This window comes from Procambarus clarkii, chromosome 80, assembly GCF_040958095.1.
Source record: "Procambarus clarkii isolate CNS0578487 chromosome 80, FALCON_Pclarkii_2.0, whole genome shotgun sequence".
Lineage (NCBI taxonomy): Eukaryota > Metazoa > Arthropoda > Malacostraca > Decapoda > Cambaridae > Procambarus > Procambarus clarkii.
The window spans coordinates 21,524,633-21,663,581 of record NC_091229.1 but is presented as its reverse complement, the minus strand read 5'-3'; the positions used below and the strand labels follow the sequence as shown (position 1 = coordinate 21,663,581).

Genomic DNA, 138,949 nt, shown 5'->3' with positions numbered 1-138,949 from the left:
TTTCCCATGCATTCCAGCCAACTTTCGAAGGAATGCCTGAACCATTGATGCAGAATTCTTCATGCTGGTTTGGCTCTCATACATGTGAGATAATCACCGCTTGCTAGCTTGGTCTGAGAAACAAGATTGTGTAGAAAGGTTGATGATTACCTCAGCAGGTACATACAGGTGTAAGGTAATGGGAAATATGCATGAGAAATATAGAATGGCACAAAAAAAAAAAAATTGCTAGTAAATATGATAGAAAGTCTCAGAGCTTTTTATTGCTTCTAACAATATTTCTAATAGAGTATGAGTGATAGTATGCAAGAACATAACTCTAGGAATAATATAAATGCAGGTTTTACTGACAGTTAACCTGCTCTTCAATAGTGTTGTAAATGACTGATTTATTTATTGATATTTATCTAGTGCCTTAACCCCTACACTGCTACAATTGCCATCCGCAATTTCCTCCTGTGCTCTAGTCGCGCATAAAATATTTTTCACACATGATTTGTTTAGTATTCTGCGCAGTTTAGGGGTTAACAGTGGGTCGTTGACATATTGCATATGGTACTCTTGTAAACAGTTTAACATTGTTATTAAAGATGTTGGGATAACCGGGAATGTCTGCGACATGTTCTAACCTAGGAAAACCTAAATGCCTTTGTAATTTAACTTAAAGCTTAAAGCAATTTTTCATAGACATTTGATTACTTACACCTTTTATAATTTGAAAAGTAACCTCTTCATGTACAATGTAAATATTAATTGTTGAGTTCCTTAATACAATCTTGTCCAATATGGCATTATATTTATCTTATTGATAATTTCTTCTGGAGGATAGATTGCACTGGGAATATAAGTATTAATAATAATAATAATAATAATAATAATAATATTACATTTAAGATGAAACATTTGGTATATTGTGATTTACACTGACAGAAGTCATAATGCAGGTGTTAGAATTGATTGCATCATGTCTGATATAAAATGCATCATTTAGTTGAAGTTAAAATGTATTTACATGAACTGCGGAGTTTTAGATAATTGTGTTCTTCTCAAATTTTAAAATGTTGATACAATATTTTTATGCATATTCAAATGTTAAGAAATTGTGTGGCTGGCAAGAAAATTCATAGCCATCTTAAATTGATATTCTGCATAGATAACTGTAACTAAAATGAATTAGTTAATTAAATTAGGATCTAAATTAGAATCTAAAAGATTAGGCAAATAGGATGACTAGTTGATCAATAGACACATAACTATACTGTACATTCATGCTCATTTTTATGTTCTTAACAGGAAGACCGCAATTCTATTGAAGATGCTCTTAGTGGGGTGGAAACAGAGTCGCGTTTCTCGCCGGCACGTAGTGATTCAGATAGAGAGGTAAGGTTATATTAGAAGGCAGTAACATGCTGTACATGTAATGTATTACAGGCTCCAGCCATCGAGCAAACGCTCTTGTGAAGTCGGACTTATCTGTGAGAAAATATTGAAGAGGGTCTCAGTAGTACAGTTGGGGTTGTTCTCAGTTCACAGTTAGGAATCCTGGATTTGAATCCTGGGCAGGATAGGAATGGCTGGGCATGTTCCTTTCACCTAATACCCTTCTTCTTCTAGCAGTAAATAGGTTCCAGAAACTTATACTACTGTTGTGGAGTTGCATCCTGGGGTAAGGTCAATAGTTCAACCTTGAGAGGACTTCTAAACAAGCCTAACAAATATATATATATATATATATATATATATATATATATATATATATATATATATATATATATATATATATATATATATATATATATATATATATATATATATATATATATATATATATATATATATATATATATATATATATATATATATATATATATATATATATATATATATATATATATATATATATATATATATATATATATATATATATATATATATATATATATATATATATATATATATATATATATATATATATATATATATATATATATATATATATATATATATATATATATATATATATATATATATATATATATATATATATATATATATATATATATATATATATATATATATATATATATATATATATATATATATATATATATATATATATATATATATATATATATATATATATATATATATATATATATATATATATATATATATATATATATATATATATATATATATATATATATATATATATATATATATATATATATATATATATATATATATATATATATATATATATATATATATATATATATATATATATATATATATATATATATATATATTTATTTATTTATTTATTTATTTATTTATTTATTTATTTTGCCTATCCCCAGAAAAATGAATTATGTATGCTTGAATTAAACCTACATCTCTAAACTCCTCAAGCACATGCACTTAACCATGAATACCTGGTCAGGGTGGTACAGTGGTAGAAGTTGCAGCTGTTAGTACATTGGTCATGGGGTTCGAGTCACCTAAGGCCTCCAGTTGAGTAACTGGGAAGACGTGACACCACGAGCGTAGCTCTCATCCTGTAACTCTACTTAGGTAATTACACTTAGGTAATTATGATGGAGAAGAAAGTACCTGAAGTACTGTACTAGCAGACTTGCAAACTCCACACAAGTCTGCTAGTACTACTGCTTGAGATACTTTAGCCCATCATGGCGCAGTTGGTAGTGCATGTGCCTAGGCGGTCCAGAGACACGGGTCCGAGCCCCATTGTACAGCTTCAGTATTTTCTCATCATAGATAATTGAGAAATGTCAAAATATAGAACAGCTACAGTATATCTAAATCTTTAGTGTTGCAAATAATGTTCATTGGTGTTTCTACAAGTACAGTTTTTTTATCATAGGTTTATTTCCATGAGTATACTAATTACTAATTATTCAATACTTGAATATCAAACTATAGATGGCAAATTATTATTATTATTATTAAATTATTAATAGGTACTTTACAAAATGGTTCATATTTTTGACCATTTTCTTCAATTTTATATTTTTCTTATTTATCAATAATATTTGGATATTCCCGGGGTGGGACATTTTGGCCCATACTCAAAATGCTTAATACATTAAATTTTTTAATATACAGTACCTACAAATATTACACCTACAACAATTAATATTTGTTAGTACTCACCAGCTTTATTTCTTGGCCTCCAGTTTGGTAGCTCCCCATGCTTGTGCATTGGCTGTTACTGCTCAGTCTCTATAATACAAGGTACTAGTAAGACACTCATTGCCTATTGGTGACAAGGACCTTGAAAACATCCTTGGTCCTTCCTACAAGGCAAGTAGCTAATGGGAATCAGAGATCAACCCAATACCGAGGGAACCACCCACATAAATGAGAGGAGGCCACAAGACACTCACACTCCCTCTGAGAGATACCTGCTTGATACCTGCTTGATGGGGTTCTGGGAATTCTTCTACTCCCCAAGCCTGGCCCGAGATCAGGCTTTTGGGCCAGGCTTGACTTGAGAGAGATTGGTCCACCAGGCTGTTGCTTGGAGCGGCCCACAGACCCCCATATCCACCACAGCCCGGTTGGTCCGGCACGCCTTGAAGAAGAATAAATAATAATAAGAGAGAATTAAGACCTAACGTTCCTCGTCTCCAAGACGAGGCTAGCACCACCGACCATTCTCAGGTCAGTGGTCCACCTAAACAATCTAAACAGCAAAGGGCCAGGACTAGACACACACCATAGTTGATGCCCTAAACCAGGGCAAAAGATGAAAAATTGTCACCTATAGAGGGCCTCTGGAACCACTTAGAAAATGAAAGCAGGAAAAGTAAATGTCACCACATACAACTCCATTGTAGGAGTGAACAAGCAGAAAGAAGCCAAGAAAGGCATGGGCTTCACCCTACCTTTCCAACCTCGTGCCCTAGAAAGACAATTGTACCCCTGGCATTAGTTGGGGGCCAACCCAACAAATGGGTGGAAATGCAAGTTGTGAGAGAAGACTTGAATAGTGACCAAACACCAAAACTGTCCAGAGATGAGGGAGGGGAAGACGAGCTCAAGACAGCATAAGTCCACAGGAAGTGTCTCGAGTACAAACCCTGTAAGTCAGGGCAAAGCCCCTCCACCTGTATGATGCAGAACTGAGCACTACACAACACAACTAAGATGCGTGGTCACTGCAAGAATGTAAGTGCTCCCAATGCACAGAACAATGGGAATGACTCCCTGAGTGGAAACAAACAGATGAGCCACCAGATCACTAGATAATATCAACAAGGGCAGAATCAACCATGACTATATACAGTACCTGTATACTAAATACACAGTTACCTGAATTGGTGGAATGGCCAACACAGAGTGCTAGCAATACAAATATTCCGCACGTGAGGGAAAAGAACCCTGAATTCAAGGGCAAATGAATAGGGTCGGCAGGAAAAATCTGCAGTGTCAGTAAAATCTGAGATGCATTTTGCCAAGCTGCAAGCAGCAATACCCTGCTGTAAATTGGCTGGAGTAAATCATTGCATCCTCCAGACAACAGAGTAACAAGGTAATTACTCCAGGTATTATCATTTCTGGAGAATGGGAAAAATATCAGGAAGGTGTTTGGAACCATACAGTCAAGGTTCCTGAGGTTGCTCTGCATGCATGCATACGTACATACTGTATATATATTTTGTTATTATATACTATAATCCTCGGTGAAAATATATTAGCAATAATTATGTAGATTAAATAGGTTGAATTACCCATGCTATATCTGTAGATGAAGTCTAGATATGTACTGTAGTTAGTTTTTAGTTCTACCGATTTTTTTTCCTTAATCCTTCTCAAAATTGCAAGTACTGTATACTAGCAATAAAATCTGCTTATTGTGTAGTTGTGTTGTGCTAGCATTTATATTTTTGTATTGAACTCAACTTATTCCGTGCAAATTTTTTCTCTTGTTCCTCATGTTATGATACCTTCGATGCAAATGGTCTACGGTTAAATTTGAATATATGACATAAAGAGGATCTTATTAGAATAGAAATTGTATTTTGTCTTAATACTGTATGTCAAAATTTTGAGGTGTAGATCAAATGACAGCTTAGTATGTATTCCAGTATTACTGTATTAGCTTGTTTGTATATGCTGAGGGCATAGTCCTCATTCTTAATGCACAGTCTTGTTTCCCAGTGCTGGTGGTTGGCTTCTTTTGAAGGCTATGTAGTTCAACGTGCAGCATTTAAGAAATGTTTTGGGTGTTTCTTTGTGGGTTTTCTGCACACTTGGTTTTTAATTATATAGAAAGAAAAAAGATTTATATGTATGATCATCTCCCACAAGTACTGTATGGTACATTCCAAGAGAATTGATTAATTCCCATTGTTGAGGGGCAGGAAGCCTGTATGTACCAGGTTTATCAAGATCTCCCTAGGCCAACATCCATATATATTCCCTGCTTATACCAGTTTTCAACCCTCAAAAGAGTTAAGCTATTTTGCAATACTTTATTTTTACTCGGCTATAATGCAAATCCTGATCTGAAACTCTTCCTGGACAGATGTAATAAAGCCCATAATCACCACACCAGAAATAAATATCTTTGATAGCCCCAAAGTCAAACTTAATATGTGTAAAAACACATTGCAAATAAAGGAACCTAGTCCATGGAACTCGCTCCCTAACAACTTGAAAAGCTGTACAGCTTTTGCCTTATTTAAAAATAAAACCAAAAAGTACCTAATTTCATCATCATAGTTTCCTACCTAGTGCTTTATATTTGAACTGTATTTAGTGCTACCCAATTCTCCATTATGTGTACCTAAGCCATACAACTTCACCATTGTAATCATTGCTATCTTATATCATGGTTGTTATATTATACAGATATTTTACTACAATATACCTTGATTTAATCCTCAAATTATGCTATAATGTACCTGTTGATAATGAACAAATCCACAAGGGCCGTGACGAGGATTCGAACCTGCGTCCGGGAGCATCCCAGACACTGCCTTAATCGACTGAGCTACGACAGGGTAAAAGAGTTGAAACCGAAGTCCTACTGAACTTACTGGATCCCGTAGCCTCTCCGAGGCACAAACCAGGATTTACAGTACCTGTTGATAACCCTCAGATTTTACTTTAATGTATCTACTAATCTTTGTCAAATTTTCTTACACTGTACCTGTTAACATTTGTTAAATTTTGCTACAAATTACCTAGTTAAAATTATCTGTTAGATTAAGGACCTGCCAAATGCTATGCGTGTTAGTGGCTTTACAAGAATGTAAATACATCAATGCTATGTACTCTCATAAACCTAATGTACCTTCTTGTGTATGTATAAATAAATAAGTACAAATAAATAAATTTAAAAGTTCAACATCGTGGCGTTCATGACAAACAAAAATTCACAAATCAAATGTAAATAATCGTTCATTGTGATTGAAGCACAGTAATTGCAGATAATGACTGGAGCTGTGTAAAGGTCAATAGTCTCCTAGGGGAAAAATGAATTAGTTGTACCTTCGTCCATTCTTAATTACAAAATAGACTTTAATACGCGCAGTATTCATTTTCTCCGCTTCACTCTTAGTCCGTTTTCTCGTAAACATGTCGTTGTGTTATGTACTGGGTTCTTATTTTTTCAACCTAGTTTGTTGATTTATTTTATTTTTGCTTTATTAGCTTTGTATAATCTTGCCAAGTAGATTTATCTTGATGCTGGATAAATTATTTCAAATAAATTATTTTATGTGTACTGTATTTGTTAGCTATTTTTATGTCAGATTTTTATGTATATCTTTGAGGTTTTGATATGCTTTGCTTATAATCACTCAAAAAATTTTGTATACAGTATTGTATAAGTGATATCCTGTCAAAGATTTATGTGAGTGTACCCTCCCTGACCAGAGTACATATATCTTCCTATTCCTTCTTCTCAACGCATGGTTCCTTCCCCTTCCTCCAGCACCGCCACCATATACCTCATCGGTCAGATTTGAGGTCTTGGTCAAATCATGGTGTAACTTGGAACTCAGGTCTTAGCACAGGCCGCAGGCCAAGTCAGAGCACCTCTTCTCCCACTTGGGACTATGCCTCAAGCACTACCTCAAACAATTCCCAATTGTGGCATTCTTGGACCAACTCTTTGGACCAGCACCAGCAGTACGACCCCCCTGGCACCCCCCACTCGCACACCGAGGCCTCCCCTTCCCTGCCCCCTGCACCTCCCAACACCAGCTCTGGAGGCTCTCGCTCTGTACCCTACTTCCAGAAGCTGCTGTCCAACCTGGAGGTGAGATGCCGGAAGAGCTGTATGGGAACCAACACTACTCGCTTCTAGAATATAACTCTTGGAATTTTAATCCATAACATTCCATATATCCCCTGTGTATAGCAGTTCTCAAATAATGTTAACTAAATACTTCCAGAATCAAATACTGGTATAACCAAATTAACATTGACTTTGGAGACAATGTCACAACAGTATGGTTGAAAATTAGACACTCAACCCACACGACTTGATAATGGTCCAGGATGGACCAATATATTGTCACTTACTTTATTTTCAGATTTGTGGGTTGGGTGTCTAACATACTCTCTCTCTCTCTCTCTGCTTTTAACATGGTTAGCAAATATTGCCTCACCCCTGACTCGAGTTGGATTCTAGAATGTGGGTGATGGTGTTCAAGCAAACTGTTGGCTTGCTTGGGACAGTATAACATGGCAACGTATGTCTCCAGCCTCCAGAATTTTGAGCTTGTGCCTATTTTGATAACCTGCTGTTGCATTGTGTGTCTAGTGTATAGCTGTCATTGTTCACACTAGAATTATTATATTAATGCTGTACAGGATGTGCATGCTGCACTTTTCTCAACATTGGGTTTACTTATTTATTCTACCACCTTGCATGCCAGTTATTTGCTAGACTTATGAAATTTGGGAAATGTGGTATTGCGTACACACTTCTTACTTTGACTTTTGTAAGTGCATGCTAGTGAACACAAGCCCAGAACTAATACAGAAGTAATGGGGAGCAGGTGAAACAGATGACAAGAAACACATCTCTTGTGTTGGGTTTCTATTTTCTTGGACAAAGGGAGGGGGGGGCTATTTGAACCCCCATTTCTATATATATACATTTCTTACGGTATCATTAAGTTATGTATTTTTATCTTGTATTATAATTGATAATAAGTTTTTGTCATTTTCAATCTTCTTTTATAATAGATATACTGTATATATATATATATATATATTTTTCTTTAATATTTACACTTCACCATATTTTTACTTTAATATTTACACTTCAGCCTAGAATCGTTTACAAACTTACATTGTGGTGTTTTGTGTGCTTGAGCAGCACAAGAATGCATGTGCTATGTTGTGTTAGTCTCGTTTGATGTCTGGTTGTGATAGAATGTAATCATAAACCATGTGCTGACATGCTTTATGATTTTTGCATATGCTGTACGTATTGTATTTGAGAACACGATAAATGTAGACGAAATACTGTACCGTAATGAATGTTTTCCGGAGAGTCAGAAATGGTGTCATAAGCTATTAGTTTCTACAAGTTCAGTTTAAATAATTTTTGTAAATTTAAATTAATCCATATTTAAGAGGCTCATGAAATTAATAGGTGCTACTGTACTTAGTACTGTATAACTAAAACAAATAATTATATGTGCATAATAAATAATATAGAGTTTAGATTATGTATAATAGGGATTAGAATGTGAATTAGTTTGGCTTAGCAGTGAAAATTGTAAGATATTTCTGTTGCATGGCTAACCTGTGCTGGTATAATGTTAGTGTTTGGAGTATCTAGTTTTTGGGTTTCAAATTAGTTTAGCTATTTAACTTGCTTGATACAGTTTCCTCTGTATTCTTAACTATTTCACATTTGATATAAAAGATGAACAAATATTATTCATGAACAATCTGTACCTATTACTTTTAGCGTTCAAGTTCAGAAATGATTATTATTATGTTTTATTTGCTGTATTAGATATGTAGAGTGTAGCCATAAAGGGTCAGTTGTAGGTAGCAGCTAGACAGGAATCGAGTAAGTGTAATATTGAATGAAAAACTTTATTTGGTTTATAATGAAGAGTTTTAAAGAGGCAAGATGATAAAGAATGAGGAGTATGCACAGTATTAAATCTTGAGACAGTGAGCGAGTTCCGAGTGTAATAGTATTGAATCAGGTGTGGTGTGCGACAGCGAACATGGCAAGGGCAGTGGGATCTTACGAGTTCACTAATGGGGACACAGAGCTTTTTGCCGGCCTCTCTGCAGAGAACAATCAGCTCTAGGGGAGGACGCCATGCTGCTCCACCAAGAGACGAGTTTGGTGGAATGATCTCTCATGACCTTGTTCGTGACGTAACTACCACTGAGCATCCACTCGGAACGCCTGAAATCCTTGGCAAAGGTGATGAAGTACAAATCTTTTATTGTCATCATTCAGTAATGTATAGTGATAATAATTATTATAATTTATTGTATAATAATCTTAAAAGCTATAAACAGACATATTGTAATGGGTATACTGTCTTTATCACTTGGACTGTGACAAACACACACATATAAAGTAAATACAAAAAGCACTAATAATTGTTGTGTGTATTTATAGGCACTCGGGATTCTCTGGAGTTTGAATGGCAAGTGACAAATTGGTCCGAGTGTTCCCAGACTTGTGGCTTCACCAGCACTTCTAGTGGATTTCAGGTAAGGAGCTAAACACACTTGATATCAATTGAAAGGGCAGCACAGGATTACAAACCTGCATGTGTGGTATCCTGCATCCTTTTTCTTTATACTTTTATTGAATTTAGTTAATAAAATTCTTGCAGTATATGCTAAGAAATGGCTACTATATCTTTACTTTAAATACAATATTTATATTTAGGGGGTCTTGTTATATAGTGGTTTATGTTCTTGACTCACAATTGAGGATCCCAGGTTTGTTCACTGGGTAGGACAGAAATGGTTGGGCACATTTCATTTCGCTTGATGCCTCCATTTACATAGATGTAAAACAGTAGCCGGGAGTTAAGCATCTGCCGTGGTTTTTTTTCCTTCTTTGGAATGCCAATTGTTCAACCTTTGTGGGGAAGGGATGGGTTCGATACAGGCTTCCTCTCCCTGACAACTAGAATTATTAACTTGTTAACTAAAGCTTTACTTTTCTGTACTATAAAATATTTATGCTTTATGGACTATTTGAAAGAAATATTGTATGTGAATTCTCAGGTTCGGTCCATGCAATGCCTAGTGAAGGTGAATAATGTGAGTCGGCCAGTGGATGGGGCATTGTGCGTGGATGCTGGACTCGAGGCCCCAGTCACCCTACAGAAGTGCGGTCTTACAGAGTGTCCACAGTGGCATTTTGGAGAGTGGTCAGAGTGCGAGTCATCACGCTGTTTCACACTTTATCATGGTCAGTTTCCTTTGATAATGTATGAACGGATGTGAGAATATGGTTTGTTGGTTATATAGTATATAGGAAATAAGATATCAAATACAGTAAAAACAAATAAAATAAAATGTTTATTCAGGTAAACGTACATACAAACAAGATGAGTTACAAACATAATGTTGGATTTCTAGCTAGAGCTAGTACATACAGTGCCTAAAGTCACTAATATGCACGCCGTTTTGGGCAAATGTAACTGAGGAATCACACACAGAGATCACAATAACGTGATGCATCAAATGAACATCTCTGGGATGCTCCCGGACGCAGGTTCGAATCCTCGTCACGGCCCTTGTGGATTTGTAACTGAGGAATGTTATGCACACTAACTTGAACATTAGGAAATTTTATACATTTATCAAAGCCTTCTCAAGTAAATTCAGCTTCATATGCACAATGAATAATGAGTAAACATATTGTATTTGAAATGCAAATAATTTCAAATACAATATACAATACAATACAAATACAAGAAAGCTAGAGATAATATTTAAAGACACACTGAATAATGTGTCAATAAAATGTTATACAACCTTTTCATTACTCACACACTGTAGCAATTTTGTCCTGGGTAATAAGTATTATTACCTAATTGCTTATGTCTCCAAAAGTATAGAAAAATGGATATTATTCCCCCAGAAACGTTGCTTTTGTGACCAGGAGGGATATTTTTTTAATTTACGTATTTTCCAGAACATTCCATATAGATTCAGCGCTGAGCTGGAAAACTTGATAAAACTGCCTTGGAGACCCATCAGGTATGCCACTATTTTGAAGCCACTATCTGCTGGATACCACCTCTGAAATGCCTTTTGATGCCATCTCTACTGGAGCAAGAAATCAGTAGACAAACTTCAAAATGGTGGCATTCCTGGTGGGTCTCCAAGGCACTTTTACCAAGTTTCCCACCTCTGCACTGAATCTGTCTGGAATGTTCTGGAAAATATGTAAATTTAAAAATAGCCCTCCTGGTCACAAAAGCAATGTTTCTGGAGAATAATATCAATTTTGTATACTTAATTCTTGCAATCAAATTTACAGTTTGATTGCTGTAAGGACTCTTTGTTATCAAGAAATCAGGAAAATAAGTGATTGAAAAGTGTTTTGCATAATCAATAATTCATACAAAATTACTGTATTGAGTTTTTAATAAAAAGGCCCGAAGGCCCCAAAATGCTGTGCGTATTAGTGGCTTTAGGCATAGTATATACTTGTTCTATCTAGAAAACCAACATTCTGCTTGTAACTCATTTTGTACATACTTTTCCCTTAAATAAACATTATCTTGAATTTTATCACACACAAAATATTTATTTCTCACAGCTTTTCAACGTCGTGATGTGGTGTGCCGACTCCATAACGGTACAGTTGTCAGTGCTTCACAGTGCGATGACCGAACTCGTCCCCGGCATCGGCAAGAATGCTACAACTATCAATGCTCTGGTGTATGGCGAGTCGGCGAGTGGTCAGAGGTAAGGTCTCCATCTCTTAACACTTATTAACATGTGTTCCATTGCTCCTGTAGCACAGTGGTTTATGTCCTCACTCACAACCGAGGGACCCAGGTTTAATTTCCATCTTGAATAGAAATGAATATGGTTTCCTCTTACCTGATGCCCTTTCAGGAATGTGGGTTTGATTCCATTGTATGGCCACAATATTTATTCTTAAAACACTTCATCTTTTGCATTTTAATTGCAGGATTTTCTTTTGTTTATAGTGTACTGCACTGTGTGGAGGACAGGGGTATCGAACTCGGCTTTTGCAGTGTGTTTGGAATGGTACCAAGAAAGCAGCTGGTAATGCCTGTCGAGAACTGCCTCGTCCTGAAGTGGTTCGCTGGTGTGACGGTGAACCCTGCCCTGACCTCAGTATGTAATATGGAGTCCAAATCACCAAATCATTGGTCAAGGCCAATAGGTCACCAGGTACAGTGTCACTGCTGGACGGTGCATGGTTCACACTGCTGCATTCACAATCAAAGGCAAAAGAAAGGGGGTTGAACGGTATCTGTTATTTCTGGTGAGAACGACAGTGGCCACATATCTCAGAAACACGGCAATGTTCAAAAGTACTGCATCCTTTGCGTGATGAAATCTTTGTTACATAGTGGTATCTTAAAGTTATTGAGTTAAATATATTTGGTTGGCATACGTGTTGCCGTACCTTACTGTTTTAATGCGTTTTACTCTTGCTTTGTAATTATTTTCAGTGTTGCAATATAAACTGGAGATGTATGTTCTTAATTTCAAGCTTAAGTTGTTCTTGCCGAAAGAGAACTTTGTCTCTAATAGTTAATGTTATCCCGAGCTTGATAATTAATGAACAATTCACACAATGAATTAACGTGTCAATGTATCTCCCGTCATATATAAATATTATATTTGCTGATACTTAAGCAGCATTGCCTTTCCTGATATGTGAGAGCTTTACACAGCAACATTCATATATTAACCAATAACTGCTTTAGCTAAAATGGATTGATGAAAAAGCACATAGTATAATAATAACCAGCTCCAGCATCCACTAACATAGCATAATAAATTTTGTACTACTTTTACTAAGTGAAACTAATATTAGTGTTTCCGAGTTCACAATTTATGATAAAAAACTGATTTTTTTTTATCTAAACATTGGTGTTTATTTATTTGTAAAGTTATAAGAAATGCTAAGTATAAACTTATCAGGAATAAACAGTGGCAGAATCTAGGAGAGCAGCAAGGGTAGTACAAGTCATTTCAGACAATAGTGTGCACCTGCAATTTAGTTAAGCATCTGAAGATTGTGAAAATCACCGCGCATATTTTTTAATAATATCAAGAGCACGAATATTTTAGTTCATTCTCACAATGTGCACATGCACACATACTGATTAAGAAGCTTGAAGACATTCACATTGTTCCCCCTAACACAGTCTCTCAGCGTGGGTTATCTTGAGGTTATCTTGAGATGATTTCGGGGCTTTAGCGGGTATCAACACATTTCTGTACCTTTCGGTGAACACACTTACTTACTTTATCTCCTTAACATCTAATCATCCCACCACCCACTTTTGTGGTCTTGCCACACTAAAACACAAACTGTTTGTTTATTATCTACGTGGTTATTGGCCGTATAAAAATATAAATACTGTGTGAAAATTGCAATTGGATCCTCTGATATAAAGAACATCTCTGCACAGGGAAATCAAGGACATAAAAAAGGGAATTGGATCCATGTACTGAGTATTCTGCTCAGAATAGAAGAAAGAAAGAAACTCAGAAAGAAGCATGTCATATGCTTCTTATGTACAGTATATGCTATGCCTTATTTTTGCGTTCCTTAGTTCTGTGAGACAAGAGTATTAATACAATTAAATAAATCTAAGAACAAATTGCTACAGGAAGCATTCAACAGTAAGGCAAGCCCCACAGCTCTTAATGAGAGCCAGCAGAAACAAAGACTAGAACTTTAGCTCCTTGAAGGAAGGCAACCTGAAACCTATTAAGACAAGAAATCTAGCACCTTTAACAGGGTGCTAGATGGCAATAGACTCGTCCTAGAAGTTACACATGCAAAGGCTGGCAGGGAATCTGGAAGAGTTCACATAAGAGCAAAGGCATGAGGATGGCACACAATGGAGGTCAAATTGAAGATTGGCAGAAAGTATGGCTGAATTGGCCACTAAGGAACAAGCAGAGTAATGCTGCCCACAAAGCTCTTCAGCTTCAAAAGAACTGGCAAATTGTCTTCTACTGATTAGTTAATATCTTGCACATCCACAGCATTAACACAGCTACCTAGCCAAACCTCAGCCTCTTAGTCAAACCCCCCTAGGACAGAAGAGGAACAAAGCTCCTTTCTGAGACTCGGCCCTCTTTGATAAACCCCTTAGAAGAAAGGCGGAACAAAGCTTCCAGCCAAGCCTTGGCCCTCTCGATCAAACTCCCAGGAGAGAAAGGAAGAACAGTGATCTCGGCCTCCAAACCCTCTTCCATAAGCACCTGCACAAGAGATGACTCAGTCTTCTAGGACCTGTAACCAGAGGAAAGGAAAAGGAACTCTTCCCATCCTGAGGATTTGGCTTTTCCTAATGTCAGGGACAGCGAGCCTGTTAAGCTTAGAGTGGTTCCTTGATTACCAACTAATCATCCCAAGGAGGCAACCCACAACAGTGCCTGTGCAAAAGCCAAGAACTAAGAGGTCCTTTGCTGATATTTTTGCACATGAGAGAATAACTTAGCCGCTGCGTCATAAGCAGCCAGCTTCCAAGACGGGCTCCAACAAGATCACAGCCCACATGACACACTAGGCACATATGAAGGTTAATCTTGCAAACTCACTACCTGGTGGTCTCGATGATGCCAAGTTTGGAAGAGCTCGAGTGTTTATAATGAACCATCTAAAGATTACCCTGAACTGGGCAAAGAAGTTCAACAGTGCTTTCTTACCACCAGAAAGGAATAACAAAGCAAGGTGAAAAGATCCTTCCAGTGTATGTATTTTTTTTTTTTTTTTTTTTTTTTGAGATATATACAAGAGTTGTTACATTCTTGTACAGCCACTAGTACGCGTAGCGTTTCGGGCAGGTCCCTGGAATACGATCCCCTGCCGCGAAGAATCGTTTAATTTGCAGAATGTTGATGTCTCCTGACTTTGCATGTATAGGACCAGGAACGATGTTGCCTGAAAGAGTAGTAGAATAAAATAGATAACATAAATATATAATATACATACATATATAACTAAAAACTCCACACCCAAGAAGTGACTCGAACCCAGACAGTCAAGAGCACTATGCAACTGGCATACCTGGTACCTTAACCACTTGACCAACCATGACCGTACAAAAGACATTGGTAACCGAGGCTATATCCCCAACGTTCTGACAGCACTTGGTGGTAAGCTTGAGCATAGCTATTTCATTGAATCACCTCACTTTGTGAATCACCTCCACAAAGTGAGGTGATTGGTCCCCAAGCCAATATGCAACTGAAAACTCCACACCTCAGAAGTAACTCGAACCCAGACAGCCAGGAGCACTATGCAACTGGCGTACATGGTACCTTAACCACTTGACCAACTGTGACCGTACAAAAGACATTGGTAGCCGAGGCTATATCCCTATATATCCTATATCCCTATGCATCTGAATCACCTCCACAAAGTGAGGTGATTCGATGAAATAACTATGCCCAAGCTTACCACCAAGTGCCATCGGGACGTTGGGGATATAGCCCCGGCTACCAATGTCTTTTGTACGGTCACGTTTGGTCAAGTGGTCAAGGTACCAGGTACGCCAGTTGCATAGTGCTCCTGGCTGGCTGGGTTCGAGTCACTTTTGGGGGCGTGGAGTTTTTAGTTGCCTATTGGCTTGGGGACCATTCAAGCTTGTTTGCACATATATATACAGTATATATATTTTATCTATTTTATTCTACTACTCTTTCAGGCATCATCCTTCCTGGTCCTATGCATGCAAAATCAGTAAAGTCAACATTCTGCAAATACATTCACTGGAAGGATCTTTTCGAGCACCCTTGCTGTGTTATTCCTTACTGGTGGTAAGGAAGCACTGTTGAACTTCTTTGCAAAGTTCAGGGTGACCTTTAGATGGTTCATTATTGAACAATTTCAGCACCGTGAAGAGGGAAGACCTGCTGCATAGGTAACAGCTTCTCTATATTGACCTACACTAGTTTTGCGCCCTGGAGAGGATACTCAGCCTCGACAACCAAAGCGCAACTCCATAGTCTCCCGAGACTGCAGGATGCCTACTATACATACATATATTCATAAATATACATAGAGTACTGTACATAAATATATATATATACTGTATATATATTAAACACATAAATACGAGAGCAATCTAAGAGTTTTAGGATATGGTTTTTAGAACATTTGTATAAAGGACTAAGGTGTTTAGCAGGTGTGTGAGCAGGGACAGTCTCATTGTTGCTATGGAAACGTGACTTGTAATAGGCTCTTGAGATTACTCTTCACATTCATATAAACATGAAAACCTCTGTGTTTACAGTTGTGAGCCACCATGAACAATGTGAAGAACATCAGGTGTGTATCATATTTAGGGAACAGCTTAACAAAAGGCCAATAGCAATTATTTATATTGTGTTATGTCGTTGAAGCAAATCGTCAGAGACTGAATTATCTCATAGCTTAATATAGAAGCACACCCAGTTCAATTATTTATGAGGTGATGTTAATCCGATTTCATTGACTGTAAAAAAAAAAGCATTTTGTATTGAGAATTTATTATAGCAGATTGCTTATTACATTTATTGCAACAATTCAGTTAGCTTTGATGTTGGGAGATCTTGCATGCAACATTTCCGTGACTCTTCACAAGGTCATCTTTCGTGAAAAGATGAAGGAAGTGAAAAAAAGACTATCACCTGGATTCAGTATAGCCGTGCACCAAATCATAAAACCATCACTATGCATGCATTTTTGGCACATTGCAGTGATCAACAGTCTGCACACAGCTGAATAGTCCTGGGTTTAATTTCCATGCAGGATGAGATGTTTAGTTATGTTTCCTTACACCTTACCTGATGCTGCTGTTACCTATCAGTAAATTGACACCTGGGAGTTAAGCAACTGTTATCTAACTTGCATCCAATGATTATTGCATCCTTGGAAAGGTCAGCCATTGGATAAGGTGGACTTCAATAAACCTAACAGGTATGCTATCTCTGATAACGGAAACCCATTTGCTAAATTTAACACCAAGATTTTTTCTTATGCGTTAAATAAAAATTATGCTATAAAATGTATCTATCAACATCTGCAAGCACTTTGACTTCCCTACTGAATACAACTGATGTATATTCTTCAGATCTGATGCATTATTTCATTAAACTACAGAAATGCTGGCAGAAGTATTTAGAATGTCAAGTTCTAACATTGTTTAATTGATTGATACGAACACGGTGAAGTTCCCTGCTCATATGCTTACAAAATGCTGTATGTTGGATTCTTTATACTGGTACTAAATATTGCTGTCAAGGACATGTCCTAAAATCATGGATTATTCTATATTAACAGTATGTTTGTGTGTGCATGTGTGTGTGTATATTATACACACATTTATGTACAATACAATAATTAAGATTTCTATTTTGTACATACAATATATTCATGCACAATCTTAGCAATAGTCAGAAAATAGAATGATTAGAGAATTGCTGCAACTTGCTTGCATATTGCCAGCCATCTGTCTATAGAGAGATGCTGATGCATAGAAGAGCACTAGTAAACAGGGAAATTTCAACAGACTTTTCCAAGGGTTTGAACAACAAGGAGATATTCCTTAGACTAGTAACCATGCCCTCTCCATGGTGGTAGCATGTGCTTGCCTGTTGACTCGACACGACCAGCAAACGTAACCCACTCACTGGTAATCTCATAACTTTGCTTGCTTGATAGTTTCACAGTGCTATGCTCTCTTTTAAAAGTTAACATGTTGCTGGTCATGTTTGTAAGCCCTCGTGCCTTGCTTGACATAGATTTAATAGTAAAATAATATTCTCTCTACCTATTCCTCATTGGATTTTCACATACATTATGTGCTTTGTACAGTATTAAGTTTTAAGATCTGTGTATGGTACTAACTAACTTTAAGTTCTTTGCAGAGTCACCCTGGTTACGAGGATGTATGATAATACTTATATTGAGGGGGGTTTTACTCCTAAAATTTACAGGTCTGGAAATTCAATTGGTTGTACAGTATTTGTAAGCTACGTATAGTAATTATTGTCCATTTCTTTAAATTGTTTACACCATTTTCTTTAGAAACTGTGCTTCCAGGAAATGGTGGTTACATGTAAGCATTTTTCTGAGATATTGGTTACAAAATTCTTTAGCAGTTATAATCTAAACTTCATTCATCAATGCTTCATGAAATACTATATTTAAAAACATTGAGTTGTGAAAGATGGTAGTTGTTTACACAGCAATCATACTAACATAATATACAGTACAGTATATCCAAAGAGAAAATCAATTGGAGCACTGAGATGACTCAATACCTGCGATCTAAAATTCGCAGTCGCGCACCTTTTGTACCACCACGATTTGGTATAAAGTTATACAACCTGGGACTCTAGTGAAGATAAAGTAGTTCATTAACTGTACGCTTTCTTCAGAAGCTGGAGCGTACGGTTTATGAACTACTTTAGTGACACCAACGTGCTTGGAGGTTATGTGTAAAACTTGGCTTCAGTAGAAGCCTCTAGACTAACTGGATTCAATAGAATCCCAGGTTGTATAACTTATACTAAATCCTGGTTATAAACTGATAAAGGTAAGTGAAACAATTAAAAGTGTTTGCATAATTATTTTTTGTATGCACAAAATCAGTGTTTAATATTGTTATATTTTTGAGTATGCAGAAACATGTATGTCATTTGCTATAAAAAAAATTATTATTTTTTTTTATCAGCACCCCAAAAGGGGCAATTTTCAGAAATCCATATCTGATCTGGAATGATATGATCTGAATTTTTGAAGGAGCACTGTAGGTATTTGCCAGTGATGTCCTGCAAATTAAGTTGTGAGAAGTATTTAAAATGCCTTTTTGCTTCTTGCATCGTACTGTTTCATCGCTAGAAAAGACCCTTCAAATCATAATTCTTGTACAAAAAATAATTGAATTTGTAGAAAGCCTACTACTGAAGCTCAGAGGAATTAGTGATCCACGCCCGCGCCATATAGACAACAATTCAGTATATATATATATCGTGGGTGTGGGTCAGTAATTCCTCTGAGCTTCAGTAGTAGAATGGCAAAGTTGAAAATTCCAGCTTGGCAGCAGTAGTTGCTTCTGGAATCTTTCCTTATTAAGACTACTTATAGCTCGGTCGACAGAGCTTTGGCCTCACACGTGTGGGGGGTTCCGCGGTTTGAGTCTAATAGAGCCCAGGTGAATGGAAAGTTTATTTCCATGGAAGTGTGGATGACAATTTAATAATAATACAGTATACTAATAATGATGATGATAATAAGATACACTTCATTCATGACCCTGTTACTCTACTGCTTTCTAGAAAGTGTAAATGAAGTTCTCCTAAAATCTCTTCATAAAGGAGTGTCCCAGTACTTGGGATGAACATATCCTTCTCTGCATACTTTTGAGACAATTTGCGTTTGTGCTTTAATACGATGCCCAAAGCTGTACTGCGCGCTGCAAGTGGGAGTCTCAAATGGGCAAGATGATGACTTTGAAGTACAGTACATAACATTAGGGGCAGGTCCTATGGTTCAGTGATTGCCTCCTTGGCTCACAATTGAGGGGGCTCAGACTCAACCACTGGGCATCACAGTAATGGTTGAGCATGGTTTCCTTTCATCTGTTCTCCTAGCAGTAAAATAGGTACAGTACGTGGGAATTTGGCAATGGAGGGGTTGCATCCTGGGGAAGATCAGTAGTTGGGTTAGGGCAGTGGTTTCCAACCTTTCATGTCTCGTTCTCCCTTTTCCAACCATATTCTTACCTATGGAATCCCCCCCAAAATCATGCTCTCACCTGGGGACTCCCTCTACAATCACGGTTTTACGTGTGGATCCCCTAGTATCGTGTTCTCACCTGTGCACTCCATATAATTAACAGTAGCCATTGCAGGCGATGAGTCACAATAACGTGGCTAAAGTATGATGACCAGACCACACACTAGAATGTGAAGGGACGACCCTTCACATTCTAGTGTGTGGTCTGGTCATCAACAGTAGCCATTGCTGTGATGAGTACACACATTCATATGCCACAAGCTCCACATTGTTATTCTCATCGAAATGCATGTACAGTAGATGATAACAGGAGATATTCAATTTAACACTCATAAGTGGTTCTTATTTTGTTAGAGTACAGTACAATACATAGTGTTAGTCCATTTGATCTCTGAAATTATTCTATGGGTGTCCATAGAGCTCCCAGGAACTGAGCACTTGGGAAGGAAGGAATGAATTATCAAGGGAAAGCGCCAAGCCATTACGACTATATAGCACTGGGAAGGGGTCAGGATAAGGATTTGGGATGGGACGGGGGGGGGGGGGGGGAGGAATGGTGCCCCAACCACTTGGATGGTCGGGGATTGAACGCTGACCTTCATGAAGCGAGACCGTCGCTCTACCGTCCAGCCCAAGTGGTTGGGTGCTCCATTTGCAATTTAACTACTCTGGTTTACTCTTAACTTCTTAGTTAATGGAATTGTAATTTTTTAAATGAGTTATATTTTATTAATATGTTGATCAGTAGACTGCATTAAATGAGAGAACCTTCAATATGCATAACTAAGAACAAATATAACTACAGTATTTAAAAAGAAACTGACGACATCCTCTAGCACTGTTAAATTGATTCAGTGTTTTTCATAAAGTATGAATTTTGTAGGGGGGAAAATGAGCCCTCGTGCAGGCCACAAGCTCATGTTGACGTTATACTACTATATAACAGATACAGGCAGGCACTCGTGTGGTGGTTCAGCAGCTGTGAAAACAGACAAATGATTTTGAGCTGATAAGAATTTAATATTGGATTACACTTTGTTCTGAGCTATCTCATATGGCTGCTCCCTAAGGTAAGAAGATCTGCTGTGTCCATAGAACAAGATTCATTGCACATTTAAGCAGGACAGCATATTGGCATGAACACCACAGAGAACTTTTGAAAAGGTCGTGCAGGGTCATTGACGGTGTTAACTGGGGTCTTTAGAGATCACAGAATCCAGTCCATAATTTGCAACAGAGATGCATTCATAGCAGCATCATAATACTGCTACAGTGTCAGTATTATGACAGCAGCATCACATTCACCTCTGCATCCCGTGATGTGAGCCACTCCTTGTGCATCCTGATCATGCAAAGTAGAATATTCCTTTAGCATGTGATACCGAGGGATGATTCAGAAGGGCTTTTGAGTTTTTATGAATGGGCTTTTATCATTCATTCTAGGCTGGATTCAAGTCTCGAGCACTTGCAGAAATCATGAAGGGTTGCCTTTATTCCCCCTCCCCCACCGCTTCCTTCCCCCAAGGTGTATAGTGTGACACAAGTGCCACAACTCAGGGCTTGTCAAGCTACAATATAGAACAAAACTGGGAAATTTTCTTTGAGCAGGTCATAAGCTATTGTGATAGTACATTCCCCACCACAGTCCCTGGGGCACAGTGCAACCCATCCTCCTGTTTAGATAGTAGTTTTTGTAACTTTATGCACTGTAGTACAAAGATTGACGTATAAGCAATTAGATGGTAAAACTTTGCGCTATTCACTTCATAGTCCAAAAAAATGAAGCTAAAAAAAAATTTGAATATTCCTAGGCCTAGTATAACACATATATGTACTATATTAGGCCTCAGATAGCATGTATTAGACATTGGAAGGTTTGGTTAGGTTAATTTAGTTTATCTTTGCAACATAAATAGAAAATCTTTTCTGGTTTGTCCAAAATCAATACAGTAGTACCAACTTCTACTTTCTTATTGTGTTTTATGTGGGTATATGTACTATGGCCCTCATTGTAACTATAAGTACTACCAGAACACGAGGATGGGCTGTGCATTGGTAAAACACTTCCCCCAGAGCTTTGCGAGCACTTTGGCCTGGGTTTCGTATCCTGGCTGGGGAGGATTGACTGGGCGCCAGTCCTAAACTGTATCCTCTGTTCACCCAGCAGTGAATGGTACCTGGTTGTTAAATGATTTGGCAGGTCATATTGCAGGGAAAATTAGGATTAATCCCTGCCCGAAATGCTATGAGTGCAAGAATGCTTTACAAGAATGTAACAACTCTTGTATATACCGTATAAATAAATAAAATAACAAATACATGCTGGGAGCTGTCTTAACCGAGAACAGCACCAAGGTTTAGCATTCTTGTGGAGAAACTCAACACACAAAGCATGGGAGATACTTCAGAAGCCACAGACCCTGTACCTGACAGTACTATATTTATATTTATGTCTGAAAATGAGTTCTCTAAATATTTGTTAAAGAATTGTAAATGTTGGTCAGGCTAACACAAAACTGTATTTAGTGCATGTGTGTTTATTGAAATAAGGTTTTCTTAGTACTGTACTAGGGCACAAAGGAAAACTTGAACAAGAAAGCAGTACCAGTATATATAATCTAAATATTTTCTATACATGATTTCTAATTTTTATGGCAAAATTTCTTTTGCATTTTGCCTCTTATATAACTAGCTAGTTTACAAAAAACTGCTTAGATAGCAGTACATGTATTAGAAAATAATTTGAGAATATTGGTAGCACTAATATGTACTGTGTTGTAACAAGTTGTATGCTGTTGTTAACAATGTATAATAATCTCAATTCTGCCTCTGACAGTGGAGTGTAACCCCTTTTACTTCAGGTGAGGAGGAAACCAAGGAGTTGAGCGAGTGTCGGGATCGGAGTAAGTACTGCAACATTGTCAAGAGGATGAACATGTGCCGCATCCCAACGTACCGAAAGCAATGTTGTCGTTCCTGTCCTTAGCACATCCCTTTTCCTCGCCGTGGAGACACCTTAGCAGAGCCTCACCACCTCAGTACTGTTGGCCCACTTTCAGGTACTGGGAGTCCTTTACCTAGACCATGTGATCACAAACACTTGATATCACAGGGTTATTTTATTCATTTTAACTTGAGTAAATCAGAGTGCTAATGTAAAAGTAATTAATAATAATAATAATAATAATAATAATAATAATAATAATAATAATATATCATTAATGGAGCCTCAAGATCTGTACCAATTTGAATTATTGGTTAATATCATATAAGCAGATTCAGATTAGTTATATTCGACTTGGTTCAATTTTCATGCAAGCAAACATTCTTGTGTAGCACATACGTATATTTCTTTTCAACCAGCTTGCACTAGTTCATGATATAACCTTGTATATACAGTACAGTACGAGTTTTGAAGCCGATTCTTGTCCTTCATTTAAAAATGCTCAACTCGGAGAGGAGAGGTGACCATAGAGCATGAAGTTTAAGTTATCCATTAAAAAACAAATTGAAGAATACAAGATGAATGTTTCATCAGCCAGAAGAACATAATGGGTATGAAACAAGTCAACACACACACACACAGACACACAGACACGCACACACACACGCACACACACACACACACACACACACACACACACACACACACACACACACACACACACACACACACACACACACACACACACACACACACACGCGCACACATGGTGGACATCCGTTGAGTGTTGCAGTCTCGAGGCTCGAGGTGTGTGAAGGTGATCTGCTTTACATTGGCCTGAAATACAACACACTGTATATATTTGATGTCATAAAGTTCCAATGTTTATGTATAGAGAGAGACATTAGCATATTTACATAATAGTGGTTAGATATAAGTGCTAAAAAAAAGGGTAATAGTTGCTTGTACAGGAAAATAATTGATAATATTATACTGATATTTCAAGCAGCTGAAAACTTTAAGTGATATTATATAGACTGTTGTGGTCCATGTGCACTTGAAATTAAGATTACTGTTCTAAATTTGGAGTAACTGATAATTTTGGATTGTCTGAGGGCCGTGACATCACTGAATATTCTCAAAGCACAGAGACCGTGTGTAGATTTTGTGAAGGTCCCTGATACATTATGTTGACCCTTTGTAACCCCCTAGAGAACATGTGAATTATTTAGTAATATGGCATCAATCAGTATAATGTAAAACATTTGTATTATGTTGATGATCGTATGGTTCAGTGCTTACACTGTACAATCATTGACATAATAGAGACTTCAGTTCCATTTGTATATTATTTAATGTTTATTTCATTGGTATATGAATGAGATCTTATGTCTGTGAATACAGTAATGTTCTTTTATGCTTTTTATATGATTAAGAGTTCGTATGAGGATTACCTGTAAAAAAAAAACACCCAGTTTGCTTTATTTTTAATATCTCCAATACTTAAAACTTAGGTACAGTATACATGAATACTGTATTATTTTTGTTTTTGTTTGCCATAGGAATATTGTATCCATAAAATTCATTATTTTATTCTTCTGACTAGTGAAATGCACAAGTACATAGTATTCTGACAGGTGTATTTAATGTGTGCAAAAGATTGATATTCAGCGACACTAGTTATGCTGTTCCTGGAATGCTGTAGGCTTTCCTATGTGCAACATGGCATTTCTCAGGGTAGCATCAAGATTTAACATTTACATTATTATTAAATCACAAAGTGTCACTTGAATCCATACTAGACAGCAATTTACACCCACTTTAGGAGAGAGTGTGGGATCTGAGATGATTCAAGCTCACCTAAATAAGGGTGCACACCTAATAAAGGGTCATGTATACTTTAGCTGTCTGCAAGCATGGCATTTCAATAATATACAGTACATAGATAATGTATTAGATAAGTGTCGTATGCATCCCTGTGTTGTAGAGCAATAACACCCTAATTGATAAATGTACAGTAGAACGTATCTGTAATACATTACGTAACTTATGATATACGAAGTCCAAGGTATCCACTACATAACGATGCTGCTGCAATATTTATGTTTTATGTTATGTTTTGTTGCCCCATGTGAAGTAATAGTTTAAATTGTGTTAAGATTAATACAACCATCTTGATCTTGTGTGCATGTAATGGTAGTCATGCTGTGTCAACATTTTCCCTCATTTACATCATTAGAAACTCCTTTGAAAAAATGGGAGAGCCAATTTTTACCCATTGTGATTTGGGATTGTACAGTATAACCCTCCCATCATGATTCCGGGTTATACAGTATACCCGCCATCATGATTCCGGGTTATACAGTATACCCGCCATCATGATTCCGGGTTATACAGTATACCCGCATCATGATTCCGGGTTATACAGTATACCCGCATCATGATTCCAGGTTATACAGTATATCCATCATGATTTGGGGGTATACAGTATACCCCATTATGATTCGGGGGTATACAGTATATCCCCATCATGATTCGGGGGTGTACTGTAATGTTTTTCAGGAAACTGAGAAACTGACACTACTTAAAGCCTTGTCTAATTTCATGATTTGAAGGAAGGAAATAATTCACAAAACATTATCCTGTCAATATTTATTTAATTAAGTACAGTACATACTTCATTATTGGAGCAACTTGTGTACATTTTTTTTATAGATGTTGATAATGAAGTATATTTATATTTTGCTGAAAATTATAACTTAAAAGAAAGTTAAATTGTTTAATACTGCCAGATTCTCCTCATGTGGCTTGTGTATAATTTATTGTTAGTGTAAAATACACTCACGATAAATTATGCTCAATTCGCTCGGAGGAGAATTTAAAAAATTAGTAAAATTCACAGTTTTCATGCCACAAGATCAGGATACTCATTAAGACTCTACCTCAGTTTGATTGCAAAAGAAGCTTGTGATGCCAGACTATAGCCCAAAAAAAGAAAAAAAAAACTCCAGGTCATAGGATTGGAAATTAAAGTAGTAGATGACGAGATAGAAGCCATAGAAGCGTAATTATGAGAGGGCTTCTTGGACGAATATTTGATGGAGATTACGAATGGATATTTCATAGCAGTTTTGAGTCGAGTGTGAAAGGGAATGAATGTTTAATGATATAGTTGGGTAACCAAAAAAGGTAATGTTGTATAAGTTGTAATAAATTGTAGACCAAAAATTTAATACATATAAGTAACACATTGAGAGTTAGTAAGGAGAATTTACAGCCCAACATGGGGGAAGCTTCGTATCCTCAGCAGCTATTAATAAACATTTTGATGTCATTTTATGAAGGGGTAGGGAGATCGAGTGGGCACCATTCCAAAGCATCCATGTTCAATAGTTGGTAAATCTCCTTAAATGTAGAGACCTATAGGTGAGTAATGTTATGCTAGGAGTACCTTCTTTTACTAGTTCCATCCTCAACGTACGTAGAATGACTTGTCTACAGCATTTGTGATTCATTTGAAGCCATTTGAGTTAAAACTTGTTTCTCTCTCTGTGACAGCAACAAAGAGAGGCAAAAATGTGTCATTATAAAATTTCCCATTGATAGGGTTCTTTGTGGAAGCCTCTGCCTTAAATGTGGGAAGTACACTTATAAATGTAGATACATTTAGGAAAAAATGTCCTTGTGGTTCATAAATGAAAATTGTATATATATCGGTGATTGTTTAGATCTAAAATATCCATCCTCAAAAATCTAATACAGTACAGTACTGTACTTTGACAACATTTGTCTAATTTGTATCACTCTTAAAGTTGGAGGGAATCTGTTTGTATTGCAACATTATCAAACAAATGAAATCATTTTTGACTATTGTTGCTTTTTTGTCTGAATTTAACATGCATATACAGTACAGTAACGAGGTACATGCTGATACAGTAACGAAGTACAGTACATTAGAGTTGTGTGGAATTTAATGTTTCTAAATTAATGTTACTAAATAATTTGGAATAACTATACTATTATTGCCGATATCTTCTTTTATACAGACGCGGAATGCGGTAACTGTCACCAAATATAATAATAATACCAATGTTAATTCATAAGAGTAATGTTAATAGGGATAGGAGTTACACATACGAATGAAGCCACTATTAAACTGTTATACTAATGTAAGACATTTTGTTTGGCATGTCGAACTTTGTGGCTGATTACTCCAAGAAAGTAATAGAAAACAACAACTATATGGGTGATAACGAGTTTTTAACCTCCATTTGCTAAAAGAATTGGTGTTTGTATATTTTTAGTAATACAGTATGTACATAACAGCTAGTAATACTGTATGATCATAACTGCTAGTAATATAAACATCATTGTCATTGCCTGCAGAGTAATATGACCATCATTGTCATTGCCTGCAGAGTAATATGAACATCATTGTCATTGCCTGCAGAGTAATATGAGCATCATTGTCATTGCCTGCAGAGTAATATGAACATCATTGTCATTGCCTGCAGAGTAATATGAGCATCATTGTCATTGCCTGCAGAGTAATACGAACATCATTGTCATTGCCTGCAGAGTAATACGAACATCATTGTCATTGCCTGCAGAGTAATACGAACATCATTGTCATTGCCTGCAGAGTAATATGAGCATCATTGTCATTGCCTGCAGAGTAATATGAACATCATTGTCATTGCCTGCAGAGTAATACGAACATCATTGTCATTGCCTGCAGAGTAATACGAACATCATTGTCATTGCCTGCAGAGTAATATGAACATCATTGTCATTGCCTGCAGAGTAATACGAACATCATTGTCATTGCCTGCAGAGTAATACGAACATCATTGTCATTGCCTGCAGAGTAATACGAACATCATTGTCATTGCCTGCAGAGTAATACGAACATCATTGTCATTGCCTGCAGAGTAATACGAACAGAACTAAAATAGAAGACGATTGTAACAGGTAAGGAAAAGTTAAGAATTACAAATGTTTGTTTCAGACAAAATAATATAACTGCACGATTATAGCTAAGGAATTTACTGTAGTTATAATACTAGTAGTGTGTGGAAGTTTTGCAAGAAATTTTGAGAATCTCATGTGTCACGATTTTCTTATAAAACTTTACCAATGTCTCACTAATGTAGAGTAAGGAATTGTTAGTACAAAACTACCGAGTGCCAGGGTTTTGGAAGTTTTCATCATATTGATGGACAGAGTAAATAGGATGGAAATATGTTTGTAAAGTGAAGTTTGCATTTTTGTATATGAGATAATAAGATGAACCTAATGTTATGTGAGTACTTGAAGGTAGCAAAAACGAATGCATATGGATATTTTTCTGTTCTATAACAGTTTGACTGAATTTTAACATATGCTGCTACTGTGTTCAGTGAGGTGAAAGAAAGCAATGAGAAATAAGTTAAGAGAAGCAGAGACGCACATAGGAGTATTTTTAAGGAAAATAGTTATTGAGCAATGTTAAATGCTGAGGTGGCCGTATCAGCCTGTTTGTACATTATTTTCCCTACAGTAATATACTTTGCACGAGACAAACACAGGGAATGGCAGAGTGTGAAGGACTGTGCCATTTATAATGATAAAAAGTGAAGTGAGATCCACTGGAAAAGCTTCAGGTATTACAGTCAAGTTAAAATGCAAACCTATGTAATGTGATTCATTCAATGCCTCATATTTTATAGAAGGCTTTTCATATATTTCCAATGCAGCCCAGTTGTTCAGCTACTGTGTGGGCCTTTGTGCTGAACCAATGATAGAAGACAGTCCAGTCTCAGTCAGTGCACAATAACAGGTTACAATACCAGGTTGCCTACTGCTGTATACTCTTTAGTCTCCTGTTACTATATTGTAAGGTGTCAGTTCTTGACATTCCTGTGTGTGGCGAGGGATGCAGTAATAATGAGTTAGGAAATTATATTAATCACTTTAAAATAAATAAATGAATGTGTATATTATATTATTACATAAATACATATATACTGTAAATATAAAATCGGCAATGAATTCACACAGTGTAGTGAGGCAAATATTACACAATGCACACTTATCTGTGCTCTGACCACTCTGCCACTCTACAAAAGAAGCTGTGAGAGTTTGCCAATGCTTAGTTGATTCCTTGGTGAATTTCTTAAGTTGTAATTGTTATGTTGTGGCTATCCAAGCAACATGAAATGGTGATGAAATGGTGATCACTAAGATGTGAGTTTGAGTCCAGAACAAAAAACTTTTTTTTTTTAAATATTTGTTTAATGACATTGTGTGAAATCATTTATGAGATAATATTTATATACCATGTAATCCCACCTGAATGGACCGAGTCCAGTTCCTTATCCATTCCATCCCAATTTCCGTTGCCCCCAGTGACGGCACGGATGTGGCCATATTTAACAACATAAGAATTAGGACTCACTATAGAAGCCTGCTAGTTCATATTAGGTGGGGTCCCATTTCAGTTCACCCCCTCTCATCCATCTACCTATCCAATCTATTAATGTGATTGTCTCAACACTGCAACTCATTCCACAAACCTATTTCTAATCCAGTACTTCCCTATATCCTTTCTAAAGGAAAATTTTTCCAGCTTGTACCCATTGGTATGGGTTCTGACCTGATAATTTCAGAACCCTGAAACTCTTTTTGCCTATTTTATGAGCTGTTTATCTGCTGCAACCTTTATTTACTTTGTGCAATTGGAATGCATTCCAGGAAGAGGTTGTTGACGTTAATTTCATCAACAACTTTTAAAAGTAAACTCTTTCGCTAGCACATCTTATGCTCGTGTGTCGTGTTCCACCTCTCTTTGCCCTTCCCTCCTTTCTCAGTCTCACAACTATTTCCAGGCCTTGGACTCGGACACGCCCACCGCCTCCTTCCCTGCTTCTTTACGTTCTGACCCAAGGGGTCCTGCTTCTAGTTCTCCATCTAACATTTCTTTCCTTCCTTCCCAGTCTTCCATGTGTCTTGTGTCTTCTTTCCTGTCTTCCCCCGATCTTTCTTCCCAGCCCTCCCCCTGTCTCTTGGCTTTCCATGCCACCTGTCTGTCTAGGCTGTTGTCCATCATCCTCCCAGCAATCTCAATGTTGATCGCTTCTGTTGAGACTATGGAGATTGTTGCCAAGTATGTTGCTGCTGGCACACCTGCCTCTAAATCAGAAATGTAAGCCTGGCTCCTCTCCTTCCTCCCCAGCAAGTAGGAAGGCATCACTTTCTTCCCCACCCTCTGACTCCAACTCTATCACTGCAACCCCCTCCCATTTTGGTGGTCGAGCCCCCCTGTCCCAGCTATGGAGGTTCCTTTAGCCCTCGATTCTCTCTCTTTGTTGCTGCCCTTGCTGAGGTGCACTTCCTGTTTCTGCCAACCCTCTCCCTGATTTCCCTGATTCTCCATTACCACCTCCAGCTCCGGACCTTGTCCGTCCGCCTCTGGTCCATCCTCCCACTCCTTTGACTCCATTGTCAATGCTAAATTTACCCATACTCCCTAACCCTGATTTCACTGATCCTGATCTTATTTAGTATACTGTGTTCTTCTTTGCCTTTGTCTCTTCATTGTTCTCTGTTGCTGTTCTCTCTTCTTTTGATAATGTCTATTCTTCAATGGATTTGTGGATTTTATGCCAATTTTCATGAACTCCAACTTCTGATAATACAGTTTTCACCACTTTATGTATGTCTCCAGGAGCCGACGCTTGGTGCTCATCCTGTCCCTTTTGCAATTATTCCTTTCTCTTTCCCCTACAGCTTTTGCTGGAGCCCATAACTCTACTGCTCTCTTGATTCATAGTGATATTGCCTTCTTCCCCCTACTTTTTTTTTTGTCGCCTATCCAATGTTCTGTGGCCTATATCTTTGTAAGTAAATGGAATACAGTCTGTTCCATTTATCTACCTCCAAATGTCCCACTTTCTCTTCCTGATCTTAACCACCTGTTGGACTTCTTATCAGAGCCTGTGCTCCTGTTGGGTGATTTCAACTGTCAACATACCCTGTGGGGTATGAGCTGATGGGCAAATGCTCCTCTCTCTACATTCCTCTCTCGTTCTGTCTAAACTCGATTACGGTTGTCCTGCTTACTCATCGTCTTCTCCTTCTACTCTTCTCCGTGTTGACGATCTGCACCATACTGGGTTACGCCTCAGCTCTGGTGCCTTTTGTTCGACTCCTACCCTAAGCCTGTATGTTGAAACTGGCATCCTGTCTCTACAGGATCGCCATGATTGCTACTGTCTTGGCTACCTTACACGGTCCTTACAACACCCTCACTTTTGCTTATGTCATGCCTTGATCTTTACCCCTCCTGTGGTTCCTATTCCCCTTCACCACCCACCTCTTTCTGTACGGTGGTCTCGCTTACAAAATGCTCTTTAGGTCCATGTTACCAGTATTTCCCCCTTGTTTTTCAATCTTTGCCCCCCCCCCACCCCATGGAGGATCCACTTTCCTAAATTTTGTAAAACTTTGACCCACGTGACTAAAGCTTTTACCCGTCTTACAGTTCTGAAACGCCTTTTCCTAGAACACTTTTCTTCACACTCCCGTTCTATTTCTCTATTTCTGTCTTCACCGATGGGTCCAAGTCTGCAGACATAGGCTTGTTTGTTGCCTATGTCGTTTTCCTGAACACATCTATATGTGTCGCCTGCCTCCAGAGACTAGCATCTTCACGGCAGAACTTTATGCTATTCTATATGCTCTTTGTCAACTGCTTTCTCACTGTCAATCCTCCTCTGTTGTTGTAGTCGACTCTCGCAGTGCCCTCATGGCTCTGGAGTCCTTTAATTTAGTCCATCCTGTGGTAGTCCAAATTCAATATTGGCTGTTTCTTATCTCCAGTAGATTTAAGACAGTGGAGTTTTGCTGGGTTCCCAGCCATATTGGCGTCTCTTAAATGAGCGTAGGGACACTGTCGCTAAGGAAGCTATCCGCATTTGTCCCATCTCCCGTAAAGGTATGCCTTATTCCAACTTTTACCCAGTTATTCATTCCTCCATCCTTGCCTGTTGACAGGGTTGTTTGTCTTCTGTTACTTGTAACAAACTGCATGCTCTTCAGAGTAATGTGTCCCTGTGGCCTTCCTCCTACCACCATAACTGGCGGAGGGAAACGGCTCTGGCAAGATTGCATATTGGCCATACGTGCTTAACTCACGGATACTTAATAGAGCATCGCCCTGCTCCTTATAGTCCTAACTGCATTGTCCCTCTTACAGTTGTGCATATCCTTGTTGAATGTCTCGACTTCCACGATGCGCGTGTCTTGCTTTCCGGCCATCCCTCGCGGCCACTTGTCCCTCGATAGAATTCTTGGTGAATCAGATACTTTTGATATCATTGAAACGATATCATAAGAAACGCCTTATGCGTTTATGTTCTCATATTGGCATCCTTGGTGATATTTAGTGCCCTCTGATTATTCTTCACATTTGATGGTGCTACATAGCCTTCCCAGTTTGGTGCCTTTGTTTAATAATTACTTACTTCTGCTCCACATCTCCCTGTTACTGGTAACAAACTGCATGCTCTTAAAGAGTAGTGTACCCCCCATGGCCTTCTTCCTATCGCCGTAACCGGCAGTGGGAAACAGCTCTGGCGAGGTTACATATTGGCAATACACGTATAACTCAGGGGAATGGAGCACCGCCCTACTCCTTGTCCAAACTGCATTTGCCTCTTACGGTCGTGCATATCCTTGTTGAATGTCCCGATTTCCAGAACGTATGTGTTTCTTGCCTCCCGGCTGTCCCTCGCGGTCACTTGGCCCTCGATAGAATTCTTGGTGAATCGGATACTTTTGATATCTTTTGCCTTATGCGTTTCTGTTCTCGTATTGGCATCCTTGGTGATGTTTAGCGCCCTCTGATTATTCCGCACATTTGATGGTGCTACGTAGCCTTCCCGGCTTGGTGTCTTCTTTTGACAATTACTTACTTGCTCAAATGGATTGCTGTGTTGTAACCAAACTTCAGATCATAAGTTAATCTCTGTTACATCAGAGTTTTGGACCAAGTTTTGTTGGAGTGGGAATTAAATTTCAATTACTCTACTGAATATATGTACAGTATATACTGGTATATATATGTAATACACTATATATATTATACATTGTGTGTGTATAATATATATATATATATATATATATATATATATATATATATATATATATATATATATATATATATATATATATATATATACAGTATATAATATATATATAATATATATAATATTATATTATTACACACTATATAATACATAATTACACATGTTTCTGTTGGAAATGTCAAACAGTACAATAGGAATTTACATTATTTTCCCCATTTCCCCCAATAAGTACGGTGGAATGGTAACAGATATATGTAAGTTTAAATAATTCATGGCTAATGTATGAAAATACTTATGTTGCATAAGACTGAAAATACATTTCATTATATTAATGAAAAGTGTTTAATTATTTCTTGGGTGAGACTTAAGACTGGTTCCTCGCCACACCTAGTCTACACAGACCCAACTACAGATGTTGATGCACTAACCTTCAAATTTCTTCACCTGTACTCTGTATTTTATCATTCTCCCTCTATATTCTTCAACTCGTGCATTTATAAATTTTATTATCTTTCTGTATTTATTTTTCTTCACTTGTACGTGCATAGCGAAATGTGATTGTATATATTGCTGTAAGTGCATTGTACAAATAAAGCACTAGACCAAAAAAAATAATAAATTGTTTTTAACCTGTATAATGCTGTACACTACCATTATTAAAATGCAGTGCTGCATTATGAAATATAGTTCATGTACTGCTCTCCTTAAGTGTTTTGCCTTTGTGGTGAAGGGGGCTCATTTTATCCATGCTTCCCCATCCCCCAATTTCCCAAATCTTGCTCATGTTCTCCACTCTTACTGTGCAATTTTTTTCCTATAATTATTGTAAAGTATTCTTTAATGGAATGGTATATCATCTGTTCCATTAATCTTTCTCCTCACAATTTTGATCATTATCTTAATCACCTCTTAACTCTTTACCAGAGCCTGTTATTGTTGGGGGAGCTTTTAACCATAGACATGCCCTCTGGGCTGATAATACCCAATATAATTTTTCCTATCTGGTGTAGTTTAACAAATTTGTATTACTCCATAAATGATATCTTGTCCTGGCGACAATTTCTTCCAATACAGACCCCAACTTGTGAATGTTAAGTGTTGTACTGGACTACGTCATGATTTCAAGTTCTCTTGAAGACTTGGGCATAGCTTTCTCATCCCTCCTTGTAGTTCTATGGGAGTCATCTTGTATAAGATGATATAAGAATCATAATGTATAATTTCTGGTTGTAATTCTTATACCATGTCGTAGCTCAGTCGATTAAGGCAGCGTCTGGGATGCTCTCTGACGTAGGTTCGAATCCTCGTCATGGCCCTTGTGGATTTGTTCATATTGTATAAGGATAATGCTGAACTCTTAATTACGCGTGATCTATGACATCTGTTTTGTAGTGTGTCGTCTGGGGAGGAGGCGAGCAAGAGGTCGCCGAGTCCCCGGGCGCGCTTTAAGTATCCCGCTTGATGCGCGCGCAACTTTAGTCGGTTAGTCACAAACTTATGGTATTACATTTTCTTCCTCACAGAAACATCACCGCTTGAGAAGCAATGTCTATGTACTTTTTATTCCTTTTACTACCCTTCTTTTGGGTGGTATAAATAGGAGCTGCCTCGTATGGGCCAATGGGCTTTCTGCAGTTATCTTTGTTCTTGTGTTCTTGTTTTCTCATTCTTACTATCCCCTTTATTACACCTTACCTTCCCTACCTTTGCCTTGCCTTCTCTTCCTCTAAGATTTTCTTCTCCTCACCTCTCTGCCTATTTTATTGCCTTCTTTAATCATCACAATCAACTTGAGAATGGTCCAGGATGGACCGAAACGTCATCGTCCCTTCACTTTCTAGTGTGTGGTCTAGTCAACTTTCGGGTAGATGGGACTCGATAGCCTGGGAAGGCGGCCCATCTAGGGGAAGGAAAACCCTGATTTTAAACCTCCGCTGCCTTGCGGCCATCCCCCTTTTTTTGGGAAAGGCTTCAGGAGTCAACTTCGAGGAAAAATCCGGAGTTGGAGCCCCTAAGGCAGTTCGTTGTTGACGTCGACCTCGTTCTGGCAGCTCCTGCGACGTTGCTGGAACCATGTGTATTGGCATTTGCCTTTCTATTGGATAATTTCAGCAACGTGGAGAGGGGGGACCTGCTGCCTGGGTAACAGCTTCTCCTCCATATCTACCTACCCAAGCTTTGCGCCCTGTCAGGGCGCAACTCCATAGTCTTTAGACTGAAGGATGCCTACAATGGTCTGGCCAACTATTTGTACTCCTCTCTCAAGCTGTCCAAACTGTTGTTTGCACAATACTGGGTTATTCCTCAACCCTGGTGCCTTTCGTTCTTCTACCACTCAGAGCTTTAGAAAATTTACAAATTTGTAATAGTTACCGTCTTCAATACTACGATCAGTTCCTACAACACATCAATTCCTACTGTTGCTGTGCTTTGACTACTGTCCTTATAGAGCCACCCCCTCCCCTTTTCCCCCCAATTTTGGAGGGCCTCAACTTTGAAAAGCCCTAGTTCTGCACGGTAAGTAATTATCAAAAGAAGGCGTCAAGTTGCAGTATATTCAAAACGCGCTAAATATCACTAAGGATGACAAGATAATAAAGCCGCTTAATGCAAGCGAAAGGTATAGAATCACTACGGATTTTATAAAGGGACAAATAAGAACAAAGGTAACCGCAGAAGGCCTATTGGCCCATACGAGGCAGCTCCTATCTATAACCACCCAATCCCACTCATATACATGTCCAACCCGCGCTTGAAACAATCGAGGGACCCCACCTCCACCACTTTACGCGGTAATTGGTTCCACAAATCAACAACCCTGTTACCGAACCAGTATTTACCCAAGTCCTAAATCTAAACTTATCCAATTTATACCCTAATGATCGCGAGGAACAGTCTGGAAGCAAGAAGACACTTCCTGAAAGTCAGGTGAGGATATGCATGACTAAGAGGGACAATAAGGATGAGCAGGGTGACGCTCCACTAAGCTTTAGAAGCTTTATTTCAATCTTGTATAAAAGCCGCAAAGACCAAGTGATAAATGGCGAGCGAGAACAACCTTTATGAACGAGGAAGTATATGCTGAAAACAATTTTCTTTAAAGAATTTAGTTTTCTGTAAACGAACTTTGCGCGCACACTCAAATAGTTTTAAAATTTCATATTTATTCACATTATCCTCAATCATACATAGTATTAACGTAACCAAACATAATGATCTGTAACCTAACTAAACTTATCCAAACCTTAACCTAACCTATCCAAACCTTAACCTAACCTAGCCTATCCATACCTAACCATGGATAGAGTTGATAATAGCCCTAATTATGTAATCGTTCCCAATCCATTTCCTTTAGCGATGGTTAAATTAGGTTAAATTAGGTTCGCTTCACAAGAGATGCCGTAGAGTACATTAGTGCAGGCCCTAACCAAATCCAAATCAACTTAAATTTACTTAACCTAACCCAACCTAAACTAACTTAACCTAAACTAGGAAATTATCACATACCGATTAGGTAATGGGACTACATAGTCCCTTGGAAGGGACAAGAACTTGGGATATGAGGACAAGAACTTTGGATATGAGGACAAGAACTTGGAATATGAGGACAAGAACTTGGGATATGAGGACAAGAACTTGGGATATGAGGACAAGAACTTTGGATATGAGGACAAGAACTTGGGATATGAGGACAAGAACTTTGGATATGAGGACAAGAACTTGGAATATGAGGACAAGAACTTGGGATATGAGGACAAGAACTTGGGATATGAGGACAAGAACTTTGGATATGAGGACAAGAACTTGGGATATGAGGACAAGAACTTTGGATATGAGGACAAGAACTTGGGATATGAGGACAAGAACTTGGAATATGAGGACAAGAACTTGGGATATGAGGACAAGAACTTCAACAACTTGGGATATGAAGGACAATGAACCTGGGATTTGAGGAGTAATTTGAGATATAATTTAGTATTATACTTTTCTGACATGAGGTAGGAAAAGAAGAAGAGGCCATTTGGTAGTTCTTGGTCTGTGGAATCAAGCCTCAGCTTACTGTCAAACATTTGTGTTTTTCTAAACAGTTTGAAGGATCAAGAGTTTATTAACTTACTGGTTCAGCTAGTTGATTAAATCCTTGCCTTTATCAAGGTACCAAATGCTATTTTATAAGGATAACTGACTTCTTACCCTGAATATTCTTGCATTACTGATAGCTATATTTACTAATAAAGAGAGTAGGGGATAAATAATAAAGTAGATAGAATGGAAACAAATGAATTTTGGAGGAAAATATCAGGAAAGATGAACAAAGATTGATGCATAAGAAATGTGAAGAAATAAAATAATCTCTTAACAAACTGAGAAATAAAGTATATCAGTTTTTTTTATAATCCAACTATTGTTAAACTTCTTTAAATTATCATTAATTGCTCTTCAACTCAATTTTCTTTAAAATATCTTGAGAAAACATATAGCTTAGAAAACTTCCTTATTTATTTGCCGATTTAGTTTGCTCTTTATCACATATTAATTATTATTAATTAGATTTACTATTAAACAGAGAGTGAAGAATGAAATTGCTTGAATGAAACAAGACAAATTATAAAGAAATGTATCAAGAAAGAATAATGAGAAAAGCAAGAGGATGCAGAATGAATGTGAAGAATAAAATAATCTCTAATAAAGTTGAAATAAAGATATATCTGTTTTTATTATTATCCATTTATAGTTAAGCTTATTTAGATTATTAATACATGCTCTTCTACCAAATTTTCTCTAACATATCTTGAGAAAACAACATGATTTGTTGCATACTTTGGATGGCTGTATCACGTTAAATATTGCTCTAATTGCTTTGATATTCAATATTAGCAAAGAAAACCTTTACTAAAAGAAATGTAAATGAATGTGGTAAATCCAATGGTCATGTTTTCAAAGTGATTCTATGGCTGGTTTTGATTTTGAGTTTTGCGAAAAATGACGATTTCGGCGAGGTGACGGTTCTCTGCTGACGACTGGTGGTGTGGCCAGTAATTGTGGCCTGAAGGCACGAACTTTCCTGCCAATATTTCTTCAGTATTTTTACTAAATGGTTTATTAGTTCATTAACTTATTGGTTATATTGCTTGGTTTATTAAGCTCCTATATTAAGGTGCCAAACTATAGCTTAGAATTGATCCTGGGGGTCATTGGGTCCCTAGATTGATCCAGGTGGTCATTGGGTCCCTAGATTGATCCAGGTGGTCATTGGGTCCCTAGATTGATCCAGGTGGTCATTGGGTCCCTAGATTGATCCAGGTGGTCATTGGGTCCCTAGATTGATCCAGGGGGTAATTGGGTCCCTTGATTGATCAAGGGGGGTCCTTGGGTCCGCAGATTGTTCCAGGAGGTCTTTGGGTCTGCAGATTGTTCCAGGGGGATCTTTGAGTTTGCAAATTGTTCCAGGATGTCGTTCGGACCGCACATTGTTCCAAATGGGATCCTTGGGTCCTCAGATGATTCCAAATGGGTCCTTGGGTCCGCAGATTGTTCCAGGGGGTTCTTGGGGTCGAGGATTGTTCCAGGGGGGTACTTGAGTGCTCAGATGATTCCAAAAAGGGTCCTTGGGTCCCCAAATTGTTCCAAGGGGTTCCTGGGCCCGCAGATTATGCCAGAAAAGTTCTAGGGGATCGCAGGTTGTTTCAGGGGGTCTTTGGGTCCCCATATTGTTAAAAGAGAGTCTTTGGGCCCTCGAATTGTTCTGGGAGGGTCTTTAAGTCCCCAGATTGTTATAGGAGAATCTTTGGGTCCGCAGATTCATTCAGGGGGGTTGTTGTGTCCCCAGATTGTTCCACGAAGGCTCTTTGGGTCCCCAAATTGTTCCAGGCAGAACTTGGGTACCCAGATTGTTCCTGGGTACCAATTATTTCTTCAGGTGCAGAAGGAATGTGACGAAATAAAATAATCTCTAATAAAGTTGAAATAAAGATATATCTGTTTTTATTATTATCCATTTTTAGTTAAGCTTATTTAGATTATTATTACATGCTCTTCTACCAAATTTTCTCTAACATATCTTGAGAAAACAACATGATTTGTTGCATACTTTGGATGGCTGTATCACGTTAAATATTGCTCTAATTGCTTTGATATTCAATATTAGCAAAGAAAACCTTTACTAAAAGAAATGTAAATGAATGTGGTAAATCCAATGGTCATGTTTTCAAAGTGATTCTATGGCTGGTTTTGATTTTGAGTTTTGCGAAAAATGACGATTTCGGCGAGGTGACGGTTCTCTGCTGACGACTGGTGGTGTGGCCAGTAATTGTGGCCTGAAGGCACGAACTTTCCTGCCAATATTTCTTCAGTATTTTTACTAAATGGTTTATTAATTCATTAACTTATTGGTTATATTGCTTGGTTTATTAAGCTCCTATATTAAGGTGCCAAACTATAGCTTAGAATTGATCCTGGGGGTCATTGGGTCCCTAGATTGATCCAGGTGGTCATTGGGTCCCTAGATTGATCCAGGTGGTCATTGGGTCCCTAGATTGATCCAGGTGGTCATTGGGTCCCTAGATTGATCCAGGTGGTCATTGGGTCCCTAGATTGATCCAGGGGGTAATTGGGTCCCTTGATTGATCAAGGGGGGTCCTTGGGTCCGCAGATTGTTCCAGGAGGTCTTTGGGTCTGCAGATTGTTCCAGGGGGATCTTTGAGTTTGCAAATTGTTCCAGGATGTCGTTCGGACCGCACATTGTTCCAAATGGGATCCTTGGGTCCTCAGATGATTCCAAATGGGTCCTTGGGTCCGCAGATTGTTCCAGGGGGTTCTTGGGGTCGAGGATTGTTCCAGGGGGGTACTTGAGTGCTCAGATGATTCCAAAAAGGGTCCTTGGGTCCCCAAATTGTTCCAAGGGGTTCCTGGGCCCGCAGATTATGCCAGAAAAGTTCTAGGGGATCGCAGGTTGTTTCAGGGGGTCTTTGGGTCCCCATATTGTTAAAAGAGAGTCTTTGGGCCCTCGAATTGTTCTGGGAGGGTCTTTAAGTCCCCAGATTGTTATAGGAGAATCTTTGGGTCCGCAGATTCATTCAGGGGGGTTGTTGTGTCCCCAGATTGTTCCACGAAGGCTCTTTGGGTCCCCAAATTGTTCCAGGCAGAACTTGGGTACCCAGATTGTTCCTGGGTACCAATTATTTCTTCAGGTGCAGAAGGAATGTGACGAAATAAAATAATCTCTAATAAAGTTGAAATAAAGATATATCTGTTTTTATTATTATCCATTTTTAGTTAAGCTTATTTAGATTATTATTACATGCTCTTCTACCAAATTTTCTCTAACATATCTTGAGAAAACAACATGATTTGTTGCATACTTTGGATGGCTGTATCACGTTAAATATTGCTCTAATTGCTTTGATATTCAATATTAGCAAAGAAAACCTTTACTAAAATAAATGTAAATGAATGTGGTAAATCCAATGGTCATGTTTTCAAAGTGATTCTATGGCTGGTTTTGATTTTGAGTTTTGCGAAAAATGACGATTTCGGCGAGGTGACGGTTCTCTGCTGACGACTGGTGGTGTGGCCAGTAATTGTGGCCTGAAGGCACGAACTTTCCTGCCAATATTTCTTCAGTATTTTTACTAAATGGTTTATTAATTCATTAACTTATTGGTTATATTGCTTGGTTTATTAAGCTCCTATATTAAGGTGCCAAACTATAGCTTAGAATTGATCCTGGGGGTCATTGGGTCCCTAGATTGATCCAGGTGGTCATTGGGTCCCTAGATTGATCCAGGTGGTCATTGGGTCCCTAGATTGATCCAGGTGGTCATTGGGTCCCTAGATTGATCCAGGTGGTCATTGGGTCCCTAGATTGATCCAGGGGGTAATTGGGTCCCTTGATTGATCAAGGGGGGTCCTTGGGTCCGCAGATTGTTCCAGGAGGTCTTTGGGTCTGCAGATTGTTCCAGGGGGATCTTTGAGTTTGCAAATTGTTCCAGGATGTCGTTCGGACCGCACATTGTTCCAAATGGGATCCTTGGGTCCTCAGATGATTCCAAATGGGTCCTTGGGTCCGCAGATTGTTCCAGGGGGTTCTTGGGGTCGAGGATTGTTCCAGGGGGGTACTTGAGTGCTCAGATGATTCCAAAAAGGGTCCTTGGGTCCCCAAATTGTTCCAAGGGGTTCCTGGGCCCGCAGATTATGCCAGAAAAGTTCTAGGGGATCGCAGGTTGTTTCAGGGGGTCTTTGGGTCCCCATATTGTTAAAAGAGAGTCTTTGGGCCCTCGAATTGTTCTGGGAGGGTCTTTAAGTCCCCAGATTGTTATAGGAGAATCTTTGGGTCCGCAGATTCATTCAGGGGGGTTGTTGTGTCCCCAGATTGTTCCACGAAGGCTCTTTGGGTCCCCAAATTGTTCCAGGCAGAACTTGGGTAGCCAGATTGTTCCTGGGTACCAATTATTTCTTCAGGTGCAGAAGGAATGTGACGAAATAAAATAATCTCTAATAAAGTTGAAATAAAGATATATCTGTTTTTATTATTATCCATTTTTAGTTAAGCTTATTTAGATTATTATTACATGCTCTTCTACCAAATTTTCTCTAACATATCTTGAGAAAACAACATGATTTGTTGCATACTTTGGATGGCTGTATCACGTTAAATATTGCTCTAATTGCTTTGATATTCAATATTAGCAAAGAAAACCTTTACTAAAAGAAATGTAAATGAATGTGGTAAATCCAATGGTCATGTTTTCAAAGTGATTCTATGGCTGGTTTTGATTTTGAGTTTTGCGAAAAATGACGATTTCGGCGAGGTGACGGTTCTCTGCTGACGACTGGTGGTGTGGCCAGTAATTGTGGCCTGAAGGCACGAACTTTCCTGCCAATATTTCTTCAGTATTTTTACTAAATGGTTTATTAGTTCATTCTCTTCTACCAAATTTTCTCTAACATATCTTGAGAAAACAACATGATTTGTTGCATACTTTGGATGGCTGTATCACGTTAAATATTGCTCTAATTGCTTTGATATTCAATATTAGCAAAGAAAACCTTTACTAAAAGAAATGTAAATGAATGTGGTAAATCCAATGGTCATGTTTTCAAAGTGATTCTATGGCTGGTTTTGATTTTGAGTTTTGCGAAAAATGACGATTTCGGCGAGGTGACGGTTCTCTGCTGACGACTGGTGGTGTGGCCAGTAATTGTGGCCTGAAGGCACGAACTTTCCTGCCAATATTTCTTCAGTATTTTTACTAAATGGTTTATTAATTCATTAACTTATTGGTTATATTGCTTGGTTTATTAAGCTCCTATATTAAGGTGCCAAACTATAGCTTAGAATTGATCCTGGGGGTCATTGGGTCCCTAGATTGATCCAGGTGGTCATTGGGTCCCTAGATTGATCCAGGTGGTCATTGGGTCCCTAGATTGATCCAGGTGGTCATTGGGTCCCTAGATTGATCCAGGTGGTCATTGGGTCCCTAGATTGATCCAGGGGGTAATTGGGTCCCTTGATTGATCAAGGGGGGTCCTTGGGTCCGCAGATTGTTCCAGGAGGTCTTTGGGTCTGCAGATTGTTCCAGGGGGATCTTTGAGTTTGCAAATTGTTCCAGGATGTCGTTCGGACCGCACATTGTTCCAAATGGGATCCTTGGGTCCTCAGATGATTCCAAATGGGTCCTTGGGTCCGCAGATTGTTCCAGGGGGTTCTTGGGGTCGAGGATTGTTCCAGGGGGGTACTTGAGTGCTCAGATGATTCCAAAAAGGGTCCTTGGGTCCCCAAATTGTTCCAAGGGGTTCCTGGGCCCGCAGATTATGCCAGAAAAGTTCTAGGGGATCGCAGGTTGTTTCAGGGGGTCTTTGGGTCCCCATATTGTTAAAAGAGAGTCTTTGGGCCCTCGAATTGTTCTGGGAGGGTCTTTAAGTCCCCAGATTGTTATAGGAGAATCTTTGGGTCCGCAGATTCATTCAGGGGGGTTGTTGTGTCCCCAGATTGTTCCACGAAGGCTCTTTGGGTCCCCAAATTGTTCCAGGCAGAACTTGGGTACCCAGATTGTTCCTGGGTACCAATTATTTCTTCAGGTGCAGAAGGAATGTGACGAAATAAAATAATCTCTAATAAAGTTGAAATAAAGATATATCTGTTTTTATTATTATCCATTTTTAGTTAAGCTTATTTAGATTATTATTACATGCTCTTCTACCAAATTTTCTCTAACATATCTTGAGAAAACAACATGATTTGTTGCATACTTTGGATGGCTGTATCACGTTAAATATTGCTCTAATTGCTTTGATATTCAATATTAGCAAAGAAAACCTTTACTAAAAGAAATGTAAATGAATGTGGTAAATCCAATGGTCATGTTTTCAAAGTGATTCTATGGCTGGTTTTGATTTTGAGTTTTGCGAAAAATGACGATTTCGGCGAGGTGACGGTTCTCTGCTGACGACTGGTGGTGTGGCCAGTAATTGTGGCCTGAAGGCACGAACTTTCCTGCCAATATTTCTTCAGTATTTTTACTAAATGGTTTATTAATTCATTAACTTATTGGTTATATTGCTTGGTTTATTAAGCTCCTATATTAAGGTGCCAAACTATAGCTTAGAATTGATCCTGGGGGTCATTGGGTCCCTAGATTGATCCAGGTGGTCATTGGGTCCCTAGATTGATCCAGGTGGTCATTGGGTCCCTAGATTGATCCAGGTGGTCATTGGGTCCCTAGATTGATCCAGGTGGTCATTGGGTCCCTAGATTGATCCAGGGGGTAATTGGGTCCCTTGATTGATCAAGGGGGGTCCTTGGGTCCGCAGATTGTTCCAGGAGGTCTTTGGGTCTGCAGATTGTTCCAGGGGGATCTTTGAGTTTGCAAATTGTTCCAGGATGTCGTTCGGACCGCACATTGTTCCAAATGGGATCCTTGGGTCCTCAGATGATTCCAAATGGGTCCTTGGGTCCGCAGATTGTTCCAGGGGGTTCTTGGGGTCGAGGATTGTTCCAGGGGGGTACTTGAGTGCTCAGATGATTCCAAAAAGGGTCCTTGGGTCCTCAAATTGTTCCAAGGGGTTCCTGGGCCCGCAAATTATGCCAGAAAAGTTCTAGGGGATCGCAGGTTGTTTCAGGGGGTCTTTGGGTCCCCATATTGTTAAAAGAGAGTCTTTGGGCCCTCGAATTGTTCTGGGAGGGTCTTTAAGTCCCCAGATTGTTATAGGAGAATCTTTGGGTCCGCAGATTCATTCAGGGGGGTTGTTGTGTCCCCAGATTGTTCCACGAAGGCTCTTTGGGTCCCCAAATTGTTCCAGGCAGAACTTGGGTAGCCAGATTGTTCCTGGGTACCAATTATTTCTTCAGGTGCAGAAGGAATGTGACGAAATAAAATAATCTCTAATAAAGTTGAAATAAAGATATATCTGTTTTTATTATTATCCATTTTTAGTTAAGCTTATTTAGATTATTATTACATGCTCTTCTACCAAATTTTCTCTAACATATCTTGAGAAAACAACATGATTTGTTGCATACTTTGGATGGCTGTATCACGTTAAATATTGCTCTAATTGCTTTGATATTCAATATTAGCAAAGAAAACCTTTACTAAAAGAAATGTAAATGAATGTGGTAAATCCAATGGTCATGTTTTCAAAGTGATTCTATGGCTGGTTTTGATTTTGAGTTTTGCGAAAAATGACGATTTCGGCGAGGTGACGGTTCTCTGCAGACGACTGGTGGTGTGGCCAGTAATTGTGGCCTGAAGGCACGAACTTTCCTGCCAATATTTCTTCAGTATTTTTACTAAATGGTTTATTAATTCATTAACTTATTGGTTATATTGCTTGGTTTATTAAGCTCCTATATTAAGGTGCCAAACTATAGCTTAGAATTGATCCTGGGGGTCATTGGGTCCCTAGATTGATCCAGGTGGTCATTGGGTCCCTAGATTGATCCAGGTGGTCATTGGGTCCCTAGATTGATCCAGGTGGTCATTGGGTCCCTAGATTGATCCAGGTGGTCATTGGGTCCCTAGATTGATCCAGGGGGTAATTGGGTCCCTTGATTGATCAAGGGGGGTCCTTGGGTCCGCAGATTGTTCCAGGAGGTCTTTGGGTCTGCAGATTGTTCCAGGGGGATCTTTGAGTTTGCAAATTGTTCCAGGATGTCGTTCGGACCGCACATTGTTCCAAATGGGATCCTTGGGTCCTCAGATGATTCCAAATGGGTCCTTGGGTCCGCAGATTGTTCCAGGGGGTTCTTGGGGTCGAGGATTGTTCCAGGGGGGTACTTGAGTGCTCAGATGATTCCAAAAAGGGTCCTTGGGTCCCCAAATTGTTCCAAGGGGTTCCTGGGCCCGCAGATTATGCCAGAAAAGTTCTAGGGGATCGCAGGTTGTTTCAGGGGGTCTTTGGGTCCCCATATTGTTAAAAGAGAGTCTTTGGGCCCTCGAATTGTTCTGGGAGGGTCTTTAAGTCCCCAGATTGTTATAGGAGAATCTTTGGGTCCGCAGATTCATTCAGGGGGGTTGTTGTGTCCCCAGATTGTTCCACGAAGGCTCTTTGGGTCCCCAAATTGTTCCAGGCAGAACTTGGGTACCCAGATTATTCCTGGGTACCAATTATTTCTTCAGGTGCAGAAGGAATGTGACGAAATAAAATAATCTCTAATAAAGTTGAAATAAAGATATATCTGTTTTATTATTATCCATTTTTAGTTAAGCTTATTTAGATTATTATTACATGCTCTTCTACCAAATTTTCTCTAACATATCTTGAGAAAACAACATGATTTGTTGCATACTTTGGATGGCTGTATCACGTTAAATATTGCTCTAATTGCTTTGATATTCAATATTAGCAAAGAAAACCTTTACTAAAAGAAATGTAAATGAATGTGGTAAATCCAATGGTCATGTTTTCAAAGTGATTCTATGGCTGGTTTTGATTTTGAGTTTTGCGAAAAATGACGATTTCGGCGAGGTGACGGTTCTCTGCTGACGACTGGTGGTGTGGCCAGTAATTGTGGCCTGAAGGCACGAACTTTCCTGCCAATATTTCTTCAGTATTTTTACTAAATGGTTTATTAATTCATTAACTTATTGGTTATATTGCTTGGTTTATTAAGCTCCTATATTAAGGTGCCAAACTATAGCTTAGAATTGATCCTGGGGGTCATTGGGTCCCTAGATTGATCCAGGTGGTCATTGGGTCCCTAGATTGATCCAGGTGGTCATTGGGTCCCTAGATTGATCCAGGTGGTCATTGGGTCCCTAGATTGATCCAGGTGGTCATTGGGTCCCTAGATTGATCCAGGGGGTAATTGGGTCCCTTGATTGATCAAGGGGGGTCCTTGGGTCCGCAGATTGTTCCAGGAGGTCTTTGGGTCTGCAGATTGTTCCAGGGGGATCTTTGAGTTTGCAAATTGTTCCAGGATGTCGTTCGGACCGCACATTGTTCCAAATGGGATCCTTGGGTCCTCAGATGATTCCAAATGGGTCCTTGGGTCCGCAGATTGTTCCAGGGGGTTCTTGGGGTCGAGGATTGTTCCAGGGGGGTACTTGAGTGCTCAGATGATTCCAAAAAGGGTCCTTGGGTCCCCAAATTGTTCCAAGGGGTTCCTGGGCCCGCAGATTATGCCAGAAAAGTTCTAGGGGATCGCAGGTTGTTTCAGGGGGTCTTTGGGTCCCCATATTGTTAAAAGAGAGTCTTTGGGCCCTCGAATTGTTCTGGGAGGGTCTTTAAGTCCCCAGATTGTTATAGGAGAATCTTTGGGTCCGCAGATTCATTCAGGGGGGTTGTTGTGTCCCCAGATTGTTCCACGAAGGCTCTTTGGGTCCCCAAATTGTTCCAGGCAGAACTTGGGTACCCAGATTGTTCCTGGGTACCAATTATTTCTTCAGGTGCAGAAGGAATGTGACGAAATAAAATAATCTCTAATAAAGTTGAAATAAAGATATATCTGTTTTTATTATTATCCATTTTTAGTTAAGCTTATTTAGATTATTATTACATGCTCTTCTACCAAATTTTCTCTAACATATCTTGAGAAAACAACATGATTTGTTGCATACTTTGGATGGCTGTATCACGTTAAATATTGCTCTAATTGCTTTGATATTCAATATTAGCAAAGAAAACCTTTACTAAAAGAAATGTAAATGAATGTGGTAAATCCAATGGTCATGTTTTCAAAGTGATTCTATGGCTGGTTTTGATTTTGAGTTTTGCGAAAAATGACGATTTCGGCGAGGTGACGGTTCTCTGCTGACGACTGGTGGTGTGGCCAGTAATTGTGGCCTGAAGGCACGAACTTTCCTGCCAATATTTCTTCAGTATTTTTACTAAATGGTTTATTAATTCATTAACTTATTGGTTATATTGCTTGGTTTATTAAGCTCCTATATTAAGGTGCCAAACTATAGCTTAGAATTGATCCTGGGGGTCATTGGGTCCCTAGATTGATCCAGGTGGTCATTGGGTCCCTAGATTGATCCAGGTGGTCATTGGGTCCCTAGATTGATCCAGGTGGTCATTGGGTCCCTAGATTGATCCAGGTGGTCATTGGGTCCCTAGATTGATCCAGGGGGTAATTGGGTCCCTTGATTGATCAAGGGGGGTCCTTGGGTCCGCAGATTGTTCCAGGAGGTCTTTGGGTCTGCAGATTGTTCCAGGGGGATCTTTGAGTTTGCAAATTGTTCCAGGATGTCGTTCGGACCGCACATTGTTCCAAATGGGATCCTTGGGTCCTCAGATGATTCCAAATGGGTCCTTGGGTCCGCAGATTGTTCCAGGGGGTTCTTGGGGTCGAGGATTGTTCCAGGGGGGTACTTGAGTGCTCAGATGATTCCAAAAAGGGTCCTTGGGTCCCCAAATTGTTCCAAGGGGTTCCTGGGCCCGCAGATTATGCCAGAAAAGTTCTAGGGGATCGCAGGTTGTTTCAGGGGGTCTTTGGGTCCCCATATTGTTAAAAGAGAGTCTTTGGGCCCTCGAATTGTTCTGGGAGGGTCTTTAAGTCCCCAGATTGTTATAGGAGAATCTTTGGGTCCGCAGATTCATTCAGGGGGGTTGTTGTGTCCCCAGATTGTTCCACGAAGGCTCTTTGGGTCCCCAAATTGTTCCAGGCAGAACTTGGGTACCCAGATTGTTCCTGGGTACCAATTATTTCTTCAGGTGCAGAAGGAATGTGACGAAATAAAATAATCTCTAATAAAGTTGAAATAAAGATATATCTGTTTTTATTATTATCCATTTTTAGTTAAGCTTATTTAGATTATTATTACATGCTCTTCTACCAAATTTTCTCTAACATATCTTGAGAAAACAACATGATTTGTTGCATACTTTGGATGGCTGTATCACGTTAAATATTGCTCTAATTGCTTTGATATTCAATATTAGCAAAGAAAACCTTTACTAAAAGAAATGTAAATGAATGTGGTAAATCCAATGGTCATGTTTTCAAAGTGATTCTATGGCTGGTTTTGATTTTGAGTTTTGCGAAAAATGACGATTTCGGCGAGGTGACGGTTCTCTGCTGACGACTGGTGGTGTGGCCAGTAATTGTGGCCTGAAGGCACGAACTTTCCTGCCAATATTTCTTCAGTATTTTTACTAAATGGTTTATTAATTCATTAACTTATTGGTTATATTGCTTGGTTTATTAAGCTCCTATATTAAGGTGCCAAACTATAGCTTAGAATTGATCCTGGGGGTCATTGGGTCCCTAGATTGATCCAGGTGGTCATTGGGTCCCTAGATTGATCCAGGTGGTCATTGGGTCCCTAGATTGATCCAGGTGGTCATTGGGTCCCTAGATTGATCCAGGTGGTCATTGGGTCCCTAGATTGATCCAGGGGGTAATTGGGTCCCTTGATTGATCAAGGGGGGTCCTTGGGTCCGCAGATTGTTCCAGGAGGTCTTTGGGTCTGCAGATTGTTCCAGGGGGATCTTTGAGTTTGCAAATTGTTCCAGGATGTCGTTCGGACCGCACATTGTTCCAAATGGGATCCTTGGGTCCTCAGATGATTCCAAATGGGTCCTTGGGTCCGCAGATTGTTCCAGGGGGTTCTTGGGGTCGAGGATTGTTCCAGAGGGGTACTTGAGTGCTCAGATGATTCCAAAAAGGGTCCTTGGGTCCCCAAATTGTTCCAAGGGGTTCCTGGGCCCGCAGATTATGCCAGAAAAGTTCTAGGGGATCGCAGGTTGTTTCAGGGGGTCTTTGGGTCCCCATATTGTTAAAAGAGAGTCTTTGGGCCCTCGAATTGTTCTGGGAGGGTCTTTAAGTCCCCAGATTGTTATAGGAGAATCTTTGGGTCCGCAGATTCATTCAGGGGGGTTGTTGTGTCCCCAGATTGTTCCACGAAGGCTCTTTGGGTCCCCAAATTGTTCCAGGCAGAACTTGGGTACCCAGATTGTTCCTGGGTACCAATTATTTCTTCAGGTGCAGAAGGAATGTGACGAAATAAAATAATCTCTAATAAAGTTGAAATAAAGATATATCTGTTTTTATTATTATCCATTTTTAGTTAAGCTTATTTAGATTATTATTACATGCTCTTCTACCAAATTTTCTCTAACATATCTTGAGAAAACAACATGATTTGTTGCATACTTTGGATGGCTGTATCACGTTAAATATTGCTCTAATTGCTTTGATATTCAATATTAGCAAAGAAAACCTTTACTAAAAGAAATGTAAATGAATGTGGTAAATCCAATGGTCATGTTTTCAAAGTGATTCTATGGCTGGTTTTGATTTTGAGTTTTGCGAAAAATGACGATTTCGGCGAGGTGACGGTTCTCTGCTGACGACTGGTGGTGTGGCCAGTAATTGTGGCCTGAAGGCACGAACTTTCCTGCCAATATTTCTTCAGTATTTTTACTAAATGGTTTATTAATTCATTAACTTATTGGTTATATTGCTTGGTTTATTAAGCTCCTATATTAAGGTGCCAAACTATAGCTTAGAATTGATCCTGGGGGTCATTGGGTCCCTAGATTGATCCAGGTGGTCATTGGGTCCCTAGATTGATCCAGGTGGTCATTGGGTCCCTAGATTGATCCAGGTGGTCATTGGGTCCCTAGATTGATCCAGGTGGTCATTGGGTCCCTAGATTGATCCAGGGGGTAATTGGGTCCCTTGATTGATCAAGGGGGGTCCTTGGGTCCGCAGATTGTTCCAGGAGGTCTTTGGGTCTGCAGATTGTTCCAGGGGGATCTTTGAGTTTGCAAATTGTTCCAGGATGTCGTTCGGACCGCACATTGTTCCAAATGGGATCCTTGGGTCCTCAGATGATTCCAAATGGGTCCTTGGGTCCGCAGATTGTTCCAGGGGGTTCTTGGGGTCGAGGATTGTTCCAGGGGGGTACTTGAGTGCTCAGATGATTCCAAAAAGGGTCCTTGGGTCCCCAAATTGTTCCAAGGGGTTCCTGGGCCCGCAGATTATGCCAGAAAAGTTCTAGGGGATCGCAGGTTGTTTCAGGGGGTCTTTGGGTCCCCATATTGTTAAAAGAGAGTCTTTGGGCCCTCGAATTGTTCTGGGAGGGTCTTTAAGTCCCCAGATTGTTATAGGAGAATCTTTGGGTCCGCAGATTCATTCAGGGGGGTTGTTGTGTCCCCAGATTGTTCCACGAAGGCTCTTTGGGTCCCCAAATTGTTCCAGGCAGAACTTGGGTACCCAGATTGTTCCTGGGTACCAATTATTTCTTCAGGTGCAGAAGGAATGTGACGAAATAAAATAATCTCTAATAAAGTTGAAATAAAGATATATCTGTTTTTATTATTATCCATTTTTAGTTAAGCTTATTTAGATTATTATTACATGCTCTTCTACCAAATTTTCTCTAACATATCTTGAGAAAACAACATGATTTGTTGCATACTTTGGATGGCTGTATCACGTTAAATATTGCTCTAATTGCTTTGATATTCAATATTAGCAAAGAAAACCTTTACTAAAAGAAATGTAAATGAATGTGGTAAATCCAATGGTCATGTTTTCAAAGTGATTCTATGGCTGGTTTTGATTTTGAGTTTTGCGAAAAATGACGATTTCGGCGAGGTGACGGTTCTCTGCTGACGACTGGTGGTGTGGCCAGTAATTGTGGCCTGAAGGCACGAACTTTCCTGCCAATATTTCTTCAGTATTTTTACTAAATGGTTTATTAATTCATTAACTTATTGGTTATATTGCTTGGTTTATTAAGCTCCTATATTAAGGTGCCAAACTATAGCTTAGAATTGATCCTGGGGGTCATTGGGTCCCTAGATTGATCCAGGTGGTCATTGGGTCCCTAGATTGATCCAGGTGGTCATTGGGTCCCTAGATTGATCCAGGTGGTCATTGGGTCCCTAGATTGATCCAGGTGGTCATTGGGTCCCTAGATTGATCCAGGGGGTAATTGGGTCCCTTGATTGATCAAGGGGGGTCCTTGGGTCCGCAGATTGTTCCAGGAGGTCTTTGGGTCTGCAGATTGTTCCAGGGGGATCTTTGAGTTTGCAAATTGTTCCAGGATGTCGTTCGGACCGCACATTGTTCCAAATGGGATCCTTGGGTCCTCAGATGATTCCAAATGGGTCCTTGGGTCCGCAGATTGTTCCAGGGGGTTCTTGGGGTCGAGGATTGTTCCAGGGGGGTACTTGAGTGCTCAGATGATTCCAAAAAGGGTCCTTGGGTCCCCAAATTGTTCCAAGGGGTTCCTGGGCCCGCAGATTATGCCAGAAAAGTTCTAGGGGATCGCAGGTTGTTTCAGGGGGTCTTTGGGTCCCCATATTGTTGAAAGAGAGTCTTTGGGCCCTCGAATTGTTCTGGGAGGGTCTTTAAGTCCCCAGATTGTTATAGGAGAATCTTTGGGTCCGCAGATTCATTCAGGGGGGTTGTTGTGTCCCCAGATTGTTCCACGAAGGCTCTTTGGGTCCCCAAATTGTTCCAGGCAGAACTTGGGTACCCAGATTGTTCCTGGGTACCAATTATTTCTTCAGGTGCAGAAGGAATGTGACGAAATAAAATAATCTCTAATAAAGTTGAAATAAAGATATATCTGTTTTTATTATTATCCATTTTTAGTTAAGCTTATTTAGATTATTATTACATGCTCTTCTACCAAATTTTCTCTAACATATCTTGAGAAAACAACATGATTTGTTGCATACTTTGGATGGCTGTATCACGTTAAATATTGCTCTAATTGCTTTGATATTCAATATTAGCAAAGAAAACCTTTACTAAAAGAAATGTAAATGAATGTGGTAAATCCAATGGTCATGTTTTCAAAGTGATTCTATGGCTGGTTTTGATTTTGAGTTTTGCGAAAAATGACGATTTCGGCGAGGTGACGGTTCTCTGCTGACGACTGGTGGTGTGGCCAGTAATTGTGGCCTGAAGGCACGAACTTTCCTGCCAATATTTCTTCAGTATTTTTACTAAATGGTTTATTAATTCATTAACTTATTGGTTATATTGCTTGGTTTATTAAGCTCCTATATTAAGGTGCCAAACTATAGCTTAGAATTGATCCTGGGGGTCATTGGGTCCCTAGATTGATCCAGGTGGTCATTGGGTCCCTAGATTGATCCAGGTGGTCATTGGGTCCCTAGATTGATCCAGGTGGTCATTGGGTCCCTAGATTGATCCAGGTGGTCATTGGGTCCCTAGATTGATCCAGGGGGTAATTGGGTCCCTTGATTGATCAAGGGGGGTCCTTGGGTCCGCAGATTGTTCCAGGAGGTCTTTGGGTCTGCAGATTGTTCCAGGGGGATCTTTGAGTTTGCAAATTGTTCCAGGATGTCGTTCGGACCGCACATTGTTCCAAATGGGATCCTTGGGTCCTCAGATGATTCCAAATGGGTCCTTGGGTCCGCAGATTGTTCCAGGGGGTTCTTGGGGTCGAGGATTGTTCCAGGGGGGTACTTGAGTGCTCAGATGATTCCAAAAAGGGTCCTTGGGTCCCCAAATTGTTCCAAGGGGTTCCTGGGCCCGCAGATTATGCCAGAAAAGTTCTAGGGGATCGCAGGTTGTTTCAGGGGGTCTTTGGGTCCCCATATTGTTAAAAGAGAGTCTTTGGGCCCTCGAATTGTTCTGGGAGGGTCTTTAAGTCCCCAGATTGTTATAGGAGAATCTTTGGGTCCGCAGATTCATTCAGGGGGGTTGTTGTGTCCCCAGATTGTTCCACGAAGGCTCTTTGGGTCCCCAAATTGTTCCAGGCAGAACTTGGGTACCCAGATTGTTCCTGGGTACCAATTATTTCTTCAGGTGCAGAAGGAATGTGACGAAATAAAATAATCTCTAATAAAGTTGAAATAAAGATATATCTGTTTTTATTATTATCCATTTTTAGTTAAGCTTATTTAGATTATTATTACATGCTCTTCTACCAAATTTTCTCTAACATATCTTGAGAAAACAACATGATTTGTTGCATACTTTGGATGGCTGTATCACGTTAAATATTGCTCTAATTGCTTTGATATTCAATATTAGCAAAGAAAACCTTTACTAAAAGAAATGTAAATGAATGTGGTAAATCCAATGGTCATGTTTTCAAAGTGATTCTATGGCTGGTTTTGATTTTGAGTTTTGCGAAAAATGACGATTTCGGCGAGGTGACGGTTCTCTGCTGACGACTGGTGGTGTGGCCAGTAATTGTGGCCTGAAGGCACGAACTTTCCTGCCAATATTTCTTCAGTATTTTTACTAAATGGTTTATTAATTCATTAACTTATTGGTTATATTGCTTGGTTTATTAAGCTCCTATATTAAGGTGCCAAACTATAGCTTAGAATTGATCCTGGGGGTCATTGGGTCCCTAGATTGATCCAGGTGGTCATTGGGTCCCTAGATTGATCCAGGTGGTCATTGGGTCCCTAGATTGATCCAGGTGGTCATTGGGTCCCTAGATTGATCCAGGGGGTAATTGGGTCCCTTGATTGATCAAGGGGGGTCCTTGGGTCCGCAGATTGTTCCAGGAGGTCTTTGGGTCTGCAGATTGTTCCAGGGGGATCTTTGAGTTTGCAAATTGTTCCAGGATGTCGTTCGGACCGCACATTGTTCCAAATGGGATCCTTGGGTCCTCAGATGATTCCAAATGGGTCCTTGGGTCCGCAGATTGTTCCAGGGGGTTCTTGGGGTCGAGGATTGTTCCAGAGGGGTACTTGAGTGCTCAGATGATTCCAAAAAGGGTCCTTGGGTCCCCAAATTGTTCCAAGGGGTTCCTGGGCCCGCAGATTATGCCAGAAAAGTTCTAGGGGATCGCAGGTTGTTTCAGGGGGTCTTTGGGTCCCCATATTGTTAAAAGAGAGTCTTTGGGCCCTCGAATTGTTCTGGGAGGGTCTTTAAGTCCCCAGATTGTTATAGGAGAATCTTTGGGTCCGCAGATTCATTCAGGGGGGTTGTTGTGTCCCCAGATTGTTCCACGAAGGCTCTTTGGGTCCCCAAATTGTTCCAGGCAGAACTTGGGTACCCAGATTGTTCCTGGGTACCAATTATTTCTTCAGGTGCAGAAGGAATGTGACGAAATAAAATAATCTCTAATAAAGTTGAAATAAAGATATATCTGTTTTTATTATTATCCATTTTTAGTTAAGCTTATTTAGATTATTATTACATGCTCTTCTACCAAATTTTCTCTAACATATCTTGAGAAAACAACATGATTTGTTGCATACTTTGGATGGCTGTATCACGTTAAATATTGCTCTAATTGCTTTGATATTCAATATTAGCAAAGAAAACCTTTACTAAAAGAAATGTAAATGAATGTGGTAAATCCAATGGTCATGTTTTCAAAGTGATTCTATGGCTGGTTTTGATTTTGAGTTTTGCGAAAAATGACGATTTCGGCGAGGTGACGGTTCTCTGCTGACGACTGGTGGTGTGGCCAGTAATTGTGGCCTGAAGGCACGAACTTTCCTGCCAATATTTCTTCAGTATTTTTACTAAATGGTTTATTAATTCATTAACTTATTGGTTATATTGCTTGGTTTATTAAGCTCCTATATTAAGGTGCCAAACTATAGCTTAGAATTGATCCTGGGGGTCATTGGGTCCCTAGATTGATCCAGGTGGTCATTGGGTCCCTAGATTGATCCAGGTGGTCATTGGGTCCCTAGATTGATCCAGGTGGTCATTGGGTCCCTAGATTGATCCAGGTGGTCATTGGGTCCCTAGATTGATCCAGGGGGTAATTGGGTCCCTTGATTGATCAAGGGGGGTCCTTGGGTCCGCAGATTGTTCCAGGAGGTCTTTGGGTCTGCAGATTGTTCCAGGGGGATCTTTGAGTTTGCAAATTGTTCCAGGATGTCGTTCGGACCGCACATTGTTCCAAATGGGATCCTTGGGTCCTCAGATGATTCCAAATGGGTCCTTGGGTCCGCAGATTGTTCCAGGGGGTTCTTGGGGTCGAGGATTGTTCCAGGGGGGTACTTGAGTGCTCAGATGATTCCAAAAAGGGTCCTTGGGTCCCCAAATTGTTCCAAGGGGTTCCTGGGCCCGCAGATTATGCCAGAAAAGTTCTAGGGGATCGCAGGTTGTTTCAGGGGGTCTTTGGGTCCCCATATTGTTAAAAGAGAGTCTTTGGGCCCTCGAATTGTTCTGGGAGGGTCTTTAAGTCCCCAGATTGTTATAGGAGAATCTTTGGGTCCGCAGATTCATTCAGGGGGGTTGTTGTGTCCCCAGATTGTTCCACGAAGGCTCTTTGGGTCCCCAAATTGTTCCAGGCAGAACTTGGGTACCCAGATTGTTCCTGGGTACCAATTATTTCTTCAGGTGCAGAAGGAATGTGACGAAATAAAATAATCTCTAATAAAGTTGAAATAAAGATATATCTGTTTTTATTATTATCCATTTTTAGTTAAGCTTATTTAGATTATTATTACATGCTCTTCTACCAAATTTTCTCTAACATATCTTGAGAAAACAACATGATTTGTTGCATACTTTGGATGGCTGTATCACGTTAAATATTGCTCTAATTGCTTTGATATTCAATATTAGCAAAGAAAACCTTTACTAAAAGAAATGTAAATGAATGTGGTAAATCCAATGGTCATGTTTTCAAAGTGATTCTATGGCTGGTTTTGATTTTGAGTTTTGCGAAAAATGACGATTTCGGCGAGGTGACGGTTCTCTGCTGACGACTGGTGGTGTGGCCAGTAATTGTGGCCTGAAGGCACGAACTTTCCTGCCAATATTTCTTCAGTATTTTTACTAAATGGTTTATTAATTCATTAACTTATTGGTTATATTGCTTGGTTTATTAAGCTCCTATATTAAGGTGCCAAACTATAGCTTAGAATTGATCCTGGGGGTCATTGGGTCCCTAGATTGATCCAGGTGGTCATTGGGTCCCTAGATTGATCCAGGTGGTCATTGGGTCCCTAGATTGATCCAGGTGGTCATTGGGTCCCTAGATTGATCCAGGTGGTCATTGGGTCCCTAGATTGATCCAGGGGGTAATTGGGTCCCTTGATTGATCAAGGGGGGTCCTTGGGTCCGCAGATTGTTCCAGGAGGTCTTTGGGTCTGCAGATTGTTCCAGGGGGATCTTTGAGTTTGCAAATTGTTCCAGGATGTCGTTCGGACCGCACATTGTTCCAAATGGGATCCTTGGGTCCTCAGATGATTCCAAATGGGTCCTTGGGTCCGCAGATTGTTCCAGGGGGTTCTTGGGGTCGAGGATTGTTCCAGGGGGGTACTTGAGTGCTCAGATGATTCCAAAAAGGGTCCTTGGGTCCCCAAATTGTTCCAAGGGGTTCCTGGGCCCGCAGATTATGCCAGAAAAGTTCTAGGGGATCGCAGGTTGTTTCAGGGGGTCTTTGGGTCCCCATATTGTTAAAAGAGAGTCTTTGGGCCCTCGAATTGTTCTGGGAGGGTCTTTAAGTCCCCAGATTGTTATAGGAGAATCTTTGGGTCCGCAGATTCATTCAGGGGGGTTGTTGTGTCCCCAGATTGTTCCACGAAGGCTCTTTGGGTCCCCAAATTGTTCCAGGCAGAACTTGGGTACCCAGATTGTTCCTGGGTACCAATTATTTCTTCAGGTGCAGAAGGAATGTGACGAAATAAAATAATCTCTAATAAAGTTGAAATAAAGATATATCTGTTTTTATTATTATCCATTTTTAGTTAAGCTTATTTAGATTATTATTACATGCTCTTCTACCAAATTTTCTCTAACATATCTTGAGAAAACAACATGATTTGTTGCATACTTTGGATGGCTGTATCACGTTAAATATTGCTCTAATTGCTTTGATATTCAATATTAGCAAAGAAAACCTTTACTAAAAGAAATGTAAATGAATGTGGTAAATCCAATGGTCATGTTTTCAAAGTGATTCTATGGCTGGTTTTGATTTTGAGTTTTGCGAAAAATGACGATTTCGGCGAGGTGACGGTTCTCTGCTGACGACTGGTGGTGTGGCCAGTAATTGTGGCCTGAAGGCACGAACTTTCCTGCCAATATTTCTTCAGTATTTTTACTAAATGGTTTATTAATTCATTAACTTATTGGTTATATTGCTTGGTTTATTAAGCTCCTATATTAAGGTGCCAAACTATAGCTTAGAATTGATCCTGGGGGTCATTGGGTCCCTAGATTGATCCAGGTGGTCATTGGGTCCCTAGATTGATCCAGGTGGTCATTGGGTCCCTAGATTGATCCAGGTGGTCATTGGGTCCCTAGATTGATCCAGGTGGTCATTGGGTCCCTAGATTGATCCAGGGGGTAATTGGGTCCGTTGATTGATCAAGGGGGGTCCTTGGGTCCGCAGATTGTTCCAGGAGGTCTTTGGGTCTGCAGATTGTTCCAGGGGGATCTTTGAGTTTGCAAATTGTTCCAGGATGTCGTTCGGACCGCACATTGTTCCAAATGGGATCCTTGGGTCCTCAGATGATTCCAAATGGGTCCTTGGGTCCGCAGATTGTTCCAGGGGGTTCTTGGGGTCGAGGATTGTTCCAGGGGGGTACTTGAGTGCTCAGATGATTCCAAAAAGGGTCCTTGGGTCCCCAAATTGTTCCAAGGGGTTCCTGGGCCCGCAGATTATGCCAGAAAAGTTCTAGGGGATCGCAGGTTGTTTCAGGGGGTCTTTGGGTCCCCATATTGTTAAAAGAGAGTCTTTGGGCCCTCGAATTGTTCTGGGAGGGTCTTTAAGTCCCCAGATTGTTATAGGAGAATCTTTGGGTCCGCAGATTCATTCAGGGGGGTTGTTGTGTCCCCAGATTGTTCCACGAAGGCTCTTTGGGTCCCCAAATTGTTCCAGGCAGAACTTGGGTACCCAGATTGTTCCTGGGTACCAATTATTTCTTCAGGTGCAGAAGGAATGTGACGAAATAAAATAATCTCTAATAAAGTTGAAATAAAGATATATCTGTTTTTATTATTATCCATTTTTAGTTAAGCTTATTTAGATTATTATTACATGCTCTTCTACCAAATTTTCTCTAACATATCTTGAGAAAACAACATGATTTGTTGCATACTTTGGATGGCTGTATCACGTTAAATATTGCTCTAATTGCTTTGATATTCAATATTAGCAAAGAAAACCTTTACTAAAAGAAATGTAAATGAATGTGGTAAATCCAATGGTCATGTTTTCAAAGTGATTCTATGGCTGGTTTTGATTTTGAGTTTTGCGAAAAATGACGATTTCGGCGAGGTGACGGTTCTCTGCTGACGACTGGTGGTGTGGCCAGTAATTGTGGCCTGAAGGCACGAACTTTCCTGCCAATATTTCTTCAGTATTTTTACTAAATGGTTTATTAATTCATTAACTTATTGGTTATATTGCTTGGTTTATTAAGCTCCTATATTAAGGTGCCAAACTATAGCTTAGAATTGATCCTGGGGGTCATTGGGTCCCTAGATTGATCCAGGTGGTCATTGGGTCCCTAGATTGATCCAGGTGGTCATTGGGTCCCTAGATTGATCCAGGTGGTCATTGGGTCCCTAGATTGATCCAGGGGGTAATTGGGTCCCTTGATTGATCAAGGGGGGTCCTTGGGTCCGCAGATTGTTCCAGGAGGTCTTTGGGTCTGCAGATTGTTCCAGGGGGATCTTTGAGTTTGCAAATTGTTCCAGGATGTCGTTCGGACCGCACATTGTTCCAAATGGGATCCTTGGGTCCTCAGATGATTCCAAATGGGTCCTTGGGTCCGCAGATTGTTCCAGGGGGTTCTTGGGGTCGAGGATTGTTCCAGAGGGGTACTTGAGTGCTCAGATGATTCCAAAAAGGGTCCTTGGGTCCCCAAATTGTTCCAAGGGGTTCCTGGGCCCGCAGATTATGCCAGAAAAGTTCTAGGGGATCGCAGGTTGTTTCAGGGGGTCTTTGGGTCCCCATATTGTTAAAAGAGAGTCTTTGGGCCCTCGAATTGTTCTGGGAGGGTCTTTAAGTCCCCAGATTGTTATAGGAGAATCTTTGGGTCCGCAGATTCATTCAGGGGGGTTGTTGTGTCCCCAGATTGTTCCACGAAGGCTCTTTGGGTCCCCAAATTGTTCCAGGCAGAACTTGGGTACCCAGATTGTTCCTGGGTACCAATTATTTCTTCAGGTGCAGAAGGAATGTGACGAAATAAAATAATCTCTAATAAAGTTGAAATAAAGATATATCTGTTTTTATTATTATCCATTTTTAGTTAAGCTTATTTAGATTATTATTACATGCTCTTCTACCAAATTTTCTCTAACATATCTTGAGAAAACAACATGATTTGTTGCATACTTTGGATGGCTGTATCACGTTAAATATTGCTCTAATTGCTTTGATATTCAATATTAGCAAAGAAAACCTTTACTAAAAGAAATGTAAATGAATGTGGTAAATCCAATGGTCATGTTTTCAAAGTGATTCTATGGCTGGTTTTGATTTTGAGTTTTGCGAAAAATGACGATTTCGGCGAGGTGACGGTTCTCTGCTGACGACTGGTGGTGTGGCCAGTAATTGTGGCCTGAAGGCACGAACTTTCCTGCCAATATTTCTTCAGTATTTTTACTAAATGGTTTATTAATTCATTAACTTATTGGTTATATTGCTTGGTTTATTAAGCTCCTATATTAAGGTGCCAAACTATAGCTTAGAATTGATCCTGGGGGTCATTGGGTCCCTAGATTGATCCAGGTGGTCATTGGGTCCCTAGATTGATCCAGGTGGTCATTGGGTCCCTAGATTGATCCAGGTGGTCATTGGGTCCCTAGATTGATCCAGGTGGTCATTGGGTCCCTAGATTGATCCAGGGGGTAATTGGGTCCCTTGATTGATCAAGGGGGGTCCTTGGGTCCGCAGATTGTTCCAGGAGGTCTTTGGGTCTGCAGATTGTTCCAGGGGGATCTTTGAGTTTGCAAATTGTTCCAGGATGTCGTTCGGACCGCACATTGTTCCAAATGGGATCCTTGGGTCCTCAGATGATTCCAAATGGGTCCTTGGGTCCGCAGATTGTTCCAGGGGGTTCTTGGGGTCGAGGATTGTTCCAGGGGGGTACTTGAGTGCTCAGATGATTCCAAAAAGGGTCCTTGGGTCCCCAAATTGTTCCAAGGGGTTCCTGGGCCCGCAGATTATGCCAGAAAAGTTCTAGGGGATCGCAGGTTGTTTCAGGGGGTCTTTGGGTCCCCATATTGTTAAAAGAGAGTCTTTGGGCCCTCGAATTGTTCTGGGAGGGTCTTTAAGTCCCCAGATTGTTATAGGAGAATCTTTGGGTCCGCAGATTCATTCAGGGGGGTTGTTGTGTCCCCAGACTTGTTCCACGAAGGCTCTTTGGGTCCCCAAATTGTTCCAGGCAGAACTTGGGTACCCAGATTGTTCCTGGGTACCAATTATTTCTTCAGGTGCAGAAGGAATGTGACGAAATAAAATAATCTCTAATAAAGTTGAAATAAAGATATATCTGTTTTTATTATTATCCATTTTTAGTTAAGCTTATTTAGATTATTATTACATGCTCTTCTACCAAATTTTCTCTAACATATCTTGAGAAAACAACATGATTTGTTGCATACTTTGGATGGCTGTATCACGTTAAATATTGCTCTAATTGCTTTGATATTCAATATTAGCAAAGAAAACCTTTACTAAAAGAAATGTAAATGAATGTGGTAAATCCAATGGTCATGTTTTCAAAGTGATTCTATGGCTGGTTTTGATTTTGAGTTTTGCGAAAAATGACGATTTCGGCGAGGTGACGGTTCTCTGCTGACGACTGGTGGTGTGGCCAGTAATTGTGGCCTGAAGGCACGAACTTTCCTGCCAATATTTCTTCAGTATTTTTACTAAATGGTTTATTAATTCATTAACTTATTGGTTATATTGCTTGGTTTATTAAGCTCCTATATTAAGGTGCCAAACTATAGCTTAGAATTGATCCTGGGGGTCATTGGGTCCCTAGATTGATCCAGGTGGTCATTGGGTCCCTAGATTGATCCAGGTGGTCATTGGGTCCCTAGATTGATCCAGGTGGTCATTGGGTCCCTAGATTGATCCAGGGGGTAATTGGGTCCCTTGATTGATCAAGGGGGGTCCTTGGGTCCGCAGATTGTTCCAGGAGGTCTTTGGGTCTGCAGATTGTTCCAGGGGGATCTTTGAGTTTGCAAATTGTTCCAGGATGTCGTTCGGACCGCACATTGTTCCAAATGGGATCCTTGGGTCCTCAGATGATTCCAAATGGGTCCTTGGGTCCGCAGATTGTTCCAGGGGGTTCTTGGGGTCGAGGATTGTTCCAGAGGGGTACTTGAGTGCTCAGATGATTCCAAAAAGGGTCCTTGGGTCCCCAAATTGTTCCAAGGGGTTCCTGGGCCCGCAGATTATGCCAGAAAAGTTCTAGGGGATCGCAGGTTGTTTCAGGGGGTCTTTGGGTCCCCATATTGTTAAAAGAGAGTCTTTGGGCCCTCGAATTGTTCTGGGAGGGTCTTTAAGTCCCCAGATTGTTATAGGAGAATCTTTGGGTCCGCAGATTCATTCAGGGGGGTTGTTGTGTCCCCAGATTGTTCCACGAAGGCTCTTTGGGTCCCCAAATTGTTCCAGGCAGAACTTGGGTACCCAGATTGTTCCTGGGTACCAATTATTTCTTCAGGTGCAGAAGGAATGTGACGAAATAAAATAATCTCTAATAAAGTTGAAATAAAGATATATCTGTTTTTATTATTATCCATTTTTAGTTAAGCTTATTTAGATTATTATTACATGCTCTTCTACCAAATTTTCTCTAACATATCTTGAGAAAACAACATGATTTGTTGCATACTTTGGATGGCTGTATCACGTTAAATATTGCTCTAATTGCTTTGATATTCAATATTAGCAAAGAAAACCTTTACTAAAAGAAATGTAAATGAATGTGGTAAATCCAATGGTCATGTTTTCAAAGTGATTCTATGGCTGGTTTTGATTTTGAGTTTTGCGAAAAATGACGATTTCGGCGAGGTGACGGTTCTCTGCTGACGACTGGTGGTGTGGCCAGTAATTGTGGCCTGAAGGCACGAACTTTCCTGCCAATATTTCTTCAGTATTTTTACTAAATGGTTTATTAATTCATTAACTTATTGGTTATATTGCTTGGTTTATTAAGCTCCTATATTAAGGTGCCAAACTATAGCTTAGAATTGATCCTGGGGGTCATTGGGTCCCTAGATTGATCCAGGTGGTCATTGGGTCCCTAGATTGATCCAGGTGGTCATTGGGTCCCTAGATTGATCCAGGTGGTCATTGGGTCCCTAGATTGATCCAGGTGGTCATTGGGTCCCTAGATTGATCCAGGGGGTAATTGGGTCCCTTGATTGATCAAGGGGGGTCCTTGGGTCCGCAGATTGTTCCAGGAGGTCTTTGGGTCTGCAGATTGTTCCAGGGGGATCTTTGAGTTTGCAAATTGTTCCAGGATGTCGTTCGGACCGCACATTGTTCCAAATGGGATCCTTGGGTCCTCAGATGATTCCAAATGGGTCCTTGGGTCCGCAGATTGTTCCAGGGGGTTCTTGGGGTCGAGGATTGTTCCAGGGGGGTACTTGAGTGCTCAGATGATTCCAAAAAGGGTCCTTGGGTCCCCAAATTGTTCCAAGGGGTTCCTGGGCCCGCAGATTATGCCAGAAAAGTTCTAGGGGATCGCAGGTTGTTTCAGGGGGTCTTTGGGTCCCCATATTGTTAAAAGAGAGTCTTTGGGCCCTCGAATTGTTCTGGGAGGGTCTTTAAGTCCCCAGATTGTTATAGGAGAATCTTTGGGTCCGCAGATTCATTCAGGGGGGTTGTTGTGTCCCCAGACTTGTTCCACGAAGGCTCTTTGGGTCCCCAAATTGTTCCAGGCAGAACTTGGGTACCCAGATTGTTCCTGGGTACCAATTATTTCTTCAGGTGCAGAAGGAATGTGACGAAATAAAATAATCTCTAATAAAGTTGAAATAAAGATATATCTGTTTTTATTATTATCCATTTTTAGTTAAGCTTATTTAGATTATTATTACATGCTCTTCTACCAAATTTTCTCTAACATATCTTGAGAAAACAACATGATTTGTTGCATACTTTGGATGGCTGTATCACGTTAAATATTGCTCTAATTGCTTTGATATTCAATATTAGCAAAGAAAACCTTTACTAAAAGAAATGTAAATGAATGTGGTAAATCCAATGGTCATGTTTTCAAAGTGATTCTATGGCTGGTTTTGATTTTGAGTTTTGCGAAAAATGACGATTTCGGCGAGGTGACGGTTCTCTGCTGACGACTGGTGGTGTGGCCAGTAATTGTGGCCTGAAGGCACGAACTTTCCTGCCAATATTTCTTCAGTATTTTTACTAAATGGTTTATTAATTCATTAACTTATTGGTTATATTGCTTGGTTTATTAAGCTCCTATATTAAGGTGCCAAACTATAGCTTAGAATTGATCCTGGGGGTCATTGGGTCCCTAGATTGATCCAGGTGGTCATTGGGTCCCTAGATTGATCCAGGTGGTCATTGGGTCCCTAGATTGATCCAGGTGGTCATTGGGTCCCTAGATTGATCCAGGGGGTAATTGGGTCCCTTGATTGATCAAGGGGGGTCCTTGGGTCCGCAGATTGTTCCAGGAGGTCTTTGGGTCTGCAGATTGTTCCAGGGGGATCTTTGAGTTTGCAAATTGTTCCAGGATGTCGTTCGGACCGCACATTGTTCCAAATGGGATCCTTGGGTCCTCAGATGATTCCAAATGGGTCCTTGGGTCCGCAGATTGTTCCAGGGGGTTCTTGGGGTCGAGGATTGTTCCAGAGGGGTACTTGAGTGCTCAGATGATTCCAAAAAGGGTCCTTGGGTCCCCAAATTGTTCCAAGGGGTTCCTGGGCCCGCAGATTATGCCAGAAAAGTTCTAGGGGATCGCAGGTTGTTTCAGGGGGTCTTTGGGTCCCCATATTGTTAAAAGAGAGTCTTTGGGCCCTCGAATTGTTCTGGGAGGGTCTTTAAGTCCCCAGATTGTTATAGGAGAATCTTTGGGTCCGCAGATTCATTCAGGGGGGTTGTTGTGTCCCTAGATTGTTCCACGAAGGCTCTTTGGGTCCCCAAATTGTTCCAGGCAGAACTTGGGTACCCAGATTGTTCCTGGGTACCAATTATTTCTTCAGGTGCAGAAGGAATGTGACGAAATAAAATAATCTCTAATAAAGTTGAAATAAAGATATATCTGTTTTTATTATTATCCATTTTTAGTTAAGCTTATTTAGATTATTATTACATGCTCTTCTACCAAATTTTCTCTAACATATCTTGAGAAAACAACATGATTTGTTGCATACTTTGGATGGCTGTATCACGTTAAATATTGCTCTAATTGCTTTGATATTCAATATTAGCAAAGAAAACCTTTACTAAAAGAAATGTAAATGAATGTGGTAAATCCAATGGTCATGTTTTCAAAGTGATTCTATGGCTGGTTTTGATTTTGAGTTTTGCGAAAAATGACGATTTCGGCGAGGTGACGGTTCTCTGCTGACGACTGGTGGTGTGGCCACTAAGATCTGGAATTACTAAACATATTTATTTATTTTTGAGACAATTTATATGTTTTTTCTTTATTTCATTGTTCTACATCGTCTCCCTTCTTTTGATAATTACCCAATTACTTTATTGCATTTTTTTAATTTCGTTTAATTGTTTTGATGGATTAGTTAGTAACTCATTAGGTATGTTGCTTACTTAAATAGATATCTATCTGTGAAAGCCAAGTAATTGCTATGATAATTGAATTTTTAATTGGTTGATTTAAATGGGTTTTCACAGATTGCTGAACTCGTGAAAAAGGGAATTAATAGTGAAATAAATAGCATCTTGAGATGATTTCGGGGCTTTTTAGTGTCCCCGCGGCCCGGTCCTCGACCAGGCCTCCACCCCCAGGAAGCAGCCCGTGACAGCTGACTAACACCCAGGTACCTATTTTACTGCTAGGTAACAGGGGCATAGGGTGAAAGAAACTCTGCCCATTGTTTCTCGCCGGCGCCTGGGATCGAACCCAGGACCACAGGATCACAAGCCAAGCGTGCTGTCCGCTCGGCCGACGGGCATACGCAATATTGGTATGAAAACAAGATTTAAAGTATGAAATAATAAGAAAATTAAGATAATTTTTTTTAAAGTAATTTATTGAATGTAATGAAAAATAATTAATAACCCTTTTTATCAATTTAAAATTCTTGCGGTTATTATTAATCACTCTTGCTTATCAGTATATTTCTTATTGATAATGATAGTGCAGTTATCTTATTTATAGTCATTGTTTGTTTGTAAATATTTATAGATAGCATACTATCGCACGCACGCGCACACACACACACACACCCTCGCTGGGCCTCGCGGCTGAGTAAACAGCGCTCTGGGGTCGTAGTCCTAAGGCCCCCCCTGGATTCTGTCCCCGTCGGCGGAGGCAGAATTACTTTCATCCTGATGCACCTGTTCACCTAGCAGTCAATAGGTACCTGGGAGTTAGACAGTTGCTACGGGCTGCTTCCTGGGTGTGTGTGTGTGTGTGTGTGTGTGTGTGTGTGTGTGTGTGTGTGTGTGTGTGTGTGTGTGTGTGTGTGTGTGTCAGAAAGAAATATATATAGTAGACATAATAAAAGGAAAATTAAATTGGTTTAGAAAGGCTAATAGCTCGATTCTGCAGATAGGCTGGTTAAAGCAGCGGCCCGTCCTTCCCAGATGCATTCATCACTTTTAACATACTGTGTATTAAAAGTAGGTTTGTTCTCATATATAAATTAATATTATTATACATAACACTTATATGTATAGTTAGGCGTAGGTTAGGTTAGGTTAGGTTAGGTTAGGTTAGGTTAGGTTAGGTAAGGTTAGGTTAGGTTAGGTTAGGTTAGGTTAGGTTAGGTTAGGTAAGGTTAGGTTAGGTTAGGTTAGGTTAGGTTAGGTTAGGTTAGGTTAGGTGTTTAGGTTCTGTTGGCGATTATTTGTATTTGAAGTACGTAGGTGAAGCATTTCAACCCGTCCTCGACTCAAGTCCATTCCATCCAGCGGTCGACCCCACAGACGCATTCATAAATTTTAACATACTGTTCACTCAAAACGGGAATTTTCTCAAGTATAAATTAATATTATAATATATTAGCATATTGTGTATATATAGGCATAGGTTAGGTTAGGTTAGGTGTTTAGGTTCTGTTGGCGATTATTTGTATTTGTAGTACGTGGGTGAAGCATTTATAGCGTTGTGATTCGAACAAAATTCGTCAGTGAATCACTTGTTCCGGATATGTTCGAATGTCAGTAGTTGTGAGTCGTGTGTAAACCGTTTTTCATTCATAAACAGGGGGTTTGGCGGGTGCATGGAATCACTTTTGGATCTTTGTTTGGAGGACGGGCTGTTTATAGAATTGTGGTTCGAACAGAGGACGTGAGCGAAGCACTTGTTCCGGAAGTGTTCGAACGTCAGCAGTTGAGAGTCGTGTATACACTGCTTTTCACTCATAAACAAGGGGTTTGGCGGCTGGATTAACGAGCTTAGATCTTTGTATGCGGGGACAGGCTGGTTTTATAACATCATATTAACATGGCTAGATTCATGGTTAGATTTATTCATAATATTTAACATGGTTAGATTCATTCAAAATATTTAACATGGTTAGATTCATTCACAATATTAACGATATTTTCATACATAATAAATTATAATATTAACAAGGTCAGATTCATACATAATATTAAAATGGGTAAATTGTTGGGCGCGTTTCCTATCACCTAATGCACCTGTCCACCTAGTAGTAAAGCACCAAGCCATCACGACTATATATCACTTGGAAGGGATCAGGAAAAGGATTTGGGATGGGACGGAGGGAAGGAATGGTGCCCCAACCTCTTGTGGACGGTCGGGGATTGAACGCCGACCTGCATGAAGTGAGAACATCGCTCTACCGTCCAGCACAAGCGGTTGGGCTGGCGTCTTGGAAGAAAACGAATGAATTAATATCTACGAGACGCGATATATATAACAATGTCCTAACGCGTACACGTATATAGGTAATCACTGATTACTTATATATCTACCTCACAACGCCCTCTATCTCACGTCTACCCGTCTCTCTCGCTCTCTATCTTGGCTCCTCTCTAGTGTTCAGCCCTCTATTAGCCTCTATATTCCTGTGAAACACACGTGTGTGTATAATATATATATATATATATATATATATATATATATATATATATATATGCAACAATGATCACAAAAACACTGATCCAAGTATGCAGAAGAACCACATGTATATATATATATATATATATATATATATATATATATATATATATATATATATATATATATATATATATATATATACACATACATTATGTGTCTGTGAGTGAATACATGTGTATGCTTGTATTAAACAAATGTACAGCAAAAACATTTTCAAGCCATTATAATATAAAGCACTTACCATTTAGTATTTTACGTAATGCACATTAATTGAAGACACACTTGATATCAATCTTAGAATTCATCGCTAAACTTTATTAATTATAAATAGTATAGAATAATATTGTTCATAGATACAGATATTAATGATGTACTGATGACATACGGGTAACTTTACGTATATGGCGTTAGGGCATTACTAACCTATTTTTTTCCATCATAGGAATTCTTTGAAATGAATTACTTGAAAATTGCGCACCCATAATGGTTCGGTTTCCACGAGATTGCACACTGGAGTCTAGTTCTCGGGCCCGGCTCTAGCCAAGGGGACGCGGTTATTATTTTTTTTTGGGGGGGGGGAGGTTGTTTCTGCTTCAGCGCCCATTGTTAAGTATTTTTTTTATTGTGGTCGCTTTGAGGGACATTTTTACTGTTTTTAATTTGCATAAATTCATGCCAGTCTCTTGACAACGAGGCGGAATGGTTAATTACACAGGTGAATATATTAATCACTCGATGGAATACATCAAATGGCCGTTAATCTCCTCAGCAGTACAGATGAGTCATTTATCACTCAATGACGCAGGTGGACGTCCACTTGTCACTCAATGACCCAGGTGGAGGTCCACCTGTCACTCAATGACCCAGGTGGAGGTCCACCTGTCACTCAATGACCCAGGTGGAGGTCCACTTGTCACTCAATGACCCAGGTGGAGGTCCACCTGTCACTCAATGACCCAGGTGGAGGTCCACCTCTCACTCAATGACCCAGGTGAAGGTCCAATCATCACTCAATGACCCAAGTGAAGGTCCACCCGTCACTCAATGACCCAAGTGAAGGTCCACCCGTCACTCGAGACAGGTTAAGGTCCAATCATCACTCAACGACACAGGTGAAGGGGCTACCAGGCAGGTGTCGCCCCGCCCAGGTAACGAGAACCTGGTAGCGTGCCGGAGTGGTGACCCAGAAGTGGACCTGGTACACCCCGGGCGCCTCTTCCAACGGGTAGACCTCAGTAGCCGAGACGCAATCCTCGTAGGGCCCTTCCACGCTCACAGTCACCTGAAACAAGATAGTAGTTATCATGATTATTTTTAGTTATCATTTTATTAATTCTGCTAGAATTTAACTACTTAAATTTATGTGTTAGATTAAGGACCTGCCCGAAACGCTGCGCGTACTAGTGGCTTTACAAGATTGTAAATACTATGCTATGTATTCTCTCAAACCCAATGTACCTTCTTGTATATAAATAAAAAAATAAATAAATAAATGATAAAGTGCTATCTTTAGTGTGATTAATTGGCAACCTATCCTCATATTAATTGCCCTGCAGATGAATTGCTATCGACATTTGTTAACATTCCGGGGTTTTAGAGAAATTGAAAACGCCGTGATATTGACAGTTTCTCGATTGATTGATTGATAAAGATTAAGCCACCCAAGAGGTGGCACGGGCATGAATAGCCCGTAAACCCCCATTTTCATTTTTTTGACATTTTCTCGGACATTTGCTCATGTTGTTGTTATAGATTCAGCTACTCGGAACAAGTTCCAAGTAGCACGGGCTATGGTGAGCCCGTAGTGGACTTACCTGGCACAGGAGCGGTGCATTTTCTCGATTGATTGATTGATGAAGATTAAGCCACCCAGGAGGTGGCACGGGCATGAATAGCCCGTAAGTGGTGGCCCTTTAGAGCCATTACCAGTATCAAGAGCTGATACTGGAGATTTGTGGAGGTGCGACTGCACCCTGCGTGACGGGAGATGTCTCCTGGACCAAATGGTGACCAAATGGTCGGCATTTTCTCAAATAGTCTAGCTTTATATACAACCCTGGCCCTCTCACCCCTCCCTTTCCCCTCTCACCTGGCCCTGGCCCTTCTCACCTCTCCCTGGCTTGCTCCAACGGTGTCGATGATGAAGGTGTTGACTCCTCCAACGGTGCCGTGCTTAAGACCTTCTCCATACGCCAGACACCCATGTGATTCCTCCTCCCCGGAGCTTCTATCTCTCTCTTCTTCTTCTGCCTTCTCTTCCCTATCTTCAACTGGCACATTTTGTCTTTCGTTTGGCCCTTCTGCCTCCTCCTCCTCCTCTTCCGAAGAAAAATTGATGCTCGCTTCATCCATTATTGCAGAATCGTTCGTCATTTTAGCTTGTAAAGACCGCCGAGAATCTCTTACAGTTTCCCTCTGGGAATCTGACTGTGTGCTACACTTGTCACTGCTGTCAGACGTCGCAGGTCCGCCGTCCGACGAGGAATTGGCACCGTTCAGGGATAACACGAGACTCTCACTGCTGTGGGCATGTGAGTACCCTCCGTGTTGACAGGAGACCTCCTTCGGATCTTCCCTGAGGGCATGTGAGTACCCTCCGTGTTGACAGGAGACCTCCTTCGGATCTTCCCTGAGGGCATGTGAGTACCCTCCGTGTTGACAGGAGACCTCCTTCGGATCTTCCCTGAGGGCATGTGAGTACCCTCCGTGTTGACAGGAGACATCCTTCGGGTCTTCCCTGTGGTCTATATCGGCCGGGTCCTCATGGCTGAAGGGATTATGGAAGACGTAGACTGGCGACTCACAATCCCTGTAGAGAGAAGCGGCGTCACTGGGCAGCGGGTGAGGTAGCAGCAGCTCTGGGAGACTGGTCCGCCGGAGGTCCGTCAGGGATATGAGCTCCTCCTGTCCCCTCCTGGAGGTAATGGGACAAGAACGTGTCCCACTCACTGGTACGTGGGGAAACTCGCCCCTGTAGCACCCACTTAGTGTCTTGATCACCTGTAGGGATAAGATAGTGCATTATCCACCACTTCTAAGATCGAGAGTGACTCCATATCAAACGCTGAAGTTTGTGCAAGGGGAGGTTATCTTGAGATGATTTCGGGGCTTTAGTGTCCCCGCGGCCCGGTCCTCGACCAGGCCTCCACCCCCAGGAAGCAGCCCGTGACAGCTGACTAACTCCCAGGTACCTATTTACTGCTAGGTAACAGGGGCACTCAGGGTGAAAGAAACTTTGCCCATTTGTTTCTGCCTCGTGCGGGAATCGAACCCGCGCCACAGAATTACGAGTCCTGCGCGCTATCCACCAGGCTACGAGGCCCCTTTTTGGGGAGGGGAGGCAAGCGTCGCTGCTAAAATATCAAGCAGATGGAAAACTGTGGTGTTCTATAAGCACAAAACGCTTCAACAGGAACCCAAATATAACAACAGTTCATTTAAATTAAAATAATGTTCCTTTGGGATGTAATTTAACATTCCTAAGTTCCTCGCGTACTGATGTCAATAGAACATGAAGAGTGTTAAGAGGTATTATTATCGGACTGTTGAGCTCGCTTTGGTGCAGCTACACGTTATCTGGGCTTGGTGTTGAGCCCGTTAACCTCTGGAGGGTTGTTGGACCCACCACAATATCTTACTGAACAGCTTGCAAAGTATACTTTAGTATACTTGTAGGTTGGTTATACTGAAAAGTAAACATACATCGAACATCAACATATTTTAAAGACTGCAAAGATATGAATATATTTAATCGAAGGAAACTGTATACTCTTGTACTCTGGAATTCTTTTAGATATTCGGGTGTTATTTACCTTAGTATTTAATAATTAAACAATTTATGAGATTTATTTGTTTAAATGCAACGATCAGCTCACCGAGATGTGCTCACTTAGATTGGTTTATTCAGGACGAAATCCAGCTGAAAATGTACATTTTACCAGAAATCGGAATACATTATATATTATATATATATATATATATATATATATATATATATATATATATATATATATATATATATATATATATATGTCGTACCTAGTAGCCAGAACGTACTTCTCAGCCTACTATGCAAGACCGGATTTGCCTAATAAGCCAAGTTTTCATGAATTAATTGTTTTTCGACTACCTAACCTAACCTAACGTAACTTTTTCGGCTACCTAACCTAACCTAACCTATAAAGATGGGTTAGGTTAGGTTAGGTAGGGTTGGTTAGGTTCGGTCATATATCTAAGGTAATTTTAACTCCAATAAAAAAAATTGACCTCATACATAATGAAATGGGTAGCTTTATCATTTCATAAGAAAAAAAATAGAGAAAAATATTGATTCAGGAAAACTTGGCTTATTAGGCAAATCGGGCCTTGCATAGTTGGCTGAGAAGTGCGTTCTGGCTACTAGGTACGACATATATATGTATATATATATATATATATATATATATATATATATATATATATATATATATATATATATATATATATATATATATATATATATATATATATATATATATATATATATATATATATATGTCGTACCTAGTAGCCAGAACACACTTCTCAGCCAACTATGCAAGGCCCAATTTGCCTAATAAGCCAAGTTTTCATGAATTAATTGTTTTTCGACTACCTAACCTAACCTAACGTAACTTTTTCGGCTACCTAACCTAACCTAACCTATAAAGATAGGTTAGGTTAGGTTAGGTAGGGTTGGTTAGGTTCGGTCATATATCTACGGTAATTTTAACTCCAATAAAAAAAATTGACCTCATACATAATGAAATGGGTAGCTTTATCATTTCATAAGAAAAAAATAGAGAAAAATATATTAATTCAGGAAAACTTGGCTTATTAGGCAAATCGGGCCTTGCATAGTAGGCCTGAGAAGTGCATTCTGGCTACTAGGTACGACATATATATGTATATATATATATATATATATATATATATATATATATATATATATATATATATATATATATATATATATATATATATACTTATATATATAAGTGAGGAACATATCTCTGTGTACATAACACTGTGCTGCATCTTATTGTGTGACAATATTTTATACATAACACAGATCACATATAACTCAGATATGTTCGGATTTCACCCTCATATGTTTATATATTGAAAACTTGAGAGATGAGTTATTAGCGATTAAAAAAAATAACTATTTGTTCATTTGGCTAAAATATTTTAGACAAATTTCTGTTCACTTACTAATTGAAATAGATTTGTTTTAATAGAAATATTATCGTATCTGGATAAAATATATTTTACAAAATCGTGAAATTATTATTAGTAATGGACTGTGCATTCCGATCCATTTGTAATTGATTTGATTAAAATATTTTAGAAATACGATTATTAGGTAATTATTCCTGCAAAGGACATGACTTGACTCCGACTTATCTCCTATACTTTGATTTTCTGTTTACAATGTTTCTATATATATTTTTTTTTTTTTTTGCAGGGATATTCCTGCGTTGACCCTAAGCCTCTGGCTGGCCCACTAAGTGTTGCTTGTTTCTGTTTTACTTGGGCGGAGTATGAGTATTTATGACTCGTATAGTCGCTTCAGTAAGATTTTGCCATATGTGTTTAACAACTTCTTCTGCTCTGTTGAATCTAAGTTGAAATCTTAATGGGTTTGTAACTGTGCACTGTGTTAGATAATGTTCCAGTGGTCTGTCGGGCATTTCTCCACAGTGCTGCTTCTATAACTCACCTGTTATTGGCAGTACTGTAAATCTATAAAATATATGAGCTAGTTACATTTAAGCATACTTTAAAAAGCTTTACATTGAGAGTTTAAGTTACCGTGATGGAAGAAGGGGCGCTACTACAAGGAAGAGGAGAAGACTAGGAACCCCAAGGTCTCGGCAGACGGACCTCATCTTGGGGAAACTGCAGAAAGTCGTCGGGGTTGAAGTCTGCTAGGTCGTCGTGAATCATGGGGTCGTGTTGCCCCTCTGGATACACGGAGGGCAGGTCCTTAACCAGGTCCTTAAGGGAAGCCACCAGGGGCGACGAGTTGGCTATACCAAATTTTCCTGATTTAGCCATGTTTACTTCGGAGTCTTCAGACCACCCACGGTCCGCTCCATAAACTGTTCTCGAGGATCGAAGAGCTATCCCTTCCTCTCCCTGGAACAAGTGCGCATCAGATCCAGACAGAGAACGCTTCCTGTCCAAGACGTGAGTACGCCGTCGACGCTTAAAAATGCGTCGCTTCAGTTCTGGCATTTCCAGCAGGTCATACTGTCTAGACTTTTGAGACACGCATCGTTTTAAGGGGCTGACGAAATCTTCCTGAGACACCTGAATTTCCTGGTCTCGGGGAAATCCGTCTTTCCGCATCCTTAGCTTATCAGATTCCTTTTCAAGGAAGCTTTGGTAGCTCTCGTTGATCAAGTTCTCGCCTGAACTTGGGGGAACAAACACCTCGAGTTCTTCGTCTGTCTGACAGCCGTGGTCTGTTAAGTGAGCTGGTTTGGAAATATTCACCTAAGTTCTGCTCTTCATTACCACCCCATATATTTTCCACGTATTCGAAAGAGTCGAATCTTTTATCAAAACGCTTGACTTCAGAAACATTACGATTGACTGTGCTTTGACTATTGTTTTGTTGCGGAGACATTATATCATTTACTGGAGTAGGGCTTAATGATGACATAGAATTTGTACTTTCGTCACTGGATTTAATTATCTGTTGAATATGACTAGCAGTACTCTCCACAAAGTCCTTAGTAGCACCATCATGATGACCGCTCCTAGGGACAACACACTCTCGAGTAGTACCCCCTGGGGGCTCCGACGCGTTTTCTTTCAATCCTGTTTCAAACAGCTGTTTAGCAGAAGCAAAACTTCGTTTGTATTCCTCATAATCATAACCTATTTCACACGGGGCGCTGAGACCTCCTCCGTCCCCATCAGTAAGGCCTGGCAATGTGGCCTCAGAGCTTCCGAGAGAAGATTTGGGCTGTAGGACAGAGGGAGTCATTAGGTTCGATGTGCGGTCACAAATATCCATGGTTGTGGCTTCCTGAAGATCCTTGGTCCGGGTTTGCTCGTCTGCTCCGCCTTCAGGAGGAACGCGGCGGCTGCCTGCCATGAAAGAGAAAAGGAATACAAGTGTGACTTGTAGAGATTAAAAAAAAATCTTTTTATGTATTTATATGTAAACAGATTGTGTGCTGGAAGTGACATCAGGAGCAGGTTATGGCTCGGATGTGACGTCAGAAAGGGGGTGATGGGAAGGAAATGACGTCAGATGGAGATGATGGGCGGGAAGTGACGTCAGTTAGTGGGAAATGGGAAACATGAAGTAACGTCAGAGGTACATGGTCAGCAGGAAGTGACGCAGGAGGTAGGCCTACTTACCGAGGTCAAGCGTCCTCTCCAAGCTGTAGCGCTGCGCGCACTTTTCGACGGATTTCCTCCTGATGGGATGCGACGCCTCGTCCCACTTCTCTTCCTTCGACGGGGCCTCGTCCTCTCCCGTTTCGCTGCCGTCGTCGCTAGGTGGCGAGCCTTGGCGCTTCTTGTAGCTGTCATCGTATGTCTGGAGTACCAGGTCGCCCTCGATAGTGTTGTGGAGGATGTAGAGTCGGGTTTCTGATTCTCTCGGTGTTGCAGGGAAGCCACTCGGCTTGACTTCTGTGATTTGCATTGCTGGTAACATGTCGAGCGAACTGCTTTGGGCAAAGTCCATTTGTGTGGCCTTTTTTGCTTGTAACGTTGATCGCTCTTTAGTGTCTTCCTGTTGCGTCCTTTGGAACTTGGTTTCCCACATATTCCTTTGTCGTCTCACTTTCCCGACGACAGAGTTGGCGTATTCTTTGTCTAAAATTACCGGAGAGTTGCAGATGTCAAGGTCGGGTCTGTAGTCTACACTACCTAGACTGTCGGCACTCTCCGTGCTCACCACACTTCCCAGGCTGTCGAATCTCTTCCTCTGCTGCGCTACGTTGCCTTTGATGCCGCTCAGGTACTGCTGTGCTTCGTCGGGAGTGAGGTAGCCTTCAGAAACCTCATGGGTAGGAGAGGGGGTCATATACCTCTCCTGCTCCCACAAGGCTCTAACTTGCTGTTGTGGCAAGTTAATGGCGTTCCCCAGGGCTGTTTCTGTTCCCTGATGATTGTGGTGTCTAGTCAGCAGACTACTAAGGGGGGCTTGTATATTTTCTTGCGCACTAACAGGAGACAGATGGGTCCCAGTTGGTGGTGTTAGATCCGTTAGAGAATGATCTGTTCTTGGCGTATAGGGAAGCTTGCGCAGGTTAGTCGAATATGAGGACATTCTGGTGCGTTTCCACGTCCAGTACCCGGGCTTGGTACGAGTCGTTTCCCACCGAGTCTTGCACTTCTGGACCAGGCCTCTCTGGATCTTTACGCTCACTTTCCTGCGAACTCTTTTTGGACTGTGAGTTTCTTCTTCTTCAGTGGAGTCCCCGCTTCCAGGTCTTGGAGACGCAACCCGACTTTTCTTCAGCACTTTGGACTTCTTGCTCTGTCCAGAAGACCTAACACTATGGGCCTCAGGTGTGTATTGTTCTGTTTTAGGCCTGGAGGTGCATGCAGCACCCTCTAGAGAGTTTTTTTGCAGACGAACGGACGCTGCTACAACTTCTTTGCTTGGAGATACAGGTCTTCTTCGTTTCTGATCTTTCATCTTCTTCCATTTCGTGTATTCATCTTCCTTCTGCAAGTTGTATTTCTGCTGATTCGCTTTTACGGTTCCCTTTTTAATGGTAATGCTGAGCTTGCGACCCAAAGTGGTCTTTGATTTCATGATTTCCGTATAGGATTCATTTTCATGTCTGGACTCCTCGAGTGTGGCTACTGTAGCAAGAGTTTGTTCAGTCACAGGTTGTTCATGAACGATAACTTTCTTTGTCTCGTGTGGTTTGTTTACCTTTGCTTCTCTGTCTCTCTTGGTGATGAGGTCGTCCCAAAAACTTTTCTTTTGTGAAACTAAATTCTTTTCGTGCTCGTCCTGAGTCATGCATGAGATCGCTGGGTCATCCGCATTATCAGAATCTGACGATGGAGCGTTCGAATCTGTGTCTGCGTTACAGTCATTCTTTTCTTTTACACACTGTGTTTTCTTTATCTCTTGCTTCCATTGGCCTCCAGAGGTAATATTTAGGTGAGTATGATTTGTGTTCCCTTTGATCGTTTGTTCATTTTTAACTACTAACTTATCCCAAAATTCTTTCTTCTGAGAGACCATGTCCTTCGAAGGTGGACTCCTAAAGGCAGTGGCTTTTGGCGGTTCGTAGGACGCATCTGCCTTTTTACGCAACGGTGGTGACTCTGGCAGCTGTAGACCGTTTTCTTGCAGCACTTCGTGACGTGTCTGATTTATCAAGGCCTCGCTGTTCTCAAGCGGCTCCTGCTTCTCGTCTCCCTTTGCTTCTTCACCCTCTGTTATTCCGCTTCCCTTCTGTTCTGTGGGCTTGATGATACCTGGAGAATATCCGGAGAGGGTTTCGGGAGGTCTTCTACTCCCCGAGCCTGGCCTGAGGACAGTCGTGTTATCCCCAAAGCCCTTCGCCATCGAATTAGTTGATGGTTGGTAGGTGGTGGAGCCTCTGGGTGACTCGTTCGTCGTCCCGAGAAGCCAAGATGCGAACTCTTCAGAGGGCTCAACCCAAATTGCTTCTGCCGTGTCTTCCGCTGATGATTCTTGTGGCACAGATTCCGGGGCCTCTCTGAAAATCATTTTCGTCTTGGAAGGTGCAACTTCAGGAATTTCTTGAAAGAATATTTCAGGGGATTCATTAGATGGTAGTTCAATGGAAGACAGTTCAGGAACTTCTTCATGTAATAGGCATTTCATGATGCTCATGAGTTATTTGAACTTTGGGAACTTTTTCAGGTGAAGGCATTACAGGAACTTCGTCAGATGACACTTCAGCAGTAGGCGATACTTTAGGACGTTCATGGAACAGCCTTTCTAGACTTTCAGAGGAACTTGTAGCATCTAAGACTAACCCAGTACCACATAACGGATTCTCACGAACCCAAGTTTCAATTTCCGGCTGTTTTCGTGTGGATGGATGGTCGAGCGCAGGGATAGTTGAAGGATCATCATCATCCCCTTCTTCTTCTTCCTTCTCCTTTTCGTCTTCACTATCTTTATTCTTACTCTCCGGTCCTGACTCCGACATACTTACGGGTTCCTGATAGCTATTATCTACTAGTCGGGAATTCTTGCCTCCAAGACTACCATCCCTGTTAGATTTGCTTTTGGAAAGCTCAGTGTCGCGGGAATCTTGTTTATGATTGGTGAGACCATATTTCCTTTGTTTACTGTCTTGTGGCTCAACTTGTGGGTTTAGCATGCAGGTTCTCTCTTCTGACGGTGCAATGTCTTGGATTTGATCTCTCTGGTAAAACTGAATGACCTTCGCTTGTTTGGGTTTATTTTGAGCTTGGGCAAACGTGTTGTTGTCCTGGATTTGCTCCGAGACGCAATGGCCCGTGTTCAGATGTCTAGACTCGACCTCAAAATTCAGGGTTCTACTGGAAGCTGCATTGTTGTCGACTTCCTCAACTTGAGCATCGCTCGGCTCTCTTGTCTCATGGTGTAGCGTCGCAGACGGTTCCATCTCGCTCTGGTCCCTCACGTGAAATTCTTTGTGTGGACTACTTTTGCGTTTTCTCTCCAGCATTTCGGTATCTTCTGCAGGGTTTGCGTCCCCTAAGAAGGCTTGATTAGCAGACATCTTCTGGTGTAAGATATTCTTACTTTGTGGTGTATTCTCCTTTATATGTCTGTCTATTTGACTGGTGCCTTCGTAGGACGTAATACTGGATGACTGTCCCTTGTTGGTCTCTTCTGTCGGTTCTTTGGAAAGCATTTCAGTGACGCTGTCTGTCTTACGGCCAATTTCTACCTCTGTTGAGCAAAACCGGAATTCACAAAATTCTGACCTCCATGGGATGATTTCCTGCACTAATGGTTTGTCCTGATGTTCATCCTCATAGTCTCTCTTGCCATCATCTTGAGATTCTAGGACTCTCGTGTGTAGAGGCTTTCGAGCCAATTTAAGATCTTTGTGTTCGTTCTCCTCCCACAGTGTTCCTCGAAGCACTTACGATACTTGTAGTCTGAAGGGCCGATTCAGTTTTGGATAACTCGGACTTGAAAGAATTCTGCTGCAGAGTTTCTGCTCTCCGCTGAGTGGTGTCACCTCCGGAGGATGCATCAGCAGCTGCAACTGACGCAGGCTGCCCTTGCCATCTGGATTTCATGGAAACTGTGATCATCTCTGACTTTCTTCCACTGATTATATTCATCTTTGCAGCTATTAATATCTTCCCATTTTTCCTTCTCTTCTCTCACTTTTCCTTCTTGAATCTTCCAGCTTGGAGCGATGGTTCCTTTTGCTGCGTCATCTCCGTCATCATCTTGTTTAGAATGAAGAGATTCCTCGGAGTTCCTTTCATACGAGTCCTGTTTCTTCTTGTCTTCGATAGACCTCCCAAGGACCCTATTGGCCCTGTCTTCCTGCTGCCTTCCCTCCCACAGGTTCTTGATGCTTGCAACATGCCTTTCTTTGATCTTTATGCTTAGCTGGTACCCTGAAACCGGTATTGTTTTGGGCTGCTCCTCTACCTCAGCTTGTTGCTGTCCCTGTGCTTGAAGCCGTCCCCCAGATATCAACTCACTGGCAATCTCTGCTTTACATTGAGTCTTTGATCTACCCACATCATTGGAATCATTGGTTTTGGAACTGTTTTTCGCATTTAAAAATTTTGTTTGGGTTCTGCTACACTTGACCGCTTCTTTCGCGATTATTTTCGTATTAGGAATCATTTTAACAGGTTCTATATCTTGAGGACTGTCATGCTTTCCTTTATGTGTATCTGCAACACCTGGAATAATGTTTCCTTGTGGTGATCTTACATGTAATATCTTTGGGTTCGGACTCGGAGTCTTACGAGCCTCGCCGATGCTCCAGATTTGCTGTCTTGCCAACACAGTCCCCTTTTTTATTTGTTCGAAGCCAGGGACTCGTTCCATGACTTTATCGGGATCGATTTCCTTTAGGCAAATATCATCCCCGCAACGCCGGTCTGTCTCTGTCGGCTTCAAGACTGTAGGGACACGATCACTGCGGAGACCTGATGGGCCAGAAGCTTTGACGTTTCTTGATTTTCTTAATTTTTTCCACTCGACGTAGATTCCGCGACCTTTTTTTAACTGAATCATTATCGACTCCAACTTCTTCTTCTCCTCCAGAACAGCACCTTCGGGGATCCTTACGCTTGGGTGTCTACCAATCAAAGACTTTTCGAAAGACTCCTCTCCTGACTCACGAAGCTTGGGTCCCTTTTTATTCTTCTGGGATCTCACTTTGCTTTTCAAGATGCTCTCAGCGTTCATACCATCCGACGTCGTCATACTGAGCCACATCTGCCTTGTGGAATTGACACGACCTTCCTGAATGTTGGGTTCAGAAAGGGGTTCATCACATCGAACTACTTCCCTGGCATCTACGCCTTCAGACGTCTGAGGGGGTTCGATCTCCGGTTCCTGAGATCTAGCAATCGAGTCTTTATCTTGATAGCTAGTCGTCGGGATTTTCTTCCCGTGGTGTTCGTCACTGGGGATCTGGGCGTCCTCGGCATGTATGGTGGCCTGGGCACGCGCCAAATCTGCTATTAGCTCCTTCTTCCTGGCGACTTCCCTCGCCTCCCACAAGAGTTTAGTGTCAACTACAGTCCCGTTCTTTATCTTTACACTCAGCTGATAACCCAGTGATGGCTTGTGTCTGGATGCCCCTTTACGATGTTTCTGTTGACTAAGACTTCCTCTACGGTCACTGACTTGCGGCTCTGGACGAATCACATCATCTTTCGTCGCCGGTTCTTCGTTAGATGGTGGAGTTTCTTCTAATTCAGATTCCTCTGTAACCTCAAGTTTCCCCTCCCACTGGCTCTTCCTCATCTGAACAATTCCTTTTGCAATCATCTTGATGCTCGGTCGACGGTACGCGGGAGCCCCGTCTTGTGGTGCCACGGGTGTCCCAGTAAATGACTCCTTCATAACTTGGGATGTAATGATCTCTGTGTACTTTTCCAGACTCTCTGTTGGCTCTGATGTGTTTTTCATAATATCTTCAATGCCTGCTTCAAATTTATTTTCCATTTGTTCACCAACTGCAGAGCATTTTGAGTTTTTGTTGGCATCTCTCAATGATGGAAGAACATGACTCTGGCACAGTTTCCTCTCAAATGATTGTTCCATTTGTTTGCCTTCCCATAGTTTCTTGCCGCTCCTTACAATACCTTTTTCTATCTTCTTAAAACTTGGCATTCGCGAGAGACCACCAATGTTTTCGTAGTCACCCCCTTCCTGGTCACTGGTTTTCTGTATTCCGAATTTCTGGCGATCCGTTCCAACTTTTGGGGAGACTGCGTTCTCGCGTTCGGAAAATGTTCCCTTTGGTAGTACTGCGAGTGTTTTGTCTTTTCTTGGTTTTGGGGTCAAACAAGATTTGTAATTTGGGTCTAATATTCCATCAGTTTCAGATTCTTCTGATGTGTCTCTTCCCCGCTTGAAATATTTGAATTTCCTTTCTTTGTTCTTTTTGGTTTGCACTCTTTTTTTCAAAACATTCTCAATCTTTGTGCCATAAGACTCGACCAGACTTGTTCCATTAGATTCGACTTTACTTGTGCTAGAAGACTCAGTTGGACTTGTGCTAGAAAACTCGACCGGACTTGTGTTAGAAGAAGACTTGACTGGACTTGCACCAGAAAATTCGACTAGGCTTGTGTCAGAAAACTTCACCAGGCCTTGACGAATCTCTTGCTTGCTCTGAAAGAGATGCATTTTAATGTCGTCCTCGTGAATGTGCTCGGAAGACCGACTCACTTCTGCGGAACTGTGGTGTTCAGAGACCTTATTCTCGTCACCAGTGACGGCGCCACTTCTTGTAAGATCAGCCGACTTCCTGGTGACGGCTGGTGAGGACGTTAAGCTAGAAACTCCTGCCTCTTCAACATCTTCACTTTCTTCAAATAAAGAATTCCAGAACTGTTGTCTGGAGGTCACGAGATCTGCGAGAGTCCTGGAGTGAGGCCGACGTCTGCTACCATCATCAAGAGGATTTGTTTCGAAAGATCTTTCATCGCCGGAGTTATCGTCGTTAGAAAGACCTTTACACTCGTGTAGTTCATGCAATAAGCTATGGTGAGACTGAGAATGAATTGAATCATCAGTTTTCGCATCATCATTAACATCATCATCACTATTAATCAAATTATCTTTGCCAAGTTGAAGCGTGGATGATGAAGCTGTCAGTCCTACAGCTTCAGAGACCCAGTGTCCAGTGGCACTGTCACTTGCAGATAAACAAGGACCAACAATCAAGTCTTCATATTGAGAATGACGTCTTGGCTTTAGCATGGATGAGGGAGTGGAACCCTCCATGTTTAGCATATGCTGAAACTCGTTAAAGATGCCATTGATTCGCTCAATATACAGCGAATTGTTGTGATCCTGATCGTCAGATTTGCGGTCCTGAGTCTGTAGGGTTGCAAGATCACTGGCAAAGCAAGAGGAGACGTCACCATCCTCTGGTCGCTTGCTTGTCTTCTCGTGGTGGGTGAGGAACGCATCTGTTTGGTCCTCTGTCACATCAGAGTCCAGCACACTTAACTTGTGTATCAAAATTTCATCTATAGCTGGACACAAGTCACGGGCACTCTCGAAGATATCTGAAGAAATTTCTGATAGCGTATTTTCCTTATCAGTGTGCGATTCGGTTCCTTCAGGAGATGCTGTGTCTAACTGGTTCTTGACCGTCGCTTCGGGCGAGAGTCTACCACACACTTCTTCGGCAGGACATGAAGAACTGTCTTGCTTTTCATTCTTATTTTCTGGACCATCTAGGTTGGTGGAGAGCTTGGAGTTGTTCTCTGCCTCGTCTGCCTCGCTCTTAACACTATTATTTTCAACTAAAATATCATCGAGTTCCCACTGAGCAAAGTTGAGTACCTTGTCAGAAAGACCTTCCTTCAGCTGGCTTACCAGGTCCTCGGCGGTGTTAGCTGCCTCGCCAACCAGTTCCTCCAAGCTGATCAAACGCTCGACGATGGGCGTGTGACCGGGCTGACCCAACGACCTGGAGGAACCTCCATGTGAAATTCCATTTTCTGAGGTTTCTTTTAAATATTCTTGGCCTTCATCTCGTCCTCTCCCGCATTGATTTCCCCTATCGTCACTTCCCTCGCTGTACACACTCACATAATCCAGAGTCTGACGTACTGAAGCAAGTAAACTATATATTCCATTCGTCTGGCTATCGCTAATTGGATCATGACCTGGGTCGGCTTCATGTATATTGATTGTTGTGTCTCCCAGCTGAGCCTCGTGTTGTGGGTTGGTATGTGTGGCCGGAGATGATGACCTCTTGGTATCAGTTGCTTCTGTATACTCTGAGTCTGTGTCAGACAGCTGTGAAGGCTCATAGTCCAGAGTGCCTAAAGATACAGAGTCTAACATTTGTATAGGCGCAGATTTCTGTAATTGTATAGGTGTAAAGTCGAACGTGTGGGAACGGTTTGAATCAAACTCTTGCATGGGCTCAGAGCCAAACTCTTGCATTGGCCCAAGTCTTTGCAATTGGTCTGAATCAAGCCCTTGCGTAGGCAGCCAGTCATACAACGTCTTCACCGACTCTATGACTTCCCCACATTCATTTACCACACAAGAATCGTCGACAAAAATCGCATTATCAGGGGAGCCAAAACCCGAGTCCAAAACCCAGCAGGGAGGTTGGGTGGACGTGATCACCTGCTCAGTGCCGAGGTCTTCCTCTGAACTATCAGTCTGTCTTTCAGCTAAAGCGTCTTCTACTTCCGGTTGCACTGTATCTGCCATGACCAGAGGCTGAATAGCATCACTGCTTGTGGATCCCGGATTGTCAGCGTCAATAAGAGATTCGGAAGATCCACGTAAAAAGGCGAAAAGTTCATTAGTAACGATGTCCCTCTCATCTTGAGGCTTGATATCCTCACTGTGCGTGGAATTCGGGATGTCATTGAGAGATCCAGTGACAAAATCTACCGTATCGATGTATCTGGTATGCTGGATATCATCCTCCAAGGGCTTCTGCAGGTTCCTGGAGGTGCAGTGGTCGGGCGACTCGAGATTAAGGAGGCTGGTCGCGTTAGTTTCCTCTCGTGGCGGCAGAGACCTGGGCTCAAGTCCCAGAAGATCGACAATGGGAAGAGCGTCTTCATAATCCTTCGCATGTCTCAACAAATACGATGAGTGTGATGAAGATGACGAAAATGATGAGAATGAGGCATGCCATTCGTTGTCTGCACCATCTGTTTGAGCAACACCACCTTCACTTGCGTGCTCAGCTGGGGAGCGAGTATGGAGATGTAGGGCTTCTGGAGAGTCTAATCCACTTGAGTTACAAGTATTAAGGTCAACTCCCTGATGCCCTGCATGTGGACAAGTTAAGACTCCGCCATTTTCTGTGGTCCTTAAATATGGATTGGAAGGTTCAAACAAAACTTGGGCGTCTGGAGATTGTTCCCTGCTGTCGTGTGGAGCACTTAACTCTTCTTTTATACACCCAGTCCCTTCTGGGGCATTACAAACAACTTTTTGTATATCTGAATCATTTCTTACTTCAACACCAAGGCTATTTGGTGATCCTTCACCACACTCTGTTTCCTTGACGTCAAAACTTGTCCAGCGAGTGTCGAAGTCTGCTACCGTCAGGGCTTCATCAGCCTCAAGCGTTGGTGTTGACACTGATGTATCTGAAGATGCATCGACAGCCACTAGGTCATCTGGTGAGATACCACTAAAGATGGGAAAAGTGTCCCATTGCACCTCCGGTATTGCAAATCCTGGATTTGTATCCATAATTGTTCCTCCTAGGTGGGAGGGAATTCGTTTCAAGTTCTCACCACTAGCTGTCGCCACTGACTCCTCGGAGGGAGTCTGAGGAACGACTGAAGGACAGGCTGCAGAACCTGGCTTCTCAACTTCTCCTTGTGATGACGGTGAGTGTTCGCCATCACCACTAAGGCTTCCCTTTGCCGCCTGAAGCGCATGCTTTACATCAGCCGTGCAAAAACTGCTTGCTTGCATTGTTTCATCACTAAAACACTCCCCAGCCCATGATCCCATTTTAGAGGGCTGGGAAAACGGGTCCCTGCTAGTCGTCACAGAAAACGAGTCTCTGCTTGTCGTCACAGAAAATGGGTCACTGTTAGTCACAGAAAATGGGTCGCTGCTACTCGTCACAGAAAATGGGTCACTGCTAGCCGTCACAGTAAAGGTGTCAATAGTGAGCGGGAAGACGTCACTCAACTCATCCAAATGCACATCTCTGGAATGCCAAGTCAGAGTCTTAGGTTCCTGCAATAAACTGCTTGCGCCACCGGGTAATTTTCTGTTGTTGCCGAGGGAGTAAAGGACAACATTACTGGTGCTCTGGGTAAGCTCTACGGCCATTACTGGAGAAGCCTCGGCACTAATACTGCCCTTACTCTCACCTTTATCTGTCACCGCTTCTGTCGGATCGATAACGTCCTGAAAACAACCAAGCTGTTGAGGGCCGCTACTCTGAAAAGAGGTCAAAGGTTCTTCGATGAAGTCCACATCAGCGGGACTGTTGATACTACCGTCGTACTCTCTGCCTTCAAGAGTCCCTTCGTCAGTAGGTTCTTTGCTTCCTTGATTGGTCACGTATTCTTCACTGATGGCATGGTTGCCTCTTGCTTCCTCCGAAATGCTTTCTAATTCTGTTTCCTGACTAATTTCACCAACTGCGGGTACTTGAGAGCCAACAATAGTTTCCCCCAAAAAATCCTCCCCCTTTGATATCTCGTTTCTATCAGTGTTACATTTAAGTACATTTTCTCTCGTTTCGAGGTCATGGGGTTTTTCTGTAGATAACAAAATTTCTTCATTGTCTACCTCTGCTTTTGTATTTTCTTCATGGGAATTAGTACAGTTTAAATTTGTTTCAGACTGTTTGCTGCACCGTAAAATAAAGTCGCTAAGGTCCTTCGAATCCCTATTGGCTCCCTCAGCCGCCATGGTTAAATAATCTTTCTTATGAAGAATTGTATTCTCTGATACAAGCTCAGGACGTGTAAGGCCATTTACTGGCATTGTTAAAGCTATCGCATCCCCCAATTCAGAATTTCCAACATCTAAAAATTGAGGTGCTTTACATGCACGAAGGTCCAGGAGATCATCTATCATGGAAAAACAACAAGACTGACCTTGAAATTTTCTCTCAAACTCATTCCCAAGTGGGAAGTGGTCATTGACCTGCTCACCGGCTATCTGGAGCGTCGGTTTCAACAGCTTCTCCATCGGAGGAGCAAACGTATGGTCGGTTAGCACACTCTCCCGCCCTAGATGAGTGACAACATACCGAGTTATGGTGGGTACATCTGCCTTCACAGCGGGAGATTGGGAGGCGCTGCTGGTGATGATGATGGGGTCTGGAGAAGCTGGGGTGAATAGGGTCTCCATGGGAGGGAAGAAGTATTGGGTGGTATCTGCTTCTTCTTCCAAGAAGCTGACCGTTGAGTTAGCTTCTTTTTGTGGGTATCGAGGGTTCCTCTCCCGAGGATTCACTTTTCCAGGTTTTGAGTTCGAGAGCTCTTGGGAGGATGGATCAACAAGCTTCGTTTGGATGTTTTGGTTTCGAGTGATGATTGCGTCGTTCTCATTCTCATTTTCGTTTCGATCTTCATATTTCACGATCTCATTTTTGTTTAGATTTTTATGTTTCAAATTTTCAGTTTTATTCGAACTGGCAAGTTCCTCCATGACGTTATTATTTAAACTTTCCTGTTCTTCATTTTCGTTTATTTTTGGACCTGTGTGATTCTCAATATAATTTTCATTCATAGTTTCTATAAACTTCTCTCCACCATTGTTTATTTTTTGTATTATGTGATCCTCAAGCTCAGGTGAATTTCGATGCTTTCCAGGTCCAAGTTCTCTCCCAGCTTGAAGGATTTGATCCCGCTCAGGATTAATTTGCTCAGCATTTGTTTCACTCTTGGAGCTGGCTTTCTTGCTACTTCTAGATGTTCTCGAGGTTATATTTTTCTTCGCTAGGGATTCTGTCTTTTGCATTTTCTTGAAGACAATTCCCGTGTAGGAAAGCCGTCCGTATGTTACAACTGGTTCGTCGATATCACCATCGTCGTCATAGTCATCGCCAGAAGATGATGAAGATACATTGTCTGGAATGAGCTTTACCATTGCTAGAGGATGATCATTGTGTCGGCTTCCTCCCATCACCTTTGTGCTGGACACTTCACCATCACCATCCCCAAGCTTTCTCGAGAAATCTGAGCATAAGTTTGTCGTTTTAGGGGATGCCTGGTGAACCTTTGGGAAATCAGGTTTCCACCAGTTCTCAGTGAGCCTGGACCTTGCGCCAGTGAGCCTGCTCTGTCTGGGCGGCCTGATTGGCGTTGCATCCCGTTCCTCCTCGTCCTCCGAGAGTTCCTGGATGGTGTGAAGCTTGCTACGGTGGCTGCGAGCAGGCTTGGTGTACTTGGGTTTTTTCTTGACCGCGCACACCTCGATGTCGTCCTCGTCCGTCAGGGCATCAGATTCGGAATTGGACGAGTCGCTGTCCGAGCCTGGTGTTGTGGACATACTGGGGCTGGCGGACAAGGGTATGACCAAGGGTTGACTGCTCTTAAGTGGGCCGACACGCATATCGTCATCAGAGTCAGTTTCGCTGCCATTCTCTCCGCTTGTAGTGTCCCGAGTCGGAGGTTGTGAAGGCACGGCGCTCACGTCGACGGTCGAGAGGCTAGCCGATGAGTCTGTGTTTGGCTGCGGACTGAGTGGGTAGGATTCTTTGGTTTCTGAAGTCGAATTTAACACTAGTCCTTCTACTCCAGCGGGTGTCATATGGCATGAAATATCTTGAGACGATTTTATTTCATGTGAAGCTTGTTTTTTCTCTGATTCAACAACAGCATCTTGTGACGTTTCTTTAGAGGCTTGCAATGTGGAATGAATTTCAGATATTCTCCTTAATAGTTCAGCACTGTCTAACACTGTGGCATTTTCCCTTTGTCCATCTAATAAGTCTTGGTCAATGCTGTTCCATGGTGTGCGTGTGAGTCTCTTAAATTTGGTATCAAGAGAGTTAGAGTCGTTAGGCGCCAGAGGTAATGAGATCATATTCTTTGAAGACTTTTCCTCATCCTTGAAAGCCAACTGTTCATCAATGTACCTTTGAGGCACGTGGAATATGTCCCCAGAATCTTCTGTCCCAAAAGTGAAATCGCTGTCATCCGTGTCTGTGTCATTTTGTTCGTCAACCTTGACATGTGTCTTTGAAGCTGTTGACTCTGTGGCTGTTGGCGCCTCCTGACTCGTCTTGTTATCCTCCGACCATCTGTTGGCTGTTGCTGCCTCCTGATTCGCCTTGATCTCCTGTGACCGGGTGAGGACTGAATCTTCCATGTGTGCAACTGTCGGTTGGTGACGAAGCTCAGCAGGACTTCCGTCTGTTAAAAACAGTGCAACTTCCTTCTTACTCTGGGAAATGGAGAAGGAAGTCTGGCATTTTAATGTGTCGGGGTCACTGTCTTCTTCAACTGACCTTCCAGGAAGCGCGTTGTATTCTAACTGTTCTTGCTGGCTCTCCGCTCTCGTAGAAATCAACATTGCATCAATGAACTGTTTCGGTATCAGAGGATCCCCACAGTCTTCTGTGCCGAAAGAAAAATCACTGTCGTCTGAGTTCTCTAGACCTGGTTCCTCGACCATCAAGTAGCTGTTTGATACCTGCAGCAGATCCGCTTCCTTGACCAGATCCGCCTCCTCGTCCTGATCCTCCACCTTACTGTTACACTCCTCATCATTGGACAAACTGTCAGACAACACCTGTGTAATTTGTCCAGATGCAAGGCTACTCGACACATTCCAGTAAGTTTCAACTTCAGCATCGATTGACTTTAGTTCAGCGGAGCTGTCACCCCGAGGGTCGTCCTTTAATGTAAATTGTATGCTATTCCCGTGAGCAGAGTTCACCTGGGCTTCTGTGGACACAATGGCCAGTAAATTGAATAAACTTTCCTCTGAATTATCTTTTAATATGTTTTCGTGAACAGATGTGTTTTGTGGACCATGTCTAACGTCTATGGGGTAATCAGTGGGTATCTCTGAAGTATCTGTGAAGTTTGGGGCCATTTCTGATAAGCTAATTCTCGTTGTTAGTGTTTCCAGCGACACCTGGATACTTGGCAGACCCGCCTTTGGAGCTGCCAATGACGGGCTGACAGTGGCGCCAACGGTGTCCTCTTCCGTGCATGATGGGTTGACAGCAGTGTCAATAGAGTCCACCCCACCTGCGTCCCCATGCGGGGTCATTTCCACACTGCAAGTCGGTATATCTACTCCACCCAGAAGCGAGGAAACAGAGGGCGCTGACAATGGGTTTAAAGCCGATTTGTATGAGCGTGGCCACGAGTCTGCAACTGTCCTGTGCGATGTTAGGACGAATCTCTTTTCTGACGCTACTTCGTCTGTATTGAACCCCTCGAGAGTGCTCAAATGTCCTCCCAGTGGTTTCTGGGGAATGGCGGGTTTGTCTTGCATTAACTCCTGCGGTCTGTTGGGATCTGGAGTGTGATCATGAAGAGGTAAGTCATCGTCTGAATGATCGACTGGTTCACCAGTTCTACAAAAAAAATTGTGTAGAGGCGAGTGAGGGCGATGAGGCAAGGATTCTAACGCAACAGGGCACAGCAATTTCCTGTGTTCTTCAAGCTCTTCTGACTTGTCAGGAGAGGTCTCATCCGCCTCAGCTGGAAACTGAATCGACACCTCAATTTCCTGACTGAACTCCCCACTGCTGTAGCCTGCACTGAAGGGCATGGAACCAAGTTCCCTCCCTCGTAATTTATCACTGTTAATGGGCTCATTTGTGGAAACCCCAGAAGAATAATTTGACTCCAGTATTTCATTTTCTCGCACATCTGACGCACATAAGCTCTCAGGAATGATGCGATAAGTTTTCCCACCAGCAATTACATCTACCGAAACCTGGTCTTGTAGACAGTCGTAAGTGTTCTGGCAGTTAGCTACGTCCTCCACATGAATATTGTCAGAATCATAATTGAGGTTTGTATCGTACTTATAAATACAATCGAGGCCGCTCTCTGCCGTGGCCCCGAACACTACAACTCCGGGTACAGGGACTTCGTGTTGAGAAACGGGCTGCACCGTTCTCCTCTTAGGTACCCCGGTGTCTCTGTAAGACATGACACACGAGTCTTGCCCTGAAGATCTTTCTGACTCTTTGGTGACAGAAGATACGAGAGAATCTTCCCGATTTGCATCAATATTCTCAACACTAGACGGAGAAAATAGCTTCCTTCCTTGATGTTCTGAAGTTTGAATACAAGCTTCACTTGCGTAGCTCTGCAGCTTACGCTCCTCTATTATATCTGCTGGGACACATGCGTTTGGTGGTGTTAGAGGTTTCCGCAAAGCTTCATGCGCATTTACCGGTTGCTTTGCGCGAGCAACATCAACCGTTGCATTTGGCTCTTCAACATAATCAATATAACCTGAGAACTGCGTCTTGGATGTAGTACGTACAGTCGATTCCTCTTGTGAGCCAACATGTATTGTTTCCTCGAGTGGTTCCTTCAATATACTTACAGGTGTATATGGCTCCTTCAAGTGGCTTACAGGAGCATCTTTATCTGTCAAAAAGTCAGCAGGTGTTCCAGACTTCAGCAGATCTGCTGCAGATGTATTGGCCTGTCTTAAGTCTGCGGCAGTAGTTAGATTCTCCAGAAAGTGTACAGTTCCATGTCGCTCGTCCAACAGGCTTGCAAGTTCAACTGTGTCTCTCAGGAGCTTTGGAGGTGAAGCTCGTTCCTTAGAAAACCCTAAGAGTAAAGTTGAATTTTCGAGCGAATCTGACGGTTTGATTGAATGGAATAAGTCTGAAGACACATTTGCATAATCTGGGAGGTCTGGGAGACTATTTAGTTTGTCCAGTTGGTCTTTAGACGTAGGTGGATCCTTCAGGAGTTCTGAACAGAGACTTGATTCCTTTAGGCAGTTTGTATGTTCTGCCGACTTATCCAGGAGGTTTGATGTCGACTCGTCCATTTTCAGAGGCGTAGGCGACGCCATCTGGAGTTTCGAACTCATATTTAACGCCTTTGGAAGTTGTATGGCTGTTGATAATTCTTCCAAAACTGCTCTGGATTCTTCCAAATTCTTCTCAGACGTGTTCGCCACTTGTAAGATTTCAGAAACCTTTGATTCACTCCAAACGTTTATCGGTGTATTTTGATGTTGAGAATCTATAGAATTAGATACATCGTCCTTCAATCGGGCGGTGGTACTAGATTCAGGCTGGATTCCCATCCTCACTGGTGAGTTTCCTTGAGGATCTGAATCCTCCTGTTCATCAATAAATGAACTTTGATCTTCTTGAAAATATACCCCAAACTTTCTCAGCTGGTCATCAGGTATGTTCTTCATTATAGACTGGTATTCATTGTCAGTAGTTTTTCCAGTTTGATCGTCAAATCCAGAATTGTCATGAAGAAGCTGCTCGCTTTCCTGAAGTTCCTGAAGAGGATGGTCAGCAACTCCTACTGCCATCATCTGAACTGGGTGTTCATGAGCCTTCACCTGAAGACGACCGATGGGAACAATTGGATGACATCTGATGCTCCCTTCTCGATTCCATGAATCTATCTTAGCTTGATGCGCTCTTCTGTAAGGGTCCTCATTACTACTTCCAGGCCCAGATGTTTCCTTCAATACACTCCATTCCCGAGGCCGACCATCGAGATCTGTCGGCTTTTCCTGAAACTGGTCAACAGGTTCAATGTTTTCCCTACAAAGTTGATTAACAGTTTCCGTTGGCTCTCTCTGAAGCTGGTCGATAGATTCGATTAACTCCTCCTGATGTTGATCGACAGGTTTCTGAATCTGCTGAACAGATTTAAGTGCCTCCTGGCGGTGACCTAAAGTTGGATATGATTCTGTTCTGAGTTGATCTACGGATTGCTTTTGAAGTTCATCCGCAGGTGTGACGAGATTGATCCGTTGTTCGCGGAGTTCGCCCATATTTCCAAGAGGTTGGCCGAAGGGCAGAGATGGCCTCTCTCGAGATATATCCATGGCCTTCATCGAAATCTTTTCCGTGCCTTTACATTGCTCTTTGTGTTCGTTAACACATGCTGCTTCAGGAGGCGGCAAGTGAGTGTGTTGGTACAGATCTGCAGGAAGCACTTGCAACTCAAGTTTAGCAACTCTGTCTTGTGAGTGAGGGATAGTCCCCACTTGATAATTATCTGGAACTTGATAGTTGCCTGGAACTTGTCCTTCAGCTGAATCATTCATATGTTCGGTTATTCCTTCCATTATTTTGTCCCTTCCGTCTGTTTCTTTGCAATATCCAAGTTCTGATTGTGCCTTTGGTGGCAGCACCGAGGCAATATCAGCACTGGAAGTGTCCTTCAGCGCTGAACTGTTTGTTTCAGCATTCTCAAAGTGTTGTGCCAAACGTTTTACCGTTCCCCTCATCACTACCACCTGATGGAACAGACCAGCAACACCTGAGGTCTCTTGCTTTAGCTCATTTGAAGACGAGTCGAGGTTTAGATCGTGGTCTTGAGCCGCTTTTGGAGAGAGGTCTACATTGCCGGAGGGTCCAGTAGTGTAGTGTTTGCTTAGACGCTGTACTGATGTCTGCACGTCTCTGATGTTTTTCTCCATGGTTACCAGCGACGTCATAAGCTTTTCTGACTTCTTGTGGCGTTTCAATTTCCCTGTGGTATGGGAAGCATTATCCTGTCTAATTTCCAGTTCGTCTTGAAGAACTGATGTGTCAGAAATCGTCAAACTCTTTCCAGTTTCCAGGTTCTTAGGTTCTTCTGGTTGGTGTACTGTAACGTTACTAGACGAGTCTCTGGTTTCTTCATCTAGATTAGAAACTCCAGCTACATTAGACCAATTGTTTCCTGGAATATTCATGTGTGAAACCTGATGGACGACTCCGGTACTTTCAGAAGAATAAGCCCTGTCACTTAAATGATCTTTACTTACTGGCATTTTAGTTGCCCCATTACCAGGGGTCATTTCAGACGAGTCGCTCCCGTGCTCCGTTCCCAATGGTTCTTCGTTATCATCCCCAAAAACAAACTTCTTGAGCTTCCGCGAGAAGGCTCTTTGTGTCCTTTGCTGTGCGGCCAGACGGGAGACCTCAAATACAGACCGGAGCTGGGAGACTCGCTGCTCCGCCTCGAGGGCGATCATGTCTGATGCCTCGCTGCAGCTGCTGCACGATGCACTTGCTTCTAATGCCTCGCTCCCTGAGGCACTGGATGGCAGGGGGATCTTCTCCTGCAGCGTTTGTAGCGTCGGTGACACGCATCTCACAGGCGACTCTTTGGCTTGTACCGATCTTAATAACCTGTTAAACTTAACTAAGCTTTTCACTCTGCCTTTGTGTGCGGCAAGTTCCATCGATTGAAGATGTGGTTGGCGGGGCACTCCAGCTGTATTATCAGGTGGAGAGTCCACTCTGAGTTGATTTAGGCGAGCCATATCTGGAGATATTACTGGAATGCGGATAGGCTTTCTGGTCAACTTCTCCTTCGCCACATTATTTTCTTGGTCTGATTTGGCTTTATCCGTCTTGTTCGTGGATTGTGGATCGTGTGAAGCGTCAGTATCGGTTTCTGAAATCATGCCTCTCGTGGTTTCTAAGCCAACTGGCAGTGTACTTGGGGGCTTATAATCACTGTACTGTGATTTGTCTTCAGACTTTCCTGAAGTTTTACCTCTCTGAAGGGATGAGATTTCTTCCAGGGATCTCGTTTCGAACATTGACCTGAACCTGGACACTGGGCCAGGCGGGGAAAGGTTTGTTCCAGACACTGGGCCAGGCGTGGAAAGGTTTGTTCCAGACACTGGGCCAGGCGGGGAAAGGCTTGTTCCAGACACTGGGCCAGGCAGGGAAAGGTTTCTTCCAGACACTGGGCCAGGCGTGGAAAGGTTTGTTCCAGACACTGGGCCAGGCGGGGAAAGGTTTGTTCCAGACACTGGGCCAGGTGGGGAAAGGTTGGTTCTGGAGCGACCGATAGCTTTACTTCCTGCGCCGAGTGAATTATCACTTTGAATCTCGAATGGGACAAGGTAACATTCTTTGGAATTTTCATATTCTAAGATTCCATTCTCAAACAAAACATCTGTTCGCGCAACTTCCGAAGACGAAGTAAGCTGACCTCCTTCGGTCATTGGGGGCGGGGGCTGACTAGACGAACTCAAAGAACTTTTGGGATTAGCTGCGTGTTTACATAGCTTAGGATTGTCATGGGCTTCCAGGGACTTGTTAGCTCCAATGACACTTGTCTCCAGAGACAATCCACCAGATGAACCAGACGTCTCAAAGGGCACTCCGGCAGGCGACCCACAGGCTTCAACGGGCATCCCATATGACGGACTGTAGTGCTTCCCACTTCCCTCATAGATGGTGTTCCAGCTGCAGCACTTGGCATGTCGTGCACCCAGTGATTGGTGGTAGAGGCGAGTTTCCTTCGTTGGGGTGCATGGGAAGATATGTTCATTCTCATCTGCGTCCTTAAGTTCCCCGTCTTCCACCATGTCTCTTCTCATCTCCAGCTGTTCCTTGTTGCTTCTCTCGGCCTCAGATTGGTCCCTGCTACCTCTCGAGGCCTCAGATTGGTCCTTGCTGCCTCTCGAGACCTCAGATTGGTCCCCGCTGCCTCTCGAGGCCTCAGATTGGTCCTTGCTGCCTCTCGAGACCTCAGATTGGTCCCCGCTACCTCTCGAGACCTCAGATTGGTCCTCGCTGCCTCTCGAGACCTCAGATTGGTCCTCGCTGCCTCTCGAGACCTCAGATTGGTCCTCGCTGCCTCTCGAGACCTCAGATTGGTCCTCGCTGCCTCTCGAGACCTCAAAGTGGTCCCTGCTGCCTCTCGAGACCTCAGATTGGTCCCCGCTGCCTCTCGAGACCTCAGATTGGTCCCTGCTGCCTCTTCCAACTTCCAGATGGTCTTTGCTGACTCTTAGTACCTCCATATGATCCCTTGATCTAACTGTGTGTTGAGACATTCTGCCTTCTGGTGAATTTTCTGGGTGATCTTCAAAATTTCCACTGGTCTCATATAGACTTTCATCAGTCTTATGTAGGTGATTACTGGCCTCGTGTAGGACTTCCGTGGTCCCAAACAGGTCATTAGCGGTCTCTTTACTGGTCTCACGTAGGGTTTCAGTGGCCTCACGTGAGCCTTCAGAAGGGCATGGAATGGTCTCGAGCTTTTTTTCAGTGATATGTAGCAAGTTCTCACTGGTCTGTTGGGGCTGTTCATTAGCCAGCTTGGGACTGGCTGCTTTTGCAGGGAAGCATAACTCTCCAGATGAAATTTGAGAGAACTTTGCCGTTTCATCACTTTGTCCGCTCACTTCTGTGTGAGGACCAAGCAGTCTCCATGGGTTATTGCCTTCAGTTGTCAACTGCTTCAGGTCTTCCATTCCTGCAGGTGATTCCATGTTGGCCTCATCTGATTCAGCTATTTCTGTTGGCCGGTGAAGTGGGTCTATAGCTTCAACGAGAGATTTGCACGATTCTTCTGCCTCCACAGATGATTTGCAATTTGTTTCTCTTCTGCTCAGCAAACCATCGACTACTTCAGCTATTTCTACATATCTTTCCAGGGAGCGTGCTACCTTCCTCAGCACTTCGTCTGGGTCAGTCATTGTGTCACTCGTACCGGATACATTTGAGCTCTCTTGAAGGAGGACTTCACATTTCTTCAGCTCTGACTCCCATCTGTTCTCATCTAATGAGTTTGGTTCAGTTTCCTCGTCGATGGTCTGAAGGTAGTCCATGGCAACAGTAGCGTCGTCGTCTGCTTGCACTAACACTGATCTGTTTACTGTTTCATTGTCTATAAGTGTTGCGTTTGACTCGTGAACGACCACCTTTGGGATAACCAAGGGTCTCTTTGTGTGGGTCAAGAAGTGCTCGGGGCTGCCGTCTTCCGCATCCTCGAAGCGCTCTTCGCCCGGCTCCGAACCTTCACAGCTCTCCATCGGTTCGGAAACGTCGGCGCCTTCTCCGTCAACATTGTCCTGGATGCCCCTGCCGACAGAATAATTGCTCAAGCTATTGCCTTGATTATCCATCAGTGCCTCAAGTTGTTCGTCGCCGTCTGCTTCACCACTTGGAACCCAAGTCGCATTTTCTTCCCCAAACACACGTTGAGGTTTGGCGTCATTCATCGCTAGAGAACAAGAAGAATCAGACTCTTCGCTGAATCCGTAGGCTATTATCCTTGATGCTACTTCAACGGTCCGCAGCGCTTCCTTCTTTGGTTTGTGGTCTGTGATGAAGTCGCATATGTTCATGATGCTACTGCATGCATCATCAACTTCATCCGTTGAATTTGGCCTCAAACATGTCGATATAACTGTATCCGGCTTTCTCCAAGATTTCTCGTATAGACCATTGACTTCGGGAACAAATAGTTTCCCGTTTTCTTCCTTTTCGGTGTACAATCTGATTGGAGGGAATCCTTCAATATTTTCTCCATCAGCTGTACATATTTGTGTGTCTTGCAAATCATGCAAGTTCTCATCAGTATGAGAATCTTTGAGATTTTGTATATGTACCTCTTGGTCAATGTCCAACACATCTTCAGAACTGGTGATCTCGGTTCGTATGTCTAGTTCTGAAATTAAATCATCAGAGGCATTATTTTGTAAATTTCCTATAGTGTCCCGTTTTCTCTGCGAGAAGTCATTTATGTAATCAGGTGTATTAAATGATTCTGTGTTTCCGGTTTCGTTGCTTCCTTTAGTCTCTTCTGCATGACACACCTGACTGCAATCTTCCTGTGTCCTTTCTTCTGAATGGCACATCTGACTGCAATTTTCCTGTGTCCTCTCTTCTGCATAACATATCTGACTGCAATCTTCCTGTGTCCTTTCTTCTGAATGACACATCTGACTACAGTCTTCCAGTTTGCTCTCCGTAAGCGTGGGAATCGCGTCGTCTAATGGCTCAAGCGGAGAATCAGACGATCGGACATCCGGATGCCGAGACGATCTTCCGACGGCGAGGGCAGAGATGCCGAGCCGCGGGAAGCCAGTGTCCGGATACTCGTCCTTGCTCTCGAACGAACTGGTCCGCATCTTCCGGAAAGCCTGCAATAAACACACCATTTAGGCACCATTGGCATACACGTATGCCAGTTATTTGCAAGTTATCAATAACAAGCGGTGCAAAATATAACTAAAATCATGTCAGTTATGAAATTATTACATTGTGTAACGATTAAAATTTTCCAAATGCCTATTCCTTAAAAAGTATAGAAAATGGGTATTATTCTCCTCAAGCTTTGACCTTTGCCTTAGACATCTTAGGGAAGACTTCTTGAAGGTACATGATGGCTGCTGTCTTGGGAAACGTGTCACAGCTCTTAATAAGGAATCGGCAGCCTTCAGGCACCGTTAAGACATCTTCCTTAATCTGTCTAGTGGCCCAAACTCTCACAAGTCAAGCCTGGCCTCGGGCCGGGCTTGGGGGAGTAGAAGAACTCCCAGAATCCCATCAACCAGGTAACGTTTGAGAGGAATAATCCCTATTTTATATACTATTGAGGCATAAATCTGAAAACATCACGGATTACCCAGAAATACAAATCATGTTACATTGTGTTATCAAAGTTAGATGCAATAAATATTACATATAACCTGAATGGTCCCTAGGCTGTATTTTTAAATACTTAATGAAATAAATGACATGAAACCCGAATATACATACAAGAATATATATAATTTATATATATAATATTATATATATATTGTGTGTATATTATATATATCTATATATATAAGTTGATCAAGTTGACCAGCGAACTCAACCTCTGGTTCCTGGACGAAGGCATTCTTGTAAGCCCACATGAGTCTTTGTTGGCAGAGTCCCAGCAGGTGAACTCCCAGGGAGAGATATCAGGATTTCGTCATTAACCCTTCCAAGGTAAACCAAGTATGTAAGAGTCGGTAAGAGGCAGTAACAGGTAGGATTAAGACGGACCTGACGCGCCTCCGGGGAGCGGCCGATGCTCTCATCGCCCTGCAGCACGACGTCCTCAGTCCCGACGTGGACTACTCGACGCACCACGCGACGACGCAGGATAGTTGACGAACCTGAGGGAGGCCACACACACACCTGCACTGGTCTGACTCGCTGAGGACACTGGGAGGGGGTGTGGGAAGGAGGGAGGCTTGGGTTAAGGGAGTGAGGAGGGTAAGGAAGGTCTGAGAACAGGAACTGAAGGGATGGAAGAGCCTGTGTTATTTCCATGGAGGAAGAGGGAAAGGCAGGTCTTATAGGTGCAGGCGATGAGTCACAATAACGTGGCTAAATTATGTTGACCAGACCACACACTAGAAGGTGAAGGGACGACGACGTTTCGGTCCGTCCTGGACCATTCTCAAGTCGATTGTGAGTGGCAATCGACTTGAGAATGGTCCAGGACGGACCGAAACGTCGTCGTCCCTTAACCGTCTAGTGTGTGGTCTGGTCAACAGGTCTTATAGGTTATTATCAAGAACAGTCTATCTTAGATCACTAAGAGGGGTAAAGGTTTGTGATGAAGAAGAACTTAAGCAAGAACGTTTTTGGAGGTATCTGAGTAAAAATAGTAAACCTTGGACTAAGTAGATAATCACTGTTTCACGTGGGTATAGCATCGCAAACAAAAAAAACGTGATCAGCAGCGAAAGGGTTTACCTACCTGAGGGCACCAGCCTTGGCCCTATAGGAGATAGCAGTTGTGTCTTCCTTGTGTAGGGATCCCCTCCTACTTCTGCTGACTGGGGTGACAGGATTACCAATCTCAGATTCAGTGTCACTGTCCTGGGTGGAGTGAAGGATTTGGCACTGGACGGCCGGGCGAATGTTCCTGAGGCAGGGCAAAGGTCAGGTTAAGTCAGGTACTGAATATTGGCAGTTACCTTAAACTATAATACGACGGAAGCATACCTTATACATACTGTATGAGAATAACTGCATTTTTGGAGCTTTAAGAACGAACTACAGATGAATACCTACACAATATGTAAAATAGCACACATACTATTCATATGTTTAGGTAGAGTATCGACATGGAGCTACAATAAATCTTGCATTATTACTAGTTCCATTGTATTATTAATGGTACTGTATAGCTACTTCTTAAATGATTATTATTTGCATTATTATCCAATTTTTTAATAATATATTAACTCATATTAGTCCTAAATTCCCATTCTTTCTCTCTCGTGGTGTTGTTGTTCTCCCCAGAGGGGCTTGTCACCGCCAGGGGGGAGCTTAGACCCCCCAATTTCTTCCTTCCGAAGAAATTGGGGGGTCTAAGCTCTTTCTAAGGAATTTCTTTCTTCCGAAGAGGGGGCTTCCGAAGTGAGGTTACTTGTAACTCAGGGTGGGTTAATCCCACCCTGAGGGAGAAGGATGGGAAGAACTGACCAGAGACTCGTCGACGACGACGCAGTAAGGGGAGCCGACGATGTGCTGTCCTCGCCAGATGATGGCCAGGGAGTGACGAGACATCTGGAGAGGCACCCAGGCCACGCGGACCTCGCACGACCCCAGTTCGTACTCCAGCGGGATGTTGTGGCGTCCCTGTGGGAGGGGAAGAGGGTCACGGAAGATGGAACAAGGGACAAGTAGAGAGAGGAGGCAAAAGATGCAATAGAAGACACGGAGGATAAAAGGGTAGATGGAAGAAATTCTGTTTCCAGGGAGGACTATATGCTCAAATTCTGGAATTACGCTGAGTTAGTTTCTGGAGTCCGCAAGAGGACTCAGGTTCCAGACACCTATAGTGATTTAGGGTCAGGGAACACGAGACACTGTTCAGGGAAGCCAAGAAGAGGATGAAGGGACCCTGAGGAAATGATTCAGGGATATTATGGTAAGGATTCAGGGACTGTAACCTCATGCTCCAGCGATTCCAAGATCCGAGGACATCCAGTTTTTGGGGTTCCAGAGACTGACTTTGAGGGCATCTTCGGAGTTCGAGAACTGACTTTGAGAGCATCTTTGGAGTTCGAGAACTTACCTTGAGGGCATCTTCTGAGTTCGAAAACTGACTTTGAGAGCATCTTCTGAGTTCGAGAACTTACCTTAAGGGCATCCTTGGAGAGGTAGCCGACCCTCGCGGGGGAACGGCTAGTAATGCGATGACTGCAGTAGTCATTCAGGTCGTTCTTGACCTCCACCACCAGGTCGATCCCCGTGGCCCCAGCGAGGTAGAGGGTGAACCTCGCTCTCCGACCCACCACCCCCAGCTGGAGTCCCATCCCCCGGGCGATCACCTGAGGGAATCAAACGAGTAAAAAATATGGGACCACGGTTCGAGACCCATATAGCCAAGGTGAATGGAATCAAACGAGTATTCAGGAAGATGGTATTAGGCTTATAGGCTATTAAGTTCTAAGGGGTTATTAAGACCATCTTAATAGTTTAGAGACCATCCAGAAAGTTTACCTTTGTCCTGAAGATAGTCTAGGACTAAGGTAAACTGTGTACATTCATCAAGAAGCAGGATATATCTCTCTCAGGTTATCTTGAGATGATTTCGGGGCTTTAATGTCCCCGCGGCCCAGTTCCTCGACCAGGCCTCCACCCCCAGGAAGCAGCCCGTGACAGCTGACTAACACCCAGGTACCTATTTTACTGCTAGGTAACAGGGGCATAGGGTAAAAGAAACTCTGCCCATTGTTTCTCTCCGGCGCCCGGGATCGAACCCGGGACCACAGGATCACAAGTCCAGCGTGCTGTCCGCTCGGCCGACCGGCTCCCTTGATATGTGCATTTAGGGAAGCAGGACACCTCTCTTAGGTATGTGCATTTAGGGAACACAATAATAATAATAATAATAATAATAATAATAATAATAATAATAATAATAATAATAATAATAATTTTTATTTAGGTAAAGGTACATACATAAAGAGATTTTACAAAGTTTGTTGGCTTTATAGATAGAGCTAGTACATACAATGCCTAAAGCCACTATTACGCAAAGCGTTTCGGGCAACAATGAAGTTCTAAGGACCAATTCAGTGAAGAAATCACAACACTCATATACTAGCAAAATAGAGAGATATAACCCAATAATTAGTACCTGTGTTGACTAACTCAAGGTATCTGAGCTGCGGGTAAGACTGTTCTATCCGTTAATGATTCTTGAAGAGAATTATTAATGTCTCGTGACCACAAGCAAAATTAAATCCATTAGGAAACTTTCTCTTAACTAGCCAATTAAACCAACTACAGAATAACTTGTTTAGTAACAAACTAAAATAAATATTTGAATAATTACGGGGTTGTACGATGGGCTCGAACTCGTGTTCCTGGACTCCCTCAGGCGCACGCACTACCAACTGAACCATAATGGGCTAAAAATGGTCCTTAACTAGACTGGACTCTTAATTGCATGGAGTTTGGAATGCATTCGTCCGGGTCCTGTAGCCCATCTTGGCTCAGTCGGTAGTGCGTGTGCCCGAGGTGATCCTGCTCGCAGGTTCAATGTTGTCGTACAGATATTAGAAGTATTCATAGATTAATCAGGTGATTGTGATTTTCATTGTGTATTATAAAACATTTGTTTTATACTATCCGGGGTATCCGGCTGTGTCCGGCTGTGTCCGGCTGTGTCCGGCTGTGTCCGGATACCTTCCCTCTCTCCTCTACACCTTTTCTCCACCTCCCTCTCCATCCCCATTCCTAGCATCCACCCCCTCTCTCTCTTTCTCTCCCAAACATTGAAAATACTGCTTACAACTCTACGGAAAACATCTGCCCAATTTCATTTCAGATGGTGAAAATCACAAGGGGGGGTCGCTATAGTTGCCGATATTTATTAAACGGTGGCACTTGGGCCGACCTCGTCTGGTCTATAGCATTTACTTGCCCCCCATGTTTCATGTTGGAAAGTTGGGGGACGTCGAGGCAAAATATTTGACCCCCATCCTTGTACCCTGGCCCACCCCTGTACCCTGGCCCACCCCTGTACCCTGGCCCATCCCTGTACCCTGGCCCACCCCTGTACCCTGACCCACCTGGTGACAGCCGAGTGTTTGTGCGATAGAGTAGGGGGTAACAGGTGGGCCCCCGAAGACGTGGCGTCTGAGAGCAGCATATCTGACTCCTCGGAGGAACTGGACCAGAGCAGCACGTCCCTTTGTCCCATCACTGATGCTGCTGATGTCCTGTGGGAGATGAAATGCTGAGTGACCTCTACAAGGGATGCTGCAGCATGGGGGGGGGAAATGTTGAGAAATGCTACACAACGTCCTGCGAAAGATGCTTAGGCAAGATGAGATGTTCAGTAAGAGATATCCAGCATCTTTCAAGTCCTACAAGACGAGAGAGAAAAGGATATTGTCATTATCATGAAGACCTGAATACTTATCAAGATGTTTTTTATCTCGAAAGATGTACAATGTTGCTGATGCATTGTGGGCCACGTGTCTTAGGAAGGCCTTGGCTCAAACTATGTGAAATATTGCATGATTAGTGATAGTTAGCTATCGACAGAGGATAGTTAGCTATCGACAGAGGATAGTTAGCTATCGACAGAGGATAGTTAGCTATCGACAGAGGATAGTTAGCTATCGACAGAGGATAGTTAGCTATCGACAGAGGATAGTTAGCTATCCACAGAGGATAGTTAGCTATCGACAGAGGATAGTTAGCTATCGACAGAGGATAGTTAGCTATCGACAAAGGATAGTTAGCTATCCACAGAGGATAGTTAGCTATCCACAGAGGATAGTTAGCTATCCACAGAGGATGTTTAGCTATCCACAGAGGATAGTTAGCTATCCACAGAGGATAGTTAGCTATCCACAGAGGATAGTTGGCTCTCCAGATCCCCCAAGGGATTGGTAACAGCTGATGTAAATAGTGCCACCAGTCGACTACTCAGCTGGTCACATTCTGAGGTGATTAGGCAGTAGGTGAGTGCCAGAGGGCCGTGCACACCACCTGTGCAGGTGGTGAGGGGTGCCAGGTGAAAATGGCACCCAGGTGGTTATAGCGAGTACCCCAGCTGGTAATCGAAGTGGTGGTTCTTGACAGCTGGTTGTTTATGCTGGTAGAGAGACGAAGTGGGTGTGTGAGTTCGTCATATCGGTGTTGACAAATGAGAGGGAGGGGAGAGGGGGAGGGGGGGTAACCACGTGACTTAACAAGCTCAGCAACACAAGAGGATCTATTCCCGTTGACACTGTGAGGCTTCCACCAACAAGACGTAACCACCTTGCCGCCCCAATAACTCCTTCTCCCCAATATCAACCCCTCCTCATACACACAGTCGCACCCACGCCCCCACTTCCATACTGTACACCTACACCAGGACCACACCTTCGAAGTCAGGGCGACACACTCACTATTACACCTCCCCTCTACACCCACGAACCTCCGATACACCCCCCACTGACTAGTGTAGAGCACTGGATAAGCCTGCATCGCTATTGTATACTCAAGTGTACCGTAGACCCCTGGTAAACAAACTTGTGCTGAAGAGCGGCGAGCGGAAACAGCGGAAATCGCTATATTCAAGCCTGTGCCCTGATCAGAGTCTTATATTCTGGCTTCATGTTCTAGGTAATGTTGTCCCAAGTCACACTGGGACTTGGGAGAACGTGGGAGGGTTTTATAAATACTTCTCTTCAGTCAGATCTTCTCAAATAGTGTATCTCCACGACTTGTAATGTGTGTGTACAATTCACACATTATGTCTGAGATCATGTCTTGTCACATTATGACCAAGATATGTCTGTGTTATGAGCGTGTATGTCAGTGTTAAAAGTGTATGTGTAATGGCTAATCCTATACACCCAATCTTAATTTTTGTTTGTTTTTACACTCGTATAATCTTCCCGAAGCTCACCTCATCATTCCTGCCTCACACACCTCATTCTTCCCCAATCCCAATCATCCCTAACAAACCTTAATGAAATCCCCTTCCTCAATTCCCTGATAAAAAAATCCCCCGATCGATCTCACCTGCGAGACCCCGAGGTATTTAGTGGCGAGCCTCGAGGCGATATACAGGTTGGCAGCGGGCTGATCCACGGGCAGAAGGTCGTGTCTAGGGCACGTCCCGGGCACCAGGGCATCCAGCAGCCCACACAAGATCACCCCATCCGCCAGGTCGCGACACAGGTCGGCGACAGGTCGCGACGACACCTTTCGGTTGATCCAAAGGGCCAGGGTCGTGTCCTTCTCCCATACCGGAATGGCTAAGATGGGGGATAAATAATTGACACAAGATTAGAGGAACCTGCAGAGGACCTATTGGTCCATACGAGGCAGCCCTTATTGGTTCATACGAAGCACGAGGCAGCTCTTATTGGCCCATACGAACAGCTCTTTATAGGTCCATACGAGGCAGTTCTTATAGGTCCATACGAGGCAGCTCTTATTGGTCCATACGAGGCAGCTCTTATAGGTCCATACGAGGCCTATAAAGATTGGTCTTTACTGAATTGTTTCAAGAGTAGGTTACGCATGTATGTGAGATTGTGAGGGTATAAACAGGAGAGACCTGTATGGGATCAATAGGAGCTGCCTCGTATGGGACAATAGGAGCTGCCTCGTATGGGACAATAGGAGCTGCCTCGTATGGGATCAATAGGAGCTGCCTCGTATGGGACAATAGGAGCTGCCTCGTATGGGACAATAGGAGCTGCCTCGTATGGGATCAATAGGAGCTGCCTCGTATGGGATCAATAGGAGCTGCCTCGTATGGGACAATAGGAGCTGCCTCGTATGGGACAATAGGAGCTGCCTCGTATGGGATCAATAGGAGCTGCCTCGTATGGGACAATAGGAGCTGCCTCGTATGGGCCAATAGGAGCTGCCTCGTATGGGACAATAGGAGCTGCCTCGTATGGGACAATAGGAGCTGCCTCGTATGAGACAATAGGAGCTGCCTCGTATGGGACAATAGGAGCTGCCTCGTATGGGACAATAGGAGCTGCCTCGTATGGGACAATAGGAGCTGCCTCGTATGAGACAATAGGAGCTGCCTCGTATGGGACAATAGGAGCTGCCTCGTATGGGACAATAGGAGCTGCCTCGTATGGGACAATAGGAGCTGCCTCGTATGGGACAATAGGAGCTGCCTCGTATGGGACAATAGGAGCTGCCTCGTATGGGACAATAGGAGCTGCCTCGTATGGGACAATAGGAGCTGCCTCGTATGGGACAATAGGAGCTGCCTCGTATGGGACAATAGGAGCTGCCTCGTATGGGACAATAGGAGCTGCCTCGTATGGGACAATAGGAGCTGCCTCGTATGGGACAATAGGAGCTGCCTCGTATGAGACAATAGGAGCTGCCTCGTATGGGACAATAGGAGCTGCCTCGTATGGGACAATAGGAGCTGCCTCGTATGGGACAATAGGAGCTGCCTCGTATGGGACAATAGGAGCTGCCTCGTATGGGACAATAGGAGCTGCCTCGTATGAGACAATAGGAGCTGCCTCGTATGGGACAATAGGAGCTGCCTCGTATGGGACAATAGGAGCTGCCTCGTATGGGACAATAGGAGCTGCCTCGTATGAGACAATAGGAGCTGCCTCGTATGGGACAATAGGAGCTGCCTCGTATGGGACAATAGGAGCTGCCTCGTATGGGACAATAGGAGCTGCCTCGTATGGGACAATAGGAGCTGCCTCGTATGGGACAATAGGAGCTGCCTCGTATGGGACAATAGGAGCTGCCTCGTATGGGACAATAGGAGCTGCCTCGTATGGGCCAAAAGGCTTGCAGTTTCCTTAATTTTACCTTTTCTTAGTCTTATGACTGATAAATGTTCTTGGGCATTTCTAAATTGGGAATCTTGTAGAAAAATAATTCTTACAAGAATAAAAGAAGATCGCATGACGGGAACCAATTTACCCCAAAAATAGGCAGGAAATACTACAAGAAAAATTGGTGCAAGAAAGTAAGAAAAGCACAAATTTAAAGCCTAAAGAAAACACAGTAAATTTAAACAACATATGGAAATAAATAGAAACTAATTTTAAAGAATATGGATTATGTTGATAAAATTTCTCATCAAAAAAGGAATTGGAGAATCATTGCAAGGTGGAGAACTGAGAATTGATAAAAAAAAAATACTATTTAAAGGTATTCAGAGAGAGCATAAGTGTCAAAAATTAGTTCAATAAATGAATGCTAACATAAGATTTAAAAGTTATATGAAATTATTACATTCGTAACTTGTTAAGTTGGCAACGAGGGAAAGTCTCATGAAAATATCCTGAAATATAATGACAATGGCACTATATCACATGAAAACAAAAATACTAGGAAAATCGAAAAAGGAAAAAATCAGGCCTTTAAAGATTATATTCACAAATTGCAAAAATTAAATTAAAAAGAGTCAGGGATATTCAAAAACACAAACGAATTCAAGGAAAGGAGGAAGCCAACGAGGAACTTGATTAAAGAGGACGTGAGAAAGTTATCAAGTTATCTTGATGGAGTTTACCAAGAAATGTTACATTAAGGTATACCAGACTTACTGGTTCTGACGTACATCCAGGCGAGGGCCAGGTACGAGAAGCATCGTGCTGCCAGCATTAACCCGCACGACCATACCCACCTCGCCCACGCCAGCCACACCCAGCCTGCGAAGAAGGTAATGTAAGGTAATCATCTCGCGTATGAGCTAAATTTGCATACCTATATAACACTTGGAAGAGATAAGAAGAAGCTGGGATATGATGCTGGATTGAACGGATGGTATACAGCCACTTGGATCATTATCTTCTTGAGGTTATGTTGAGATGATTTCGGGGCTTAGCGTCCCGGCGGCTCAGGTCCTCGACCAGGCCTCCTTTTTGTTACACATCCCAAGGAAGCAGCCTGTAACAGCTGTCTAACTCCCAGCTACCTATTTACTGCTAGATGAACAGAGGCATCAGGATCAAGGAAACTCTGCCCATTTGTTTGCGCCTCCGCCGGGGATCGAACCTGGAACCTTAGGTACTACGAATACCGAGCGCTATCCACTCAGTCACCAGGCGCTTAGGGATTAAGGATTGAATCGTTTGCAGGATTCGAGCCCGTCACTCTATCAGCCAGGCCAAGTGGAAGGACTGTCTATGAGGAGCAAGAATATTCAACTTTTCATATAGCACATGGTTTATTTTATAGGAAGATGACATAGCGTGACAGTACACGAAGTCCTGTCACGTGTGATCCCGTCACACCTACACATGCTGCTGATCCCGTCACACCTACACATGCTGCTGATCCCGTCACACCTACAGATCCAACATGTTACTGATCAATAATCAGAGCTAGGTTTATTCATCTATAGTTCATACAAGTTCATCCTACAGGTAGAATGACCGCCAAGGCAACTCACTGTAATCAAACTGACATCATTCCATGTGTTTATCTAACGACCTGACATCAATACAGATACTTTTTGACGACCTGACATCAATACAGATACTTTTTGACGACCTGACATCAATACAGATATTTTTTGACGACCTGACATCAATACGAACTTGAAAGAAAAATCCCTGTATTGATACATCAATAGAGGAGTTTTACTGAAGACCTGACATCGACATAAGTGCTTTTTGATGACTGACATCAGTAAGGATGCTTGCTGAAGATATGATATCAATACAGGTGTTGCCTGACATCTTTTTGAAAGACTTTATAAACTGACACACCATCCAATACCTGTACTGACCAAAGGATTCGCTTCACATAACCCGACTTGACCTGACATTACAACCTAATAAACAATTGGGCTATCATAGCCCAGTTGATAGAGTGTCGCCCTCACACACGCGGGGTCCAAGGTTCGAGACCCCAGGTGAATGAATTACAACCTATTACCTAACCTGATCTTGACTTAAGACTTGGTCTTGAACTGTCAATATAAAGACTTTATAAAGAGTTGATAAAGTTTCACTTAGTGCGACACATTAATCACTGTATGTGGAGACACTTAGTTAAAACACTAACCCTTAATACGAGATATAATTTATATTTACCTCTGTGGGTCATTTTAAGCCAGGTGAACCAATCTCAATAAACACAAGATCGTCGATTTCTCCGGTTGTGGTCGACACGTTCCTTGGGAGCTTCCTTCAAGTGCCATGAAAGGTTCTATGGTTCGTAAGACTTGGGCGCTCTTCCACGGCATCAAGCCCTTTCTGCCCTCTTTCCTCTCACTCTCTCACTGTTTGTCTATTTTGGTGGTACTTTCTGTTGACTGCTGACGTCGGAGTGAGGTCTGATGTAATTACCTTAGATCAAGTTCTGGAGCCGCTTTACACAATGCAAAGTAACTAATGAATGAAGTCGGAATGGGAATTGTAATTGCATATTATTTAAATGGAGTCGTTTACTTAATTATATATAATCCCTTTACGAAAGTCTACTTTTAACGCTGTTTTTCTTCAATAGTCAGCCGTTTTCTGTTATCACTTTTAGGGATACTCGTCAAGATTGAGAACCGACGCTACACATTGTGATCTGATCCACCTTTTCATTCTTAACCATTTGCCCTGAATCGCACTTATTTAGATTTCGGGATAGCACTTCACAATATTCCGTGGTACGTTGTGAAATCGGGATTAACACTGCACATTTGCTGAACGATATGGCTGGTTCCTCCTCCAGGGGGCGCCTTCATAGGCTGCCTGGCGCATGAAGTCACTGCCGCCACGACAGGATCTCAACCTGCACTCCCTGTAAACAGAGACTAAAGGGTCTTCTTTCTATAAAATACGTGACTCGCAGCCCCCTCCTCCCCCCCCTCTCGACCCCACTATAAGAGGTTCTCGTGGTCTTCACTTTTACGTCTTCGGAATATTATGTTTGAAAAGTTGCCAGTGATAGGTCAATTCGACTTCAAACTGACCCATGTGCGGCCCTGCTAAGGTGGGAAAAAGTCTGCTTCGACAAATCAGCTGGATTCTTAGTCGTCAGCTTCTAAACATGACCAGGTCGTTGCAATATTGTTTTCTGCCATGATGCACCGTAGTTAGGCTACGCCCTGGACGTCTCGTATTTTCCAACTCAACACCCTCTTAGCCGCTACCAAGAATATGGGCGTTTGAATATTTCACGACATTTTCACATGATAATTTAGAGTTTAAGAAGATTCCCTGTTGACGCGTCAGGTGGACAAAGACTTGCGATAAAGCCTCAGTCCCTTCAATCATGAGATAATGAATATTTTCTTCAAACGTTTTGTAGGGAAGAGAGAGCAGAAAGGGCACGTTCTTGGAGGTGCGTGAAGACACAAGCCCGCACAACAGTTGTATTATTAACAGGAGCACCACCAGGGAAATGTAACCAGCAACAACAACGGGTCAAGAATCCATCTTAGTGCTACTTGCCACACGCCACCAAGTGGCATCATGGGGGCTTCCCCCAGGCTCGATGAGGCTATCGTATAGCCATTTTCCCTCCCCATGCTACTGTGAGCTTCCCATCTTCTAGCTATGTTCTTCGCCTCTTCGTGGATCCAAAATCAAGAGCGAGGAAGTCTGAAGGTGGCACACGAACTAGACTCAAGTACTGTGGGTCACACTAGCCTCGCGACGCTCCAGCTGGCACCTCGTCTAGCTCCAGGTTGCAATATTTATGGCTTCATGCCACGGCGTTAATCCATCCACCTCATCCATGTATCTAGCATTAAATACTATAATACATTAAATACTATGGCCGGGGAGGATTTACTGGGCGCAATTCCTTAACTGTAGCCTCTGTTTAACGCAACAGTAAAATGTGTACTTTAATGAAAAAACGATTCTTCGCGGCAGGGGATCGTATTCCAGGGACCATAGGATTAAGGACTTGCCCGAAACGCTACGCGTACTAGTGGCTGTACAAGAATGTAACAACTCTTGTATATATCTCAAAATAACAAGAGGTCTAGATCCTCGGCTCGCAACCAAGGCACCCGGCCAGGACAAAAACGGTGTTTCAAAAACATTAAAACATCCGTTTCCTGGACAGAAACGGCTGTTTCAATTGTGCCTTCAACTTGCTGACTTGTTTCTCGCACGTACGGTACTTTGTCAAAGGCTTTCTGGCAGCCCAAAAATATGCAGACTACCCACTCTCCTCAGTCTCGCGTGTGCAAAACTATCAGGTTAATGAGGCAGGATCCCTGAACTCATACTCGTGTTCAGATATAAAGGCCCTTCTCTGCCAGTCCATTCTCTCAATTTGTCATTCCGTAAAACAAAAAGATCCAACTGTTTCGCCTACCCAGACACGTACGAACCCACCTATCGAAGGTAATTCATAGTAAACGTCGTTATTACGGTGCTTTAATCCGTGTTAATACATCGCATTTTTAACGGATTCGTGGATTCCGTAAAAAATAGAATGTATTAGGTCTATTACGTCACCTTGTAAGGTAAGCATGTCAGGTATATTAACCATTAGTTTAATTAGCGTTTCCAAATCAGATATTACCTGTGGGCTCATATTTGACCCAAAATACTTTTATTAATTTTAATTATTATAATTCCTGATTCAACTGCTTTTATTATTATTTTTGTAATACACTCCAAATAGCAGTTATTACAACGAACTATTTAATATATTAATATTACATATATATATGCGAGCCTACCGTTAATAGCATAATTAAAATATATCTCACTCATATTTGCTATTAATAGCCCTAGTACTGGTCTTACTATTATTATATGCTTTCTAGTACATCACTAGCTACATCTGTCAGGAATAGCTATTTATAAATAACTAGAAATTATCCTATTACAAGCACTTGAAATACTTCAAGAGTCAGAGAGAGAGAAAGACCTGGGGGTTGATATCACGCCAGACCTGTCCCCTGAAGCTCATATCAAGAGGATAACATCAGCGGCATATGCCAGGTTGGCTAACATAAGAACGGCCTTTAGAAACTTGTGTAAGGAATCATTCAGAACGTTGTATACCACATATGTCAGGCCAATCCTGGAGTATGCGGCTCCAGCATGGAGCCCATATCTAGTCAAGCATAAGACTAAACTTGAAAAGGTTCAAAGGTTTGCCACCAGACTAGTACCCGAGCTGAGAGGTATGAGATACGAGGAGTGACTACGGGAATTAAACCTCACGTCACTTGGAGACACAAGAGTTAGGGGGGACATGATCACCACATTCAAGATTCTCAAAGGAAATGATAGGTTAGATAAAGACAGACTATTTACCACAAGGGGACACGCACTAGGGGGACACAGGTAGAAACTGAGTGCCCAAATGAGCCATAGAGACATTAAAAACAATTTTTAAGTGTCAGAGTAGTAGATAAATGGAATGCATTAGGCAGTGATGTGGTGGAGGCTGACTCCATACACAGTTTCAAGTGTAGATATGATAGAGCCCAGTAGGCTCAGGAACCTGTACACCAGTTGATTGACAGTTGAGAGGCGGGACCAAAGAGCCAGAGTTCAACCCCCGCGAGCACAACTAGATGAATACTTGTCTGACTTAAACGGCTAGTATGAGCATGATGCTAATTTATATCGATCTCATCACTGAAGTCAACGGCCTCGTGGCGCAACGGATAACGCGTCTGACTACGGATCAGAAGATTCCAGGTTCGAATCCTGGCGAGGTCGACCGGTGTATTTTCACTCCTGTTGTCATACAGCGATGATTGTATTTATATCAAATACATTTTAAACATGACATAGTAGAGAATTCGTAGCTACACAGTGTAATTTTGTTTACATCATATGTTTCCGATGTAAAAATGGGGGCTGTATGCAATTTATATAAAAAATATTGGTTTAATTTTTTTTAATTTGAATTCGAATGGCGAGTCTGGACGTTTGTGATTGGCTGGTGGTTACCATGACGATTCTTGAAGCGCCCTTAGTTACATCAACTGCGTGCGCAGTTGTTAACGACTACTGGTAATTTTAATAAGAGCCATTGCGTTATATCTTAATCCATAAACTGGCCAATGCATCCACTATAATCGGTTCACCAATATGCCAATCTGCACATTCATCCGCCGACTGATCCTTTCACCAATCCAAGGATCTGGTGAAACTGTCTATCGGTCGACTGTTCATTACTTCCTCTCATATTTCTATTTTAAGCTCTTTACGAAGGAAGGCGCCCCCTGGGGACGTAGGGGGACGAATGTCTGGCTTGGTAGCAGGTAAAAATATCTCGCCCTCATCTCTCCCAAAGGCCATAGTTCCTTTCTTGAGCCATAGCCCCTTTCTTGGGCCATAGCCCCTTTCTTGGGCCATAGCCCCTTTCTTGGGCCATAGCCTCTTCCTTGGGCTATAACACATGGCTGTACCTCTGAATACGGTCCCACTTACGATTAGCAGTCAATTATATGAATTTTGTAGTATTTTTATAACAAGTCAGAATTAAGGCACAACACCCCGTGAAAATCTAATTCAAATAGTTTCAAGTTATTTATGCTCTCAAACCGCTGCCAAGGGCACAAGTGACTGGTAACTTAAATATTACGTAATTCAAGCTGCTTACTTTATACATGGTTTGGTTTACATGGCTTACTTTGCCTAGCTTGCTTTCCATGACTCGATTGCTTTATCTGGTTTACTTAATCTGGCTTGTTTTGCCTGGCTTATTTTAAATAGATTGTGTTTCCTGACTTCGCTACAAATAGTCAAATAACCACCGAATGAAAGGAATATATCATGCTTTCTAACTATTTACCCGCAAGTCATCAGAGGAAACTTCTAATAATGGTTTACTTCGACTTGTAAATATAGTAAGAATGTAACGTTATTTATATAAGAAAACAACGTGAATGAAGCTAGATCACTCAACAGCTTTAGTTATAAACGGGAATTTTCTAACTTAATAAACTTAATAAAGTTAGGCTAGTTATTGATAATTTATTTGGCGTTTAGTTCGGATTATTACAGATACGCATTTTCCAACCGTTCAACAGAAGTGCCATTAATAATATCGGTGTGCAATTGCTTTGTTGTGATCCGAGCGAAGTTACAGAATACGATAGTATTCTCGTCTATCTTATATTCTTTGTTATATAGAGTTTTTTTTTAACATACGTGCATGTCTGGGTGTTTCTGAGTAGTAACAATAACTTATATTAATAATCCTTAAAAACTGAGACTCATATTTTGTAATATTTGACCTTTAAATTCTGACAATATCAGGAACTTGACTGATGACATCTGATCGTATCAAAACAAATAGTGAGTATGTTGGTATCCTAACATACAACGACAGTGCTAATGTTGCTATCAGAAAATTATATTTTCTGATTTTCTGATATTATATTATTAACATGCTATCAGAAAATTATATTCCAATAAGGTTTAGAGTTTGTTAAGGCTGGTATATACAAGATATACTAATCAATATTTGCAATAGGGACTGCAGGGCGTGTATAAATGTATGGTCGGGGTGTATGTGCGTGTAGAGATCTATAATTTTTTTTAATTACTCTCATGATACATATATACAAAATACATAACACATTTTTTTTTACATAACTCCGCCACCCATCAACACATAGCCGGAGCTCGAGAGAGTATTACACAGGCGCAACACACATAGACAACACTGCCACTCCCCTTCCCCTGCCAGGGGGCCATGGAGGGGCGTTACTATAGCAACGATATCAACAATAACAACTATTACAAAAGTTTAATCCACGGCATCACAATATTACACCCGCTGTTCCCCTCCTACCACCCCCTTCTCTCCGACCTAATTATCTTTCACCCCACCCCCTACCTCTTCAATCAACCACCCAACACCCACGTCAACCAACACTCACCCCAACTCTCCCAAACCCTCACCTTCCATATATCACAAAGTGGAGAAAGTTTTATTTATTAAAGAAAGTTTCTTTATTTAACTCCACTACTTTCGTGAAATCCTCAGTCAAAATATTGATATAAACAGCGTTTAACATGCAAACCTTATGAAAGAAAATATTGTAAATTATTAACAAGATGCAATATAAGTTTACTTTATAGTGAAAATGTGGAGTTAGTTGACTTTTTTCAGGCTTGTAATAAAAACCGGATTATTACCAGAGCGACATGATTAACACTAGGCTATACTCCAAAGAACAATGTTATGTCACTCCTACAAAAATGAAGAACCGAATAACTTTAGCAACAACACACATCACCGCGGAAGTGGAGCAAACATAGCGACAGCCACCAGTGCAAGATGAGGCTTGTTACATATTCTGAATAAAGTTATTTCCCATTTTTATGGATAATATTAAGGCCACCGCGGTATCAAGTGACCAGCTGCCATATTGACTCCACTTTATCACTGCCATCCCACTGGCCTCGTCCTGCATGGAAAAAGAATGGTGGATGGGTGGTGGGGGGCGGGAGACACACACATTGGATTTTGTGTGGTGAAAATTAATTGGGTTTTTGAAGGCGAGCGGTGGAAGCCTCCATTATTTTGTTACCAAACTCCCAGACAGACACGCGAAAGCAAGTATCGTCCAATTTGAATTTGAATGGTAACACACACACACACACACTCCTATTTACCTAGCAGTAAATAGGTACCTGGGAGTTAGACAGCTGGTACGGGCTGCATCTTGGGGGATGTATGTGTTAGAAATATATGTAGTAGATATGATAGAATAAAATATGTGGGGAGTCGGTACAGAGAACCGACGCTTTAAAAAAGTGGGTGTCCAAGAGCTACATTCTGTAGGCACTAACAGGAAATAGATACACACACACACACACACACACACACACACACACACACACACACACACACACACACACACACACACACACACACACACAGTCGGCAGACCAATAATAATGCTCTGCCGTAATAGTCTTCATTCAGAGAATTGTAAAAAAATTAAATTCTCGGAACAGAATCTAAGCCACTTGAAAAGCGTACTTTCAAAGACAAATATGAGAGTGTGTGTATGTACTCACCTAAGTGCGCTTGCGGGGGTTGAGCTCTGGCTCTTTGGTCCCGCCTCTTAACTGTCAATCAACAGGTGTACAGATTCCTGAGCCTACTGGGCTCTATTATATCTACATTTAAATCTGTGTATGGAGTCAGCCTCCACCACATCACTGCCTAGTGCAGTGATGTGTGTGTGTGTGTGTGTGTGTGTGTGTGTGTGTGTGTGTGTGTGTGTGTGTGTGTGTGTGTGTGTGTGTGTGTGTGTGTGTGTGCGTGCGTGCGTGCAACATTGACATGACTGCACTTGTAACTTTATTGCAATTTCGGGATAAACAAAGATCAATAAAAAACTCATTGAATTTGAAGTCTAATCGCCAGTTATTTGGTTTATTTACGTAACAAACTGCTGCCTCAATATTCCGAGATCAGACATCTTGAATCATACTTCATCACTGGAGTCACCCATCATCACGTAATTTATTCATTTACCATTAATACGTCAACTTTAAAACAGTGTTCTATATCTTAGGATATAGAACGCTGTGGCTGGAGTTTTCTCCGTTTACTCCAGAAAACGAATTCCCCGACACATTTTACCAGCAGGTGTCCCAATTACCGAAGCAACGGTGCCCAGGTATGCCCGCCTGAACCCTTGCTGAGGTGACCACATACAAACACAACGTACACGTACATATACACACACAACGTTATAGACAGATGATGTATGCCCTTCGCCTAACTGTGCGGACTGCTAGCTAGGCTACTGTCACTATATTAACTACATCATCGTGTTATGTTAACTGTGATACTGTTACCTATACCAATGTATCAGCTACGCCATTTTCTTTCTCCATTTTTCCTACCAAAAAGCAAAAATACTTTTACTTTGGTAATTTGTTACTTCTGCTGAAGGTACGAGTTATATCACTGCCACAAACATAAAAAATGTAAAGTCTTACATTGCTACTTACAAACTTGTCACAGCCTTGACCTTTTGTCGTAACCCGATGTTGACCTCCAAAGCCTAGCATGGAGTACCTGTGTAAGTTGTATGTGCATACTCGCCTACTTGTGCATGCGGGGGTTGAGCTTCGGCTCTTTGGTCCAGCCTCTCAACTGGTGTTAATATATCACTAAGAACACTAATTGACCCGGCCAGGATTCGAACCCATGCCGTTCAGACGATCATTGGTCTATAGACGATCATTGGTGCGGTGGTGTACTGTGTACGTTTAAGGGGGATCCTGAACGGCATGGGTTCGAATCCTGGTAGGGTCAATTAGAGTTCTTAGTGATCTATGGCTTGCGTGTTCCTGCAGCTTTCTCATATATATATATATATATATATATATATATATATATATATATATATATATATATATATATATATATATATATATATATATATATGTTAAAGAAAAAACCTAATGCAAATAATGAGAGCTAAATCAAATAAATATACATATAATATGCCATGAACAAGGAAAAATCCGAACTTTATCTCGTGGTCTCTGGCAGTTACTCATTTGCAATTCTAAATTACTCCATAACGGATAATTGAATATTGGCGTCGGTTATTTACGCCTTCCGTATAAACCCAATGATATGACGCAACTTTCAAATGAATAATATAAATAAATTTTATGCAGTCATCACGATGAATTCCGTTATATTAACCCACCTTTTTTTTTAGCTCCACTATACTAAAGCCTCTTTAATTAAATTGTATTAAAACCCTGTTTTAGTTATATTGCATTAAACCCTATTTTTTTAGCAATACAATAACAAGCCTCATCAAAAAACAACGTTTCAAGGCAAATTTCGAAGCCTAATTTATTTTTTCCACGATGACAAATACGGAATTTTCCTTTTACTGAGGAATCTTTCTCTAATATGAAAGACCTCAAGATACTCAAGATCTCAAGATACCTATACTGTAGAGCCTGATAAGTGTTGCCAAGAAACCACCATCTTATCTCTACCGTGGACGGTGGTGGCCTAGACGAAGAGAGTCTCCTGGCCTGGCAACGCCTTGATGCAATTTGAGATAATTGTTGCGCACAATCTTTAATAGTAGCAAAGGTCAAAGAGCACTGTGGACGCGCATATATATAATGTCCTCACGGGCGAACGGAGAGCGTTCGCAGTCCAAGGCCCAGGGTTCGATTCCTGGCCGATGCAGAAACAAATGTATTGCCTAACGCCTGGATTTCTAGGTTGTGAGCCAAGGACGCAGACCACTGTGCTACAAGAACAATTCACGCGCTCTGAAACACGCTTATGAGTACCATACACGCTGGTAATTACACCTCTAACCACTGAATGGGTCAGGCTTACTAACCTCTGTCGGCGCTCCGGAGCTAAAGTCTGGAGGACTTGCTGGGGCCAATCCTCATTTCACAGCTCACAAGTACTCGTGCAGGCACTCTGATGTGACACTCTCATAGTGCCAGGTACTCAGTACTTCTAGTCAGCAGCTAGAGGAGAGGGAGGAGCTCACAGCTTGGACATATCCAGGGAGGTGAAGCAGAACGTGACTGTTGACTTCCTCGTCTCTGTCCAAACCATCATCTCAGGTCATCTGAAATGAAGCAATGGAACAGTGAGATACGTGACTCACTTTAATGATTGTGCAACCCGTCCTAGTTAACAAACGCCAAATGTTCGTTAATTCAGTCACTAAACTCACTGTTTATATATGAAACAGCTTTACATACGACTCACAACTGATGTCATGGATGACTTAGATATTTTTCTTCGTTCACTTCCTCTGCTCGAATCACAACTCTCTAAAGGCTTCACCCACGTACAGCAACTATGCAAAACACTGATAAATAATAATAGTACCATATATTTGAGAAAATAAAAATTTTGAATACGCAGTGCATTACAATTGATGAATGTTTCGATTCGGCCGCCACCTAGACAAGCCTGTTCTAAATACTTGTTTATCCTATATATTTCCCGTTCTTTGTCACTAGTTACAGAAAACGTGGTACTGTACCAGTCATGTAAAAACCGGTTACAACTCCCGAGAAGGCTATTACCAACAGAAACAGTAAGTAAGAGTACTCACTTACACAGAGAACCAGAAACAGTAAGAAAGATTCATTTGGTAACACTTATCAAGAAAGAAAATACATGTTTTGTGTTTCACAAACGTCAGAATTTTTTTGACACTCGAATTTTTTGGGAAGGTTGCCCAGATACGTCTGTATGGCCACTAAAGCTATTGCAAAAGTTTTACTTCGTTAGTTCCATATTAAAACCCCTCCTCACGGTATTCATTATAGAGTTTCATGCACCTGCTTCCCATCTATTGTATGTGTTGGGCCAATAAGATTTTTACTGGATATCAGTAAAGTATAATTGTCATCATGGCAAATGAATCAACTATATAGGTTTCTCTGCCTGATTTACTATAGGCTGTCTTTGCAAGCATGTCAACTCTATCATGATTTGAGATGCCAGCATGTAATAGAGTCTAGAGGAATTTAATCTCAAGTTCATTGTATACATGCGGATACCGCTTACCATTTTCTTGGTATTACTTATCGTCGAAGGTGCACCCTGCGAGTCACTAAATATATATTTCCATTGCCCTTTTAAAATTCACTGCAAAGGAATATATCGATAAGTTTAGTTTGAGTCGTAGTAGCCTAGTCATTAACACGCTTCACTGCTGTACGGTCGAGAGATCATTGTTTAAAACAGATTATATGCAATTTCTGGTAACTTATATTTATTGAAATCATGTCATATGGTTTTTCTTGTGTACATCGAAGTACATCAGCTGTTGGTGGTGTTTACATGTATACAGCGAGACCTATCAGCTATGTTTACATTACAAAAAAAAAGTTCATCAGCTCAGTGTTTATACAGGAAGTCCTCAGTCGAATATTATAATAATATTTGAAGAGGGCACTCGTCATTCTTGTTTAGAGTTAAAATCGATTTTGACATTCCACACTGGCCTCACAAGCCAGCCCACAAGCTTGACTTCTTCTACACAGGCCACAGGAGTATCAAACACCTGTCTCACCCACACTGGTCCCACAAGTTCAAACACCTGTCTCACCCACACGGGTCCCACAAGTTCAAACACCTGTCTCACCCACACGGGTCCCACAAGTTCAAACACCTGTCTCACCCACACGGGTCCCACAAGTTCAGACACCTGTCTCACCCACACTGGTCCCACAAGTTCAAACACCTGTCTCACCCACACTGGTCCCACAAGTTCAAACACTTGTCTCACCCACACTGGTCCCACAAGTTCAAACACTTGTCTCACCCACACTGGTCCCACAAGTTCAAACACCTGTCTCACCCACATTAGCCCCACAAGCTTTGCTTTACACAATTTCCCTCACACCTGTTTCTCGCGCTCATCCCCCACAGACGCGTTTTTTCAAACCTGTTCTCACACATCTGTTATACGAACCCTTGCCCACCACACACCTGTTTCCAAATAGTTTAGTCATTCATTATGCACCTCCATACCCATCGTATGAGCGGTGGTAGATCATCTTAACTGCAACTTGTTTGGGGTTGCATCCTGGGCGGGGTAGCCGAGCCTCAGGCCTAGCAGTGGTAACATCTAGAAGTCTGCTAACCTTATTGGATGACCCACAGACGTGCGGTTCTTCCTGCATAATAGAATGATGATAGATGGAGGAACTGGTGTGAATTTCACTTTGCTTCAAGAGTTTGAGTTTTTGTTGCTATTGGCAGGATATTGCTGCCCTCAGGCTGCTCAAAGGCAGTCCAAAATGATAATCAATTCCTTCCCTTCGAACAAAATGTGTTTAGCAACTCATCAGTTATATCATGCATTCAGAGACCAATATGAAAAGGAATCCACAGGAGACAAACTCTGACTCCATCATTATTTCATTTCTTTACAAACACAATATCATATAAAAGAAGAGCTATGTTTATTGGAGTATAATAATAACAGAATTATATTCCATTCTCCATCATTATTGAATCAAATATTTAATGCATTGAGGTGTGAGGTGATGAATATTATGAGAGCCTTTTAGCGCTCTATTCTCCCCACCGCTTGTATGATATTTCATGAGATCTATCTTACAAAAATATACTGAAGTGGAAGCGGTGTAATGGGCTCAAACTTACATCCTTAGACTCCTTAGTACCTAATGCTGCTGTGGATGAAATTGACAAATTATCGACTTTTGCATCCTCTCCCCCCCCCCACACACACAAAAAAAAAATAGCCCAAGGTTTATATTATTTTTTAGAGGTCCCAAGAGAGAGAAGGTAACAAAAAAGCCTAGCTTTTCATAGGCTTGGTTAGCACATATGTAGTAAAGGAGGCGTGAGATTGTGTATGATAGGCCTAGGACAGGTTAGGGTTTATGGTTTGTTCCAGTTTTTTCTACTATTTGTATAATTTGTATTATACAAAACTTGGGACTTTTTTGAGCATGTTTATGGCTCGTTATTTGCAGTCTCAATCACTCTCTCTCTCTCTCTCTCTCTCTCTCTCTCTCTCTCTCTCTCTCTCTCTCTCTCTCTCTCTCTCTCTCTCTCTCTCTCTCTTCTCTCTCTCTCTCTCTCTCTCTCTCTCTCTGTCTCTCTCTCTCTCTCTCTCTCTGTCTCTCTCTCTCTCTCTCTTAGCCCCTGCACGTGGGATAGGGACACAGAGGTGGTACAGACACCAGCCGCCAGAGGACACTGGAACCCCTCAGTCTGACGCCCCGCGCTTACAGGTAAACATCGCCGGCCTGTCTCTCTCTCCCTCGCAGCGTGAGGCGTATAACACCTAAGTGTTCCTTCTGAGTGTCCTTCTCAGCGCATATGCACGGACAATTTGCTTTTCTCGGGATTAAGGTATACGTGGCTAGAATTCAGATAGTCTATGGCCTCTATCCTGACTACGTAGCCTAATCCTGTCTGGTCATAAGTGGATTCTTATCACGATATCTAAGCAGCTTCTCTGGCTCCTTGCTTCGCTATCACCCCCATCACCTTCCAAGATCACACTGAGAAACCTCACGTCATCAGTAAAACGGAATTTACTGAAGGTGAGTAGATTTTAATGACCACACACCTGGAGATGAGAAGGCGACGACGTTTCGGTCCGACCTGGACCATTTCAAGTCGATTGTGGAATTGATAACTTGTTTTGGGTCCGCACTGGACCATTATCAAGCACAATCGACTTGATAATGGTCCAGGACGGACCGAAACGTCGTCGTCTCCTCATCTTCTGGTGTGTAGTTTGGTGATCATATCTTCAACCACGTTATTGTGACTCATCGTCTGCACATGAGTAGTTTTATAATCCACAATGAATACATACCCAAAGAGGTATACCCCGCTTTTCTGTGCACATACACTAGAGATTATTTTAGACCTGGCGTATGTCCAAGCTTAATACATTCTTGCTGATTAGACAGTAAGTAATTGTAACCGTAACGACCCACCGGAGGGCGACACGTTTTTAGCCCAATACCAAACTGGTCTAAAGACTGTCATCAAGTGGGACAAAATTATGCTTTATTAATTGAATATAAATTACAATTATACACATACCCATCTGCGTTGTTCTATGGGTTCAAGTCTCACTTGTGATCGATTCTGGAGCTCGAGTTGTATGTGGGAGGAGTCACTATTGACCCTGAATGGTTTATTTATATATATACAAGAAGGTACATTGGGGGTTCAGAGAGAACATAGAGTTTAAGTTGAAATTACAATCTTGTAAAGCCACTAACACGCATAGCGTTTCGGGTTCGCAGTTTTGTCTATATTAATCGGATATTCCTCGTCGATGTTGACCAGACCACACACTAGAAGGTGAAGGGACGACGACGTTTCGGTCCGTCCTGGACCATTCTCAAGTCGATTCCTCGTCGATGTTGTGTTCAATATCGGCGTTGAACATCGGTGCTGAACACCAAGTGAACATCAGTACTGTGCAGACGATGAATCACAATAACGTGGCTGAAGATATGATGACCCACGCATCAGATGATAGAAAAACCACGATGTTTCGGTCCATCATAGACCAACACGACTTGATAATGGTCCAGGACGGACTGAAACATCGTCGTTTCTCCATCTGATGTGTGGTTTGGTCATCAACATCAGAACTAAACCCCCAAAAAGTAACTTTTATAAAAGTAACTTTAAAAAGTAACATAAAAAGTTTATGATAACTCCATCGCTACGATGGAGAAGGCATTACCATACCACTGAGGCAGCAGTAGCAGAAGTGATAACAGCAGAAGCGGGAACAAGAATACAATGGACAGTTGATGTATGATATTCGACTGATTACTGGGTGTGTGTTGTTTCCCCTTCCCAGCCCCTCTCCCACCCCTCCCTCTCGCACGCAAGCCATGACCCTCAACCTCCACGCCCTCTTGCACGCAAACGAGATCACTGCGTTCAAGACAATACCTCGCACGCAACGATAAAACTCCAACATTGATAACCTTGTTACCCCGAGTGACTAAACTATTCAGTGTGCAGCTGATTATAACACGCTAATTTGACTAATAGAATAGCCTCTAAGACACGCTGAGTATGGGCAGGATACCTTACACGACATGCTAATTACACGGTGGTGGTCTCTTGTGTATAGAAATCACGACACATGATCTGTCCTCTGGCTAGGCTAGTCCATCCCGCGGCCGACCTCGAAAATGCGTTCATTAATTTCAACCTGCTGTTCATTCTACATAAGAATTTTCTCAAATATAAATATTACCATTATATGACAATATTTATGTTGATGATAATTGATATGATAATTTATATTTATGATAACTGGAACTGTCGATCATGAAGCACAGATCATTAGTATGAAACGTTCAACATTTCCTTCCCATTTATCTGTGGCTTTTCCGCATTTATAAACATATTTATGTATAATGTTATTATTATATGATAATATGCATGCTATGCATATATTTAAGTGTAGGTTATATGTTCATGTTGACAATAATTTGTAATACGCAGGGTGAAGCATTTACAGATTTGCAGTTCGAACAGAGGTCGTCAGCGAAGCATTGTTCGAGAAATGTTCGAACGTCATCAGTTGTGAGGCGCGTGTAAAGTGTTTTACATACATAAACAGAGGAGAGGGGGGGAAGGGGATGGTGTTTGTTGGCTGGATTACCGAGCATTTGACCTTTGTTGATGAGGCCTGACTGCAAGACTCACAAGTGATGACGTTCGAATATTTTCTCGAACAGCGCTTCGCTCTCGACCTTTGTTCGAATCGGATCTCTGAACATACTTCAGATGAGGTTATTTTAGGCTGCTGTATTTATAGAACAGGCTGGACGTGAAGGCAGCGACAACCCGCGAGTCATAGTTAAACTGACATGAGTACAGAATATATACTATATAAGTATACATCTTCGCTATAAGACTGCCTTTGTACACAGGATGATGAAGGATGCTCTGACATTTCTCTCAAGACCCAGGTACCACTCACACAGTTTCCTGCCATTCTCACAATTATGTCACTGTTCTGTCTGACAATCATGTCACTGTCCTGTCTGACAATCATGTCACTGTCCTGTCTGACAATCATGTCACTGTCCTGTCTGACAATCATGTCACTGTCCTGTCTGACAATTATACCACTGTCCTGTCTAACAATCATGCCACTGTCCTGTCTGACAATCATGCCACTGTCCTGTCTAACAATCATGCCACTGTCCTGTCTAACAATCATGCCACTGTTCTGTCTAACAATCATGCCACTGTTCTGTCTAACAATCATGCCACTGTCCTGTCTGACAATCATGCCACTGTCCTGTCTGACAATCATGCCACTGTCTTGTCTGACAATCATGCCATTGTCCTGTCTGACAATCATGCCACTGTCCTGTCTGACAATCATGCCACTGTCCTGTCTCACAATTAGAACCCTGTACTCCTTCATATTAACGTTTCTCAATCTCTACTCTCCACAGATGATCTTTGAGGCTACGGATGCCAAATACACGACCCATCAACCTTGGAATAACTAAGGCTCCACTGCAATTCACCTTTGAGGATGTCACTACACTTGAAACTGTTATGGATTCACGGTCTTACATGACTCCTGGAGCTCTTGAAGGCAACGGGTTCCAGGAATATAGAATCCGCATTGAACAGCCACTGGGAAGTATGAAGCCGTTATGAGAATCATGATGATTACCCCTTGTTAGGATCAGCCGAGGTGAAGGTCAACGGCCATTAAACTGCAGCTCTAACGACCACCGGTAACTGATATATATATAAGCTGCCTCGCAAGGGGGGGTCTCTGGGATTAATTGTCACCCAGGCTTCATCCCCTCCTCAAAGTTCCCGTCCCATGGCGGCGTGGATAGGAACCATCGTCCCAGCGGACGACTGGTAGTGACGGTTGGGCTGTCATGGGCAGCGGAAGTAGCGCACATACAACGGTAAGTGCACGCACACACGCATGCACTGCACACACTGGGAAGTGTGTGCGTGTGAAGACGGGACGGGTGTCCCGTCTTGCTGGGAAGACAGGGACACCACGAGCGTAGCTCTCATCCTGTAACTACACTTAGGTAATTACACACACACACACACACACACACACACACACACACACACACACACACACACACACACACACACACACACACACACACACACACACACACACAGAGACCAACTGCCTCTGACTAAAGAGCCAGAGCTCAACCCCCGCAAGCACAACTAGATGAGTACACACACACACATACCTTTAAATGAGAGAGATTATTAGAAAGTCCAATCACCACCAAACGAAATTCGCATTGTGTACCCACACGAGTAATTACAAACGACCAGGCAGTGAGGGTTACCCAGAGAATTGGAGCGTTACTGCTAGAATATAAGGAACTGTGTTAAGGATCCAACTCCTTATAGCAGAGCTAAACAACGTACCTGAATTGAGATCAAACCTAATAAAATAATATCAACAGAGGACGAGGATTCGGGGGATTTTACGATTCAAAAGCTGTGGCGTCTAACAGTATCTCACCAATAATCCTAAAAGAAGCTGCTTGATTCCTGTGCGAGCCACTCCAAGATGATCGCTAGTTACGTGAGAGGTGTTTACCAAACAGTTGTAGGGAGGCACTTGCTTACAAGAAAATCAGTAACCATTTCAGATAGCCTAGTGTACCCAAGAAGTATACTATGTAGATTGTCTAGAATAATGATATGAACAATGAAACATGAAGAGATAATTACCATTCACGATAGTACACCAACATTGGCTGATAGGGGTCATGCCTAACAAACTAACTGGAGTTTCATGAGAGGAAATCTGTGGTCAGAGAAGAACGGGAAGAGAGGCAGCCAGCACACTTATACTGCAATTCAATTTTCAATTTCTTTCTTTATTATGCACCCCATACTGCCATAAAACAGTGCACTAGACCGGTACTCACCTAGTTGTATTCATCTAATTGTGCTTGAGCTCTGGCTCTTTGGTCCCGCCTCTCAACTGTCAATCAACTGGTGTACAGGTTCCTGAGCCTACTGGGTTATATCATATCTACACTTGAAACTGTGTATGGAGTCAGCCTCCACCACATCACTGCCTAATGCATTCCGTTTATTAACTACTCTGACACTGAAAATGTTCTTTCTAACGTCCCTGTGGCTCATGTGGGTACTCGCCACCTGTGTCCCCTTGTTCGCGTACCACCCGTGTAACTAGAGATATTGTGACGGAAACTCCCTTATAACCAAGAGTCAATCGTAAGGCGGAGAATTAGTGGAATTATTAGTCATTAGTGAAATTATTTTGTTTTCATTGATGATTAGGACTTGGACCTATATTATTCCAAGTATACATAAATGTATACATGCGTTGCAGTACATCAGTGTCATGTATTATCATCCATGAGATTCGCTTGACAATGCAATAATGATCCGTTGTCACGAAGGTCTCATCAGCTGACCAAAGTGACGCTGCCACGGTCTCCATGGCGACGGTTGCCATAACAACTCACGGCCTAGACTTTGTTATTATCCCGTTTTCTTTCTTAGACGTAAAACACGTGATGATTCATGCACTCAGGATAATTACTGTCAATATTTGCATGCCAGTTTGTTATGCTAGCGTTTTTTATAGCGCGGGTAAGTCTGCTTTATCTGCACATCTGCCGGCGCACAAAAACATTTGCGAATTTAAGATAAACGTTTCTAATACTGTACGTATTGTTATTAAAATTATGGAATTATAATTATATTTTTGCCTCTGCGTTTTTCTCAACTAACAAAACAACGAATCAGGAGTAAACGGAAATCCATATAAATACGTCGTTTAGCAGTAAGTATAGATGGAACCAGTGTGGCCAAATCACCCACACAGACCGGCCGCCGTCTGCACCACCAAGGGCTGTCCGTCATTATTACACCCTGAAGGGTAAATAAAGTATTTGTTTAATATTTAATGTCAAGGTCACAGGAGGACGCAACCTCAACTCAGCTGTGCTGTTGGTCCTTGCTCAAGTTCTATCTCTCTTACACAATATTATATGAGTAATGCCTTGCCTTAGTCGAGATATATATATTTATAGTCTCTATTTATAGTCTCTGATGAATTACGTAACTCATCTGGTGCAAGAGTAACATGTGAACGTAGTTATGTCCCTTAGTGAGTTAACTATATTTACAAAATACGAACCTAAACCCTTACACTACTGCAATCGTACATATGAGGTTTTCCTCCTTTCCCCCCATGCAGACCGCAAGTTCCAATAAACACGGCTGGAAATTAGGCACTTATCTAACACTAACACTTAACTAACACATTAGAAAGTGAAGGAAGTGTAAACAGACGCTTCGGTCTGTCCTACGCCATTACTAGTCCAGGGCGGAGCGCTGCCGTCATCACTTATTTTCCTCATTTTCAGTGATGTGTGCTCGGTGACTTCCCAATTGATTCGTTAGCTATTTTTAGTAATGTGCAGCTCGTTGTAATGCTTCTAAATAGCCGCGCAATTGAAGGGTTAAACAGTTATCTTGATCTTATTTGCATAACAAAATTCAGTACCCTCCTTCTAATGCAGTTAGTCATATTGCCATAAGTATATCTAGTGGTGGTTTGCCATAAGTATAACTGGTCGTAGGTTGCCATAATACTTATATATATCTAGTGGTAGACTGCCTAGACGGGTATATTAGACGGGTTTTGTATGTCTACTGATAGGCTGCTATCTAGTGGTAAGTTACAACAATCAAACAATGCAAACTCAATTTAACCTAAGATTGCATATGTTAGGCCTTCGATTGTTTTTTAGGCCTTGGGTAGGTTAGGTTAGGTATAGTTTTTAGTTAAGTACATTTGTTATGCAGTTTGTTTCAATATCTGTGATTCCTTTAGAATTCCAAACGTGAACTGTTTGCTTCACAACTGTTTATCTTTTGTACCTTCATAGCTCGCTACGATCTTTTGACCCTACTTTGGACAATATGTGACATCGTACACAAAATGGTTCGCTAACGTATTGTATAATCTACGTAACTTAACTCAAACTAACCTTACCTAACCTAACCCATCTGGGCACATCACAGCCTAGCATAACCTAACTTATCCCACCTGGCCATAAGATAGCCTAAATAATCTAACCTAACCAAATTATATATAAGGGATCAGGAGGGTAGAAATAGCCTAAGCTATTCTATCCCTTTGAGATGTATTTTCTCTCGTCTCAATAAACATACTTGAACTTGAATATAAGGGTTTGACAATCAGAAAATGAGATTTTGACTTGTGTACGATTTGTAACCCATATGCCTTTTTGAATGTTGTTGTTTTAGATTCAGTTACTGAGAACGAAAAGTTGCAAGTAGCACAGGCTATGGTGAACCCGTAGTGGACTTACCTGGCACAGGAGCGGGGCAAGTAGCACAGGCTATGGTGAACCCGTAGTGGACTTACCTGGCACAGGAGCGGGGCTGTATGTTCCCTTTTTTTGGAGGATAGGCTACAAGTACATTGTCTTTGGTGCTCAAGAGTTCCTATGTTGTTGTTGTTAAAGATTCGCTACCTGGGAGCCGGTCGGCCGAGCGGACAGCACGCTGGACTTGTGATCCTGTGGTCTTGGGTGCGATCCCAGGCGCCGGTGAGAAACAATGGGCAGAGTTTCTTTCACCCTGTTACCTAGCAGTAAAATAGGTACCTGGGTGTTAGTCAGTTGTCACGGGCTGCTTCCTGGGGGTGGAAGCCTGGTCGAGGACCGGGCCGCGGGAAATCGAAAGCCCCAAAATCATCTCAAGATAACCTGGAACAAAGTTCCAAGTAGCACGGACTATGGTGAGCCCGTTGTAGCGTCACGAGTTGATTGTTTCTTTTGCTGTTTTCTCGTCCCTACAGGAGGTGGAGGCGTACGGCGACAACCCTTACCAACTGGAAGACGACGACGGAGTGGCCACACCTCTACGACCTGCCTACGCACCGTCGTCCCAACCACCGCCGACCTCCCATCCACCGGGCCACACCACATTCTCCGCCGGTTCCTCCTGCTTCAGGGATCACCCACAGGTGTCGTGGGCGTCGTCACACACCACTACCCATTCCTTACCCTTCCAACCCACGCCTCCTCCGCCCTACGCCCACCCACACATGGGGTGCTATCCTATAGAAATGGAGGCCGTAACAGGAACTGGGGTGGTATTATCTCGAGTAGTGAGGGTGTTGGAGGCCACCCCTCCCCCATATCTACTCCTCCCTGACCACCCTAATATACCCGTCTCCCCCGCCCACTCCAAGAGACCGCCCCCAGCCCCACCCAACACCGCCCACGGCCGCAGGCGCCACTCGGACATCTCCCACTACCCGGGACTTTCAAAATCCCAGACCAGCTCCAATCTGGTGTCCGGACACGGAGTCTGCTTCAGTACCCACGCTGCTGGACCCCCAACCTCCCCGAGTCCCAGCTGACGACAGCCGTCAGGAGAATTTCCAATCACCGTCACGAGACTTCCAATCGCCGTCACGAGACTTCCAATCGCCGTCACGAGACTTCCAACCGCCGTCAGAAGACATCCAATCGCCATCACCAGACTTCCAGTTAAAGTCAAGAGACATGCAGTCACCGTCAGGATTCTCCCAATCGCCGCCAGGAGACGTCCAATCGCCGCCAGGAGACACCCAATCACCGAGCAACGAACGCGAAGAATCGCTGTAGATAACTAGCCATAAATTAGAGACTCCTCCCCAGCTAGGCTTCGTCACCCCCCACCCACTTACAAAAACTCCCCATCTTTCCCCCTAATCATGAGGGCTTAGTCTAAATTTACTAAACAGTTTACGAACTTTGAAACTTCACAACCCAAGGGTTATCATTGTTATAAACAACCTCCAAGTGCTTCAGAGCCCATGAGAGGTGTCAACAAATGTCAACAAAGCCGCCATGACTGATGAACGCTGTAGAGGTTGAGTTAGTGGTTGATGAAGCCTAGTGAGGACCTTGCCGTAGCCTGCAGCCCAGGAACACTTTACACCCAGTCATCCTCGACACAGAGGCGCCCCAAAGTGCCATTCTAGTTAAGGAAATAAAGTGAGGAAATGGTGACAGTAAAACTAGAAAGATGAGTGTGTTGGAAACTGTGTCTGCTGACTGTAGAAGCTGAGGGTAGAAAAAAAAAGCAATGAGAGACGCGCAACACAAAGCTCGCCTCATAAGTGTTGCAGAGGCTGACATAGGCACTGGCACGAATCTTATTTTCTCGAGGTTTCCATCTTAGAAGTCAGTGATGAAAGTACATTTTAAGCGAGCAGTTGGATAGCTTTAAATATGCATATATATATATATATATATATATATATATATATATATATATATATATATATATATATATATATATATATATATATGTATATATATTGCTCCGATGAACTACTGATGGTGTTAATAGACTTGCAGGACAATGAGGTCCGCAGTACTGGGCGGATGGATCAACAGAAAGTAAACTTTCGTATTCCTGAATTTCTCACAAACCGGAAATGTTTTTGCAAATAAAATCTAACCTAACCCTTCTATAGGCCTAAAACACGCTCTCTGAGGCCTAACATAGTTCAAATATGTGGTATTCTAGGCCCAGGAACACCTGAATTGGGTTTTTAACTTAATTGTTTTGCCGGATTCTATAAAGTGAATAGTACCAACATTCCGTCAATATCTGTACAATCGTCCACATGGGTACAAAAAGTATTATCCAATTAAGAGGATAAATTGGAGGGTCAGTAGGTCGTCCCAGGGGGGATTGGGGGGGGGGGTACAAGCCTCTCCCCGAAGCAAGGCTTATCAGACCACCCTTCTTACAGTGAGATTCAGCTCCAACTTACAGTGGGATACAGAGCTTCATTACAGTAAATTACAGCATTTCCTTAAACCGCAAAGAAAAACTTTCAGTGACAGCTGAAATGTCCACAATTTTTTGTTTGTTTGCCATTAGCTTAACATCCAACTAATGTTTTAGACCTTATAAGCCTAAATAACCTTAGAGAAATAAGCTTAAATTCCAATAAAACCTTTATTACCATAAGCTTAAATCCAAATCAAATATTTAGTGGAGAAACTTAATGCAATGCCGTAGTGCTTGAATGAAAGTGATGGAAGGACTCGAAATATGTAAATATGTTTTAAAAACTATATTTTCGGATGTAACCTACATTCTTTCCCAAGGTGTTGTAAACAATGCTGTAAACATTGTTTACAAAGGAATACGATTATGTTATTTAGGAAAGGTATAATAATATACTAGAAACCTGGAACATCATTTTTTAATCCCAGCCTAAGACATACTACCATTCCTTGAGGCGTATGGTCTTGGGAATTACACAAGTCCCTCTTCCTTGACACTTATCCTCTCCGTTTTCTTTAATCTCATACATTTTCTTTTATAAGTGACCGACCGACAATGTTTAATGATAAATTCATTGTGTTGGGGGACAGACAGCCAGTGAATATTTACCTGAATTTACCTGAGGGCCACTAACACTAGTGACCTCAACGAGAAGAGGAAGCCGTCGGCTTCTCAAAGGTCCCCCCCCTATTTGTCCTGATATACTTCTACGAATGACACTAAGTGTCTCTGTGGCAAAGCGGTAACACACTCGCCTGGCGTGTCGTGAGCGCTTTGGTCTGGGTTCGTACCCTGGCCGGGGAGGATTGACTGGGCCCCAGTTCTTAACTGTAGCCTCTGGTTGCACAGAGGCTACAGTTAAGGTTAGAACAGAGGTTACAGTTCACCGTGGTGCCAGGTTGTTCAACAATTTGGCGGGTCCTATTCCAGGGAACATAGGTTAAGGATTTGCCGGAAACGCTACGCGTGCTGGTGGCTGTACAAGAGTGTAACAACTCTTGTATAAATAATATAAAAAATAGAGAGAGAGAGAGAGAAGCCACTTTCTGGGCCTCTTTCCCTGAAAGAGGGACCTCTTTCCCTTTGACTTTCATTAAGCCATCCTCAGGATCTGAATTAAGCCACATTTAGAACCTCCGTAAAGCTACCTTCAGGACCTGCATTAAGCCACCTTCAGGGCCTGCATTAAGCCACCTTCAGGACCTGCATTAAGCCACCTTCAGGACCTGCATTAAGCCACCTTCAGGACCTGCATTAAGCCACCTTCAGGACCTGCATTAAGCCACCTTCAGGTCCTCCATTAAGACACCTTCAGGTCCTGCATTAAGCCACCTTCAGGTCCTCCATTAAGCCACCTTCAGGACCTGCATTAAGCCACCTTCAGGTCCTGCATTAAGCCACCTTCAGGTCCTCCATTAAGCCACCTTCAGGTCCTCCATTAAGCCACCTTCAGGTCCTCCATTAAGCCATCTTCAGGTCCTGCATTAAGCCACCTTCAGGTCCTGCATTAAGCCACCTTCAGGTCCTCCATTAAGCCACCTTCAGGGCTTCCATTAAGCCATCTTCAGGGCTTCCATTAAGCCATCTTCAGGTCCTCCATTAAGCCACCTTTCAGGTCCTGCATTAAGCCACCTTCAGGGCCTGCATTAAGCCACCTTCAGGTCCTCCATTAAGCCACCTTCAGGTCCTCCATTAAGCCACCTTCAGGTCCTCCATTAAGCCACCTTCAGGTCCTCCATTAAGCCACCTTCAGGTCCTCCATTAAGCCACCTTCAGGTCCTCCATTAAGCCACCTTCAGGGCTTCCATTAAGCCATCTTCAGGTCCTCCATTAAGCCACCTTTCAGGTCCTGCATTAAGCCACCTTCAGGGCCTGCATTAAGCCACCTTCAGGTCCTGCATTAAGCCACATTCAGATCCTCCATTAAGCCACCTTCAGGTCCTCCATTAAGCCACATTCAGATCCTCCATTAAGCCACCTTCAGGGCCTGCATTAAGCCACCTTCAGGTCCTGCATTAAGCCACCTTCAGGACCTGCATTAAGCCACATTCAGGGCCTGCATTAAGCCACCTTCAGGACCTGCATTAAGCCACCTTCAGAACCTGCATTAAGCCACCTTCAGGACCTGCATTAAGCTACCTTCAGGTCCTGCATTAAGCCACCTTCAGGACCTGCATTAAGCCACCTTCAGGTCCTGCATTAAGCCACCTTCAGGACCTGCATTAAGCCACCTTCAGGACCTGCATTAAGCCACCTTCAGGACCTGCATTAAGCCACCTTCAGGTCCTGCATTAAGCCACCTTCAGGGCCTGCATTAAGCCACTTTCAGGTCCTCCATTAAGCCACCTTCAGGTCCTCCATTAAGCCACCTTCAGGGCTTCCATTAAGCCACCTTCAGGGCCTGCATTAAGCCACCTTCAGGGCATGCATTAAGCCACCTTCAGGGCCTGCGTTAAGCCACCTTCAGGGCCTGCATTAAGCCACCTTCAGGACCTGCATTAAGCCACCTTCAGGGCCTGCATTAAGCCACCTTCAGGACCTGCATTAAGCCACCTTCAGGGCCTGCATTAAGCCACCTTCAGGGCCTGCATTAAGCCACCTTCAGGGCTTCCATTAAGCCACCTTCAGGACCTGCATTAAGCCACCTTCAGGACCTGCATTAAGCCACCTTCAGGGCTTCCATTAAGCCACCTTCAGGACCTGCATTAAGCCACCTTCAGGGCTTCCATTAAGCCACCTTCAGGACCTGCATTAAGCCACCTTCAGGGCCTGCATTAAACTACCCTGAAAGGAAATAATTAATACTAAAACAGCATTAACTATAAAAAATATATATATATTGCTGATAAGATCATGACAATTCTGAAAAATAAACAAAATGTTCGTGAAACCCGGATACAGTCACGCAGAAGTTTCCGGAAACTTCACTTCCCAATTACAGTAATTGTAGGTGATACAGTTTGGTTCAGTACTGTATCGCCAGGCCTATCTGGACCCCCTCCCCCACCTCCTCCCTTCCTGCGCGCAAAAATTAGTGTGGGCGCATGCGCAAAAAAACTTGAGTCATATGTACAAACACAAGGCCTATGCGCACACAATCTTCGCACTAATATTGGCATGTGTAGGCCTACTAAAATGTATATAAATAGCCTACTATACTTTTACATACAAAAAGATATACTAATAGCCGTGATAACGTCAGCTGGTGTCATTCATTCATTTCCTGTATGTTTTTATTCTGTATGTTCCATACAATCATGTCAATATATTGTTGAACATATCTTAAGTTCGTTGTGTTCTAGTTGTATTGGTAATTGTAGACTGTACAGGCCTATAGCAGATATAGTTGCTAGTAGGCTTATGTGTAGCGTACAGCTTATCAATAGTCCGAGCTATTTAGCCGCTGTAATAGTAGTCGTTGTAGTTATATCATCAAAGCCTCAGATACAGTATTAATGATCTAACGTTCCAGTCCGCCATTTAAAGAAACGCGCAAAGGATTTTGACAAAGGTTTACTCCCCGCCCAAGCAGCTGCCAGACGCACAATAACTAACGGCAGCGTCACTAGCCATTAAAATTTTTCACATTTCTATAATATATTAAAAAAAATTACACTCACCAAAGAAGTTTATTTACATATTTGTATACCACAGACTATTAAAATTTGATAATATATATTCCGAAATGAATTATTGTCTTCAAATAGGCATAGTTCCTAAATGTGGAGGAACTCTATTAGATGTTTAGCCCAATGCACATTTCATCATATGTGCCTAGTATTCAAACATAATCTGATCGATATTGATTTATTATATAATATTATATAAACAGTTTAGTATAACACATATATAGAGCATAAAATCAACTTCGTTTCCATACAAACAGCCCTCCATGAACACGCCGGCCTGCGTCGCCCACTGCGCATGCGCACATTCTGGCGCCATCCAAATGGTGCATTCAAACACCCAAATCTTGAACTTTGCAAATATAATAATGATTTCCGTCAGCACGGATATTCAAAATAACCTTATACATAAACTAAATCATTTAATTTAATGAGCGAGATGTCCAAAGGACATCAAAACAGTGACATAAACTGATATTTTATCAGTAAATGTATGAATATGGAACGTCAAAACTAATTTGCATATCCCACTTTATTAATACAGTAGACATATTATATATATCAGAATATTATGTTATTAAGTTTACATATATATATGTATATATATATATATATATATATATATATATATATATATATATATATATATATATATATATATATATATATATATCCTGTCCTGCTTCACGTATATAGGCCTATGTATTATTTTATTTGTACTAAGATTTAGGGTCATTCATTGCTTTGCAGTACATCATAGATATACTTAAGGCCACACAAATTTTAGCAGACACACACACACATCAGATAGAAACGCACACATGCGCACACACACACATAAGTGACTAACGCACACAATCACACAGAGATAGGCGAACACACACATACACACACACATGCGCACGCACGCTCCCACACACATGCGCGCGCACGCTTGCTCTCTCTCTCTCTCACACACACACACACACACAAACAGACAGACGCACAAACACACACATACATGCGTACGCACGCTCCCACACTCACAACAAAAATACAGTCCCCTGAACACACACAGATAACGTCTTACGCACACACATTTATAGATAGCCAAACACACACACACAGACAGACACACATTAGTAGACATAATTGAGGAAAACAGTTTGATTAAAAAAGGCGGGGAAAAAATATTAAACCAAGAACTAATAACTCCATTTAACAGACACAAATAGTAAACACACACACACATATACACATATATACATACATACATACACACACACACACGACCAAAGAGTCAGACCTCAACCCCCTCCCGCAAGCACAATTAGGTGAGTACACACACACACACACCAAGAGGACGCTTGCGTCAGGATTCCCTCCGTTCTCTATGATACATCACCGCCATCAGAGAAAACGGTAGACGCTCTCCCCTACCCTCGCAGCCAGGCGCTGAGAAATACCACACGGGGGCCGGCGCCGGCTAGCCTCGCTCGGGGTCTCCGCAAACCCACTGGCTCAAGTTGACCCTCTTTTTCTCTATGCTAGAAATGCATATTTCCCCTATATTAACACCCTAGTGTTAAGGTATCTCGCTGGCTGTAATGTGGTAACAGTTAAGCTGCAAATCATTGTGAGGCGGCATATTTCACTCGCATCATTGGCACGCTGCCTACTAGCGGTGATAAGAACGGGGAAATTCATTGAAACCTGTCGGGTGTTGGTCATTATTTATATATTTGCTTCATATTTCTCGATGAGAACTCTATAAAAGGCTTCTTGAGCGTACTTACAGAACTTGGATTTGTTAATACAGAAATGCCGGGTGTAGGAGGAAGGCGTCTCTAGGGCCGCCCCCGCAACACGTCTAAACATATGTCACAATTTTATATACATTTCTACGCAAATAACATCGCATTGATTATATTTCTATTAAGAAAAATACACTATACTTTTATGTCAAATAAATTAGCACAAGCAAACTTGTATAGCGCTTTAGTAAGCAATAATTTTCTGATTAATGATGACGTATAGAACTTATATTTGGATATATTAAGGGTAGATTTAATTATGGCATTATGAGTAATGTAGTGAACACAATTCAAGCAAATAATCTATATAACACAGGTTGTAACTTAGATTATTTGTTTAATATTAGTAAAGTTAGATATTTAGGGTGTGTTGCGGGGGCCGGCCGGCCGCGTGGTCCCGGTAACTAGAGATGAACGAAGTCCTCCGCCGACATTTTCCCGACACATTACGTCAGTTTTGTCGAAATGGTTCGACTCTCTCATTTTTCGCTCTCGGAAAATTGAGGTGCTTTATTGCTAAAATTCCTCAGGCTTCACTATACATATTTATATGTGTATTATACATGGATTTATGCATACAATGAGTTGTAGTATTTGGTGTCGTGAATGAGTACTCTGCACTCGCATTAAGGGGAAACAGCTTCTAATTAAAGTTTAAAAATGGCTACTTAATTTGGTGATTTAGCGAGGATCAACCATTTGTAATGTGTATAGATATTTTTGGTACAATTGGAGATCATTACAGCATCTAGCAGCATGGTGGGCATTAGAGGCTTCCTTTGTTATGCTGCTGCAGCCGGCGACGACGCGGCGTCCCTGCTGCTCTACCCAGGGGCACAACCCCTTCGATACCCAGCCCTAGCATGCCCCCACGGGCGAGATATACGCTATAATACATATAATGAAACTACTTAACCTGTTTAATAACCGAAAGGGAAGGTATAACTGAAGAATATATATATATCTTTACCGAAACAAAGTGAGCGCGCGAAGCGTCGCGTCTGAGGGCTGCGCATGCGCGCGGGCGGCCATGCCAGGCGCCCCTTAGTGTTTCGCTCAGGTGGCAGGAGGTCGCTACGCTTTCCACAAACGAGCGATAGTTGTCGTTTATTTGTGGATCTCCCTTGTTGCAGAGGGTACTAGATGGTAGCAGAAGCTCACCTCGTGCAAGATGCAGGTAGAGGAGCCGAAGAAAGGGGGGAGAGGGGCTCTTGCAAGGCAGTCTTCTAGATGCTGATTATGGCCCCCCAAGACCTCTTATGTTGGTGTTCTGTCCTCTCCTGCCTCTCTTCCTTGGTCGTGATGGCGTCAGCCATCCACCACCAGCCTGATTTTTCCCACCTTCAACAGTGTCATGTCCCCCCCCTATTCACTTATTCATTCATTCACTCACTGTCACCGTGAGTGAATCTGTGTGTGGGTCTGTTCCTGTCTGCCTTTGTCTCAGTCTATCTCTCTCTTACTCACTCCAAAGTCCTCCCAGCTGTACCTGGCTTACCTCTGTTCCTTCTCACTATCGCCCCTGTTTCCCTTTGTGGTGGCGGGTGACAGCCAGCCCCCGGAGGGTGCTCTGGGCGCCACACTGATGGCGTTGCGTCCGCATTTTGACATAAATTCCTTCCTTCTCCCCCCCTAAGGCCAAAATCAGACTTACTAAAAATCATAGCAGCTTGACGTGCTGACGACGGCGTTGCAGACGCCAGCCCACAACGCTGTTTCTATAGCCTCGAGAAACGCTGGAACCGAGGTCCTGGATCCAGCAGCACTCCACCCACAGGCAACCATTCCCCCCTAACAAAGAGATCCATCCCTCAGGCAGCCCCCTCCTGACCCCCTGCAGGCAGCAGCGCCCCCATGACGGGGCGGGATCCCCGCCTTCAGCTTAGCTATAAATATTGAGACGGAATGTCGCAGCGGATGCGACTGTGTACAACATCGAACTGACGGGATGTTGCAGCGCTGCGAACCTTGGCAATACCGAGCTGATGAACCCAGCCAAAGTCCCGGCTACAACAACGGCAGATAACCAGCCATGCAACAGAGGCAGTGTTCTGGTCGTGAACACCAGATGCGGCCGACAGCCCCGTAATACCCGCGAAGATAAGCCGTGTCTCAAGCAGCAAGCAGGCATTACGTGAGCGGCGCACGGCAACAGAAGCGCAACGGGAGACCAGCAGGTGGAGGTGCACAGCAACAGAAGTGCATGCAAGTTGAACAGTTACAGGGGCGCACGACGACACAGCAACAGAAGACACACAACAAAGAGCGCACAACACAACAACGTCAGACACAAGAACGCACGAATGAACAACGGCAGGCACACAGCAACAGAAGCCAACAATAGAACAACAGTAAGCACACCGCAACAGCGACACACACCAGAGAACAACGGCAGCAGCACCAGCACCAGCAGCACCACCAGCACCCAGCCCGCGCAAGCAGCTGGCGGTGGAAGTCGACATGTTGCAACGCCAAGCAGCTGCCCCGGCCTGCGGCGCCACCTCGCCCGACGCGGCCGCCGTCGACGCAGTTGGCTACACGAACCGCATGACGCACCCTGATGCTCATGGGGGCGGGTGCGTTCCCGAGCCCCAGTTCATGGGGGGAGGGTGCGTTCTGCGACCAACTACTCTCCTAGCCCCCCATACTAACCCACCACCCCCTCTACTAACCCACCACCCCCCCTACTAGCCCACCACCCACTCTACTAACCCACCACACCCTCTACTAGCCCACCACACCCTCTACTAACCCACCACACCCTCTACTAGCCCACCACCCACTCTACTAGCCCACCACCCCCTCTACTAGCCCACCACCCCCTCTACTAGCCCACCACCCCCTCTACTAGCCCACCACCCCCTCTACTAGCCCACCACCCCCTCTACTAGCCCACCACCCCCTCTACTAGCCCACCACCCCCTCTACTAGCCCACCACCCCCTCTACTAGCCCACCACCCCCTCTACTAGCCCACCACACCCTCTACTAGCCCACCACCCCCTCTACTAGCCCACCACCCACTCTACTAGCCCACCACCCCCTCTACTAGCCCACCACCCCCTCTACTAGCCCACCACCTCCTCTACTAGCCCACCACCACCTCTACTAGCCCACCACCCCCTCTACTAGCCCACCACCTCCTCTACTAGCCCACCACACCCTCTACTAGCCCACCACACCCTCTACTAGCCCACCACCCCCTCTACTAGCCCACCACCCCCTCTACTAGCCCACCACCACCTCTACTAGCCCACCACACCCTCTACTAGCCCACCACCCCCTCTACTAGCCCACCACCCCCTCTACTAGCCCACCACCCCCTCTACTAGCCCACCACCACCTCTACTAGCCCACCACCCCCTCTACTAGCCCACCACCCCCCCTCTACTAACCCACCACACCCCTCTACTAGCCCACCACACCCTCTACTAGCCCACCACCCCCT

The 138,949-nt window shown here is 42.3% G+C and overlaps 5 protein-coding genes and 1 non-coding gene across 6 annotated transcripts; 3 read left to right on the top strand and 3 right to left on the bottom strand.

Moving 5' to 3' along the window:
• Positions 1 to 1,293: 1,293 nt before the first annotated feature.
• LOC123746279 (no long nerve cord) lies at positions 1,294 to 28,481 on the top strand (the record flags this gene model as incomplete). Its single annotated transcript, XM_069314901.1, is given in 8 exon segments — positions 1,294 to 1,380; positions 6,965 to 7,291; positions 9,298 to 9,433; positions 9,635 to 9,729; positions 10,255 to 10,441; positions 11,801 to 11,949; positions 12,198 to 12,348; positions 22,846 to 28,481. Coding segments are annotated over 8 exon segments (1,257 nt in total), but the record flags the coding sequence as incomplete, so codon positions are not given.
• A 39,503-nt stretch (positions 28,482 to 67,984) lies between these two features.
• On the bottom strand, positions 67,985 to 77,549 carry LOC138349813 (uncharacterized). Its single transcript, XM_069314899.1, has 4 exons — positions 75,080 to 77,549; positions 73,517 to 74,803; positions 69,794 to 70,684; positions 67,985 to 68,966 (listed from the first exon to the last, which is right to left on the bottom strand). Exons 1-2 carry the CDS (start codon positions 77,547 to 77,549, stop codon positions 74,079 to 74,081), a joined length of 3,195 nt encoding a protein of 1,064 aa, XP_069171000.1. The 3' UTR covers positions 67,985 to 68,966; positions 69,794 to 70,684; positions 73,517 to 74,078.
• Positions 77,550 to 77,552: 3 nt separating this feature from the next.
• LOC138357925 (uncharacterized) lies at positions 77,553 to 97,932 on the bottom strand. Its single transcript, XM_069315102.1, has 4 exons — positions 97,825 to 97,932; positions 78,930 to 96,932; positions 77,593 to 78,738; positions 77,553 to 77,561 (listed from the first exon to the last, which is right to left on the bottom strand). Exons 2-4 carry the CDS (start codon positions 96,918 to 96,920, stop codon positions 77,553 to 77,555), a joined length of 19,146 nt encoding a protein of 6,381 aa, XP_069171203.1. The 5' UTR covers positions 96,921 to 96,932; positions 97,825 to 97,932.
• Positions 97,933 to 98,517: 585 nt separating this feature from the next.
• LOC123746278 (filamin-A) lies at positions 98,518 to 137,978 on the bottom strand. The gene is made up of 8 exons (XM_069314898.1): positions 137,882 to 137,978; positions 117,062 to 117,301; positions 106,338 to 106,442; positions 103,810 to 104,045; positions 101,859 to 102,008; positions 99,918 to 100,109; positions 99,259 to 99,414; positions 98,518 to 98,695 (listed from the first exon to the last, which is right to left on the bottom strand). Exons 3-8 carry the CDS (start codon positions 106,393 to 106,395, stop codon positions 98,642 to 98,644), a joined length of 846 nt encoding a protein of 281 aa, XP_069170999.1. The 5' UTR covers positions 106,396 to 106,442; positions 117,062 to 117,301; positions 137,882 to 137,978; the 3' UTR covers positions 98,518 to 98,641.
• On the top strand, positions 111,353 to 111,425 carry TRNAR-ACG (transfer RNA arginine (anticodon ACG)). The gene has a single exon. It is a non-coding gene; the product is annotated as a tRNA-Arg (tRNA).
• On the top strand, positions 120,424 to 130,489 carry LOC123746276 (uncharacterized). The gene is made up of 3 exons (XM_045727625.2): positions 120,424 to 120,770; positions 123,678 to 124,151; positions 128,090 to 130,489. The coding sequence occupies exons 2-3, from the start codon at positions 124,122 to 124,124 to the stop codon at positions 128,654 to 128,656; spliced, it is 597 nt and encodes a 198-aa protein (XP_045583581.1). The 5' UTR covers positions 120,424 to 120,770; positions 123,678 to 124,121; the 3' UTR covers positions 128,657 to 130,489.
• Positions 137,979 to 138,949: the final 971 nt, after the last annotated feature.

Coding starts and splice junctions, on each gene's coding strand:
- LOC123746278 (XM_069314898.1), bottom strand. CDS start 106,395: ATGCTGGCAGCACGATGCTTCTCGTACCTGGCCCTCGCCTGGATGTAC. Junction 104,046..106,337: donor CTGGATGTACGTCAGAACCA/GTAAGTCTGGTA, acceptor CCCCCATCTTAG/CCATTCCGGTATGGGAGAAG. Junction 100,110..101,858: donor AAACACTCGGCTGTCACCAG/GTGGGTCAGGGT, acceptor TGATTCCCTCAG/GTGATCGCCCGGGGGATGGG.
- LOC138357925 (XM_069315102.1), bottom strand. CDS start 96,920: ATGCGGACCAGTTCGTTCGAGAGCAAGGACGAGTATCCGGACACTGGC. Junction 78,739..78,929: donor AGATGGCAAGGGCAGCCTGC/GTCAGTTGCAGC, acceptor TTGGCTCGAAAG/CCTCTACACACGAGAGTCCT.
- LOC123746276 (XM_045727625.2), top strand. CDS start 124,122: ATGGGCAGCGGAAGTAGCGCACATACAACG. Junction 124,152..128,089: donor GAAGTAGCGCACATACAACG/GTAAGTGCACGC, acceptor TCGTCCCTACAG/GAGGTGGAGGCGTACGGCGA.
- LOC138349813 (XM_069314899.1), bottom strand. CDS start 77,549: ATGAGCATCATGAAATGCCTATTACATGAAGAAGTTCCTGAACTGTCT. Junction 74,804..75,079: donor GGAGAGGACGCTTGACCTCG/GTAAGTAGGCCT, acceptor CTTTCATGGCAG/GCAGCCGCCGCGTTCCTCCT.